The following is a 144,179-nucleotide window of genomic DNA, read 5'->3' as shown; positions in this document are numbered from 1 at the left end:
AAATACACAGTCGATCCACTTTACGATATGTTCTGTGAAGCGCTCTGAGGCAGCTCAACGACGTGATAAGGCGCCAAATCAAATGCAAGAATTATTTTTGTTGTTACATGTTGCGGGTAAGATGGGAGAGACCCCATAATACTGGGTGGAATTTGTGATCACGTAGAAAGGCAGGGATTGATCGAACAGAATCAGATGGCCTTTGAAAGGGGCAGGTCATGCTTGATTAATTCAATTGAATTTTTTTTGAGCATGTCCCAGGGTGATGCTGTGGATACGGATTTTCAAAAGATGCTTCATGAGGGTCCCGTAAAAGAGATTGGTGGAGAAAATGAAGGCGATTGGTATGAAAGATGGCACAGATAGAGGGGCAGCTGGAAGACAGATGGTGGTTATTACACCAACAACAACACCACCAACAACAGCAGCACCACCATCAACACCAATAACGCCAACAACAGCACCGTCAACAACAGCAACACACTTCAGGGTAACCGCTACCTCCGTGATCTCCTGTAACCCTACCAGCCCTACACATACACACAGTCACTACACTTGCAATCGGCTGCCGCGTTTCGCCCACAAAATACGCAATCAACTTTACAATATATTCTGTGAAGCGGTTTGAGGTGTCGCAATGACGTGATAAGGAGCTATATGAAATGCAAGGATTATTATTATTTAAAGTTAAGGTTTTATCACCATCCTGCTCTCTGTCTCCCCTCGCTCTTTTTCTCGTCAGCTTGCCTCCTGACCTCTGCCATGGAGGACTGTTCACTTAAAGCTAGATACAGTGTTGACTCTGTATTCCTCAGCCTGTCTCCATCGTTGTGTTGTGTTTCTCCCTCTCCCGCCCCCTCCCCTCATTCTGCCCGGGTCTCTGGAGAGGAAACTAAAGATTAATTTTGTCTGGCCTGGAAATTCAACACCAAACTTTCCTTCAGATTGATTTTTATTTACTGCTGGGGAATGTCTCGGTGCAGGAATGGTAAGCAGCAAAGAGAGAGAGAGAGAAATAAAGAGAGCAGCTCAAATCCATCCTTGTAGCTTCTTGCTAGTTCAGACCTGAACGCTATTAAATGATAGTTCCCCAGGCAAAAATATTGTTTGTCGTTGATAGCAGTCGAACCTTACTTTCACCCCGGCCCTGAGCATTGGTAGCAGAAAGCTGCAAAGCTTGTTATAAAAACAAGGTTAATTCGTTAACTCTAAATCCCTCCTCCAGCTATGTTTAGGTTTGAAAGAAGACATTACTTCCCTTTGGCACAATACACAATCCACAATTTGAGGCTTACTCCCTTTGCAGGCAGAAAATCTCTCCAATGATGTAACAACAAATTACTTGTATATGGCACCTTTCATGTTGGAAGGACGTCCCAAGGCGCTGGACAGTTAAGGGTTTGCATCCGAGCTGGGGGTTGGAATCAAGAGGGTTGAAGGGTAGGGGCAGCGTGGGTGGGACGGTGGCCAAAGGCACGGTCAAAAAGGAAGATCTTGAGATGGGCCTTGAAGGAGGTGAGCGAGCGGACCTGGAGCAGGGATACGGAGATGGAGTTCCAGAGGGTGGGGGCAGAAAGCCTAAAGGTCCCTCTGCTAATATTGGAACGGGCAAGGCGGGGGACGTGGAGCAGAGCAGTTTAATGAGGTTCATATACGCTTTCACACCCAGCACCTTCCTACCTCCCTGGCTTGCTCAGGCAATCCCACTCCTCTGCTTCCCCCTTTCGCCCCCCCGCGACTCTCCCCTCCACTCAACGCTGGCCATCACCCCCACTCCCCCCACCCCGCCACACCCTCCGACCCCCACTGTCAATGCCTGCGCTCCACTAATCTCTGAAACTCTCTGCCTCATCCCTCCACCTCGTCCCCTCGTTTTCCCTTTACATAACTAATAATAACTAATAATATTTATTCAGTTGGTTATTTATTTATTTGCATATTTATTTTTCATTAAACCAGCTTCAGGCATTCCCGAACCCAAACTGGTCATTTTTATTCCTTGTTTTCGTCGCCCGCAGTCAGGTACGTAGGGAGATTTGGAGGCATTCAGGTGAACAAATCCTGATTATTGAAGCGGTGCCTCTGGAACGAAGCTTTGATGCAGTGGCGAGTGAGTGGGAAATGTTTGGAATTCTGCACCTTAGCCAAAACCTCTCTGACACCAGTCAGGATCTGTTTGGCTTGACGCCGGTTTGTCTTTGAAGGTTGTCTGCTCAGACCCGGGCGAGACATGAGACACAGAGAAGAGTTTTCACTTCAAGCCAACAGAACCAGTCACGAGTCCGTCGTGTTTACCTCTCGCGTTGACCAAGAAGCTTTCACTCGTATAAATGTGCTGGGTACTGTTTAACATACATAACTGATCTGTGACACACGTTTAAATCATCCCTCCCTCGGTCCCTCCATCCCTCTCTCCCTGTATGCGTGTGTTTATGTGTATGTGTCAGTATATGTGTGTGTATTTATTTGATTGTGTGTGTATATGTATGTGTGTGTGTAAGAGTTTGCAGAGCTATGGGGAGAGAGCGGGGGAGTGGGATTGATTTGGATAGTTCTTTTCAAGAGCCAGCACAGACACGAAGGGCCGAATGGTCTCCTTCTGTGCTGTATAATTCTATGATTCTATAATTCTCTATGTTTGTATGTGTATAGCTGTATGTATCTAATGGTGTCCTGTAGTTCAGTGGTTAGAGTACTCGCTTCGCAAGTGAGAGACCTGGGTTCGATTCCCAAAACGATGGGCAAGTTTCCTTAATAATAATAATAATAATAATCCTTGCATTTGATATAGCGCTTTTCACGTCGGGAGGACGTCCCAAAGCGCTTCACAGAACACACTGTAAAGTGAATTGACTGTATATCTGTGGGCGAACGCGGCAGCCAATTACGCACAGCAATGTCCCACAAACAGTCGTAGATTGAAAATGACCAATTTATTATTGTTTTGGGTTTTGGAGGGATTATTATTAGGCTCTGTGTGGAGTAAGGAAACTTGCCCAAGGTTACTCCACACGCCTCTGTTTACCTAGCAGTAAGTAGGAACCCAGCTGTTAGTTGATTGTCGAATCGCTTTTCCGGGGATAATAATTCCTTAAAAAAAACAGTCACTCAATCCAAGACTGTTTGTAGGTCACTGCTGTGCGCAATTGGTTGCCGTGTTTCACCCACAAAATATATAGACAATTCACTTTTACAGTATATTCTGTGAAGCGCTTTGAGTCATCTTGAAGACGTGATAAGGCACTATATCAAATGCAAGGATTATTATTTGGTTATTATGTGTGTATGTATATGCATGTGTGCATGTTTATGTGTGTATGTGTGTGGGTATGTATATATGCATGTACGCTACCCTGCATGAAGGGTGCTGTATAAATTCAAGTCGTGTGTGTATGTATAAGCCTGTATTTGCGTGTTTCTGTGTGGTTCTGGGCTCATCAGGCTCCGGCCGGCTCCATGTCACCCGCCCTTCCATCGATGGCCGGGCTTTCAGCCTCTGTGCCCCCACACTCTGGAACTCCAGCCCACGGTCCCTTCGCCTCGCTTCCTCCTTTGCCTCCTTCAAGACCGGTCTCAAGACCTTTCTCTTCGACCGTGCCTTTGGTCTCCCTCCCACCTCTCTGCCTTCCCTCACCCCTACACCACCCTCCCCCATGCTCGGGCCCCGACACCTGACTGTTCAGCGCTTTGGGACGTCCTCCCGACGTGAAAGGCGCTCTATAAATGTAATTTTGGTGTTGTTGTATTTTCCTCTGTTAAATATTTTTCCACTGTGTTTTTTGTTGGGATTCAGTTGCTAAATCAGAGGTCAGGTGGGCTGAGCTGGAGAGAGATATCACAACTGTGTGTTTGTATCTGACTTCTCTGCAAAGCCCGGATCCAAGAAGGGAGCATTTACTTGACAAATGCTGCTTGCCCCTCTCTCCCAGCAACACAGGACTGAGAGCAAAGTCTCCCCAAAATTACACCGCACATTACAACAGATCATTTCCCACCCCCCCCCCCCCCCACACCCCGCCCACCCGAGTCCGGCGTCACCAAGGTCTTCTATCCAATTAAACCGAGGTCCCATCTGTGTCTGTTCAAGTGGACGTTAAAGATCCCAGAGCACTATTCAAATAGAGAAGGGAGTTTCTCTCTCCCTGTGTCCTGGCCAACAATCCCCCCAATAATAATAATAATCCTTGCATTTGATATGGCGCTTTTCACGTCTTCTCGACGTCTCAAAGCGCTTCACAGAATGTGTTGTAAAGTGAATTAACCGTATTTTTGTGGGCGAAATGCGGCAGCCAATTGCGCACAGCAGTGTCCCACAAACAGTCGTGGATTGAAAATGACCAATTATTATTTGTTTTGTTTTTTGGAGGGATTATTATTAGGCGTGTGGAGTAAGGAAACTTGCCCAAGGTTTCGCCCTGCCGGGAATTGAACCCAGGTCAAACAAAATCGGTCACTCACTCCGTGGCTGTTTGTGGGACATTGCTGTGTGCAAACTGGCTGCCTACAAATGCACAGTTACTCTATTTCACAGTAGATCCTGTGAAATGCTTTGAGATGTCCTTCTGTGATAAGGCGCTGTACCAAATGCAAGGATTATTATTATTATTTGCAATTAAATCGTTTAGAGACGTTTCAGCCTGATAAGGCACCATGTCCGATGCGAGGGTTTGATTTCCCCGTGGGGTAGGGTTGTATTCTTTTCCCTCCTGCTTCATCACTAAATTGGATTCCTGTAGCGTAGTGGTTAGCGAGCTATCCTCGCAAGCAAGAGTACCAGGGTTCGATTCCCGGGCAGGGCAAAACTTTAGGCAAGTTTCCTTATTCCATACACCTCTGTTAAGAGGAGGCAGTGAAGCTTTAGACTTTCTGCTCCCACCCTTTGGGACTCCATCCCACAGTCCCTTCACTTCGCCCCCTCCCTTGCCTCCTTCAAGGCCAGTCTCAAGGCCCTCCTCTTCAACAGTGCCTTCGGTCACCCTCCTAACCCTACCCTCCTAACCCTACCCAAAATCCTTGACTATCCAGCGCCTTGGGGCATCCTCCCGACATGAAAGGCGCAATACAAAATAATTTGTTGTTGTTTATTTAGCAGTAAGTAGGAACCCAGTTGTTAGGCGATTGGCGGATAGCTTTCTGAAGGTAATAATTCCTCCCCAACCAAATAAAATGGTCAGCGCGATGCACGACTGTTTGTGGGACACTGCTGTGCACAATTGACTGCCACATTTTCACCCAAAATACATAGTCAATCCACTTCACAATATATCCTGCGAAGCGCTTTGAGACGTTCAACGACGTGATAAGGCACCATATCAAATGCAAGGATTATTATTATTATAATTATAATTGTGTCCTTTCCTCTCTCGCTTCATAAGTAAAATCAACCTGAACTCAACACCGAGCTGGGTATAGAGTGACACAACTTAAGAAATGCACTCAAAACATTATGTTAACAGGAGTCTGGCTCTTGCTCAGTTAGTATAACCCCTGTCGGTTTTACAGACAACTGTAGCCCTGCAGTTAGGCTTTCACTACGCACACAATCAATACAATGTGACATCGGCCACTGATCTGCGCATACAGAACATGTGACCAAGATGTAATTCAATAAAGCGTTAAACAGATATTTTTTTTCAAATGTCAGAACCTGTCAAATAAATAATCCTTTGCATTTGATACTTCTAGCGAGAACATGTTATCGCGAAAGGCGCAGTATCGAATGCGAAAGATTATTTGTTTGACAGGACCCTTCCCGGGATGTTACTATGCAATGTAGTGACTGGGTGGGTGGTTTTGTGTGTTAACACAGCAGCCCGTTTGCGCACAACAGCTCCGTGAGCCGATTAGCCCCACGCTCGCCTGGCTTTACTGGCTTTCCATCCCCCAGAGGATCAAGTTCAAAATCTTTGTCCTCACCTTTAAAGCCCATCCACGGTCTTGCTCCACCCAATCTCCGTGACCTCTTAACACTATACTAACATGTCCGCTCCCTCCAGTAGGGTACTGGCCTGCTCCGTGTCCCCTGCCCTGCTTGCCCCACCTTTGGCAATCGGGTCTTTAGGTTTTCTGCTCCCGACCTCTGGAACTCCATTCCCGAATCCCTCCACCTCACCCCCTCCCTCGCTTTCTTCAAGGCCCGTCTCAAGACTTTCCTCTTTGACCGCGCCTTTGGACACCCTCCCACTCCACCTACCCTTCAACCCTCTTGATTCCAACCCCCAGCTCGGGTGCAAATCTTTAATTGTCCTTCCAATGTGAAGGGCGCTAAATAAATGTAATTTGCTTGTTGTTGTTGAATGAGTCAGTTTATCTGGGGATTTTTGGCCAAGACACCAAAAGGGAAAGATTCCTTCTCAACAACAGCAGGACGTCGCAAGGTGTTGGACAGCGAAAGATTTGTACCCAAACTGGGGGTTGGATTCAAAGAGGAGTCGTTGGAGGGCAGAAGGGTGGAGGAGGTAAGATGACCGAAGGTGCAGTCTTAGAGGAAGATCTTGAGACAGACCTTGAAGCAAGCGAGAGAGGGAAAGAGGTGAGACAGAGGGAGTCCGGGAAAGAGTTCCAGAGAGAAGGGGACAGAAAGGATGAATAGTGCAACAGGGCAGACACAAACAGGATGTGGGTTCAACATCTCATCTGAAGGATGGCACGTCCAACAGTGCACTCCGATCACTGCATTAGAGTGTCAACTTAGACTGTGAGAGGTTTGAACCCACAACCTTCTGACCCAGAGGTCAGAGCGCTACTGACTTGAGCCAGGCGGACAGACAAGTATAAATTCACAGAATTGCTCCCTGGACAGCAGAGGGTGTAATTTTTGCTCCTTCTTCTCTGCCGCACGGAATTCCAACCAACAGCACAGTTTAGTCGCTGACTTATCACACTAAGCGTTCCGTCCAACTGCCCAAACCCCCACACACACCCACAAACACACACACCCACACACCCACACACACACCCACACACACACCCCGCCACCCTCTCTGCTGATGCTCCGTTACTGTGCTGGGGGGAGCACTGCCATTGTCAGAGGTGCCATTTGACCTACAATACGTGTGCCTTGTTATCACTGGAGCTCTCCATCTAGTGGACTGATTGAGAAACAGACACTAACTGACCCAAATATAGCAATGGGGCCCTGAAGAGTAACAAATCCCGAGACCTGAAACAGGCACAAGCCTTTCGATTCAGCATCAGGTGCTTGTACTCGTGCTTACTTCCCTCTCTGCTTCTCAATCATCAACGTCTCGACACCGTGCTTCAGCTCCCGGGCTGTCGTGCTTGAAATGAAAAAGCCCTTGTTTGTTGTGAAACTGACCGAGGTAGAACGTGGCAAAGTAACTCAGCTACAGCCACCAAATCACATTATCTGTGTGCTAGGCCTGACTCAGTGATAGCGCTCTCGCCTCTGAGTCAGAGGTTGGGGGTTCATGCCCCACGTTGGGACTTGGAATCAAATAGCCTAAGATGACACTCCAGTGCAGTGCAGTGCCGTGGGGGGCTGTTGCTTTGTCGGAGGTGCCGTCCTTCAGATAGGACGTTCCATCTGCCTGTTCAGGTGGACATTAAAGATCCCATGGCACTATTTGAAAAGAGAAGGGAGTTTCGCTCTCCCGGTGTCCTGGCCAACGAGCCCCCCCCCCCCCCCCCCCCCAGATAAAACTGGTCACTCACTCCATGGGACACCGCTGTGCGCAAGTGGCTGCCGCATTTCACCCACAAAAGGCACAGTCACCACACATTGCGGTGTATCCTGTGAAGAGCTTTGAGACGAAGCGGGGGGTTTTGGAGTCAAAAGGGGTGGAGGGGTTTGTGGGGCGAGGGTGGCCGAGAGCACGGACAAAGAAGTCTTGAGATGGATCTTGAAGGAGGGAAGGTTTTTCCTGGCTTCCTTCAAGATCCATGCGGATAGATGGAGATAGAGTTCCAGAGGGTGGGGGCCCGACCACCGATGATGGTGTGGTCAGGGCGGGGGACACAAAGCAGGACAGTGCCTGCCTAGCGGAGAGGGCAGGTGAGTTTGTTTGATGCTAATAGGCTTAGAAAGGAAGGGATACGTCGCTCCTAAATCTTTGGCAAAGAATTCCCTATAAATCCTCCAACATGAAGCCTAACTGTAAGTGTTGCTGTACTACAGCAATTACCTGTAATTAATTTGCGAGCAAAGTGTAGGAAGCTCACATCCGTGCGTTGATGAGCAAGTCCTGACACACACTTTAACACCAGGCATATTTCTCTCCCCGATTCCCCTTAAGCCAAATTAACTCTGAGGACATGGTTTTTTTTTCTCTCTCTCTCTCCCTCTCTCTGTGTGTGTTTAGTTCGGAAAATCGTTTTCAAGTATCTCGCTCTCAAGTCCATCACTCTGACCTTCTTAAATCCATCTCTCCAAACTACCAATCCACTGGAACTCCCTCCTTCTCCCCATTCCGTCTTGCGGAGTGGGGAATTTTTATCTGGGGGTTTGATGGCCAGGACACCCGTACAGAGAAACTCCCTTCTCTCTTTGAATACTGCCACGGGATCTTTAACGTCCACCGGAACAGACAGACAGTTAACATCTGATCCATAGGATGGCACCTCCCACAAAGCAACACCCCCCCAGCACTGCATTGAAGTGTCAGCTTAGTCTACGTGATTCCGAGTCCTGACGTGGGGCTCTAACCCACAACTTTCTGACTCAGGCGAGAGTGCTATCGACTGAGCCAGGCTGACACATTTTTTTCCTCCAGCACGGTTCAGTTCTTGTAAAAAAGGTCTTGCCCAAACTTGCTATTCACAATAACTTTTGCATTTGACGCAGCGCCTTATTATCATGTCATCGAGGCGTCTCAAAGAGCTTCGCAGGATATACTGTACAATGTAGCGACTGTCTGCTTATAAGCAAACGTGGGGCTTGAACCTGCAACCTTCTAGCTCAGAGGCAGGAGCGCTATCCATTGAGGCAGTGTCCCCTTGACGTCTCTTGACCTCACATGTCTGCATTTTCTGTTTTTGTTTTCACAACGCGGAGATATGTGAGATGCGAGAAAAAAATAACCGCACATCTAAACAACAGGAAATGTAATGTGGAGAATACCAGATGTTTGGGAGGAGTGTGTTGCAGCCTTGCGCACATTCCCAGACATTTCTTATGCGTTCTGTTATAAATACTCTGCTGTTTGTTTAACGTTGCGGCCTTTTTGTGTGTGTGTGTCTGTGTGAGTGTGTAATGGCGGTGGGGGTGGGTGGTGTTTCTGTCGAGAGTTTGTGCTGCCGTTTCCCTTTTGTTATTCTCCACCGTTGTCAATCCATCACCACACACCCCACCCCACCCTCCCCCACCATCAGCGTTCGAGCTTCCAGCTATTTCTTCTCCCAATCTCTGGAACTCCATCCCTGAGTCACGCTGCCTCTCCCGCTCCTTGCATTTGATACAGCGCCTTATCATGGCGTTGAGATGTCTCAAAGCGCTTCACATGATATACTGTAAAGTGAAGTGACTGTATACTGTGGGGGCAAAACACGGCAGCCAATTGCGCACAGCCGTGCCCCATAAACAGCCATGGAGCGAGTGACCAATTTTATTTGGGGGACTGATGGCCAGGACACTGGGAGAAACTCCCTACTCTTTTCCAATAGCGTCACGGGATCTTTAACATCCACCTGAACAGGCAGACGGGACCTCAGTTTAACGTTTCATCCAAAGGACGGCACCTCTGACAATGCAACACCCCCACCCCCAGCACTGCACTGAAGAGTCAGCTTAGGCTATGTGATGCCATGTCCCGACTTGGGGCTTGAACTCACAACCTTCTGACTCCCAGAAGGTTTCTCCCCCCTTTTGGGCTCCAGTGACACTCAGCAGTGGCCAACACAGGGCCGGTTGTGTTTTTTTTTGGCAGAACTCTGGCTCCCTCTGCTGGCCTGTCAGAGATCCGCACCATGAGGGCACCTTGTTCTGTCGCCAATAATAATAATAATAATAATCCTTGCGTTGACGTAGCACCTCATCACGTCTTCGAGACGTCTCGAAGCGCTTCAAAGAATACACCGTAAAATGTAGTGACTGTGTGGTTTGGGGACCAAGCGCAGCAGACAACTGCGCACAGCAGTGCCCCACGCACTGCTGTGCGCACCGTGGCTTGAGAGGCCAAATTATTATTATTTTGAAGGGATTATTAGCCCCTGGAAAGCGATCCACCAATCGACTAACAACCGGGCTCCTACTTGCTGCTTGGTAAACAGTGGTGTGTCTGTGCGTGGAGTAAGGAAATTTGCCTAAGGTTTCACCCTGACCTGCCCGGAAATCAAATCAGGGTCCTCTCGCTTGTGAGGGGAGCGCTCTAACCACTACACTGCAGCACTCCACGATGCAGGAATCCTGATCGTCTGATAGAGTGATCTCCCTCCACCTGGCTCACTCCCCTCCCACCTCACTGTTTTTTACAATACCAATGTATAGGATGTCCACAAAGTCCCGTTACTCCCCCCATTACAAAACAGTGATATGAGACTACAGAAGAGCTGAAACAAGCTGTTAGAGATGCACTTCTACTCATCACTCCATCCATTTTACAGAAGATATTGGGCTGAACATGGCAATGGATCATTATGCGCCATGACATGATGGCGCTCACACACAGACACCGATCCTCTGGACTTCTGAATACGGTTAAACACTTGTACTGTATACAATTAAACACATAAATATAATTGTCGTCAATCTTCCATGTGCTTTAGGTGTTGGTCAGTGCACTCACTGTAGGGAAAAAGAAACATGGGATTAACAGGACTTTGTGGACACACACATTGTACAGCAACGATAGTAATGCTCGTCTTCGACACAGCCAGGGCTCGATCACGCCACCGAGACATCTCAGGGTCTCAGGGTGACTTCCGGTGTTTTTACTGGAAAGTGCTTCACAGAATATATTGTAAAGTGAATTGACTATTATCTTGTGGGAGTAACGCGGCAGTCAATTGCGCACAGCAGTGTCCCGCAAACAGTCGTGGTTTGAGTGACCGCATTATTATAGTTATTATTATTACCTCTGGAAAAGCGTGTGGAGTAAGGAAATTTGTCTAAGGATTCGCTCCGCCCGGGAATTGAACCCGGGTCCTCTCCAAGTGAAGTGAGTGGGCTAACCACCACACTACAGGACTCCGACATGAATATTTTCATGAATTGACACATTACCATCCACCCCTGCCCCCCCAGCACATAACAACAGAGCTCTGTGTGTTATTTCACACAGGAGCCAAGCTTGTTGCTCGCTCACCCTCAGTTTCTGGCCTCAGCTGAACCCTTTGATTAGATTACTACCTTGTAATCGTTCCCAGCTTTGCAACATTATTCCCTGAAATTCCTGGTCCTTATATTTCGGATCCTCTGCTCTCTGTTATGCCTCTCTCTTCACACATCTCTGTAGTAAGTAGGAACCCATTTGTTAGCCAATTGGTGGGTTGCTTTCTGGGGGTAATAATCCCTTAAAAAAACAATCGCAACAATAATTTGGTCACTCAATCCATAACTGTTTGTGGGATACTGCTTTGAGCAATTGGCTGCTGTATTTCGCCAATCTTTAGCGTCCATGTGAACAGGCAGATGGCACCTTGGTTTAATGTATTATTGGAAGGATGGCACCTCTGACAATGCAGCGAGGTGTACCCCAGCACTGCACTGAAATGTCAGTTCAGATTATAAGGGCTCCAAGTCCCAATGTGGATCTTGAACACACAACCTTCTGACTCAAAGATGAGAGTGCTACCGACTGAGCCAGGCTGACACACTTGAAAGGACTCGAGTTTGATTTCTGGGCGAAACCTTAGGTAAGTTTCCTTACTCCACATGCGCTCAGGGATACTACCCCAAGTGAACGGCACTATATAAATGCAAGTTGTTGTTGTTGTTGTATCTAGCAGTAAGTAGGAAACCCAATTGTTAGTCGATTGGTGCATTGCTTTCCAGAGATCGTAATCCCTCAAAAAAAGTGGTCACTCAATCCACAATTGTTTGGGGGATGCCTGCTGCGCGCAATTGCTTGCCACGTTTCACCCACAAAGTATGCAGTCAATCCACTTTAAAGTATATTCCGTGAATCGCTTTGAGATGTCTCAATGACGTGATAAGGTGTCAAACAAATGCAAGGATTATTATGATCATTAATAAAATAAGCTGAGCGCCGGCAACAAGCTAATCCACTGAATATCAAACAAGCCTGAGCCTGAAAAGCGAGGCTCAGAGTGTGGAGACTCAGTATGTGTTATCTGATACAATGGTCGCCATTCGGTCAGGGTAAAATATGACTTGTATTGTTGTGTCAGTGGCTTGAGTTATGACATTGACATAGGAATGTTCAACACTGCAGCCAGGAGGACAATTACAGTATTTAGTGCTGCACCCCCACATCCTCTGAGGATCATAAATAATTAACTAAATAAATAAATATATCACCACAATTGGAGCCTTATCTCGACGCAGTGACCCAGCAACTTCTGTCACTTGGTGCTTATCAGGTCAATGCGGGGAGGTGGGTTCAGCATCTCTCCAGCGCTGCTCTGTGTGTGTGTGAGGGTGTGTGTGTGTGTATGAGGGTGTGTGTGTGTGTGAGGGTGTGTGTGTGTGAGGGTGTGTGTGTGTGAGGGTGTGTGTGTGTGTACTGTATCTATGTATGTGTTTGTGAGGAAGTATCTATTAGTGTGTGTGTGTGTGTGTGAGAGAGACGATGTACCTGTGAGTGTGTATGTCTCTGTGTATGGTGTAGGGCATGTCTGCATGTGGTGTGTGGAGGGGGTCATATCTGTGTGTGGTGTGGGGGGGGTGGTGTTGGTGTGCGTGTATGTGGGGAGGAGTATGCCTGTGTGTGGTGTGCGGGTGCGTGTCTGTGTATGGTGCGCGCGTGGTGGGTGGGGGGGCACGTCTGCATGCATGCACGTTGGGAGGGGACATGTCTGCATGTGTGGGGGGGGGGCACGTCTGCCTGTGTGTGGGGGGGGGGGCACGTCCGAGTGTGTGTGGGGTGGGAGGGTGTGTGTGTGTGTGTGAGGGGGCAGATCTGCCTGTGTGTGTGGGTGGGGGGGGACACGTCCAAGTGTGTGTGTGGGGGGGGGGGGGGGCACGGCTGCGCGTGTGTGGGTTCTATGTCTGTGTGGGGGTGGGTAGTGGATTGGGTGTATGTCTGCATGTGTGTAAGATTGTAATTTACTTTATCTGTTGCCACTCCTTACCCCTTTCCACTGGGCAGGGCAGTGAGGTAACCCTCTACACTGCCTGGGAATTTTTTGGTCAGCCTCCTGTCTGACACATGAGGAAACCCATCACCATACTTAGTGGTATCCAAACCAAACTGAGAATTCCATACATCCCACCTACACATGGAAATCCCAGAGAGAGAGTGTTGGAATGGAACGTGCACTCTCTCCTTGGAGGGACGCCTCCCGCTTACCTAATTCCAGAAAGTATTAGGCACAGGTTTGCAAGAGCTAAGGGTTGGGGACCCCAGAGTGTGTGTTGGGGTAACTGCTGGAGTCTGACCAGCTAACACAGCACACTCACTGCCTGGGTAAGTGTGGGGAGTGGGGAGGGATGTTGGGGCGGTAAGGAATCATCTAGTTTGGGGCAGTTTAGAACCAACTTGGCTTACGATCTCACCTCCGAGTCAGAAGGCAGTGGGTTCAAGCCCCATGCAGGTCTCCCAACTCATACTCCAGTCCACCGTTGTATTATTAGAGATTTCTCCCAATCACACACGTCACGGTTGTTTGCTGGGTACTAATTTGGCTGCCCCGTTCGCCTATAAAACACACGGTCGCTACATTTTAGGCTTCACGGTAAATCCTGCTAAGCTATTTGGAGACGTCCTCCCGATGTGAAAGGCGCTACGTCAAATTATTAGAATAATAAATGTGTAATATTGTACATTTATTATTTTAATTGCTCGTGAAGCACTTGGAAATTTTCTCTCTACAAAATGCAAGAATAATTATTGTTAAGTGCCTGATTTTCCCTTCATTTAGGACAGGTAAGATGGGGATTCTGGAAGTATGGAACCTCTCTTGTGCTCTTGTGTTTAAGAGAGCCCAATGTTGGCAATCCCGGGAGGGATTTTCATATTATAACCTCTCCAGTGGTTACCCAGTGTGGACCTCACTAGGTCACTGTTGCCTATAATCCAGTGCGCTGGAACATCAGCCTAGACATCGAGCTCAAAGTCCCACCGTGGGGCTCAAACCCGCAACCTTCTGAGCCACGTTGACACTATGTAGGTCACATCGTTTATAGAGTCTGTAGTGTTTGAAATGGTCAAAGTGTATCATTTGCACTTTAACATAAACAGAGGCCTAACTGAGACCTATAACAATAATATTATTGTCAGAGGTGACATCCTTCATTTGTGACATTAAACCGAGGTCCCGCCTTTGCCTGTTCAGGTGGACGTTAAAGATCCCGTGGTGCTAGTCGAAAAAAGAAGAGAGTTTCTCTCTCCCCTGTCCTGGCCAGCAATCCTCCAAATAAAATAAAACGGGTCATTCACTTCATGTCTGTTTGTAAGACTTTGCTGTGCGCAAATTGAGCTGCCACATTCACCCACAAAATGTACAGTCACTTCACTTTAGGCTAAAAATCCTGTCAAGCCCCTTGATTAGTTTCGACGATGTGATGAGGCGTGATATCAAATGCAACGATTTGGTAGCTAGATTTTTGGAATAAGAAGAACACTCGTTGCATTTGATACAATGCCTTTCACGTCGGGAGGACGTCTCAAAGTGCACCCCACGGGATTTACCGTAAAGCGGAATGCCTCCAATAATTCACCGTCTGGCGGCTCAGCGAAAGTGTTAAAGTTGCCTAACCTTTCCATCAGCTTGGAAGAAATCCTCGTGCCACAACTGAAAGCCCCATTTACGTGAGCCGCACCCTGTATTGTTGTTTTGTCCCCCCCCACACCCACCCATCCATCATCCCTTGTCAAATTAAATCATTTTAATCCAAAATGTCAAGCGGTGCTGCGCTGAGATTGACGTGTGAACAGGGGCCCCTGCGGTTTTATAGGCCTCTCTCTCTCTCTGAGCAAAATGCTTCAAGCAATGAATCACAATTGGGTGAAGTGCAAATCCACATGGCCCCCTTTTTTTAATCAGTCTCTTCCCTGCCTCCCCCCTCCCCCACACCTCCCCCCCCACCCCCACCACTTGTCAAATAGTTTGAAACCAATTTTCTCTGTGAGGTCAACCGAACGTGACTTTGTGTTCCAATTATTTTCAGGGCTCGGTTAAATAGTTAGCGCATTGTTTCAGTCGCTGCTTGCCCAATACTTTGTTGTGAAAGAGCTCTCCTGGTGACCCGAGCTGCCAAAAGACTGCTGTACTTTGCGCTGAGCCACTCACATCTCACAGCTTTCCATTTACGGGATAGCTGAAGGGAAGGTTCAGTTGACCTCAGGGACCCTGAGCTGGGGTGCAACAACAACTTGCATTCATATAGCATCCCTCACACAAAGTAGCATCCCAGAGCGCTTGATAATAATAATAATAATCCTTGCATTTGATGTCGCACCTTATCACGTCTTTGAGAGTTTTTTTTAAGGAATTATTACCCTTGAAAAAGTGATTCACCGATCAACTAATAGCTGGGTTCGAAGTGCTCTAACCGTTGAGCTTGATGGTGGCGGGACATGTCACAGAGCCGGGGGGGGAAAGAGGGAGGTGACCATAGCCACGGTTGAAGACAAAGATCTTCAGGCACGAATTGAAGATGGGGAAGGATGGGGTGAGGTGGAGGGATAGAGGAAGAGTGTTACAGAATTTCAGGGCGATGGTGGAACAGAGGGCACGAGGGACATGCAAGAGGCCAGAGCCAGTCGAGCGGAGGCAGCGGGTAGTAGGTTGGGTAAGTAGGGGCAAGGGAGGGAGCAAGCCAAAGGGACTGTGGGATGGAGTTCCAAGGGGTGGAGACAGAGAGGTTAAAGGCCCAACCGCCAATCGTGGGAAGGGCCAGGCTGTCAAACCCATTCACCCAAAAATGCACGGTTGCTACATCTTACAGCAAATCCCACCAAGCATTTTTAGATGTTTTTGACAATGTGATAAGGTCAAATGTAAAGATTATCATTGTTATTATAGTAAACCTCACATATGTCATATTAGTCGGGACCATACATTTAATATGAGTTATTCAAAATCTGAGTTATATCAAACTTAATAATAAGAAATTCAATGGGACTTGAGCAGATGTACATAGGCGATTATACAATTTATACAGACTTATGTGAGTTTTATAATAATAATAATCCTCGCATTTGATATAGCGCCTTATCACATCTTCTAAATGTCTCAAAGCGCTTCACAGAATAGACTGTAAAGTGAATTGACTGTATATTTGTGGGCGAAACGTGGCAGCCAATTGCACACAGCAGTGTCCCACAAACAGTCGTGGATTGAAAATGACCAATTAATTATTGTTTTGTTTTGGAGGGATCATTATTATAAAGAATGCAAATAAGAGTCCTTGGTTTTATGTCCAGAGTACAAAAGCAGAGAGATAATGTTCAAATTAGTGTGCGTAAAACCTTGGATAGACCACATTTGGGGTAGCCTGTTCAGTCCTGATTTCTGCATTGCAGGAAGGGCAACGCAGCAGTGCAGAGAGAGCAAGGTATGGGTTCACTAGGATGTTACCAGGGATGAGTGGCTACAGCTAGCAAGAAATAGGTTGGTTCTTTCCTCTCTGGAGGTGAGATGGTTGAGTGGGAACCTGATAAAGGGGTTTAAGACTGTGAAAGGATTCAATAAGGTGAATGTTAACAGGTTGTTTCCATATGTTGGTGAGTCCAAATCTAAAAGAACAACCAGATTGTAACTTACTGCTGGGTATACAGAGGTGTGTGGAGTAAGGAAACTTGCCCAAGGTTTCGCCCTACCTGGGAATCAAACCCGGGTCCTCTCGCTTGCGAGGCGAGCAATCTAACCACGACACTGTGGGACTCCACGAACAAATTTTTAGCAACATTATCAATGTAACCAACAAATCAGTAGCAATTTGCTCCTGTCCTGAGCTCGTAGTTTGCATCAGAATCGGCCTCGTGCAGAGGTCACAGTGGACACTTCAGGCACGAAAAAATAGCATAAAAAAGAATCTCGACCCGTTTAACCAGCACCACACAAAAAGCTTATTGTAGCTGCATTATTCGGCAGTCACAGTGGATACTGTTTCAAATAAGGAAACGGCTTGTAGTAGCTGACATTGATTTTTTTTTGAAAAAGCGATTAGCGTTCAGAAATGTACATTTAAACCTCAGGGACCGCGGATATTTTTTTACTCCCTCGCCCACTTTTAACCGTGTCTTTCTGCTCCCGCTTGCACGAGCTGCGATTCCAGCGTTGTAGCCGTCTTTATCTTGAGCAAACGTTGCTAGTTTCACACGTGGTAATTGTCAGAACAGGAAGCCGGAGTCACAGGCGGTAAACCGACTGACTTGCCTCTTCGTGTGGCACCGTATCAGGTTTCCTTGTGGAGTCCCAGAGATCGGCTCAGAATGAATATCTTAAGTCATGGCTGCTTTGATCTCGTGCATGTTGCAAAACAAGCTTTATTCACAGCCATCGAGGGACCACCTAATAATTTATGCCGCAAGTATCCAGCGGAGGAGTGAACTTGAGATATGTTCCGACCTCCTAGAAATTCCTTCTGGTTGTCATGTTATACACCACAATCCCCCGTTTCGGACTGGATTTCGCTTGATGCGTGTTTGTTCACGTTGCACTGCTGCTTCAATAATAATAATAATAATAATCCTTGCATTAGATATGGTGCCTTATGACGTAATTGAGGCATCTCAAAGTACCTCACAAGATATATTGTAAAGTGAATTGACTGTATTTTGTCGGTGAAACGCAGCAGCCAATTGCGCACAGAGGTGTTCCGCAAACCGTCGTCGATTGAGTTACTTTTTTTTTAAGAGATTATTACCCCTCGAAAGCAATCCATCAATCGACGAACAACAGGTTCCTACTTCCTGCTAGGTAAACAGAGGTGTGTGGAGTAAGGAAACTTGTCTAAGGTTTCACCCTGCCCGGGAATCGAATCCAAGTCATCTTGCTTGCGAGGCAAGTGCTCTAACCACTAGGCTAGAGGACTCCACAATACAAAGCCAACGGCATAGCAATTCGCGCTGATAGACAGCCCAGAGAGCTGCCCGGTAATGGGTTTGACGCTGGGCGAGGGAGAAGGCTGGCCATGGGCACGGTAGAAGAGGTAGTGTGTATTTTGTGGGCAAAACGTGGCAGCACAATTGTGCACAACAAATAGCCACGGAGCGAATGACCAATTTTAAAGACGGGTAAAGAGGGGGGCGAGGCAGAGGGAATTAGGCAGGGATTATCTGAGGGCTGTTATCTTTTTTGTTATTAACTCCACTCCTCAAGCTGTTGCGTTGGTTGGGGTGAGGTGCAGTAAAGTGGATCATCTCACACACACAGTCATGACGTAATAATTATCTTTACATTTGACACAGCGCCTTTCACATCGGAAGGACGACTTGTTTTGTTGTGTGTCCTCTGCCCACACTTTTTTTTACACAGACTATGCTGCTGTTATCAGCTGTGTACCCTGACTCATTGAGTTGTTCAATAATTTAACACTGTATACACTGTATCTATTTTTATACATTCGTGCCTTTCTTTGCAAAAAAAATTTCTGGATGGTTCAATCTCCACACACGAACGGAAAGAAATGGCTCTATAAGAATATTTCTTGTATTTGATATAGCACCTTATCACATTTTTGAAACGTCTCAAAGAACTTCACAGAATATATTGTAAAGTGAACTGACTGTGCATTTTGTGGGTGAAACACAGCAGCCAATTACACGCAGCAATGTCCCACAAACAGTCGTGGATTGAGTGACCAAATCATTATTTTTTTTATCATCAGGTCTATCATAAGCCTCTCACTAAAAATAGCCATCATTTAGTTAGGACTTCATAATGGGATTTTCCATATGACTGACCATGCAGTAAATGACCGGGGTTGCATATGAAGTAGATTGAATCCACCCCAAGTAATACATTTCATTGACTGATTTTATGACTGTAGAAAATTCCCCTGCCTAGTTTCACAAGCAGTTGATTGTATTAATCAAAAGAAAATTCAACTAAACCCTGAAAAAAAAACATGGATTCTCCTTCTGTTTTGAAAGCAGGCATAGGATCAATTTCCATAGAGGAAATTGAATTAAATCTCATTCCTTAGGAACAGAAAAATAAATAAAATAGTAATAAAAAATCCTTGCATTTATACAGTGCCTTTCACACTGAGGTGTCACCTCAGTGCACTTCATTTACAGTGAAGTGCAGTGACTGTGTGTTTTGCAGGTGAATACCTCAATCAGTTTGCGCACAGCAATAAATAGTAATAATCCTTGTATTTGACTGAGTACCAAATCACGTCGTGGAGACATCGCAAAGTGCTTCACAAAAGATATTGTAATGTGGATTGACTGTGTATTTTGTCGGTAAAATGCTGCAACCATTTGTGCACAGCAATGTCCCACAAACAGCCATGAAGTGAGTGACCAATTTTATTTGGGGGATTGTTGGCCCTACTCTTTTCCAATAATGTCATGGGATCTTTTACGTCCACCTGAACAGGAACAGATGGGACCTCGGTTTAACGTCTCATCTGAAGGATGGAACCTCTGACAATGCATTGTCTCAGCACTGGAGCATTCTGTGTTATTCTATGTGCCCAATTTCCTGGGCTCAGCCACCCTTAATAATAATAATAATAATAGTAATAATCCTTCCATTTGATATAGCTCCTTATCACGGCATTGAGACGTCTCAAAGTGCTTCATAGAATATACTGTAAAGTGAGTTGACTGTATATTTTGTGGGTGAAATGCTGCAGCCAATTGTGCACAACAGTGTCCCACAAACAGCAGTGGATTGAGTGATCACATTTTTTTTTAGAAGGGATTATTACCCCTGGAAAGTGATCTGCCAATCGACTAACAACCGGGTCCCTACTTACTGCTAAGTAAACAGATAAGGAAACTTGCCTAAGGTATTGCCCCGGGCTGGAAATCAAACCCGGGTCCTCACACTTGTGAGGCAATCGCTCTAACCAATATGCTACAGGACTCCCTTCCTGGTAAGAGACAGCTAAAATCACAGGCAGATTTCTTTCACAGAAAATAACATTACAAGTGTGGAAAAACATAGGGAGAAACAAATACCGCAGAGATGTACTGTGGAAACAATAGCCCAGAAATAGCCTTGAGTAGAATCAACAGAGTGTGCACTGTGCTTATCAAAGAGCATGTCGGCAACGCAAAGCACTATTCATAAGACTCACGGATGGGTGAAATTAAAATCTTTATTCAAAATGGGGAGCTGGAGCTGGGAGGAAGGAAAAGAGGGTTTTCATCCCGAACCGAACCTGCTTCTGACATTAGAGAGCAGGTGGAGGAAGCATCAGGCTGCTTGTTGTGTGTTGACCTCCTCAGGGACGGGTCAGGTGGTTGGTTGACAGGAGGGGAAATGCAAAGGCAAAAAGAGGAATTTGCGTCATGGGATGGTGGAAGAGCAGCTCAGTGATCTTGAATCAGGTTTTTGTGGTTTTCTGAAGGTTCATTTTACATCACACTGAGCACCAAGTACAACATAAATATCACAACCTACTGAGACATAGAGCCACAGAACCATCATCATAATAATAATCCTTACATTTGGTGCAGTGCCTTTCACGCCAGGAGGATGTGCTAAAGAGCTTCACGGAATATGCTGTAAAGTGCAATGATTTTTGTGGGTGAACGTGGCAGCCAATTTGAACAAAACCATGACTGTTTGTGGGACACTGCTGTGTGCAAATTGGCTGCTGTGTTTTACCCACAAAATACACAGCCAATCCATTTCACAGTATATTCTGTGAAGCACTTTGAGACGTCTCGATGATGTGATAATTATTGGGTGAAATGGATGGACCTTGGTCTTTTTTAGTCTAGTATTTCTTATGTTTTTATGTAAACTTTAGAGCAGAGATTCCTCAGATCCACACTAATGCAGATTGATCCCCTTCATAGTTCTGCAAACAATGCATTTAATAAATAAAAGCAATGATTCATACATTCGATATAGTGCCTTATCACGGTGTTGAGACGTGTCAAATTAATTTACTGTCATGTGTAGTGACTGCAAAAGCAGTAGCCAATTTGTTCACAACAATGTCCCACAAACAGCCATGATGTGAAAAGATCAATTTTAACTGAGAGATTGTTAGCCAGGAGATTGGAAGAAACTCCCTTCTCTTTTCAAATAGTGCTATGGAATCTTTAACGTCCATCTGAACAGGCAGACGGGACCTCAGTTTCACATCTCATCCAAAGAATGGTACTTCCGAAAATGTAGTGCTCCCCCCAGCACCGCACTGGCGTGTCAGCCTAGACTGTGAGCAATAAGTCCCGGTGTGGGGCTTGAACCCACAAATATGTGACTCGGAGGGGAGAGAGCCAAAGACTGAGCCAGACCGACATATTTAACGCAGACCTGAATGCTTTCTGAACAGACTTATATGTTCTCAATTGGTTTTAATTATAAAGAGCTGGATCACATCCCTGCCAAAGGTTTCCTTTTTTTTTGTTCCGTTGGGAAGTTGTTAAACACAAAATTCCCAAATTGGGAGCCAGCGCAATAGTCAATGCAGTGAAGAGCAGCTGTGTTCTTTATCCACACTCTTCTTGGCTTCGGATAACAGTGTGTTAGTGGAGTGGGGCTGGAAGGAGAGAAGTGGCCTCATCGGCTATTGTCCATATCGGCAGTTTGCAATTTCACTTGGGATGTCTGAGCAAAAGGACAGGTTATAATAATTAGAAGAAGAATAAAAAGAATAATAAGAATATTGCATTTGATACAGCGCCTTATCACATCGTTGAGATGTCTCAAAGCGCTTCACAGAATATACTGCAAAGTGGATTGACTATAATTTTGTGGGCGAAACGCAGCAAACAATTGTGCACAGCAGCGTCCCGCAAACAGTCGTGGATTGAATTACCAAATTAGTGCCCCTGGAAAGCGATCCACAAATTGATTAACAACCGTTTTCCTACTTGCTGCTAGATAAACAGAGGTGTGTGGAGTAAGAAAACTTGCCTAAGGTTTCACCCCACCCAGGAGTCCAGCCAGAGTCCTCTTGCTTGTGAGACGAGCGTGCGAACCAATATGCTACAGGTTGCCAGGAAGGGTGTTTAAGGACACTGGGACACATTTGAAAAGCAGCTTGATGCTGCGATGGAAAGACAAGAGGGTAAAGGTGAGTGTTCTGGAGAGATGAGATGGGTTGAAGGGCCTTCTTCATTCAAACCAATCTTGTGATTTGGAGAGAAGCAGCCAACCTTGCCATTGGAAGAGAGCTCTATACATTTGGTGACGAATGATTATATGAGCCTAGGTTACGGGGCATCGAGGGAATGAGAACACAATAAGTTTTGTAACAGAGGAAAGGGCGAGCAATTTCCAAGTGGTTGGTTTCATTGCTTTGATTAAGGAAACGTCTAATCTTGTTAGCTTGCATTGTTTGGCATGAAGTTTACACCTACATAATTCACCGTGAATTAAGAGTCAAATTATTCAGCAAGAGATTGCTTGCGATGGCAGTTGAGTACTGTATAAATATTTATTGGCGCTGCGATAGATTCAACTAAAACCAACTACATCTGACACGGCTGAACCGTTTGACCTGTTTTGATATAATTCTCCCATTTAACATCAGTTGATCAGTAACCAGCAACAGAATCCTCAACCTAATTTATAGCCGGCAGGCATTTTCATTACTTAACGCAGTGGAGATCGCATAAGATCATCTCTGGTTGAAAGTGTATGACGTTAAACCCAGATAGGCGTGTCGCGAGGGTCGTGGTGACATCCTGGTCGACTGTACGAGTCAAGCATGTCAGGTACACAATGTCCGAGCCAAAGTGACAGCAGATTGAAGAGCTCTTAGTGGTGAGGGATGCCAATGAATCTACTACTCTCTGCGCTTTCTCCTACCCTCGATGGACGGGCGAGCCTTTAGCCCTTCTGTGGAACTGCATCCCAGAGTCCATCCACTTCTTCCCCCTTTCTCTCTCTCTCCTTCCCTCCGTCCCACTTTCAAAACCCACCTTAAGACTTAGTCGTTGAGTCAGTGACCAGAGGGCATTGATTTAAGATAATTCATTTAAATAATCCTTGTATTTGATAGAGCACCTTATCTCATCATTGAGTTGTCTCAAAGCGCTTCACAGAATATACTACGTAAAGGGGATTGACTGCGTGTTTTGTGGGTGAAACGCGGCAACCAATTGCACACAGCAGTGTCCCACAAACAGTCGTGGATTTATTGACCACGTTTTTTTAAGGAATTATTATGTAAAGCGATCTGCCAATCGACTAACAACCAGGTTCCTGCTGGGTAAACAGAAGCATGTGGAGTAGGGAAACTTGTTTAAGGTTTTGCCCAGCCTGGGAATTGAACCTGGATCTTCCTGCTTGCGAGGCGTGTGTGCTAAACACTACGCTATGGGACTCCACTTTACAGTAAATCCCGTGAAGTGCTTTGAGATGGCCTCCTGTGAAGTACTCCCATCTTATTTGGGGGATTGTTTACCAGGACACCAGGAGAGAGAAACTCTCTTCTCTTTCCAAAAGTGCCATAGAATCTTTAACATCCACCTGAACAAACAGATAGGACCCAGGTTTAACATCTCATCCGAAGGACAGAAATTGAACTCACCACAACGCTGGCAGTTTTACTGGAGAAGCGTGTTGTTCTGGGGGTAATAATCTCTTTAAAAAATGGCTGTATTTCTCTGATGAGCGTATCTATTTGAGTTAGAATGTTATTGTTCTTGCTCAGTTTGTCACTGAACTCAAGCTGGGGCAAACAGAGGGACTGAGCTGAGAATTATAGAGCGGAGTATGGGATGTCCTGGCTTACGATCCACCACAGATAAACTTGGTCATTCACCTCATGGCACATGTTTACGGGACATTGCTGTGCACAACCTGGCTGCGGAGTTCACCCACAAATACATTGAGATGCCCTCTCTGACATGAAAGATACTATATATATATATATATGTATATACACACATATGTAAGTCAGGGCGAAACCTTAGGCAAGCTTCCTTACTCTGTTTACTTAACAGTAAGTAGCAACCCAGTTGTTAGTCAAGGGTTACAATCCCTTCAAAAAGAAATTGGTCACTCAATCCCCGACTGTTTGTGGGACACTGCTCTGCGCAATTGGCTGCCGCATTTCACCCACAAAATGCACAGTCAATCCACTTTACAGTATATGCTGTGAAGCGCTTTGAGATATCTCAACAAGGTGATAAGGCGCTACATCAAATGCAAGGATTATTAATATTATTATACCCCCTCTCCATCTCTCCTTTCCGACTCATACATTCAGTGATAAATATGCAAAATAATGCAAATAAAGATCATCAATCTATTTCTAAGCGACTTATTTACGTGCAGGTCATTTGAGATGGTTCAATGACATCACCATCGAGCAGGTTATAAAAAACAAACCCTCAGTGCGTCAAGTGAAAACAATATTCATAAAGAGAGATGAAGAGGACAGATTTCTGGTATCAAAGCTGTGCTCGAGGTTTAACTCCCGATCTGGATGCATAATATTTGAAATAATTTTAACGTTAAGAGAGAGAAAGAAAGGAGCATGCCAGCATTGATGTCTTTGATAATTTTCTCATACTGCCTTGATATGCTCCATTTCCCCTTTGTCAGACAATGACTTTAGTGCCCATTTGACACATACATTGAATCTTGGCAAAAAAAGGTCGCCTCGGTCTAATATACTACTAACATGTTCCCTTGATGCGGTGAGAGGGGGCGCGGGGGGAGATGGTAGGTCGGGTGTTCTGGTGGAAAGAAGTCAGATGCAGGGCCGAAGGGCCTTCTTCATCCAGACCGACCTTGTGATCTTCCCCCTTTCGATTCCGCGTGGCCCAAGTTTCGTCAACGCTCTTCGTGATTATCCGTAATTAAATCTGGTGATTTTGGCAAAGCAGCCACATGCCTTTCACAAACTCTTGGGCAGGAAGATGGTGGCAATGCTGTCCTCTCAAGCATTTCATGGCAGGATCTGAAAGGGCAGACGGGTCACACTGGGGACAAGGACTCTTCTCATTCAGCTCCTATTAACTCTGCAAACCAAAGCCCTAGCAGATAGGATGATCCTCGCTGGACAAGTAGCGGGAAAGTTGCCATGTAGTGATATCAATGGTAAGATTTGCAGTTTTAGCTGGTTAGGCTCCAGCATTAACCCAATACACTCTGCGGTCTCCAAGCCTTGGCTCCTGGCAACCTCCGCCTAATACTTTCTGGAATTAGTAAGACGGATTCATCCCTCCAGGAAGAGAGCGCACATTCCATTCCAGTAAACACCTCTGGAATTTCCATATATAGGTGGGATACAATCTCTGTTTGGTTTGGATACTGCATAAGAATGGTAATGGGTTTCCGCATGTATCAGACACCCGTCTGACCGAAACAAGAATTCCCAATTGGGATTTACCATTAAAACTACATGAAGGAAAATTACCAGTGTTAGCGGTCAACGTATCAGTACCGCAAATTCCTGACATGGAGGGAACACGCTGGGAGAAGCTTTTCTTCTTTCCTAACATTCCAGCTTGGTACACGGGTGTCTGCTGTTTCTGAGGGAATATAGCCAGTGAAGGCTTTCCTCTTAACCGCAGCAGTAATAATAATAATAATCCTTGCATATAATATAGAGCCTTATCATGTCAGTGAGATGTCTCAAAGAGCTTCACAGAATATACTGTGATGTATAATATCAAATGCAAGGATTATTATTATTACTATAAAGTGATTTGACTATTTTATGGGTGAAACGCAGCAGCCGATTGCACACAGCAGGGTTCCATAAAACTGAGTGACCAAATGACCAAATAATTATTTTTTTTTGAAAAAGGGATTATAAACCCAGAAAGTGATTCACTAATGGACTAATAACCGGGTTTCTACGTACTGCTAGGTAAACAGAGGCGTGTGGAGTAAGGGAACGTGCCTAAGGTTTCGCCCGCCCGGGAATCGAACCCGAGTCCTCTCGCTTGCGAGGCGAGCGCGCTAACCACTACGCTTTAGGATTCCAGTATTGACAGAAGAGAGTGGAAAAGAACAAGTCTCTCGAATTTCTTTCCATTGTTCTCACCAGAGCAAAATTGAAGAGCTGAGCCTCTTTTATGCAGCATTGATATGCTTCACTGGCTACAGTATTTGCAATGTTTATTGCTCATTAGTTCATGTTTATTCCCATCATGTAAAAGACCCCTGCTGAATTTAGAGGGCAATAATTCACACTCACCCTCGGCGCACACCCAGGCTCTGGCAGCTACTCTCGCAAGATCAGTCAGCAGATATCACAGTCATGCCTCATAGTTCTGGAATAAATAATAAATAACAATAATAATAAATAATATTTAACCCATAAAATACACAGTCACTCCACTTTACAGTAAATTTTGTGAAGCGCTTTGAAACGTCTCAACGATGTGATAAGGTGCTATCACAAATGCAAGGATTATTTTATAAATAATAACATTAATAACCTTTGCATTCGAGACAGTGATTTGTCACGTCGTCGAGATATCCCAAAGAGCTTCAAAAGATTTACTGTGATGTGTGGTGACTGTCTGGCAGCCAATTTGCACACAGAAATGTCCCACAAACAGGCATGATATGAATGACCCATTTTCATTAGGCCAGGATACTGGGAGATAGAAACTCCTTTCTCTTTTCGAAGAGTACCACAGGATCTTTGACATTCACCTGAACAGGCAGACACGACCTCGGTTTAACATCTCATCCGAAGGACAACAATGCAACACCCCCTCATCACAGCATTGGAGCATCAGCTTAGATTATGTGATTCCAAGTCCTGACATTCAGCTTGATCATATATCCTGTGGTACTATCGGAAAAGAGAAGGGAGTTTCTCCCAATATTCTGACCCAACAATCTCCCAAATAAAATTGGTCACTCACTTTATGGCTGTTTGCGGAACATTGCTGTGTGCAAAATTGACTGCCGCATTTGCTCACGAAATACACAGTCACTACACTTCACTGAAAAATGAAATGGAGCGCTTTGAGACATCTTGACGACGCGATAAGGTTCTAGCTCAAACGGAACGATTATTATTGTTGTTATCATCCGGAGTAGGGTTGGAAATAGCAAGTACAATTTAACTTTAAAAAGCCTTTTTTTTTCCCCTTTACTACTTCGTAACGCAATCCATCTGAAGTAACTTGAGCCTTGGAACTAAAGGCCTTTCTTCACCTCAGGGAAGCTAGGCTGGGTCGCTGTAGTTGAGGAAACAATAGCATTTAAATCCAAGTGGAGTCCTGCAGCTTAGTTGTTAGAGCACTCACCTTGCAAACGAGAGGGCCCGGGTTTGATGTGAGAGTTCACTGTGATAGATAGCCAGGCTGTGCCCCAAGGGAGGGGGCAGGTTAATGGTAATCCCTTGCAGTTACAGACCTGTATCTACGGTGTCATCTCAAGATAAACCATTTATCCTCCTTCACATGTAACAGTAACCTCCTGAGGAGCTCTGATCATCTCTGTTTGGTAGGTAATGGGCTCCCGTCACTGCAGAGAGATCTACTTAGATGTGACCGTCAGATTTACGCAGTTAACATTCTCTAAAGAGCAAGCTTTATCATATAAAATAAGTCCTCACAGTGCCTTTCTACAGATAACACACCCAACATGTTAATCTGTTCTTAATAATAATAATCCTTGCATTTGATATAGCACCTTATCATGTCGTTCGGAAATTACTTCACAGAATATACTGTTAAGTGGAATGACTCCAGTAAGATCCAGTGGCGGGGAGAGAGTATAATACTGTAAATACTGTGCATTACATAATACTGTGAATACTCTGTATAATATACTGTGTATTTTGTGGGCGAAATGCAGCAGCCAATTGTGCACAGCAGTGTCCCACAAACAGCCATGAAGTATCTTCTCCCTGCCATTAAGCAGTTGTCTGGATTCAGCTTTTCAAAGACCAAGAGCTATCTTTTGCGAATGTCGTGAATTTTTAAAAATCTTATTACGATTTTGCTCATACAGATTTGAAAGGTAACGTGACTGACTTGTAGCTTTGGAACCTTGTTATTACATTCATTCGCAATCTTATTCCTGAATCCTTCAACCATTGACTGGAGTTTAATGGGCATTTGCCAGCTAAAGTATTGTTTGTGAGCGAAAATTCAGCTGAACTTAAATTAGTTATCAAAGTAGCCAATTTACTTCCCAGTGTAGTGCTTCTGTGAATTAAGTGCCCAGAAAATGCTAAATGATATGAAAATATTTTTGGATTATGTACCCTGACTGAATGATGGGTTGCATCAGTGAGCAACATGATGGACACTGGGTTAACTCTGAGGGCTTAATTGTATTGCTTTTATACTCGAGGTTTACCTCCAGAAGCTTTACCAGAATTGAATTGACTGTGTGTTTTGTGGGTAAAACACAGCAAACAATTGCGCACAGCAGCGTCCCACAAACATCCATGGATTGAATGACCAAATTTATTTATTTATTATTTATTTATTTTGAAGGGATTATTCCCTCCAGAAAATGATCCTCCAATCGACTAACAACTGGGTTCCTATTTACTGCAAGGTAAACAGAGGCATGTGAAGTGAGGAAACTCTCCTAAAGTTTCGCTCTGCCCGGAAATCAAACCCAGAACCCCTCGCTTCCGATACTCTACGGGCCACAAGTACATACAGGTAGAACTGTAATCTGTATCAAACCAGAAATTATCATAAAGAACCAAATAGATTGTACATGTAGTATTATTGATTTGGCTATCCCAAGTGATTAGGGCATAAGAAATAAAGACCTAGAAATATATCAAGCTACAATTTATATGAGGATGTATGTGGCAATTGTATAACAAACAATTTTTATTATCATTGGTGCAACTGGGACTGTTAATAAAACTATTCTGAAATGGCTTGACAACACATCTGGTGAACAAAATCTCAACCTCTTGCAAAAAGTGGCTATTTTAGGAAGTTCAAAAATGCTAAAAAAAAGTAACAAACGGCCATGAAGTGAATGACAAATTTTATCTGGGGGATTGTCGGCCAGGACGCCGGGAAAGAGAATCTCCCTTCTCTTTTCGAGTGGTACAATGGGAGTGGTGAACGGCTACAGACTGGTTTAAGGTCTCATCCAAAGGACAGCACCTCGGTCAAATAGTAATTTGAGTCGTGACATACAGTAATTGTAGTGTGCTTGGATGAACCAGGCAACTGTCTATCTAAGGTTCCCAAAGCTTTCCACTCTTCTGTAGACTAATCCATAGAGAATTAATTGCTGTCAACATCTCCATTACTGTAGCATGAGACTACCAGGATGGTAGAAGGCAAACTTGATGGACCTTGGTCTTTTTTCGTCCAGCAATTCCTATGTTCCTATGTTCCTAAATGCAGTTCTGTATTGGAGCTTCAACCTGGACTGTGTGAGTTGATAGCCCCGATGTGGGGCTTGAACCCACAACTTTCTACCTCCGAGGTAAGAGCACAACCAACTGAGCCAGGCTGACACCTATGACTGTATTGGCCAGGGTCAGAAAGGGCAGATGTGCCAAAAGCGGGGGAGGAAAAAAAACCTCTGTTGCTTTCTCATTGCTCGTGATGAAAACATATAGTTGCGACCTTCAAAGCGTTAATAAACACCACTGTTTTACAAGGAAAATGAAGTTCCTGCGGTGTGCTTAATGTACTCTCATTAACTGCTCTGTGTGATGCATTGCTAATACATATATAAAATTGCTACTTTGGCGGCAAAAACTGTAATTAGATAAAGTAAATTGATGGTGTTTTTTAGTTTTGCAAAAAGAACATTAAAAAGTAATGAACTTTTGTGAGGAGGGTCAGGCAGTTAAAGTGCTTTGTTTCACGGGCTGCTGTTCACCCCGCAATGTGCTCTATGCTTCCCTCTGCTGCTCAATTCTCCACACACCAAGCGCTAGCTAGGCCAGCTGTTCTGTCTATAATATTATTGTTATTATTATAGACATAATAATAATAATAATATTCTTGGATTTGATGCAACGCCTTATCACGTTGTTGAGATGTCTCACACCATTTCAGGATACATCGTAAAGTGTGGTGACTGTGTATTTTGTGGACGAAACGCAGCAGCCAGTTGCGTACAGCAGTGTCCCACAAACAGCCATGGAGTAAATGACCAATTTTATTTCGGAGGATTGTTGGCATAGGACTCCGGGAGAGAGAAACTCTGTTCTCTTTTTGAACAGCTTTAATGCCACCTGAACAGGCAGACGGGACCTCGGTTTAACGTCTCGTCTGGAGGACGGCTCCTCTGACAATGCAGCCCCACCCCCACAGCACCCCATCAGAGGGTCAGCTTAGACAAAGTAATTCCAAGTCCTGATGTGGGACTTGAACCCACAACCTTCTGACTCACAACCTTCTGACAAATGCACATTTGCCCACAAACAGAACACACAGTCACTGCACTGTGAAGCTCTTCGAGATGTCTCGATTATGTGTTGATGCATTGCATCAAAATGCAAGGTTTATTATTATTTTAAAAATTCCATTCTGTAGCTCAGTGGTCCTGTAGCTCAGTGGTTAGAGCACTCGCCTTGCAAGCGAGACACCTGGGTTCAATTCCAGGCCTAGCGAAACCTTGGGCAAGTTTCCTTACTCCACACGCCTAATAATAATCCCTCCAACACAGAACAATAATAAATTGGTCATTTTCAATCCACGACTGTTTGTGGGACATTGCTGTGCGCAATTGGCTGCCGGGTTTCGCCCACAAATATACAGTCAATTCACCTTACAGCATATTCTGCGCAGCTCTTTGAGACGTGAGATGTCTAGAAGACATGAAAAGAGCTAAATCAAATGCAAGGATTATTATCATTATTTACGCACAATTGCTGATTTGTAATTTGTGTCACGTAGCGTTGTGGTTAGCACGCTCACCTCGCAAGTGAGAGGACCCAAGTTTGATTCCAGGGTGAAGCGAAACCTTAGGCAAATTTCCTTGATCCACACGCCTCTGTTTACCTAACATAAAGTAGGAACCCAGTTGCTAGTCGATTGGTGGATCACTTTCCGGGGGTAATAATCCCTCCAAAAAAATATTTGGTGATTCAATCTACAACTGTTTGTGGGACACTTCGGTGTGCAATTGGCTGCCGCATTTCACCCACAAAATACACAGTCAATCCACTTTACAAAATGTTCTGTGAAGCGATTTGAAATGTTTCAATAACATAATAAGGCGCTATATCAAATGCAAGGATTATTAGTATTCACTTGTTTGTGCTCTGAACGAGCATCAAAGGCAGACAGAGTTCGTCTCAAGAATTCTCTTGAAAGTCAACAGTTAAAAGATGTTGCCCTTGACCTCGAAGGGTTCTCGATCACTCAATGTTTCAGTCTATTCATTCCGCTCCAGCTGCATTTAGGGGAGGTTGGATTAGTTCAGACTTTGGACGCCACTATCTGGCCAGTTCAGTTTAGTGCAGCTTCAGGGAGTAAATTGGTTAAGATTACAGTGTCGAGAAGTTATAATAAATATAATAATCCTTGCATTTTGATATAGTGCCTTATCTCATCAAGACTTCTCAAAGCACTTCACAGGATATACTGTAAAGTGGATTGACTGTGTTTTATGGGTGGAATGTGGCAGCCGGTTGACACATTAGCTGGAGTGAGATTAGAAGATCAGCCATGATTGAATGGCGGGGCAGGCTCGAAGGGCCGAATAGCCGACTCCTACATGTTATGTTATGACACAGCAATGTCCCACAAATAGCCTTGAATTGAGTGACCAATTTTATTTGGGTGATTGTTGGCCAGGACTTTGAGAGAGAAACTCCCTTCTCTTTTCGAATAGTGTCTCATGGGATCTTTAACATCCACCTGAACAGGCACAGATGGGACCTCAATTTAACGACTCATCTGAAGGATGGGTAGTAAACCTTTTATTAAACAATAATAATCCCTCCAAAACCCAAAACAATAATAAATTGGTCATTTTCAATCTACGACTGTTTGTGGGACATTGCTGTGCACAATTGGCTGCCGCGTTCGCCCACAAATACACAGTCAATTCACTTTACAGTGAAGTGCTTTGGGACGTCCTCCCAATGTGAAAAGCGCTATATCAAATGCAAGGATTATTATTATTATAAAGATATTCAACTGCAAGTGTTTCAAATCAGATTTGCCCAATACTCAAAATATACACTTTACAGTGTATCCAGTGAAGCACTTTGAGACATCTCAACAACGTGATAAGGTGCTATATCAAATGCAACTATACTATGCCTAATGCTAATAATCCCCTCACACACAAGCAGCTCCTTCACACACCAACACGCGCATACCACAAGTCCCTCAAGCACTCTCCCATTGGACATATGACTAGTCTTCATCAAAATGTTTTGTGTGCTAGGCAGACCACTACTGGAGGCTTAGATACTTGCAAGGATAATATTAAGCAGATGGTGGACATTATTTTATAGAACACTTCTCACACATGAACTTTTTTGATCCAAGTAGATGAATTTAGTAATGAGGGCTCCTGGTCTCCCAGTGCTGGGTGCCTGCAGGCTCGGGTGCTACTTGGGTAGCATACGTTATCAGGTTGGATTGCACGGATTACAAGTGTGCTGAAATTAGTTAGTTTTATACCATTAGTTCCATTAGTTAGTTCCGTACCGACCTGTGCACTCCCTACCCTCAGTGGACCTGCTCCATGTCCCCCGCCTTGCCCGCCTCACCATCAGCGGTCAGGCCCTCTGCCCCCAGCTTTTGGAACTCTATCCCACAGTCCCTCCACCTCGCCCCCTCCCTTGCCTTCTTCAAAACCCATCTCAAGACTCTCCTCTTCGACCACACCTTCAGTCATCCTCCTACCTCCAACCTCCCTGCCCGCCACCCCTCCTGATTCCCAACCCTCAGCTCGAGTGCAAACCCTTGACTGTCCAGCGCCTTGGGACGTCCTCCTAACGTGAAAGGCGCTATATAAATGCGATTTGTTGTGGTGGTTGTTGTTTTAACTGAAGCAGACAGAGAACATTTATTCCAATCAGTTACCAGATGAAGCAGCAGTCTCTAACGCTGGCCTTGGACCTGATAACACAATAAAGATTTCACCCTTCCCGGGAATCAAACCCCGATCCTCTCGCTTGCGAGGCGAGTGCTCTAATCACTATGCTGTGGGATTCCAGAGTATAGGCTGGGGCCTGAGGATTGGGAGCTACAGGCTGGGGGCTGAGGGATGGGGGCTGAGGTGGGAGGGGGTTGCGGTGGGGGCTACACTTTACAGCAAATCCTGTGAAGCATTTTGAGACATTGCAACAATATTACCAGACGCTGTATCAATGGTATGTTTTATCATGGTCCTCGCTCAGCTCGAGGAGAGGGTCGTTGGGAGAGAGTCTTTCACACGACCCAAACCACAGTGAACCAAGACAGGAATAACATGGTAACGGACTCACTCATATCCGGTTGAGTATAAGTAGAACCTCTAAAAACGGAGCATCGTGTCTTGCTCTGGGCTATTTTTAAACAATCTCCCAAAATACTCAAAGCGATCTATTTTTACAGAGGCTGCTACATTCTCCACCCGCAGGGACTGGCTAACACCACGGCAGCTGCCAATGAGTTTATGGCCCAAGTGATGGACTGTGCCCATGGTATATTGTAGATTCCCATAGTGTAGTGGTTAGAGCGCTCGACTCACAAGGGAAAGAACTCGGGTTCGATTCCGGGCCAGGCGAAACCTTAGGCAAGCTTCCTTACTCCGCATGTCTCTGTTTACGGAGTGGTAAGTAGGAACCCGGTTGCTAGTCGATTGGTTGATCACTTTCTAAGGCTAATAATCCCTCAAAAAAAATGTTGTCACTCAATCCGTGATCACAAATGGCTACCGTGTTTCGCCCACAAAATACAGTCAATTCACTTTACAATATATTCTGTGAAGTGCTTTGAGACTCAATGATGTGATAAGGCACTATATCAAATGCAGGGATTATTATTGTTATTATTATTAGCCAGTAGTTTAGATTTTTTCACTGTGAGCTGAGCACCGGTAACGCCAGCCATTGATCTAATTGAGAGGCACTTAAGACTGTAATGAGGAGCCATCAACGATAAGTACAAGATTCCTGCTATTTATGCAGCTAATTGATTGTTAATTCCTTGTGTTTTTTTTATCAAGATTGAGCAATGCCGACAGAACTGCTGCAGAACTGCTCTGATATCAGATCAACTATGAAACAGAGAGAAATGGTGATAATAATAAATAATAATAATAAATCTCACATTTGATACAACCCCTTTCACATCAGGGGAAGTCTCAAAGTGTTTCACAGGATACACTGTAAATTGTAGTTACTGTGTATTTTGTAGATGAACACGGCAGCCAATTTGTGCACAGCAACGTCCACAGACAGCCATAAAATGAATAACTAGTTTTATTTGTGGGATTGTTGGCCAGGACATTGGGAGAGAAACTCTTTCTCTTTTCAAGAGGTGAGTGGGGATCTTTAAAAGTCCACTTAAATAGGCACAGACGGGACCTCGGTTTAACATCTCATTCGAAAGATGGCGCCTCCAACACCACAGCACACCACTTTAGACGGCGTGAGCTCAAAGTGTTGAAGTGTGGATAAGTAATTCCAAACTTACTGTGACCTATCCATTTCTGCCTGATTGATTCCACTTTCTTTCCTGCTGTTTTACCACTCTGACAGATTCCTCCACTATAGACCTTGGTGATTAATGTAAACGTAGTCATATTGAAAAGAAGTGGAGCAATGGAGGATTGTTGGCCGGGAAGTAGAGAAATTCTCTTCTCCTTTCACAAATTGTCATGGGATCTTTAATGTCCACCAGCAGACAGGACCTCAGATTAATCTTCATTTGAGCCAAATACCTCCAGCAATGCGACAATTCATGTGTTATCTTGGCTCAGTTGGTGGTACTCTTCCCTCTAGATCAGAAGGTTGTGGGTTTGAGGCAGGCGTCGAGATTATGAGCTGACAGTCTAGACTTATTTTGGACAGATACCAGGAAGATTTTCTTTACCCAGAAGGTAATTACAACAACAACAACAAAATTATATTTGTATAGCGCCTTTCACGTCAGGAGGGTGTCCCAAGGAGCTGGACAATCAATGTTTCCCGGGATGGTGAAGGGCAGGGGAGGAAGCAGGGTGATCAAAAGCACAGTTAAAAAGGAGGGTCTTGAGATGGGTCTTGAAGGTGGCGAAGGAGGGGGCGATCCGGAGGGACTGCGGGATGGAGTTCCAGAGGATGAGGGCAGAGTGGCAGAATGCCCACCCGGGCGAGGCGGGATTCATGAAGCAGGCTAGAGCCCACTGAGCGGAGGGAGAAGGCAAGATGGTAGAGTTAGGAGGTCGCAGAGGTAGGGGGGAGCAAGGCCATGGAGGGCTTTGAAGGTGAGGACCAGGATCTTGAACTGTATCCTCTGTGTGATGGGAAGCCAGTGGAGTGGGGATGGTAATGATAGGGTCACGGAGCCTGTGTGGGAGAGGACACAGGCTGCAGAGTTCTGGATGATCTGCAGCCTGTAGAGGGAGGAGTTGGGGAGGCCGAGAAGCAAGGAGTTTGCATAGTCAAGCCTCAATGTAATGAATGCGTGTATGAGAGTTTCGGTAGCCTGTGGTGTGAGGCAGTGGTGGAGCCGGGCGAAGTTGCGGAGGTGGGGGAACGCAGAGCGGGTCATGGCACAGATGTGGGGTAGAAAGAATAGTTGAGAGTCAAACAAGTTGCCAAGGTTCCAGACTGCTTAGTAAGGTGGAGTGTGCATCCTTGGATGGTGATGCTGTCAGCACTTGAGGTGTGGAGGCGCTGATGGGAGCCAACCAGGAGGGTCTTGGTCTTATTGACGGTCAACTGAATAAAGTTAGTTCTCATCCAGGACTTGATGTCTGACAGACATTCTGTCAGGACAGCAGTGGTCCTGGAGTCAAGGGTGGAGTCAGAGAGGTAGAGTTGGGTGTCATCCGAATACATGTGGAAGTTGACCCCATGTCTGCGGATGATGTCACGCAAGAGGAAGCATATAGATGTTGAAGAGGAGGGGACCAAGGACAGAGCCCTGAGGAACGCCACACGAGAAGCCATTTGTGGAGATGAAGTGGAGGCTGTGTGAGAGATAGGATCTGAAGCATTCAAGGACAGAACCATGATGGTTGACACGAGAGGAGAGGTGGTGGATGAGGATAGAGTGGTCAACGGTGTCGAGGGCAGCAGAGAAGTCATGGAGGATGAGGAGGCAGAGAGAGCCCTGGTCGCAGATGGACAGGATGTAATTTGTCACTTTGACCAGGGCTGTTTCTCTGCTGTGGGCGGCACAGAAACCCGATTGAAGTGGTTCATGAAAGGAGTGGTGGGAGGAGGAAGGAGCGTGGCTTGGAAGCAACGACTTATTCCAGGACCTGGAGAGGAAAGGGAGATTGAAGATGGAGTGGTACTTTAAGAGCAGAAATGGATAGGAGTGATGGCGGCCGTGGGAATGGTATGAGTGGGCAGGGAGAGGTTTATGATGTCTGTGAGTAGAGGGGCGAGGAGGTGGAGCTGGGAGGTAAGAAGAGGGGTAGGGATGGGGTCAAGGGAGCAGGCAGTCGATCTCATATGGATTACAGTAGTGGTGAGAGAGGAGTGGGAGACAGGTTCGAAGGTATGGAGGGAGGGATGTGTAGGAGCCGGGGTATGAGGGGCAGATGGGGAGGGGGTAGTAGAAGGAAGGGCAGAGGCAGATGAGCAATCCCCTCGACTTTGGATTCGAGGAAGTCCAGCATCGCCTCATAGTGGCAGTGGAGGAAAGGATGGGCGAGGCATGAGAGGGTGGATGGAGGAGCCGGTTGGTGATGGAGAAGAGGAGCCTGGAATTGTCCTTGGCCTCCAAGATTGCCTTGAAGTAGAAAGATGATTTAGCAGAGGTGAGGGTGGAGCAGTAAGATTTGATAAGGTCCGGCCAGATCTGCCGATGGACTGTTAAGTTGGATTTGAGCCAAGTGCATTCAGCGGTAGACTTTGAGTGATCACCAAGTCGAGGCGGTGATTGCGGATGTGGGTGGTGGGGTGGATGTGGAGGGAGAGGTTGAAGGAGGAGATGCGGGAGTAGTGAGCAGAGGTAGAGCAAGAGGGGGGTGAAGTGAAGGTTGAAGTCACCTAAGATAAGGAGGCGTTCAGAGCAGAGGGAGGGAGAAGATAGGAGGGTGGAGATGTCAGGGGGAAAGGTGGGAGAGGGCTTGGGGGATAGGCCGAGCGGGGACCAGGAGATGAGAGCCACACCACCACCATGGCGGTTAGGTCGTGGGATATGACGGAAGGTTTAGGCAGATAGTGTGGCCTCTGTCAGGAGAGAAGGTGTCGCCTGCAGTAACCCAGGTTTCCGTGAGGGCGAGAATGTCGATGTTTTCGTCGACAATGAGGTCAGTCTTGGATGGTGAGCGTTTTATTGGAGAGGGAGCGGACATTTTGTAGGCCGATGTGGAGGGGACAGTTGATGGCGGAATGTGGGGGATGAGGGGGAGAGTGGGGGGGAAGGAGAGAGGAGAGGTTCTTATCAATTAACGATAAGAAGGGAGGTTGATTTCGTCCTCACTTTTAAAGCCCTCCACGGTCCTACCCTCTGCGACTTACTAAAACTTTACCAACCTGTCCGCTCCCTCCGCTCAGTGGGCATTGGCCTGCTCCCTGTCCCCCGCCAAATGGTCTGCCAAAAACAAAAGGCCAAATGTTAGCAACCAAAGTGTTTTGTTAACAAGAAGTATTATTTTCAACTGCTTACAAATAGCTGCACTTGTAACTTATATTTAGATCATGACTTAAAGGTTGTAGTGGTCCATTCATAATAATAATAATAATAATAATAACAATAATAATAATTTTTAGATTTAATACTGGCCCTTTCAAGTTGAGAGGACATCACTGTAAAGTGCAGTGGCTTGCGTTCTCTAGGCAAATGCGGCAGCCAGTTTGCACACAGTCATTTTGTTAAAAGCAAGAACATAATCAATGTTTAAAATACACTGTGTGAATCAGCACATTGAGGATGTTTTATGCTTCCACTGAGTTAATCTGAAAAAAATGTGCCTTATAATTGCAATGCTCCCCTCCCCCTGTTGTGACCAGGCAGAACCTTTGCCATTAAAGAAAATGCCTTCAAGGCTGCTTTAGAAAGCGTTGATTCAGTCAAGGAAAAATCTGTAATTACTGTTTAAAGTGGGCAGATAATAATGGGTCCCAGTGTCAGAGGCTGTTTCAGCATGTCTCTTCTGTTAAGTGAAGTAATACCACCCAAGTAGGTAAATTCCACTCTTGTCTAGAGTCAGCCAAATGTAAACTTAACCCCGTGGAGTTCCGCAGTGTAGTGGTTAGCGTGCTCGCCTCGCAAGCGAGAGAACCAGGGTTCGATCCCCAGGCGGGACGAGACCTTAGGCAAGTCTCCTTACTCCACACAGCTCTGTTTACCTGGTAGTGAGTAGGAACCCAGTTGTTTGGCGATTGGCAGATCGCTTTCCGGGGGTAATAATCTCTTCAAAAGCAAAAATTTATAATTTGGTCAGTCAGTCCATGGCTGTTTGTGGGACACTGCTTTGCGCAATTGGCTGTCGCATTTCGTCCACAAAATACACTTGCAATTCAATTTACAATATATGCTGTGAATCGCTTTGAGGCGTCTCAATGGTGTGATAAGATGCTATATCAAATGCAAGTATTATTATTGTTTACACTCCTAATTTACCTGAGGAGAAATGTACAACCAAAATAGTAACAATAATCCTTGCCTTTGATTCAGAGCCTTTAGCTTCGGGAGAACATCTCAAAGCGCCTCGCGGTATTCAATGCAAAGCTTAGGACTGTTTATTTGGTGTCAACCCAATACACTTGCACATGCCCAACCAGCCATGCACAACCAGCCATGAAGTGAACAGCTAGCTTTATCTGGGGGGAATGTTGGCCAGGACTCTGGGAGAGAGAAACTCCCTTTTTTCCCTGAGGTTGATTATACATTCCTCTAACCAGGAAGACAAGTTACTGCATCTCATAATAATAACAATAATAATCCTTGCATTTGATATAGCGCCTCATCACGTCATTGAGACGTCGCAAAGCTCTTCACAGAATATATTGTAAACAACAACAACAACAAGATTGCACTTATAGAGCGCCTTTCATGTCGGGAGGACATCCCAAGGCGCTGGACAGTTGGGTCGAGACCCGAGCAGGGGGGAAATGGTCAGGGTGAGGGGAGGGAAGGGAGGGAGCGAGGAGAAGGTAGAGAGTCGAGAGGGGAGCTGAAGGCACGGTTGAAGAGAAAGGTCTTGAGACCGGCCTTGAAGGAGGAAAGGGAGGAGGCGGCGAAGGCACTGGGGGATAGAGTTCCAGAGCCTGGGGGCTGAGAGGCTGAAAGCCCGGCCACTGATGGTAGGGCGGGTGGGGCGGGGGATGTGGAGCAGACCAGAGGCAGAGGAACGGAGGGTACAGGCAGGTAGGTGGGGGGATAGTAGGTCGGAGAGGTAGGAGGGAGCGAGGCCGTGAATGTAGGTGAGGATGAGGATCTTGAATTCGATCCTCTGGGGGATGGGGAGCCAGTGGAGGCGAGCGAGGGTGGGAGTGATGTGATCCCGAAGCCTGGTGCGGGACAGTACACGAGCTGCAGAGTTCTGAATGACCTGCAGCTTGTGGAGGGAGGTGCCGGGAAGGCCGACGAGGAGAGAGTTCCCGTAGTCCAGCCTTGAGGTAATAAAGGCATGGACCAGTGTTTCAGCAGCGTGAGGGGTGAGGTAGTACCATAGTCTGGCGATATTCCGGAAGTGGTGGAAGACAGTGCCAGCTGTGGCGCGGATGTGGGGAAGAAAGGACAGCTCAGGGTCAAACAGAACACCGAGGTTCCTGATTGGCTTTGAGAGGTGGAGAGTGCAGCCTTGGTAAAGTGACTCCATGTTAAATTAACTGCATATTTTGTGGGTGAAATATATATAATATATAAATACATATGTGTGTATATAGATCTATATATTACTAGCTGTACCCATTGCAGCTACATTTGCAACCAAAGGATCCAATATGAAATGTAGATTGACAACCACAGGCACACAGACAGATATTTCATCTTTATCTACACTCATCTGGGAGGATTCCTGCGGGTGGACTCATTTTGGGAGGACTCAGTGGGAGGACTCAAAGCTTAAAAAATTTAATTTTGTTGTTGTTGCCATGGCTTAGCTTTGTCTGTTCTTTAGTTTCTTCCCTCCACTTGGCTATGTGCGTGTTCTATGACGCAAGATGCCACAGTGCCAAGGTCAGCTGGCACAGCCACCAGGTGTAACTGCAGTACATGCGTACATACGTAGGTGCTCTGTGACGCATGATGCCTCAGCACTCCTTTGGCCGGCAGCCACCAGGTTTAACTGCAGTGAAAAACACAAAACTAAAAATAACTCATACGATAGTAGAAACCTGAAAATAAATATGCCCATGTCACTCCCAGTGAGAACCTTCCGATGAGGTATAATCATGTCCCTAGGTCAATCAGTTATGGAGATCGTAACTAACTGGATAGTATTTGTTGTTCAATGTCCTGTGAGTTCTTGCTCAAGGGCATATTACAATGCACTGTACAGTGTAAGTGCCCTCTGCAATTACTGAAACCACCCGGATTTAGAAAAGGTTTCCAGAAATCTAGCACTAAATTGCAAAGTGGTTCCAGGTTACATTTATCCATACTTTCTACCTCTATCACCTCCCTCCTCACTTCCAAAATAGATGATCTCAACACTGTGCTTTTAACTCAATGATTCTCCAACCTCTTCGGCAGTTACAGTCATCCTCCTCGACTTTCACATACTTCATTGACGAGAAGTCCAAAACATTCAAACCTCTACAGGTTCGGCCAGCAAAGCCATCATCATCAAATAATAATAATCCTTGCATTTAAAATAGCACTTTATGACGTCCCTGAGACATCTCAAACTGCTACACAGAATATACTGTAAAGTGGAGTGACTGTATCTTGTGGGCAAGTGTAGCAGCCAGTTGCACACAGCAGTGTCCCACAAACAGCCATGGGGTGAGTGATTCATTTTATTGGGGGGATTGTTGGCCAGGATACCGAGAGAGAGAAACTTCCTCCCTATCTTTAATGTCTCAGCTGAAAGACGGCATCTCCGACAATGCAATACACCCTCAGCACTGCATTGGAGTGTTAACCAAAAAACATATCCTTTACGGGGAAAAATCTAATAAAAATAGTGCCACTATAGCTGGGGAAAATAAGAAATGAGTTCACTCATGATTATTCAGTGAATTACATCCAGTGTAGTTTTAATTCAGCAATGTTAGGTTCACACTAAAGGCAAAATAATATTATTTATAATAATCCTTGCATTTGACATAGCGCTTTATCACATCGGAAGAACGTCTCAAATAAGATTTACTGTTTGAGAATTCAAACAGGATGAACAGTCCTTTACAGGATACACTGTAAAGTGGTGTGACTATTTGTAGGCAGTTGTGCACAGCAGTGTCCCACAAACAACCATGGAGTGAGTGATCAATTTTATTTGGGGATTGTTGGCCAGGACACTGGTAGAGAGAAACTCCCTTCTCTTTTCAAATAGCGTCATGGGATCTTTGACGTCCACCTGAGCAGGCAGACAGGACCTCGGTTTAATATCTCATCTGAAGGACGGCACCTCCGTCAATGCAACACACCCCTCAGCACTGCATTGGAGTGTCAGCTTGGACTACAACATTGATCATGACATTGATTCAGGTGAAGAAGCTCCTTTGGCCCATCTGTTCTCGTCCCTTCCACAACACCCACACAATCATATTGCTCCTCCTGACATGAAACATATCACATCAGATGCAAGGATTATTATTATATGTTTCTATTTATCTTTTTTTATATTTTTATAGTATATTCTGTGAAGCACTTTGAGATGTCTCATTGACGTGATAAGGCGCTATATCAAATGCAAGGATTATTATTATTTCTATTTCTCTGGAGCAAAATTTGCGGTATTCCTTAATTAGCCCCTGCATTAAATTAACACTACCATTTTGTTGGTCTTCCTAGTGTTTAGAGGAATGAACTGTGAGCAATGAGTAAACATTGTTTGGGGTGAAGTGGGTGTTCTGGAGGGATGAAATCGGATGGCCAAAGGGTCTTTTCTGACTAGACCAATTTTGTGATCTTGTGAATATATGCTGAAATGCACAAAAGTGGGGCCAGACAGGTGGACGGGAGGAGAAACGTTGGCCAAGAGTATAGTCAAAGCGATAATAATAATAATAATAATCCTTCCATTTGATATAGCGCCTTATCACTTCATTGAAAGCGCTTCACAGAATATACTCTAAAGTAATTCAAGGGTGGGAGTAAACAGTGCTACAGGAGTGAAGAGCTTTTGCAGTTCCAACCCTTTCTTGTGATCTTGCAAATGATGCATCAGTGCTATTCCTGGTAATCGGTAGGGGAGTGTGAAGGTAGCCTTCAGAGAAATTAAAACATCTCACCATTATATCGCATGCGTGCCATGAGTAATTGTATCTGCTTGAGTCACCTAATTGGCCATCTGGAGTAACAGAGCTCAGGGCTATAATTAACCAGGACAATCTGTAACTAAAGCAAATAAGAAACCAGCTTTTACCAGAGCCACTATTAATAGTGCTCGACAACTACAAACATCCATTTGTATCACAATTTTTCCATTTGATACAGTGCCTCAGCGGACTGTTTAGCCATTTCAAATCGCTACCCAGGATTTGCCGTACAAAATTCACAGTCAATCCCTTTTTACAGTCTATTATTAATATTATTATATTATAGGTGAACATGACAACCAATTTTCATGGGGGGAGGGGGGTGCTGTATTACCTACCATGTCTACTTTCTATACGGCCCAATATCAGTGGGACGACTTTCAGCCACCCTGCTCTCTGGAACTCCATTCCCAGATCCCTCCGACTTGCTCCCTCCCTTCAAAACATACCTTTTTGACCTCACTTTCAGGGATATTTCCCCTCCTCGTCTAAACCCCCCTCGGTTCTCATCCACAGCTCCAGAGCCCAGGCGGAATTGTCAAGCACTTTGGGATGTCCTCCCGACGTGAAAGACACTGTCTAAATGTAAATTCTATTGTACTGTTGACCAGGACACCGGGAGAAACTCACTTCCTTTCAAATGAGACATTACACCGAGGTCCCATCTGCCTGTTTAGGTGTACGTTAAAGATTCTATGATGCTATTCAAAAAGAGAAGGGAGTTTCTCCCGGTGTCCTGGCCAACAAGCTCTCAAAAAATAAAATCGGTCATTTGTTTCATGGCTGTTTGTGGGACACTGATGCGCACAATTGTGCTGCCACATTTGCCTAAAATTACACAGTTACTCCATTTCACAGCAATTCCTGTAAAGTGCTTTGAGACATTCTTCCGACGTGAAAGGCGTTATATCGAATGCAAGGATTATTTTATCACATAGTCTTTCACATCGGGATGATGCCTCGAAGCACTTTATTGTGCAAAGGAGTGACTGTGGGGTGGGGTGAGGAGGGGTTTCAAAGCACATGAGACAAGATCATTTTGATTTGGAAGTCAGGGAGGGAAGTGGCAGGAACGAGACAGAACACAATCAACACAGTTCAAGAATACAAATGAATGCAATCTCTTGCAAGCGAAAACAAGTGATATGGGAACCCAGCTTAAGAGTATCCAAACCACACTGAGAATTCCATGTATCCCACCTACATATAGAAATCCCAGAGATAGGTTGTTGAACGGAATGCGCCTTCTCTCCCTGGAGGGACGTAGCCGGCTTACCTAAAACCAGAAAATATTAGGCACAGGTTAGCAAGAGCCAAAGCTTGGGGACTCCAGGATGTGCCTTGGGAGTAACCAGCTAAAAACGCATAGTTTCCCGACAAAGTGAAATCCTGTGACACGCTTTGGAATAACCTGTTGGGTTGGTCTGCAGAAGGAGCAGCTTCCAGATTCAACAATCACATCTTTGTGCAGTTACAGGTGCGTTCCAACGGAGGGCAGCACATTTTCACTTTGTGGTCGGACAAAACAATTTCCTTTACCAGTTGGAGAGCACGTTCCCAAAGCACATTCACTGTGTGAATGAACACCCGAGCTGGGGGTGGGAGGGCAAAGGTGACTGAAAGCGTAGTCTAAGATGTACATTTTGAGACATGGCTTGAAAGACTCTGGGATGAAACTCCATAGATAGTGGGGTGGTGGGGGGGGGGTCGAAAGGCTGAAAGCCCAACCGCTGACGGAGGGAATGATAGGATGTGACTGGTGGGGGAGGTACATGAAGCAGGCCGGTGCTCCCTGAACAGTTTTCCATAACATTTCAAACCCCGATGAGATGCTTAGATACACCAACAAGTCTTCCATTTGATGGGAGCTCACCTTGTCTAAGGTAACACTCCAATGCAGTGCTGGGGGTGTTGCATTGTCGGAGGATGAGACGTTAAACCGAGATCCCGTCTGTCTGTTCAGGTGGATGTTAAAGTTCCCATTGCAATATTTGAAAAGAGAAGGGAGTTTCTCCTGACCAACAAAACCCCAAGTAAAATTGGTCACTCACTCCATGCCTGTTTGGGGGAACATTGTTGTGTGTAAATTTATGCGGCCGCATTTGCCTACAAAGCACAGTCACTTCATTTCACACCAAACCCTGTGAAGTGCTTTGAAACGTTCTGACATAAGACACTGTACCAAATGCAAGGACTAATATATCATACCTCATCACGTGGTCAAAAAATCAAAAGCATTTAATAGGGTTTCACTGCAAAGTGCAGTGACTGTATTTTGTAGCCGAATGCCGCAGCCAGTTTGAGCACAGCAACATCCCATAAACGGCCATGAAATGAGTAACGAATTTTGTCTAGAGGATTGTTGCCAAAGCAAACAGGAGAGAGAACCTCCCTTCTCTTTTCGAATCATCCCATAGGATCTTTCACATCCACCTGAACACCTAATCCACGACTGTTTGTGGGACACTGCTGTGCGCAATTGGCTCGCCCCCCACACACAATCCACTTTACAGTGTGTTCTGTGAAGCGCTTTGAGACATCTCAATGATGTGATAGGGCATTGGTTTGCATCTTATCTGTAGGACAGCACTCTGATAATGCAGTGAACTCTGGACAATATGAGTCCTCGTGTGGGGCTCATACCCACATCCTTCTGACTCAGAGGTGAGAGTGCAACCAACTGTGCCAGATTGACAATAGTGGGTTGAGAGGGAAGTGAAAAATGAATGCAAATGAGCGAGTAAGAGAATCTGGTTTCCATTTGTTCTTTTCAACTGAGTCCTTGTAGGGTAGCGGTTGGAGCGTTCGCCTCTCAAGCGAGAGGAATGAACCACTTTACTGGTGAAAATTGACAGGCTTCAATTGGCAAAGTGATATCTTGAACACAAGGCTTGGTCAATGTGGGCTCAAATATTGCAGACAGTCACAATGCTGGCATTTCAGGCCTTATCGATCAGTCTCAAAACGCTTCACAGGATGCAAGAACCCGTGAATCCGAATAATATCTGGACCGTGCTCTTTGCGTCCCTTCAGGCCTGACACCTCCCTAATCTCTCTGACCTGCTTTCTCCCCACTCCCACCGCTGCACCCTCTCCCTTCCCGTCCCCGCCCCGGCGTGGGCCGCGCGTCGCGATAAGGCGCCACATGAAATACCGAAGGTGATCCAGCGCCTCGGGACGTCTCCGACGACCTGCGTGCCGAGGCGCCGCATCAAATGCAAGGCTTATTATTTCGGTGTGCAATCTGCGCCCCTCTTGAGCATCGAAAGCCCCTTTGACACCCCTCCACCCCCCCCCCACCCCCATGCAAAACCCTGAGCCATCTGCACCCTCCAAAAAGGTCCACGGCCCTGCGGAGCAGCCACAGGGCTGTGGGAGTCTGTCAGACAGACAGACAGACACAGACAGACAGACAGTCTGTGACTGTCTCTCCACTAACCCCAACTCTGGAGATTTCCTCTTCACCTGATAACAATCACATCCGATTTGGTGGAGTCGGTATCATTGCGCTATAGCCTTCCTCCAAAAAAAAACCTCTTTATTTTGTTTTGCAAAACCTTTTAGACACACACACACACACACAGAGAGAAAGAGAGAGAGAGAGCAACCGAACACGAACAAAACACACTGCAAATGCTGCCTTTCCTGGCAAAGACATTGCATGTGTTTCCCCTGGAAAAAAAGAAAGAGAGAGAAACACACACTCGGTTTGAAATGCACACACACATACACACACACACACACACACATGCGTGTGGCTGCAATGGGGAGAAACCAGTTGCATTTTTGTGAATGGAAGAGGGAGGGAGAGGGAAGGAGAGAGAGAGAGAGAGAAGGAAGGAAGGGAGGGAGGGAGGGAGAGAGAGAGAAAGAAGGGAGGGAGAGAGAGAAAGAAGGGAGGGAGAGAGGTTGGGAAGAGAAAAGAACAGCTCACACAGATTGCAAAAGCAAACGATTGCAACTAAAATGCAGCAGTGCGTTGTGTGGAGGATCTCTTGTGTTGCATTTTTTTTGAATGGAGGAGTGGGGGAGAGAGAGAGAGAGGGAGTGTGTGTGTGGGGGGGTGAGTGTGTAATTGTGTGGGGGGGTGAGTAATTGTGTGGGGGGTGAGTGTGCAATTGTGTGGGGGGGGTGAGTGTTTGTGTGGGGGGGGGGGAGGGAGTGAGGTGGGTGTGGAGGGAGGGGGTGAAGGTGCAATTGTGTGTCAGGGTGTGTGTGTGTGTGTGTGATTTTGAGTGTGTGAAGGGGGTGAAAGTGAAATGCTGAGTGTGACTGATTGTGTGGGGGGGAGTGTGTAATTGTGTGGGGGGGTGAGTGTGCAATTGTGTGGGGGGTGAGTGTGTAATTGTGTGGGGGGTGAGTGTGTAATTGTGTGGGGGGGTGAGTGTGTAATTGTGTGGGGGGGTGAGTGTGTAATGGTGTGGGGGGGGTGAGTGTGTAATAGTGTGGGGGGGTGAGTGTGTAATAGTGTGGGGGGGTGAGTGTGTAATAGTGTGGGGGGGTGAGTGTGTAATAGTGTGGGGGGGGTGAGTGTGTAATTGGTGGGGGGAGTGTGTAATGTGTGTGAGTGTAATTGTGTGGGGGGGTGAGTGTGTAATAGTGTGGGGTGTGAGTGTGTAAGTGGAGGTGTGAGTGTGTAAATGGGGGTGTGAGTGTGTAAGTGGGGGTGTGTGAGTGTGTAAGTGGGGGTGTGAGTGTGTAAGTGGGGGTGTGAGTGTGTAAGTGGGGGTGTGAGTGTATGTGTGGGTGTGAGTGAGAGTGCACTCTTTGCTGTGGCGCAGGGATGTGAGCTGCCGCTGCCGGAGCGCCGCCAGTGACGTCATCGCTTCCGCCCGTTCCCCTTTGCGGTGAATCCAAAATGGAGTAAAGATGGGGCTGGAGACCAGGGGCTGAGAGCAGCGGCCCCACACACAGGGGACTCACACACACACACACAGAGAGAGGGGGGGAGAGGGGCTGTGAGGGGGAGAGGAGAGAGGGGCTGTGAGGGGGAGAGGAGAGAGGGGCTGTGAGGGGAGAGGGGGTGTGAGGGGAGAGGGGCTGTGAGGGGAGAGGGGCTGTGAGGAGAGGGAGAGAGGAGAGGGGCTGTGAGGAGGAGGGAGAGAGGCGAGGGGGTGTGAGGAGGGGGGAGGCTGTGGGGGAGAGGAGGGGGGAGGCTGTGAGGAGAGGAGTGGGGGAGGCTGTGGGGGAGAGGAGGGGGAGGCTGTGAGGAGAGGAGGGGGGGAGGCTGTGAGGAGGGGGGAGGCTGTGAGGAGGGGGGGAGGCTGTGAGGAGGGGGGAGGCTGTGAGGAGGGGGGGAGGCTGTGTGAGGAGAGGGGGAGGCTGTGTGAGGAGGGGGGAGGCTGTGAGAGGAGGGGGGAGGCTGTGAGGAGGCGGGAGGCTGTGAGAGGAGAGGAGGCGGGAGGCTGTGAGAGGAGAGGAGGGGGAGGCTGTGTGAGGAGAGGAGGGGGGAGGCTGTGAGGAGAGGAGGGGGAGGCTGTGTGAGGAGAGGAGGGGGGGAGGCTGTGAGGAGGGGGGGAGGCTGTGAGGTGAGGAGGGGGGAGGCTGTGAGGAGGGGGGAGGCTGTGAGAGGAGGGGGGAGGCTGTGAGGAGGGGGGAGGCTGTGTGAGGAGAGGAGGGGGGAGGCTGTGAGGAGGGGGGAGGCTGTGAGGAGGAGGAGAGGCTGTGAGAGGAGAGAGAGGGGGAGAGGCTGTAGGAGGAGAGAGGAGTGGGTGGGGGTGGGGGGGGGGGGTGAGGAGAGGAAGGCGCTGAGGACAGACACACACACACACACACACAGAGCGACACTGCCCGCCTGTCGGGGGGCCCCGCCGCCCCCGCCGCTTGCCCAGGGCTCAGTGTGAGGGCGGCGAGGAGAGATGTAACGTTGGTATATATAACACAGAGAGACAGAGACAGAGAGAGAAAGAGGAGTTATCGCCGCCACCATGAAGTTAGCTGAGATGTCCGCCGTGGGATGTCGGTGAACACAACATGACAGAGGAAAGCCACCCAGACGAGTAAGTTGTGAGAGCGGCGCCGGGAGAGGGGAGGGGAGGGGGTGGGGGTTGGGGGGGTGACGGGAGGGTGAGAGGGGGAAAGAGAGAAGGAGAGTAGGTGAGGGATGTGGGGTAAGAGGGGTGTCTCTCCCTTTTCTCTGCCCCCCCCCTCTCCTGTTTTACGCCCCTCTCCTCCTTCCTCTTCCCCACATTCCTTTCATTTGATAACACACACACACAGACACACACACACACACGTTTCCATCGCGCACATCTCCAGCCAATGCTCTCGGGACCTGGAGAGTGTTTTGCGTGTGTGTGTGTGTGTGTGTTTTTTATTCTGTGGATCTCGACTGTTATTTTTTTTGCAAAAAAAATCATTCCCGCCAGAGTCGACCTCAGTTGTGTTTCTACTGTTAACGTTAATTATGTGTGTGGGGGGGGGGGGGGGAGCTTTGATTTTCTCCCCCCCCCCTCACCCTCCCCCCCTCATCAACCCAATGCAATGCAACCCCCCCCCACCCAAACATGGGAGAGATTGTGGCTTGGGGTGGGGGGGTGGGGGATGGGGGGGTTAATCCAGAGCCGGGAAGCAGGACTGTAGTAGCTGAAGCCTCAGCAGCATTCCCACTGCCGGATAAACACCCCGTTACTGTCACATGATCGGCCATTCATAAAAACGCAGTAACCTTCAGGCCCATTCATGGCGACAGGACTTTACTACCTGACCCGCCAGTAACCAAACCCTCGGCACTGCAGTCTTCCAATTAGAAAACACACACACACACACACACGAGTTACCCAATAACACGGCCCTCCCTTCCCGTCCTCCCTCTCTCCTCTCTGCTCGTCTTCTCACAGTAGCTACTTGAGCTTGAAATTAGGATTATGGGTTATTATATATACACACACACACACACACACACACTATGAATTTAAAAACGCGCATTGTATTTTTTTTCGGGGGGGGGGTTTAAAAATTGTTCCTGCGTTTCGTGTGGGTCAGATGTTCTGTCACTTGCATGTGTGTGTGTGTGTGTGTGTGTTTTTTTTTGAAAAGTGTGCTGAATGTTCAGTCTTGTTCGCGGGCAAGTTCTAATTTTAAGAGGACGTCTTGCGGTAAAGAAAAGAAATGAAGGCGAACCTATTCGAAACAACAACAGAAAAAATCAACTGTCCATTCAATTCAGTCACATTATTAATAAATGTGGAACTGATGTGGAGGCGATTTGTTTTATATAGAAAGCTAGAGACCCTTTCAACAGCATCTCTACGTTCCTGCTTTTTAAATTAATTAATCTCACTTATTATTATTATTATTTCTAGTTCTCGCCCCGTAACCCGTAATTTTTTTTAAACTGCTGAGGTACTTTCAGCGCCTTGGGACGTCCATCCGGTATAAATGCAAAGTTATTGTTGTTGTTCTCTACTTCCCTTTTGAATGTTTCTATTGATCCCACCTCCAAAGCCGCTTTGTGGTGCTGAATTCCAAACCCCAACAGCCCTGTCAATGAAGAAAATTTCTCCTAACCATCCCTGCTAGTATTTTCTGCTTTTTATATTAAAAAAAAGCTACAAATCCTGGAGAAAAGCCAGCACATGTTTGAGGAATGTATTCGATCAGTGCTTTGAGACTTCTTGCTGCTGTGTGTTGAGAGGTTCATGTTGTATTGAAGGTAAAATGTTGAATGTGCAGATTGTGATCATCACCTCTGTGATATCCTGAGTTCCTGCAAATCAGAGCCTGCTGTTTGCACACGTAATAATGCATAAGTTTGTATGTTCCTGAAATTGTTCAGTCATTTTTTTTGAAAAAAATAAATATAAGAAGTGCTGATCGAAAGGAAGGTTTGAAAAGTTAGGTGCCCTTACTTGTTACCTCTACCTGTTTTATTTTGTTAAATAAATCCTACCCCATCTTTTTTGCTGCTTTATCAGAATGACATTTTCTTCTAAAGTTTAGGGGGAAAATATTTATTTCTCCAATTTACTAACTGATGGCATGCGTGTGGCATGTTCGCAAACTTCCCTTTAAGAGAGTTAGAAAATAACCTGAATGAGGCTGTATGGTCTTCCTATTACACCAGGTATAATAATATAATCAATAATTATTATTTATTATTATTTACACCATATATAAATGCAAGTTTGTTGTTGGAAAAGTTTCTTATTGACGGTGTCATAGCTGATTGTTATGTTGCATTTGCCCTGATAACGACTGAAGCGTTACTGTTCTATAATTGTGTGACAGAGGTGAGAAGCTAGAAGCTGAGGTATTTGGTTTATTTAAATACAATGAATGGTTAGTCATGCAACGAAACGTACGCTGAGGTTTTGTTACAGGTTAATCATCCTCCATGAAGTGCTGCATAGGTGAACTGAGTTGTTTTTTATATAGACTTTAGTGCCAGGCTACTAATAACACATAGGGAGAGAGGAATGTAAATTCTCTTTAAACCTTAAAATCAAAATGACGCCTAATAGAGGAGACCAGACCAAAAAGATTTACAAAGATCGTACAGCATAGACACCAGTTATTCAGCCCAACCAGTCTCTGCTGGTGTTTATACTCCACATGAGTCTCCATTTACTCCTTACTCCCTCCCATACTCTTCTGTTCCCTTCCCCCTCATGTGAAGGTCTAGCTTCCTCTTGAAGGCATCTACACTATCTGATTCAACCACCGCTTCAGGCAGCGAGTTCCACAATCTCAGTACCCTCTGTGTGAAGTAGTTCCTCCTAAATTCTCTTTTTGATCACCGAGTACCAATCTTATATTTGTGTCCTCTGGTTCTGAACTCCCCAGCCAACGAAAAAAAGCCCAGTCTATCCTGATACCAGTCACCAGGAGTAGAGACCCAATCGCCAGTGGCGAGAAAATTAGAAAATTGGACGGTAGATTTTTAAAAAAAGCTTTAGTATTTGGTTGTGTGCAAGGGAATGACGCTACGTAAGCACTCCAGGGATGCTACCCAGCGTGAAGGGCGCTATATAAATGTAAGTTATTATTGTTGAAAATATCCTTTTGATTTTAAATATGACCATCCAGACTTACTTACTGTAAAATGAATTGCTTGCTAAACCAAATGTTGGATCCAGAGATATGCTATGCTTTGAATGGCTCCATTCCTGCAACTTGATTGCATTTTATTTCTCTTGTTGCAAAATTGTCAAGCTGTTGTGTCATTAAAATGAGGTAGTGTGTGGGTAGACAGGCAAACAAGCGCAAATTCATCAGCCTCTCCTCATCCACCGCCTCTACTCTCACCTCAACCTTCATGGTTTTTTCCTTGACTGGTTCAGATCGTACCTCTCACACCGCCTCCACTTCAGCTCCACAAACAGTTTTTCCTCTAGCCCCCACACCATCTCATACGGGTTCCTCGGGGCTCTGCCCTTGGTCCCCTCCTCTTCAATATCTATATGCTTCCTCTTGGTGACATTATCCACAGTCAGTGTTGAACGTCAACAAGACCGAGGCTCTTCTGATTGGCTCTGTGCGCCTCCAGACCTCAGGGGCTGACAGTATCACCATCCATGGTTGCACACTCCACCGCACTAAGCCAGTCCCGAACCTTGGGATCTTGTTTGACCCTCAACTATCCTTTCTCCCCCACATCTGCGCCATGACCCGCTCTGCCTTCTCCCACCTCCGCAACATCGCCCGGCTCCGCCACTGTCTCACCGTAGGCCACCAAAACCCTCATACACGCTTTCATTACATCAAGGCTTGACTATACAAACTCCCTACTTGTCGGCCTCCCCAACTCCTCCCTCCGTAGCCTGCAGATCATCCAGAAATCTGCAGCCCGTGTCCTGTCCCGCATGAGGCTCCGTGACCCTATCACCCCCATTCTCGCCTAACTCCACTGGCTTCCTATCACACAGGATACAGTTCAAGATCCTGGTCCTCACCTTCAAAGTCATCCATGGCCTCGGCTCCCCCCTACCTCTGTGACTTCCTAACCCCCTACCAACCTGCCCTCTCACTCCGCTCAGCAAACTCAGGCCTGCTTCATGTACCCCGCATTGCTCACCTCACCACAGGTGGGTGGTCCTTCAGATGCTCTGTCCCCATCCTCTGGAAGTCCATCCCACAATCCTTTAGCCTTGCCCCTCCCTTGTCTCCTTCAAGACCTGTCTCAAGACCCTCCTCTTTGACTGTGCCTTCAGTCACCCTCTTTCCCTGCCCCTGCCCTCCCCAATCCCAACCCCCAGCTCGGGTCCGAAACACTTGACTGCCCAGCGCCTTAGGACGTCCTCCCACATGAAAGGCGCTATACAAATGTGTTGTTGTTGGAAAGGCTTGAATGGCATGATACAGGAAAATACATAATGTGTAAACCAGTCATAGTGCAACTACAGTATTGATAAATGACAGTTTGGATAAATGATTACGCAAGCTGCAAACTATCCAGAACTGCAGCTCCTGTCTTTGCTCAGCTCCACTGGCTCACCATCCCCCAGGGAATCAAATTCGAGACCCGTCTCCTGGATTTGAATCTCTATCTCAAGCTCGGGCGCCCAGTCAACTCTGAAGCACTTTGAGACATCCTCCTGAGCTGAAGGGTTCTGTACAAATGTTGGATTTGTTGGATTGGGAATGGTGGAAATGCTTGGTATTGCCAGGGAATTCTTTGCTCTCGGCTCGCACACTGCGAGGCTGAGTACTTGCCAAATGTTGCAGCAATAATATTTCCTGAGATCATGAGAGCCATTTGTTACGAATCAAACAGGATTTTGGTTGAAAAAGAAACGATCCAATTTAAAATGGTTGTTTCTTTTCCTCTCTTCTGGTGAAATCCATGTCCATTCAAAAATAAGTTTATGGTTGAAAATGGGTTTTACTGGCCCAGTTTGTACCCCAGTCATATCGGGACCCAAAGCTTTTCAGTCTTCATCATTTTTAGCTGACAACCCGAAAGCAACTGGGCTCGAAAAGAGAGCTTTTCTGTCCTTGGTCAAAGCCAAAATGAGTTATCTGATCAGTTGTGCTCAACAGGGGTTAAGTTAACTGTTCTGCAAATGCGTATCTTATTGCAGCTTATCTTCTTGCATCTATAGATCACCACAATCTATTCTTGCCTAAGGAACAGGGTGGCCTGATTGCAATCGGTGTAAAAGTTCTGTTAGTAACTGCTAGGACAGGCTGGGTCATGGGCTCTCTCGTGTTTGGTTCTCTGTGGGGAAAGTGCTTGCCTTCAATGCCGTTTTATTCCCCATGGCATGATTGAGCCCACTTACATCCTGCTAACTCTGCAAGCCAAAGCCCTAAAGGGTAAGGTGCTCCTCGATGAACAAGCAGCAGGAAAGCTTGCCAGACGGTGATATAATAATAATAATCCTTGCATTTGATATCGCGCTTTTCATGTCTTCTAGACGTCCCAAAGCGCTTCACAGAATATACTGTAAAGTGAATTGACTGTATATTTGTGGGCGAACGCGGCAGCCAATTGCGCACAGCAATGTCCCACAAACAGACGTGGATTTAAAATGACCAATTTATTATTGTTTTGTTTCAATATCAATGGCAAGCTATGCAGTTTTTAGCTGGTTAGACTCCAGCAGTTACCCCAACGCACACTCTGGGATCCCCAGCTTTGGCTCTTCCGAATTAATACTTTCCAGAATTGGGTAAGCAGGAGAGAGTGCGCGTTCCATTCCAACAACCTGGTATTTTCAATGTGTAGGTGGGATGCATGGAATTCTCAGTTTGGGTTGGATACTTTTAAGCACGGTGATGGGGTATGTGTCGGACACCCGACTGACAAAAAAAAGTTCAGGAGCATGCCCACATGAGTAATCGGGCTGAGCAAGCTGACCTAACGCTCCGTGACGCAGGGCTCCCATTTCAACAACACCACCAACTTGCACTTATATAGTGCCCTCCACGCAGGGTAGCGTCCCAGAGCGCTTTCAACACATTCTTCACATTCATTTCCAAATGCACTAAACTTCACAATCACAGATCCTTTGGCACTATTCAAAAAGATAAGGGAGTTTCTCTCTCCCGGTGCCTTGGCCAACTTTCACCCAAATAAAATTGGTCGTTCACTTCATGACAATTTGTGGGACACTGCTGTGCAAATTAACTGCTATGTTACACCTACAAATAATCAAATAGTCAGTACACTCTATGGTGAATATTATGAACTGCCTTGCGAAGTTTCAATGATGTGCTAAGGTGCTTAAAATGATACCTGGCTGTAAATGTTTATTTCTTGCTTATTGTAGGGCATTTGAGTTTTCTTCTCTTGCTGTGTGAAAAGAGAATGTGCACACCTTTGTAAACTGTAAATGTTAGGAAAGACATTATAGCAATTTTAGGCTATGTCCCAGCTGCAGAACTAGCAATTATTAAATTGAGATGCTTGTTGCTCCTTCATCTCTCATCAAACTGACCTTGCTGTAAGGATTGGTGGCAAAGGCAGAGTGTCATAGAAACTGGTTTATCTGTCAGTGCCTTGAATTGTTGATTGTTGTCTTACATTTATGCTGAGCCATTGTTAATAGGTTGAATATAAACCTGTTGCTTTTGCACAGTGCTATGAGGAGCAGCAGTTTGTACCTGGCAAATTAGAGAGTTAAATTTAAGCCCAGTTTAATGTTACACGGTGGAAATAAAGGAAGGCCTCTATTTTCAGAGCCAGAGAAGGAATGTCTGAGAATAGATTGTAATTATGGGTTCTGCAGAGTTTAATGTGGTTTCTAAGTGTGAAATCTTGGCATTTGTAGCTAGCATCTGATTCTGCTCCTGACCTATTTGTATCTCCAATGACCATTGGACTTGAAACCAATTGTAGTGCAATGTTTTTTGGCATCAGTTAATGTCCTGGATTTTTGCTTGTATGCCCATGACAAATTAAGTCAGTTGTGTAAATGAGAATGATTTTTATGCGACCTTGTAACAACTGTTTGATGTAGGAGTTAAGGTCATCATCAGTTTGTGTGTGTTTGGAGTCTTTTTTCCCTTGGAGTAATAGTGCTGGTATGTAATTGAAGTATCACCACTTGTGTATCCAAGCTCAGGCTCGATGGGCCAAATCCTATGGTGCAATTTAGGTGCCAGCCTGGCTCAGAAATGTTGGTCACTCTCTCTCCTCTTGAGTCAGAATTTGTGGGTTTAGGCTAACAAGAACAACAATTTGCATTGATGTAGCGCCTTTCATGTTGGGAGGACATCCCACGGTGCTGGACGGTTGAGGATTGGCTTGGAGTTGAAGTCCAGAGTGGTGCAGAGCAAGGGGACTGGGGGTGGAAGGATAACAACAGCAAAATGACATTTGTATAGCACCTTTCACTTTGGGAGGACGACCCAAGATGCTGGACAATCAGTATTTCGGACCCAAGCTGAGGGTTGGGATCGAGGAGGGTGGAGGGCAGGGGGGGAAGGCGGGTGACTGAAGACTGAAGAGGAGGGTTTAGAGACCTGTGTTAGAGGCAAGGGAGGGGACGAGGCGGGGGGACTGCGGGATGGAATTCCAGAGGGTGGGGGCAGAGTGGCTGAAGGATAGTTAGGGGCTTAGGAGGTCGCAGAAGTAGGGGGAGTGAGGCCATGGAGGCCTTTGAAAGTAAGGACCAGGATCTTGAACTGTATCAGCTGTGTGATGGAAAGCCAGTGGAGTTGGGCGATGATAAGCGAAGGCTATCAAATATGAAGATCTTATAAGGCTAATTTTCCAACAGAGTGTTGGGGTAGCACTGAGTTGTTGGAGGTGAGACATTCAATCAAGCTCCTATCTATGCCTGTTCAGATGGATGTTGAAGAACCCACGGCACAATTTCTCTCTCTCGTTGCCCCGGCCAACAATCCCCAAATAAAATTGGTCGTTCCCCAGGTGACTGTTTGTGGGACGTTGCTGTGCACAAATTGGCTGTTGAGTTCGCCTACAAAAATACATTGTATAAAATGTTTTGGAGTTTATTGTTAGTGTACTGCGGCCCTTTTAACTGGCGATTGGATGACTGCAATTAAAGAGCAAAATGCTCAGCTTGTCCACACACTTCCTTGTGCGGTTGATTGTCATGTGTAATACTATAGTAGTTGCATTAAAATATAATGAGCATCAACACCTCTGCAACTGCATTGTATTTATGTGGGGCAAAATATAATTTATAAGATATTGCACAAGTAAATCGTGTGAAGTGCCTTGAGATAGTTCAATAACATAAGGTGCTTGTACCAAGTGCTGTTATATATACAGTAGTTTTGCTTCTCTAACATAAGTAGAAGAAATGCCTATAAATCGAGGGATGCTGGCAATATATAATAATCCCTGCATTTGATATGGAGCCTTATCACATCGTGGAGATGTCCCAAATTGCTTCACCGAATATATTGTAAAGTGGATTGATATTGTGGTTGAAACTCGGCAGCCAATTGCGCACAGCAGTGTTCCATAAACAGTCGTGGATTGAGTGACCACATTTTTTTAATATAATATTCATATTGGGTGACGTATCGGGTAGAAACAAATCAGGCTGTCCAATGCTGCTGCTGCATTGTACTTTTTTTTAATTTGCTTTGCAAATAAATTCTACTGGGAATATAATTACAATATGACTGAGATAAATGTTACTACTGTCTCAATATTGCAGACTTCTACTAATACAGTAAACTCTAGATAATTCGACCCAGGCTTAACTTGTTGCTGTCACTTAAGTCGTTGTGCCATCTTCTCAAGGAAAATTCCCATGGACTTTGCTTCACTTGTCACTCCGCTTAATGAGCAGCTTGCCGTATTGTAGAACTTCTTGTAGATATTTACAATGTAATATTGATCGGATAACTCATTCTATAAGACGGGGTTTTGCCTTGCAGAGGCCTCCCTCCCTATCCTATGACTAGTTTGGTTGTTCGGCGGAGGTTTCGGTGCTCATGCTGAGATGCATCACAGAGGCTTCTGGTCTATTAGAGGCTTCCTGGAGGATAGGGTGGGAGGTCACGGCACAGCCCCCCAATAGACAAGAGACCTCTGCGACAGAATAGGGTGGGAAGCCTCAGCAAGACCATGCAACAGACCAAAAGTTTCTGCAGAGCATCTGAGCATGCACGTCTCACCTCATCACAGGATTCTGCCACCCTATTCTATCGCAGAGGTCTCTGGTCTTTTGGGGAGCCTGCCCGTACTGGTGCTGGGCAAAGGTTGGGCGAGATTGGTGCTTGGAAGCGGTGTCCGCAACAAGCGAGCGAGAGAAATCGATGCCACGTAGCATAAGATGAGAACCTGTGGCTAACTTATCACATTCGGATAATTCGTAACTCGGTTCTTCTCCTTTGGAGTGAAGGGTTATCTGGAATTTAAGAGCTTTTGTCTCGACTGCAACAGTTTTCAGCGAGCTGTGAAATTGTGCTTTATCAAGGAGGGAGAAGGAATCATTTCAAACTCTTTTGACACCCCTTCGTTCTATCACTTACCCACCTCCACCCTGAAGCAAACATGCATGTGGATGAGTCACACTGCCCTTTCACACTAAGGATTTTGAACCAGTTCAAATGAATCTGGAGTCTTTTAGCAGAACTTGGCTTGGATTCAATATGTTGAAGCTACTCTGATGACAGACTCGCTGGCATAAGGCCAATTTCTGCCACGCTTGAATAAAACCAGTTGGTTCTTCATTCTAGACCACCTTGGGTGTCTGCGAGATTTTAAGTCCTTTCTAATCGTATCCGTTTTTTAAATTATGCAAGAAATCCTCATTGGGAGTGAGTGTCCGCGTTTCAATGGATCCATAAAATGGCACTGCTGCAGTGTAATTGAAAGGCTAATCCTTTGTTACACACACAAGAGTTGTAAAAGAATTAAATGATACCAGGTTAAAGTTTACACTATGCTCCTCCTGAGGGTGAGAACTAAGGTGGCTGGTGGTGGCTTATTCTTACAATTAACTTTACTCTGCAGTAAATATGACTACAGCCTTCAGAGAACTAAATCCCCAGGAAATTCCTGCAATTATACTCTGGAACTGTATGAAGTTCAGGTTAGGAGACAAAATTGGAGAAGTTGACTTAACCAAAAGAAGTCCACACTAAACATTTAAAATATTTGAATTTTTCAAGAGGTGAGTAAATGTATCAATCACGTTTATAGTGCAGATTTTAATTCCCGTTCTATTTAAAGAGATTTGGGTAATGGTACATAAATACTTGCATTGTAACAGTACTACTTCCAGGATGTTCAAATGCATGATTGATGATTTACTGTTATTGTCGTCGCCACATCCAATCTTGTGCTTCATTTCCGCAGCGGCTGTCTGTTTATTTAATGGCCATGAGAACTTGCAGCAGTGCTGATTCATTGCGAGTTTTCCATTGGGGAGGATGAACGTTGTGCATTTCCTATCAATGCATAGAGACAGAGAGAGATAGAGAGAGAGACCGACCAACAGTCCTGGGTCAGCACGTGTCTGACAAGTGCAGAAACCCATCACCGTGCTTAAGAGTATCCAAAGCAAACTGAGAGTTCCATGCGTCCGACCTACACATGGAAATTCCAGAGAGAGATTATTGGAATGCAATGCGCACTCTCTCCATGGAGGGATGCTTCCTGCTTACCTAATTCTGGAGAATATTAGGTGTAAGTTGGCAAAAGCCAAGGCTTGGGGATCCCAGAGTGTGGGTTGGGGTAACTGCTGAGGTCTAACCAGCTAAGACCGCATGGCTAGCCATTGATATTGCTGTCTGGTAAGCTTTCCCATTGCTTGTTCAACTAGGACCGTCCAACCTGTTAGGGTTTTGACTTGTGGGGTTAACGGGAGCTGAGTGGGATGTTTCCCTGCTCCCTGTGTGTGGGGGAGAGGAGAAGAGAAGAGAAATCACCATCCCAGTTTAACTCATAATTCTAAAAATGCGCAGATAGTGCTGAAGGAACGGGAAGCCGAACCTCTAATTTTACAATGGAAACTGCAGCTGCTGCTGTCCACTACCTAGAATAATAGTTTGGAAACAAGCTATTCGGTCCAACTAGTCTGTGTCGGGTCTTCACACTCCACACACCTATTTTCCTTCATGTATACATCATGTTTCCCCTCAAAATAGATTGATGCTTTTTGCTTCAACCCCAAGTTCCAGCATTTAATTCCACATTCTCACCACCCTCTGCGTGCGTAAAGATGTTCCTCCTAAACTCCCTTGTAGATCTGCTAGTGAATATCATATTTATCCCCCTCCCCCCCACTCTCCCTTCATTTTTGACTTGCCAACAAACAGAATAGTATTCTCAGCAGAATCCAAATGGACTTTTAATGGGGCGCAAGTCGCTTCTGTATGAAGATATTCTGTTGAAAGATATTGGAGGAATTTAGTGATAAAATAAATGTTAGTGAAATACTGAAATCCCCCCCCCCCGCATTATTAAAATGTAAGTGGATTAGCTTCTGATCTGAATAGTGTTGAAGGAACAATGCTCCTTTTCTTGCCCACCTTCCGGTTGATCCTGTTCATCAGGCACTGCATTGTAGAGAGATGGGTTCAATGGGCTCACTGTCTCGGTAGGTTGGGTCTATGCTAATTAATTGCAGAATCTGTCAAATGCTATTGCGAGGGAGAAGTGAAACTCTTTATATAAATGATACGGTCAGGCCAGACGGATGTGCTGTGTACGGCTCCGGCTGACATGGGGGAGCTGTCCAGGCCCTAAAGCGGTGTAGAAGTAATAATAATAATCCTTGCATTTGATATAGCACCTTGTCAGGTCGTTGAGATGTCTCAAAGCTCTTCAGATAATAATAATAATCCTTGCATTTGATATAGCGCTTTTCATGTCTTGGCGACGTCTCAAAGCTCCTCACAGAATATACTGTGAAGTGATTTTGTATTTTGTGGGCGAAACGCGGCAGTCAATTGCGTAAAGTAGTGTCCCACAAACAGTCATGGATTGAGTGACCAATTTATTATTTCTTTTAAAGGAATTTTTACCCCCAGTAAATTGATCCGACAATCGACTAACGACCGGGTTCCTACTTACTACTAGGTAAACAGAGGTGTGTGGAGTAAGGACATTTTCCCAACATTTCACCCTTCCAGGAATCAAACCCTGGTCTCTCGCTTGCGAGGCGAATGCTCTAACCGATGAGCTACAGAATATTTCTTTGGCATGCCCGATTGCAAAATAAAATCAGTGCAAAATACAGGGACCGGCCTGAACATTCAATGCAAACAAAACTTTGCCACACTTATCTCTCGGCACAGAACATTTTGAACATCAAAGCATCGCTGTAACAAACCCACCAACTTTGCCAGCTCCCTCACCTTACCAGCTCCATCATCACATTCTCACCCAATTCACAACTCGCTTTCTGATTTTCTCCAATCTTCTATTGTATCTGCAGCAAATTCTGAAACCTTGACTACTCTGTGGTACTTCCCATCCGTTCGTATGATTCAAGGGTTTATCACCCCCGGAAAACGATCCGAAAACTAACAACCGGGTTCTTGCTGACCAGTAGGTAAACAGAGGAATTTGGAGCAAGGAAATTTACTTAAGGTTTCTCCCCTCCCCCCTTGAAGACCGAGTGCTGTTATCAAATACTCAGTGCTCAAATCCATGTGGGCGGATTGAACGCATCACAGCCTGACTGTTTCTCAGCAGATCGTGACTGTAATTTTGTTTCTTGTCGGGCCAGAAAACATTTCATAATGTGCAGAATTTGCCAAATTCTGGATGCTCTGAAATGCTACATAGCGTGAATCTAGACCCAGGTGGAATTTCTGTGCCACATTGGGAAGGGTGCAGGGACCTTCAGGCACATACTGAATATGATGAATTTGAAGACTGCATTTCCTCTAAATGTCTGAACCTTAAACCCACAATAGATTTATTTCAAAGCCAGCACTTTACCATGGTGTTTTGAGTGGTCACTTTCAGATTACAGTATTTTGCTTCAGTTTGACATCTTAAACTTGACAGTGTAAACACTGGTGTGATTATTTTAAGATGTTGCTTACATGAAAGTCACTATATAAATCCTAGTTGTTTGTTCTAATCCTTGCTTTTCATATAGCACCTTTTCATGTCAGGAAGCCATTCAATACAAACACATCATAGGATTTACTGTAATGTGTAGTGGCTGTGTATTTTGTATACAAACATGGAGCCAATTTGGGTACGGCAGTATCCTGCAAACAGCTGTGAAGAGAATAACCAAATTTTTCTGAGGCGATTGTTGGCTAGGGCTTATTGCCAAAAGGATCTTTAGTGACCACCTGAATTGGCAGTTGGGACCTTGGTTTAGCATCTCATCCAAAGGATGGCGCCTGCTCTCTTTTGTAATGGAAAGTCATCCTGGAATGTGAGCTCAAGTCCCCAATATGTAGTTTAAACCCACAACCTTCTGACAGGTGAGAGTGTTAGCCAACTGAACCAGGCTGTCACTAAAATTATATTCGGACTATTAAAAGCATTGCATTAGAAAGCCTATACTTGTACGTTCTGTCAGATTTGTGGCATGTTGGAGCATATTCCAGGGAAGATGCTGGTGTTTACTAAGCACGGAGATGAGAGAGCAGATGCAGCACTTAAAACTGTGCCAAAGATAAGAGCGAGGATCTGGGAGCAAGTGCCAAGCAGCTCATCCTTTCAAAACTGCGGGAAACTCCTCTTATCCAGGAAGCAAGGTGCGGAACAAAGATTAAAAACTGCTGGGGGACTTCAAAAGGAAGGTCACCGAATGCTGCGTTTGTGCTTTACCCTACAGTGTTTGTGTTCAGTTCAGAAGCAAACGATGCAAGCTGAAGTCTCGGGAAGCCTTGTGGAGGTTGTTCATGTACTGAGTACAATTTTCCCCCTTCGCATGGTTTATACAAGGAGCTGCCTTGCCCTGGTTAATGTACGCATAAAGCTGATAAATTATCTGACTTTTGATGAATGAATGGTCAACATGGAAATCTATTGCATTGTAACACTACACTACACAGAATTGAATTGGCAGTACAGTACATTGGAGTCCTGCAGCTCAGTGGTTAGAGCGCTCGCCTTGCAAGAGAGAGACCTGGGTTCAATTCCCGGCAGGGTGAAACCTGGCCATGTTTCCTTACTCCACACGCCTAATAATAATCACTGAAGGAAAAAAAACCTCAATAATAAATTGGTCACTTCAATCTATGATTGTTTGTGGGGCACTGCTGTGTGCAATTGGGTGCCACGTTTCACCCACAAATAAATAGTCAATTCACTTTACAGTATATTATGTAAACTTCTAGACTTCTAGAAGACGTGAAAAGCACTATATGAAATCCAAGGATTATTATTATTATTATTGGGCACGTTGCGCAACTTTGCCAGACTCCGCCACTGCCTCACCCCTCAGACAGCCGAAACCCTCACCCACGCATTTGTCACATCAAGGCTCGATTACGGGAACTCCCTCCTCATCGGCCTTCCCAACTCTTCCCTTCACAAGTTGCAGATCATCCAAAACTCTGCAGCTCGTGTACTCTCACGCACCAGACTCCGTGACCCCATCACTCCCACCCTCGCCCAACTCCACTGGCTCCCCATCCCCCAGAGGATCGAATTAAGATCCTCGTCCTCACTTTTGAGGCCATCCATGGCTTTGCCCTCTCTGACCTGCTGACTCCCTACCAACCTGCCCGCTCCCTTCATTCAGCGGGCTCCGCCCTGCTCCATGTCTCCCGCCCGACCTGCCCTACCATCAGTGGCCGGGCTTTCAGCCTCTCTGCTCCCACATTCTGGAACTCCATCCCACGGTCCCTTCGCCTTGTTTCCTCCCTTGCCTCCTTCAAGACCGATCTCAAGAGCCTTCTCTTCGATCCTGTCTTTGCTCACCCTCCCACCTCTCTGCCTTCTCTCACCCCTACACCACCCCTTCCCCATGCTTGGGCCCCGACACCTGACTGTTCAGCGCTTTGGGACGTCCTCCCAACGTGAAAGGCGCTCTATAAATGTAATTTTGTTTTTCTTGTTGTTGCGCTTCCTTCTCTTTTCGGACTGTTTTCCAAAGGAAAAGCATTGTGCAGTCTTAATTCACAAGGTTGCAAAAGCACTCTTTCTTGTGCAAAACTATCCAGCTACAGTTTAAACCATGGCCTTCCCAGGGTTCGTATTCGTGGGCTCCTTTCATAGAATATTATAGCACAGAAGGAGGCCATTCGGTCCACTGTGCCTTTCTCCATTTTTGTTTTGTGCAATCACAAGTTTGGCTTGTTCAGGGATGATACCGTCCCCACAGATGATGGTAGGATAACGCGTTTAAGACCTTCATTCTGCCTCGGTAGAAATCTGCTGCAGCTTGCCCAGACTGACTTAGAGGCTTAAGAGGTGGGACATAGAGTTCCAGCTACACAATCCTAATGAATAACGTCTGTCCACCCAACAGAAAAGTGCCTGAGGTATTTCCTTCAAATCAGTTGCAAATTTGCATCTCCGGTACAAATTGAGGCTCCAATTAAAGGCAAAGCTAAATTGACTGATATCAAGCATTCTGAAATCCAGACCAGCTTGTGTGCTGGACCAGAATGGTAATATTTAAAGTTCGGTGGCCAAAAGTTTTCTTGTTGCCTAACTCTTTCCCCCCGCCCCACTACCACGCGCACACGCGTTTTATCTCACATTTAAAACACTCCTTGCTTCTGATTCGGTGAAGTGCTTCGCTGAGGTAGGGAGAGCAGCAATAAAATATTGCTGGGATAGGGGTGCACATTTAATAATAATGATAATCCTTGCATTTGATATAGCATCGATGAGATGTCTCAAAGCGCTTCACAAGATCTATTGTAAAGTGGATTGACTGTATTTTCATGGGCAGGTGGAGGAGGTTAATCAGGTTTCCTCGGGGCTCTGTGGTAGCAGAATGTTGGAATCAAGTCAACCCTCTGTGGTGGTCTTGGTAGTCTGGTTCCTGAGCCAGGCGTGTCTGCAGTACTCCAGGGTACTATTGATAACAGCCTGGCTAGTCAGCAGGACTTGGAGGGGCAGACTTCGAGCAGAAGTTCAGCTCCTGTTTTCCCTGGCAAGACTATGGACAAGCAGAGGGAAGCTTGGCAGACAGTGCTCTGAATGGCAAGTTATGTTAGACTCCCAACAGTCCCCCAACCCGCACTCTGGAATCCCCAAAACTTGCCTCTCGCCAACCTGCACCTAATACTCTCTGGAATTAGGCAAGCAGGGTGTGTCCCTCCAGAGAAGAAGTGTGCAAATTCCATTCCAGGCACATGGAAATTTGTCTAGATGAGATACATATCTGGAACTTGATGTCTGCTTTGGATACACTTTAGCAAGATGTTGCGGGTGTGTCATTTTTGGGTGTCAAACAGGTGTCCCATCATCATGCTTAGGAGTATCCAAACCAAGCTGAGAATTCTACGCTTCCCACTTACGCGTGAAAATCCTAGAGATGGATTGTTGGAATGGAACGCTCACTCTTTCCCTGGAGGGATGCATCCTGTTTACCCAATTCCAGAAAGTATTAGTTGCAGGTTGGCAAGAGCCAAGACTTGGGGACCCCAAAGTCGCGTTAGGTACTGCTGAAATCTAACCAGCTAAAACCACATAGCTGCCCATTGATATTGCCATCCAGCAAATTTACCTCCTCTTGTCCAGGTTGGACCACCCTAGTTGGTATAATATACGTATTTCCCACAAAATACGCAGTCAATTTACTTTACAGTCTATTCTGTGAAGCGCTTTGTTTTGCTCACTGAAGCACCTTGAATTTGATGAATGAAGATAATTGAATGACTCGATTGACTTTCCTCATTGGACGCTGAAGTCTGCCAAGCCAGTTCTTCCACATGCTTTCATGGAAAATGCTGTGTATTCTCTTTCTTAAAAGGGTTAGCAGTTGTTCCTCTGCCACACAAGTATTTGCTAATGAAGCATACTGTAAGTTATAAAGTAAAGACAGTAATTACGTAACGTGGCTTTCTCCAGTAAGCACAGTTTGCCCTGCTGTTTCTTATCTTGAAGGAAATAGAAGCTTATCAGACCATAAAGGAACCTCCCAACCTACGTGTCCTGAGGTCGTGTCCTGAGGTCGGAAACCAAGCTTGCTGATTTGCTTCTTGTTGCTGTGGTTTAGTCTCTTTAATGTGTGTGTTTTGGGGTTTCTCAATACGCCAGAAAAGTGTCATCGCTCAACTGGTTTTCAGTTAAAGTTCACTTTGTTTTATTGCGTCCAGTTTTGAGCATGACACAAACAGTCGTGCAGTGAATGGCCAATTTATTTGGGGGGGGTGTTGGCTAGGACGCTGGGAGAAACTCCCTTCTCTTTTCGAATAGCACCATGGTATCTTTAGCATCCAGCTGAACAGACACGTAGGACCTAGGTTTAACGATTCATCCGGAGGCCGTCAATGAGATGATTTTAGAAGCTTTTAACTCTGCGTGTGTGCACAAAACTCTTGTGTACCTACGCCCTTTTTAAGGCGTAGTTATGCACGTGTGTTTTACACGCACACCTCTAATTGTACAGACAGTAAAAGAATCTACAGTATGTTATGCCTGCCCTCATTAACTCTTTAGCCACCATCTCACATACTTGGTAGTTGAAATGAAAATTTACATTTGAGACGCCCTCCACCTAGAATGCATTAATGTCGTGAGTTGTGCAAAGTTCCCGAGTTTTAATGTATATTTTCGGTGGGGGGGGTTGGTAATGGTGAGGGATCTATTCTGGCCTAATCAGCAGTATTAGCTCCTCTTCGACCATGCTTTCGATTTCCCTGCTTCCCCCCGCCACCCCGCCCTCCTCGACGTGAAAGGCACTATACAAATGTAATTTTGTTGTTGTTGTATCATGGAGTATTCTTGACCAAACATTGATTCACTGAGTCCACCACAGAGATTGGACTCTGTGTTTTCTTCACTGGACATAGGCCCATGAAACCAGCTTGATGTCCTCCTCTCTCCTTCCCCAACCCCCCACTTTCCTGCCCCACAGCTGGAGGACAGTCGGCAGGTGTCTGACTAGTGTGTGTTTGAGTTCTCACTGGATGTATGGCTGTTGACCAGGAACTTGCCCAACACAGCTGTACATAGCGTGTAAGTGCATTCCCACCAGGACATGATCTTTGTCATCACACAGGAACTCCACTGGTTGGATGTGCAAATAATAATAATGTTTGCGCTTGATACAATGCCTTACCACATTGTCAAAAGTACTCCACAGAATTTATTGTACGGGTTGTGACTGTACATGCATAGGAGTGTCGCATGAACAGCTATGAAGTGATTGGGCAATCTTATCTGAGGGTTTGTTGGTCAGGACACCAGGAGAAACATTTTTCGAAAAGCAGACCAGACCTGAAGGACATCGCCTCCGATAACGCATGATCTCCCAGTACTATACTGCAGTGTCAGCCTAGATCCCTGGTGGCAAACCTGTGGCCCTAAGATAGATGACTCCCACCCCCTTTATGCCATAAATCAAGAAATATCTCGTTAAGAAAATTTATTTTATTAGCCGACCGTAAAGGTTGGCCAACACTGGCCAAGCTCAAAATCCTGATGTGAAGCTTGAAGCCACATCCTTCCAGTTTAGAGGCGGGAGTGCTACCAACTGAGCCAAGTTGACACGAGCAGCAATTGAGTAGCACTCTGTATACCAACAAGGGTAGCAACTGAATCTAGGATATGAATGTGTCCTCGCAGACCTTCCAATCCTCATGGTCTCCTTTAACCAGGACAGAAAAGTACGGACACCATTTAGTGCTGATAACTATTGAAGTCATCAAGCAATGGATCTTACTGTTACAGTATTCCTGTGACATTTACATGTCTGAAATGTGCACAGTGTCATTTTAGGATAATACGATTGTCGTAACAATTTTAGTTGCTAGATTTTGTTTTGCAGAATGTTCTATGGTTAATTCATGTCTGTTTAGGTTGAATCAGAATTACATAGAATCTACAGCACTGAAACAGGCTATTCAGCTCCACTTGTCAATGTTGGGATTTGTACTCCACATAGGACCCCACCCCTCCTAATCTCTCCCTCCCTAGTCTCCTCTTCCCACCCACCCTGTCTTTGTTGTCTCTCCCACTTAGGCAGCATTTTGCTGTACACGAAAGAGACTGTTCCACTGTAATAAAAGTCACTGGATAGTGCATGTCGTCCATTTCCTGGCAGAGGAGCTTAATAAAGCAGTAACGTGTCTTGTAAACCTTTTTCCGAGGCAGGTTTGCTCTCGTCTGAATCGTCTAAAGTGGGAAAGCGTTCAATCTCGAGCACTGTAAATACTAGCACGAGGGCTATCAACATTGAGCGTTGTTCACATGGCTAGTCCACACAGGCTTCCCCCAGACTGCGGAAGCCAACAACTCCTCGCTGGTTGCAGCACGCACAGCTTGTTGCCACCAATGCTGCAGAGGTAGGGCTAGAGTGTAAACAGGACACATTCCACAGCCTCGGAGACTGCAGCATTAAAGAGCTGCTTGCTCTCAGTGAAGCAGATGTGTACCATAAAGGGGTTATTTGGGGTCATTTTAGATCAGTTATTCCCTCTTTTTGAAAGCTTTATTGGCTTTTGTCTTGTCCCGACGTGCATGTGAGGTACCAACAACAACAACAACAAATTATTACATTTGTACAGCATATTTCACGTCAGGCGCTGGAAGGTCAGGGATTTGGACCCGAGCAGGGGGTTGGGCTCAGGAGGAGTGGAGGGCTGGAAGGGTGGGGGTAGGAGGGTGCCCAAAGGCGCGGTCGAAGAGGAGGATCTTGAGACTGGCCTTGAAGAAGGGGAGGGAGCGAGGCAAAGGCAGTGTGGGATGGAGTTGCAAAGGGTGGGGCAGAGTGGCCCCAAACCGTGTGTTAGCACAAATCAATGCCTTCAGACGAAGGTTTGAACAAAAATTGACCAAAAGAAATCCATGGAATAGTATCATTGGCGTCAGGATTAAGATGAGCTTCGAGAACAAAAAGTTGATGATTTAAATTCTTGCCTTTGCTCTCCCTCATTCCATTTGATACCTGTGGTGATTCTGTGTGCTTGTTCCCTGGTACCAATTTGATTTAATTTGTGGGCACTACGGGAGACCTTTGACCCAGTAATCCCAACTACAGTGGTTGTGCAGTGAATTCCTAGTGATCTTACTGACGTGTCTTGTTACCAATAGACACCAGGAGATCAAAGGGTGCTTCTGACTCCATGACGGTTTGCTAATATCATGGTGTTATGGATCTGTGTTAGAAAAGCATTCTTGTTGTCTGCTGGTATGTGAGAGAAATAATACTTGCATTTGATATCACATTGTCAAAATGTCTCAAACTCTTCACAGTATTTATTGTACAGTGTACTTATTGACTGTGCATCGATAGGTGAACTAAACACCTGAAAAGATCTATATATATATTTTGGAGGATTTGTTTGTTGTGGTCTAAAGTTTGGGATCTGCACTCTTGTTGTTAATACAATATGCCTCAGTTAAGCGCTCCGAGACCCTGCCCCGTGCTTTTAAATGCAAGTTGTTATTGTTCTTACATACTTTAACACATTTAGCCAAAAAGAATGTGTGCAAGTTTAGTTCTAACCACATCCTTAAGCTCAAGTACTGTATTGACCAATTTCCAGTTGCCATGCCTATGCCATCACAATGTCTGGAATAAATATTCAAGGAGGTGTATTTTCCTTTCAGATGTCAAATGAACTTACCTGCATTCTTCAAGGATGGAACATTTTTATGTGATTGCTAGTTGAAGCCCTCGGGCAAACGCAGCGGTGAGCCACCACACGCTAGTTCGGAATCCCAGTCCAAAGCAGCCAGAGACTGCAGGTTGTTCAGATACGCCCACAAGCAAACGGGTGGGTTTGTGTGATTTTCAAGGAACTATTTTTGAACAGAGGGTTGACTCGTCAGACTGTCTGCGTCGTAGTCAGTCCACAACCTCCAGGTGGTCTCGGTAGATGGGCTGTAGTTCTAATACCCCATGTGTTTACCCTGTACATTTTGTGTTGATTCTGCGAGTGTATAAACTAAGCTTGATTTACACCCATTTGGCACCGTCATATTCCCGCAGGTATACATGGAGTTATAACCCATCCCATGTATCACAAATTACAGTGTCAGCCAAGCTCAGTTTGGTAGCACTCTCCTCTGAACCAGAAGGTTGTGGGTTTAAGCCCCATGTCCTGATCTTGAAGTTGTATATTCTAGGCTCATACTGTAATGCAGTGCTGCATCGTTGGAGTTGCCGTCCTTCAGATGATTAAACGGTCTACCTGTTCAGGTGGACGTTGAAGACCCTGAGGCTCTATTCAGAAAGAGAGTGGAGTTTCTCCCTGTTTCCTAGCCAACAAGCCCTCAAGTAAAATTAGTCATTCACTTCATGGCTGTTTGTGGGATATTGCTTTGCACAAATTGACTGGTGCATTTGTCCACATAACACGCAGTCAGTGCACTTTACAGTATGTCTTGTGTAGAACTTTGGGATGCCTCCCTGATGTGAAAGGCGCTATCCCAAATGTAACTTATTATTGTTCTGTCATTCATGATCTGGTTGAGATTTGATAGCAATGGGTGGGGGGAGAGGAGAGAATTTGCTGTGATTGCTCTGGAAGACCAAATCAGTTTGTATAAAGAGGTCATCTCTCACTTTCCTGCTCCCCTGTTGGGTATCGTCCGTGTCACTTATAGCACTCGTTATTCTATACGAAGGGCACTATATAAATACAAGTTGTTAATACTGTAGTTGGAACATTGACAGCACTATACTATTTTAGCAAGCACTGGAAACTTGTAATTTTACTAGCCCATAATTTGTGCTATTTTTGTACCGGCAATTTTTAAAGTAAACTCTCCAGGAAGTGCAAGTTGTCTCCTAATGTAACCCTCCCAGAGCAAAATGAAATGGTTGCAAATTACTGGTCTGCTGGCTGTGTTTAGATATGAAATTGAAGTGGAACCATCGTGCCAAGTCTCTGTATTGTAACACAGATGGGGAGCTATAGTATTCTGGTTTGCCCTCTGCTGTCCCCCACCCCATCAGGACTGGCTGTAGCTCTTAACGTTTGGCGATGCTTTTATTTTTGTTATATAAAGAAGCATTACAATTGTGCTTTCTCCCTCCAGAAACGGATAGATTATTTTCTGTTAACCAATCATTAAGTTAACTCTTGGAGAGCACTGCCTTATTTAGCTCTATTATTCAATATATTATTGGGCCGTGCATTCTTTAATGTATATTTAGATATGACATTTTTTGTGTATGAGTAATGCTAAATAAAGTGGTGCCCTGGTATGTTTTTTTGTTGCCATTAATAGTAATGTTGCATATCTCTAGCAGTGGGATATGGTTTAATGGTTGACTTTTTCAAATATTACTAAAGATCTTATTGAAGTTGTATGTTACAGCAGTGTGGATATCATCAGGGAGGAAGTTGAGAGGCTGAGCTACTGCTCCATATTTCACAGGAACCAGCCCATAGGAAGGTTTCTCTGGATTTCTCATATACTCTCTCGACTGGGCCTATAGAACCTTGGAGGACTTGTGGAAGCATCACTAGGTGTACGGCAGAGCAGTGATTCATCCTCTAGAATGGTGGAGGTGCCTTCACTGGGCTGCCCCACAATGTGCTTGCATATTGTTGGACTTCTCCTACATTTTTCTTTTTGGTCAGCCAGCTGTCTGACACAAGAATAATAATAATAATCCTTGCATTTCATATAACACCTTATCACGTCTTCAAGAAGTCTCAAAGCGCTTCACCGACTAGACTGTAACATGAATTGATTGTATATTTTGTGGGCAAAACAGGGCAGCCGATTGCACACAGCAGTGTCCCACAAACAGTCGTGGATTGAGTGACCAAATTATTATTTTTTAAAAAAATGTATTTTGAAGGAATTATTACTCCCGGAAAAGCGATCCGTCAATTGACTAACAACCGGGTTCCTACATACTGCTAGGTAAACAGAGGTGTGTTTTGAGTACAAAACCTTGTTCTTACCTTCAAGGCCGTTCACGGTCTTGCTCCCCCCTACATCTGCAAGGATTATCTCTCCCTGGAGGGATGCATCCTGCTTACCTAATCCTGGAAAGTATTAGGCACAGGTTGGCAAGAGCCAAAGTCTAACCAATTAAAACTGCATAGCTTACCATTGATATCACTATCTGGCAAGCCTTCCCACTGCTTGTCCAGCTAGGACTACCCTTAGGGCTTTGGTTTGCAGGGTTAACAGGAGCTGAGTGGGATGACTTCTCGTACACATAATGCTCAACTCCATTATTTCTGCTCATGGTCTGACTGTAAGGCTGCTTGGCACCTGCACAGCTTACGTTTTGGCGAGCTTTTCTGCTGATTCACAGGATGTTAGAGAATCAACAAGCAGATCGTTGAAAGATGATGTGTGCAACTCCTTACCAGCCTCACCGGTTTTCTCACCACCTGCCAACTAATTTAGAACCAGGAGCATCATCACTACCCCTGTATTTGAATCAGTGCCTATAACAACGAGTTTTTGCCAAGTGCTTTTATAGGCTAAGCTAAGCTAGCTAAGCGTCATGACTATGTATTCATAGTCAAATGCAGCAATCAATTTGCAAATAGCAAGGTTCCCCCAATCAGCCATAAAGTATATGACCAATTTATCTTAAGGAATGTTGGCCAGAACGCTGGGAGAAACTTTCTTTATGAATGGTGCCTGCCTTCCCGCCATTGGTGGCCACACTTTTAGTCACTACGCCCTGAAATTCTGGAACACTCTTCCCCCGATCACTCCGCCTTGCCCAGTTCTTTCCCATTTTCAGCTATGACCGTGCCTACAGTCACCTCCCCCCCCAGCATCGCATTGTGCTCCGCCACTGTCGAGCGCTCTGGGACTTGACTCTGTGTGAGTGAGGGACTCTATATAAATGCAAGTTGCTTTGGTAGTGGTGCAGTAGGATCTTTAACATCTATCTGAGGAAAGCATCTGCCTATGCAGCGGAGGCTCCCCCAGGATTGCATTGGATTGTGGGCTTCGATTACAAGCTCGGGTGATGGACGTGGGGGCGCGAACCCACAACCTTCTGACTCAGAAGCCAGAGTGCTACTATCTGTGCCAGGCTATGTCCATTGAGCCAGGAATATTCATAGTGAGCAACTTCCTGAGTGAAAAATATCCAAACAATGTTCAAAAGAAACATGAATTTGTGATGGGGAGTGTCTGTGGAATGTATTTGAAAAGAAATTTGTACCTCAAGATTCTCGTAGCTTCCTCGAGCCTTAGTCAGTCTCTACAGTTTCTTAGAAATAACAATCCTCTGAGAGTAGTGGTATGAATTGACTCAGTTGAACAGACCTAAGCTCTAAATCACTTCCTCTTTCATCCCACTGCCAGCAACCGAGGCTGAAGTGGCGTCACAAACAGTGATTCCAGCCTGCTGCTTGCCACTTGACCATGATCAAAGTTTATCACGTATCAATAAATAGCCGGGATTCTAGGTAGGTGGCCCTACCAATGAATGCAGCAGGTTCTGCATTTATAGTATCAAACAAAGCTTTTGGATCTTTGTTTTCAATAAAAAATTGGCTCATATTTTGTTGAAAACACACACGACTTGACGTCTGAGACTGATGAAGGTGTTTTGGTTTGATCTGTGTGTTTAGAATGAACTGAAGGGTGAATTTGAAGAGAACTGGAGGCGCCAGCAGACTTGTGGGCTATGAATAGTGGGCTTGAATCCTGAGAGCATCAAACTGGAGCATGAGCTGGGTACAGGAAGGAAGCCTATGAAGAGAGTTGCAGGCAAAGCTGGGATAATTCAATCCATGTGGCGCGAGGAAATGTCTAGTGAATTGTCCAATGATGCTAGAGTGTACAACCGGAGAGGAATGACCTCAAAAAGGGGATGGGTGGATGAAAGCTTAAGGTGACTATAAACAATAGGCTCACAACAGTAGCATAGAAGAACCACTAAATTTGTTTTTTATTAAGAATAATAATAATCCTTGCATTTGATATAGGGCCTTATCTGAGATGTCTCAAAGAGCTTCACATGATGTATCGTAAAATTATACAATTTTTATTTGAGGGATACCTAGAAAGCAATCCGCAAATCGAGTAACAACCAGTTCCTACTTACTGCTATGTAAACAGGTAAGTAAACGGAGGCATGTGGAGTAAGGAACCTTGCCCGGGAGGGAACCTTGCTCCCGCCCAGGACTCGAGCCCGGGTCCTCTCTCTTGAGAAACAAGCATGCTAACCACCACGTTCCTGTGCACCATGGAAGGGCTGGCAATTGGCTCTAGACTATTGTCAGTCAGACTGGTTGTGGGACATTGCTGCATTCAAATTGATTGCCATGTTCGCTTAAAACAAGCACTATACCTTTCAGTAAAAATCCCCTGAAGCGCTTTGTGACATCCTCCCGACACAAAAGGCGCTACGTCAGAATGCAAGGATTATTATTAATATTAGTGATGCATACAAAGTGCAGTTGACTCCACACTGATGCATACCCTATTTTGGGAGGAAATGGTTTAACACAGTGATTCAGTAATTGAGCAAAAACGTACAGAGCTGGTTGAGTAATCAGTTTGTTCTCAGTTTGTCTGCAAATTTACCTGAAATCGTAGAATTTCCTCGCAACCCCCCCTCCCCCGGGATATTTACTGAAAATAATGATTTGATTCTTCCTTGCCTTCTGGTTCAACCTTGGTTTTCTTCAGCTGAACACAGCTGTCATCACAGCGCCTTTCCTTTCCGAGGCACAAGCAGATTGCTCTGGGATTCTCTCCTCTCTGCCTACAGGGAGCAACCTGTTTCCGTTCCCGTTGGTGATGCTTGTGATTAGAATTTCAGACCCACACGTCTGGGAAGGTGCGCGTTCAGAGAAAGTTACCTCAAATTTGGAGGGGGAGGAGGGCACGAGGGGGAAGAGAGTCACTGCCACGTGGTCTGATCTGGGGCTTGACAGAGGGTGACAGTCTACAGGGTGTTCACAAAGTCCTGTTACCCCCCTCCCCCCCATAGACATTTAGACATCCAGATGATGGGTGTGAGCGCCATCATTTTCACGGCAGATAATGATCCATCACCATGTTCGGTGCGACATCTTCCATAACATGAACAGAATGACAAGAAAGTTACTGGTGTCAGACATTCATTTGATATAGCTCCTTGATAAAACACTATATCAAATGCAAGGATTATTATCGCTCGACTCATCTGCAACAGAAAATAAAAATTCATTGTAAGAAAAAAAATGGGGGGGGGGGGTGGGGTGATAACTGGACTTTGTGAACACCCTGCACTTATAGACTGTAGAATGGGACTTTTGACAGAGAGAAAGACCTGTCACTGGAGGGGTGGGGGAGATTGCGCACGTGGAAATTTCCCTATGTCTGGAATGGAATGCACACTCTCTCTCCCTGGAGGGAAGCACTCTTCTTACCTAATCCTGGGGAGTATTATTACTTTTATTGTAGTGTATTGATTAGAGTAACCGGGTTCAGTTCTCATGCAGGGTGAAACCTTAGGCAAGTTTCCTTACTGCACACACGTCTGTTTACCTAACAGTAACTAGGAACCCAGTTGTTAGTCAATTGGCTGATCATTTTTCAGGAGTAATAATCCCTTCAAAAAAAATGGTCACTCAAACCACAACTGTTTATGAGACACTGCTGTGCGCAACTGGCTGCTGCGTGTTGCCCACAAAATATACAATCAATTCACTTCACAATAATTTCTATGAAGTGCTTTAAGATGTCTCAGTGATGTGATAAGGCGCTATATCAAATGCAAAGATTATTATTGTTGTTAGGCGCAAATTGGAGAGACAATTTTGGTAAATTTGGCAATGTTGGTGCATTGCATGTGCTGTTTCTGGCATGTATTTAGCACAAATTGGAAATATAACAGCGCAAGGTAAATTTCTTCATGCTCCTTATGAGTTAAGTGATATCTTGCTGAATCGTATGCCGTGTCATGCACCTTCTGCAGTTTTAATGATCAGAGCTTTTCTGAATACGTAATGCACTCCTTGTCAGCACTGTTTGCCTTTATGAGTCAGCAGATGGTAGAATTATTGGGTCACACTTTTAAGATAATGAAAGTTGTGTTATGTCGCTCTCTCTTAATTAATGCATGCTTTTTGCCAGAGACGGCAAATTGACTCTTATCCTGAATTTCGATTCATGCAGCATTGCTCCAGCCCCCACATTTATTTAGCTTGAGGCAGGAAGTGAATATGACACAAAAGGGGTGGGAGGGGGGAAAGGGGGAAATATGCGTCTGTAAATGCAGACTGACCCTTAGATGATTCATCTGCTGCAATTTAATAAATTTGTGAAGGAGACTGAATCATAGGAATGGACGGGAAGTACCACAGAGTAGTCAAGGGTTCAGAATTTGGTGCAGATACAATAGAAGGTTGTAGAAAATCGGAAAGCAAGTTGTGAATTGGGTGAGAATGTGATGCTGGAGCTGGTAAGGTGAGGGAGCTGATAAAGTTGTTGGGTTTGTTACAGCGATGCTTTGAAGTTCAAAATGTTCTGTGCCGAGAGGTAAGTGTGACAAAGTTTTGTTCGTATTGAATGTTCACGCCAGTCCCTGTGTTTTGCATTGATTTTATTCTGCAATCGGGTATGCCAAAGAAATATTCGTCAGACTACGCAAGGAGCCACAGTTCAAGCAAGAACCCAACCATTTGGTACAACAGGCTTATTGATAGCTGTAAAATAGATACGAACTGAGTGTATGCCACTGAGCGCTGAGGTTGAGGTTCATGTGGAGTCCTGTAGCTCAGTAGTTAGAGCACTTGCCCCACAAGCGAGAGAACCGGGTTCGATTCCCGGCAGGGCGAAATGTTGGGCAAGTTTCCTTACTCCACATGCCTGTTTACCTAGTAGTAGGTAGGAACCCTGTTATTTGCCAATTGGCGGATCGCTTTTCTGGGGGTAAAAATTTCTTTTTTTAAAAAAATTGGTCACTCAATCCACAACTGTTTGTGGGACAATGCTGTGCGCAATTGGCTGCTGCGTTTCGCCCACAAAATATACAGTCAATTCACTTTACAGTATATTCTTTGAAGCTCTTTGAGACGTCTCAAAGACGTGATAAGGCGTAAGAATTATGTGGGATGTAGATCATTATGGAGAAAATAGATTTGGAAGGGGGAAGATATGGGGGAGAACGGAGAGTGACATAGACTCCAGTTGTCTCTGTCTTTTACTGTAGAGTAGTTCGAGTTATAGCGAACTTGGCTGCACAAATTGGTTGTCAGCCTGGCTCAGTTAGCATTCTCACATCCGAGTCAGAATGTTGTGGCTTCAGGTTTCATGGTGGTTCCATTGCAGCCCTGGGGGTGATTGCATGCTGCATTGGCGGAAGCGCCGTCCTTCAGATGTGGCATTAAAGATCCTATGGCACCATTCAAAAAGAGAATGCCACAATGCCACAGCACCACTTTGACTTGGCGGCCACCAGGTGTAACTGCAGCAAAACGCACAAAACTGAAAATAACTCATGAACAATAGGAAATACCCGAAAACAAATATGCCCATGTCACTCCTAGGTGCAAGACCTTTCCAATGAGCTATAAATCATGTCTCTACATCAATCAGTTATTGAGATCCTTCTTGAAACACAGACAGACATTGTCTTTTTGTTAGTATATATATAAATAATATATATTATATATATAAAGAAGATAGCTGTCTCAAGCAGCTTCACGTAGCTGGCTGGGAGCCTAAGCTTTGGGGTGAGGTAGAGAGCAAGCTGAGGAAGGGTAGTGTGGCTAAAAGAGCAATTGAAAAGATCGATCTTAACCTACAACATTTCCAGCATTTGATTCTATTTTGTTTTAAGATATTACTTTTCCCACCCAAAGCATTTATTTAAAGTGCATGTAGATTGACTGTGTTAGTGAGTTTCCTCTGTGAACACTGGTAAACGGAGAGGATGTTAGCAGACCCTGCAACATAATAATAATCCTTGCATTTGACATAGCACCTTATCACGTCTTTGAGACGTCTCAAAGCGCTTCACAAAAGATAGTATTTACAACAACAACAAAATTACATTTGTGTAGTGCCTTTCACGTCGGGAGGACGTCCCAAGGCGCTGGACAGACAGTTACAGTGCTCGAGATTCAACGCTTTGCCACTTCATACGATTCAGATGAGAGCAACCCTACTGCGGCAAAAGGTTTATTAGATACATTACATTTACACGGCAGCCAGTTGTGCACAGCAGTGTCCCACAAACCGTTGTGGATTGAAGTGACCAATTTATTATTATTATTTTGTTTTGAAGGAAATATTACCCCCGGAAAAGTGATCCACCAATCGACCAACAATCGGGTTCCTACTAACTGCTAGGTAAACAGAGATGTGCGGGGTAAGAAAACTTGCCCAACATTTCGCCCTGCTGGGAACTGAACCCAGGTTTCTCGCTTGCAAAGCGAGTTCTCTAACCACTGAGCTACGGGACTCCACACATGAGGCACACTTGGTCCCGATTTAATGGGAGTGTTTGTCTTTGTGCCTCTAATAAGTGCGCCTTTTGATATCTGTTTAGACAAAACGGGTGCATTGCCTCGTTACACGCCAGATACTCTGCTTGTGAACTGTGCTCCCCCCATCTTACTCTGCATTTGTGAACTGTCTTATTTCCTCTCCCGGTGAAAACATCAAAATGTACATTTTAGACCTTGGGTAAACGGTTTTGAAAAAGTGTTGCAATCTTTGGCAATCATTATAATCCATCTAGAGTTTTCAATTTACACTTTATCCTTCACCTCCTGAAAAATCACTTTTAACCTTCCCCAAAGTAGTCCAAGTGCAAATATTTTTGTGATGTATGGGTGACTCAGTGAATGACTTCCATTCAGGCCTAAATTATTGGCCTCTTCCTTCCAGTTCTCTCCAGTCTTGTCCTCATACCTCGTTCTGAAATTGGCAGATTTCTGTGACGCTTGTACATTAGCCTAGACCCGTGCTTGCATTTGAAGCATTTGTTTTGATGGATGGGTTTGCTTTTATAGGTTTCCCAAGAACCTTCAGTCCTCAGACCTCTCTTTGGGAAGTCGTATTGAATGGGTTTATTAACTCTCAATTAATCATAATAATAATAATAATCCTTGCATTTGATACGGCACCTTATCACATTATTGACACATCTCAAAGTGCTTCACTGAATGTATTGTAAAGTGGATCAGACTGATCAAAAAAAAGCTGACATTCCAGTGCTGGGGATGTGCTGAATTTTCAGAGGTGTCGTCGTTTTGGATGAGATGTTAAATCAAGATCAATCTGTGTCTGTTCTAGCGAAGCACTCAGATAATATTGGATATTCACTTCATGGCTGTTTGTGGGACAATATCATGCATAAATTGGCTGTTGCTTTCGCCTACAAAATACACAGTATTTGCACTTTGCAATATATCCTATGGAGCGCTTTGAGGCATCCTCCTGACATGGAAGGTGCTATAACAAATGCAAAGGACTGTTATTATAAGGACTCTAAAGAAATATCATCTGGTTCTCCCGTTAGTAACTGCCTCACTGTTAAGAATGACTTCAGATATGTACCATAGATTGAACTACTTGTATTTGTCTCAGTATAATTCCCGGCAGGGTGAAACCTTGGGCAAGTTTCCATACTCCACATGCTTGATGATAATCCCTCAAGAAAAAAAACAATAATAAATTGGTCACTTCAATCCACGACTGTTTGTAGGACACTGCTGTGCGCAATTGGCTGCCGTGTTTCGCCGAGAAATATACAGTCAATTCACTTCACAGTCTATTCTGTGAAGGGCTTTGAGATGTCTAGAAGACGTACAAAGCGCTATATCAAACGCAAGTATTATTATTATAAATTTGAAGTCTGGGAGGAACAATGTGAATGAACCGGCTGCTACTTTTCTTTAGTTAAGATCTGGTCCCGGGCCAGTTCAAGGCGGAAATCAATGAGATTTCCTCCTACCCATCTACAGTTCCTTCGCTGACCATCTGCTGTTTTGTACAATTTGCTTATAAGATACTTTTGTTCTCTGTGGTTGCCCAAGGGGGGGGGGGGTGTGGGGGCTGGGTGTGTTTGCACAAGTACGGCCGCTGATACTACCAAAGAACTCGGATATACAACAGAAATGTAGATGCGTGCATCTAGCATCTTTGTACAATAAAATGGTAAATACTGTATGAATAATTATTAGAATACATTTTATGTTGTGCTTGGTATCAGGGGGACTTCTCAAAGCGCTGCATGGGATTTACTGTAAAGTATAACAACCATGTATTTTGTAAGCAAACACTTCAAACAATCCTCCCATGATTTCATATTCATATCTAAATTCTCCCCCCTGCCACCCCCCTTCTCCAGTGCATATGCCACATTCCCAGGTTTGTTTGTTTCCCAGGTTTGTTTGCCCTGGATTATAGTGCAATTTGTACCCTGCATTCTACGGTAGCAAAACGGTGTAAAGAAAACCTGAACTTGCATTGTACCCTTGCATTCTATCCCTAACTGGAAGTTCAGAAATTGGATCCATTTGCAAATTCATTCGGGTGTCAAAATATTACTGTGACAGATGTATCATTTAGAATGCTAATTAATTGATGAATCAGTATTGAATTACAGTACTTCAGAATTCAGAATATTTTATTTAAAAATGTTCCATTTAAAACTTTTTTAAAATGTTTGTGCTAAATTTATAACTTGCATTTATAGAGTGTCTTTCGCATAGAATGACGTCTCAGACCGCTTCACAGGGACACGGTTGGATACCAATCAAAGGAGCGGGAGATATTTTCAAATATAGGATGTTTTTGCATAACATTCCCGGGTGGGGTGAAACCTTAGGCAAGTTTCCTTACTCCACACGCCTCTGTTTACTTAGCGGTAAATCGGAACCTTGTTGGTATAAAGAAAAATGTAAATGCACGGATTATTATTGTTCTCAAATCTTGAAGCGCTTGTCTACCCTCCAGTGTGTTTAATGAAGCTGGTATTGGACTTAACGCAGATTTCTCAGCACAAACTTCTGCAGTTTTTTTCGTTATTGCAGTACTGTACTTGCCTTGAACACATGCAGTAAATAGCAGAATGCTTTGTGCTGAGTAGGAGCTTCTAGCCTTGCCCTTGAAATGGATCCCAAATATGCACATGAAGCCATTATACTAATGCTGTCCTTTGTAATTGGTTCAGACGTTTGTGCATTACTGCGATGTGCACATTTAACCATCCATCAGAGTGACCCTGCTGCACTGTGAGGCTGTCACTATACAAAACAACTTATGTCTGAAGCAACAGCAACAGTGGGCTTCTTCCCTCTTTACATTGATTTTTGGATTTCAATCGTTTAACTGACTATCCTCTGGTGGGGAGGGGTGGTGTCCTTTTAGCTGAGTTGGTGCCAAGGTAACGCAGCAAGAATCTAGTCAAAGCTCTGATCGCTTGTGGCGGTCTCGGTAGTCCAGTTCCTGAGTCAGGTGGGTCCACAGTACTCCACGGCACTGCTCAGCTCAGGCGTGGCTCATTGGCAGAACTTGAAGAGGCAGTCCAGTCACTGGGCACAGGGATTCATCCCACTCAGCTCCTCTTAAACCTGCAAGCCAAAGTCCTAACGGGTAGAGTGACCCGAGCTAGACAAGCAGTGGGAAAGTTTGCCAGACGGTGCTCTCAATGACAAGCTATGCGGTACTAGCTGGTTAAACTCCAGCAGTTGCCCCAGTGCATGCTCTGGGATCTCCCAAGCCTTGAGTGTTACCAACCTACACCTAATACTCTCTGGAATTAGGCAAGCATGGTGCATCTCTCCAGGGAGAGTGTCTGCATTGCATTCCAGACAGAAAACGTTCATGTGTAGCTAGCATGCGATATGTGGAACTCTTTCTGTGGTGGGTTTATATATAAAACAAAGAAAGTTAAGGGGTGACCTGATAGAGGTCTTTAAAATTGAGGGGATTTGATAGTCAATTGGGAGAAATTATTTTCACTGGTCGGTGAGTTGGTGACAAGAAGGCATCAATTTAAGATAGTTAGTAAACGAGCAAATATTAGAATTGTTTTTCACAAACAGAGTAGCTCCAGGGATATGGGGAAAGGGCCAGCACATACATGATGAGCCAAATGACCATTTTGTGTGCCTTGTTTTAAAAAAAAGCGCTGCTTTGTAGTGTCAGCTTGGGCTATGAGCTCAAAGTCCCATTCCTGTGCTTTTGCCTGTAAGCTCTTGGTGTTCTGAAAATTATTTTTAACTCCCATTGTATTGACACAGATCGAAGGGTTGCTTTTATTGTCTTGAAATGTTGATACAGTCATAAAGATTCAGTTACTCTGTTTGCCCTGTGTGTTTGACTGGAAAACCGTACCTTACAATAAGCATTACTACTTCAAGAAAATCAAACATGCAATAAAGTTCCCAAACAAAGTAGCATTTAAACTTTAAATTTTAAACTTTAGTATAAGACCTCGCTAAGTTATTCGTACTCGGCCCAAAGCTTCCTTTTTCATGGGAATTCACCTTAATCAAAATCTATGGATTAAAATCTACCTGGGTCTAAATTTCAAACAATATTAATAATAATTGTGTTTGATTAGAGGCTTTCATAGCAGGGCATCTCAATGCGTTTCACAGGATTGACTGTCGAGCATATTTTGCGAGTGAAAGCAACAGCCAATTTGTGCACAGCAACATCCCTCATACAACAGCAAAATTACATTTGTATAGCGCCTTTCACGTCGGGAGGACATCCATGAAGTGAGTGACCAATTTTATTTGGGGAATTGATGGCCAGGCTATTCAACCAGTCTTTACTTTTTGAGCCAGTTTTTATGAATCCTTTTAATGACTGCAACAAATGGGTTTCAGCTTTTGACAAATTCCTGAAATTCTACCTTAATTGGTGGTATTTAATATTCCTTGCGATTGGCACCTTATGTTGTCAACGTTCATAGGATTTACTGTATTGATCGTATTTGGAGGCAGACTTGAGCCAAAGTTCAAACCAGTGTGCTTATTGACACCTGTAATTTGCGTCTTCCAATAATGGTGGTGAGTTTTTACCCAAGTAATAATAATCCTTGTATTTCATATAACTACAACAACAACAAATTACATTTGTATGGCGCCCTTCACGTCAGGAGGTGCTGGACAGCCAGGGATCTGTACCCGAGCTGGTGGTTGGGATCAGGAGGTATGGAGGGAGGGTAGAGGTAGGAGGGTAACCGAATAAATAGAATATAGCGTCTTATCACGTCGTTGAGACATCTGAAATCGCTTCAAAGAATATATTGTAAAGTGGAGTGACTGTATTTTGTGAGCAAAACGTACTGAAAAGTACTGCCTGTGATTTGGTGTGGACAGAAGAGAGGAACCCATCAGCTCCGTAACTCCGAAGTTTTATGAATGGGTAAGAAAGATCAAGAGCCTAAGAGACCAGCTTTTCTTTAAGGTTAACCAGGGAACCTAATGAAGTTAATTATTTACATTGCAAGCCAAGCGGAAAAATACTGTAGTACAAGAAGTCTTATCACATAATCATAAAGCAGAAGGAGGCCATTCGGCCAATCATGCCTGTGCTGGCTCTTTGAAAGAGCTATCAAATTAGTCCCACTCCCCCTCTCTTTCCCCAGAGCAATTTTTTTCTTTTCATGTATATATCCAATTCCCTTTTGAAAGTTATTATTGATTCTGCTTTCACCACCCTTTCAGGCAGTGCATTCCAGATCATAGCAACTCGGTGCGTAAAATAATTTATCTTCTTCTGCCCTCTGGTTCTTATACCAAATATCTTAAATCTGTGTCGTTGTGTTACTGACCCACCCGCCAGTGGAAACAGTTTCTCTTTATATACCCTTATCAAAACTCCACATAATTTTGAACATCTCTATTAAATCTGCTCCTCAACATTCTCTGCTCTAAGGAGAACAGCCTCTCTCGTCTCTCCACATAACTGAAGTCCCTCATTCTTGGTATCATTTTGGTGAATCTCCTTTGCACCCTCTCCAAGGCCTTGGCATCCTTCCTAAGGCTTGGTGGAAAAGATTGAGGAATAATCCCGAGAGTTACCTTCCCTTTGTTTTAAGTTACTATCATAGGATCTTCACCTCTATCAGGAAGGGTATACAAAACAATGGCTTAGAAGTTCAATCTTCCCACGCCCCAGGCCAGTGTTGTCAGTTGTGTTTGGAATAAACAGTACTTGATTCAGCGATAGTGGAGTAAAGATAGCCAGCAGCATGGAAGACATTTATTTGGGGAAGCAAAATACAAAAAAAGCAAAAATGTGGGGATATGTTTTTTTAAAAAAGCAAAAAGATACCACACACTGTTATCTTCCTTTTCTACTCTGATATCTGTTTTGAATGTCAGCCTGGCTCAGTTGGTAACTGCTCTCGCCTCTGAGTCAGAAGGTTGTGAGTTCAAATCCCACATTGGGACTTCAACTCTTTTTAGCTTTGGCTAAATTGGAAGTCGTGCTTTCAGCCATTGCACCCCAAAACTCCTGTGGAGTCCTTGGGGTGTGGGGTGGGTGGGGAGTGGAGACCGCTGCATCGACTTCAAGATCCTCAGTCTTGTGTTCAAATCCATTCACTCACCGGCACCTCTCTACCTCTCCGACCTTCTCACTTCCTAATCCACCACTCGGCGCCTCCGCTCGACTTGCACCAGCCTCCTGCTCGTCCCTCACACGGAGCCTTCGCCCCACCATCGGAAGTCGTGCTTTCAGCCACTCTCTCCCCTCTTTCAGGTCCCACCTGAAAACTTTCCTCTTCGACACTGCCCTGGCCCTGGCTCGGAGTCAGGCTCCCGACACTTAACTGCTCTGAGACGCTACCCTGCATGGAGGGCGCTATATAAGTACAAGTTGTTGTTCTCAGAGGCGCTATCCTTCGGATGGGATGTTAACCCAAGGTCCTGTGGCAGATTTCAAAAGGAGAAGGGAGTTTCTCCCGTTGTGCCAGCCCCACACACAACTGATCAGGGAAGGGAGTTTCTTCCCTCTCCACATTACCTGAACATGTTCGGCTCAATTAATGCCAATATGTGTTCAGTTTATTACATATGAAAAGATGACCCTTTTTGTCCTTGCCACCTTCGAGGCCAGTCTCAAGACCTTCCCCTTTGAGTGTGCCTTTGGTCACCCTCCTATCCTTGCCCTCCACCCCTCCTGATCCCAACCTCCAGCTTGGGTCCAAATCCTTGACTGCCCAGTACCTTGGGACATCCTCCCAATGTGAAAGGTTCTATACAAATGTAAATTGTTGTTTTTGTTCTGACTTGCTGTTGGGATTAAATTTTGATGGTGATCTTTAGCCTTTCATTTGCTTCAGCAGCTCTGCATAATCCCTCTTCTATACTGTGAGTCTCATACTCCTACCCATGTACTGATGTACATTCAAATTTATTTGAGGTGTTACTGTTTGCGCCAGTATGAGAATCGGACGCTGTATTTTCCGAGAGTTTATGGAAATTTCTTATTGCAATTCTCGCTGATGATTAAATGAAAAAGATTTGCATAACTTCTATGCCACTCCAAATTCAGGTGTTGTCGGAGTTTGAATTTCCATAAATTCCAAAATGGGCAAACGAGCTTCGAGGGAGGGGGAAGTAGGCGACATCTTGAAATGGAAATTTCATTTCCTAGTAAAAGGATTCACACCCAATGTAAAAATGGCCTTCAAACCTAAGCAGCTGGAAGCTGAGGAATGCAACTACGGTCCTGCAGCTGCCGGGAAACTCCCATTAAGGTAGACCCATTTGGTAGACTCGTCTGCGTTCAACCCAGCCGTAGAATGTGCTTCCGAATTTTGGTGGAAGTGAGTTGTTGCCCAGTTTTATGCTCTCTCTTTCTCTTGCTCACTCTCTTGCTTTCGCTCTCGCCCTTGTTCTCACTGTAGCTCGCTTGCTCTCGCACTTGCTCACTCTCTCTCTCACACACACATACTCTGAACACTGATGCACTAACCATGACAATTGGCGATTCAAATGTAATCTTACACGTTTCCCCAGTCCTACCTCGATTATCATTCATCTTTGAAACTTGTGGTAAACTCAGCTTCATTTACAAAGGGAATGCATATGTCCCAAAAGTCGAATGGGCCCCAATAAGCTAAATGTTCCAAGGGACCAGTTTGGGTTCTCCATTAAACTGCACATTTGGTATTGGTGTAGCTGAACATTGTAATGTAATGCTGCCAATTTCACAGCATTGTTAGCAAGGCCATCTGCAAAAGGTGACTTTTACATTCCAGCTGTGCACTGGCTGTGTTATGACTCAGGCTGGTGCATAGATGACTTCAGTTTGCGAATTCTGGAGGCCCTTTGTAGCAGCATCAAATTTCTAATGTTTGGAAAGAGAGGACTGTCTCTTTAGCTCTTCCCTTAGCGTTAGAAATTTTCAAAGGTTGCTGAACACGACTGAAAAGGAGTCCTGTAGCATATTACTTAGAGCAAGCAAGAGGAGTTGAGTTCAATTCCCGGGCAGGGTAAAACCATGAGTAAGTTTTCTTACTCCACACGCCTCTGTTTACCTGGGTCCTCTCGCTTGCAAGGCGATTGCTCTAACCAATACGCTACAGAATTTCACATGTACTCCCTCTGCCTGTTTAATAGTACCAGCATATTACAAGCATCTTTATTTGAATTGGGACCAAACCATTTAATTCTTTTGAAAGTGAGACCATGATGCGACTGTGAAGTAACACTAAAGGAGCCTGAATCATGACAGATGTTTAGTTAAACTTGGCCAGCAGCATGGTTGAACATTATATGGGCTGACAACCAAACAATGTACAGTGTACAGTAGCCCATCCCTGCTCTCTTTATGTGGCTCTTCATTAATAGATAACCCACATAAAACTCTACCGTGCCTCCAACGCTATTTATAACCATAATTGGCAATATTGAGAAAGCTTGTGTTCTGTAAATGGCGTCTATTTGAAGTTTACACATTGCACTTGTGCGTTACGTCTGCTGAGCATTATATCGACTGTAAAATAATAAATCACACAATCCCAGTGCATTTAAGAAACATCAGGAAAAAAATGTCAGTGAAATCCCATTCTTTCGCCCCCATGCACACCACCACCTATCCCTTTTATGGAAGTCTCTTTTGCCCACAAAATATCGTCAATCCACTCCACAATATATTCTGTGAAGCACATTGAGACGTCTCAACCACATAATAAGGCACTATATCAAATGCAAGGATTATTATTTATTATTATAACTGAAATTGTCCTTATTGGATTCAGTATGATGTCTTGTTAGAGCTGGGATAATTCACTCGGGTGCCGTGAATGGACTAACGTGCTTTTTTTTGCGAACAGCTGCATTCTTTATCACAATATCCTATGCCATCTCCGCACTCCATCTTTCTCGTGCAAACCTAGTTAGCGCTGCAAGAAATACATTTAAGAGCTAATGTATTTGTCCTATTTTGACGAAACAAATATTGGAAATGTGTTGTAGGCATCTGTGGCTTGATTTAGCGATTGGTATTACTGTGGCTGGAGTGACGTAGAGTGAAACAAAATAGCAATGGTAAACATGCAAGTTCAACTTGTTAAATTTTCCTGGTCTTGACATTTGTTATTCATGTTTGATGGTCTAATAATTAGACTCTAATTGTATCGTAGTCATCTGACTCCGGCCTCCTGCTTGCCGTTCATCACCTCCGATCCCACCATCAGCAGCTGTGCTTTCAGCCACTATGCCCCAAAACTTCGGAACACTCCCATCAATCTTGTCCCCTCCTTCCCCTTTTTCAGTTCATGCCTGAAATTCTTCCTCTTTGACCATGCTTCTGGTCACCTTCCCCCAGCTCGGTGTAAGGCTCTGCCACTGTTAAGCTCTCCGAGATGCTACCCTGTGTGAAGAGAGGTATTACAAATGCAATTTGTTGTCGTTATTCTGGGGAAAATTTAAAGTGAAAATAGTGTCATGAAGTGTAATATAAGGCGCTATATCAAATACTTTTACTAAATATTTTTATAGTAAACAAGGAAAGCGTCCTCTATACCGGGCTATATTTTATATATTAAGGCTAGTGTGCAATTTGTCAACTTGGAAAGCAGAATGTAAAGTGTTTTTTTATATTTTAAAAAATCAGTTTACTGAGTAAATCTGAAACATGTCTGGAATATCTATTAATAAATGGGACCTTTTGAGTTTGTGAACCTATAGTTGTTTGTGTGTGTGTGTGGGTTGGACGGGGGGGGGGCCAAGGATTCAATATGTCAAACACTTTTCAAAGTGTTCATAGACTTCAACGTTTGCATATTGAGCTGTCGTGATGATTACCTATGTTTGATCATTCGTTACATTTATACCAAAAAAAGTTTTACTCTGTGTCTCCCTAAGCTCTTGAGAATTCCCTCCTTCTACTCCTCTGTGTGCCCACCCACAGCCAACTCCCCCCCCCCCCCCCCCCCCCCCCCCCCCACACACATCTGTCTTTAAATTTTCCCTAAAAACCTACCTCTTTAACCAAGCCTATGGTCATTTTCCTCCACACCCCCTCCCCCTTCTCCCTTGCTTGGCAGTCAAACCAGTCTTTGTTGAAGTGCTCGGAAGTTATCCTTCATGACGGGAACTATATGAATGTGAGTTGTTATACTAGTAATTTGTTAGTAGCAGTATTTGATCTTGTGTGGTGTTCTGGCCAAATGATTCTTGCATTTGATACTGTGCCTTTCCCGTCGGGATGGTGTCTCAAAGCACTTCATCAGATTTACTGTAAAGTGTAGTGACTGCATTTTGTGGCCGGCACCCAGCAACATACCACAAACAACCATCAAGTGAATGACCAATTTTATCTGGGTGATTGTTGGCCAGGCCATTCACATAGCATATTAACGCAAATAACCAAAGAAACTTCGGTAGTTTGGACTAGTTTCCACCATAACGTAGGCCAGGATTGCAATTGACACACAGTATGTTAACTCCAGCCATTGTGTGATTGCCCTTTGTGCAAAGTATCTTTGAATGTCATTTTTTTTCATTGTATTTATAGAGCGCCTTTCACGTCAGGAGGACGTCCCAAAGCGCTGAACAGTCAGGAGTCGGGGCCTGAGCGTGGGGGAGGGGTGGTGTAGGGGTGAGGGAAGGCAGAGAGGTGGGAGGGAGGCCAAAGCCCCGGTCGAAGAGAAGAGTCTTGAGACCGGCCTTGAAGGAGGCAAAGGAGGAAGCGAAGGGACCATGGGATGGAGTTCCAGAATGTGGGGGCAGAAAGGCTGAAAGCCCGGCCAGCGATGGTAGGGCGGGTCGGGTGGGAGACATGGGGCAGGCCGGAGCCTGATGAATGTTAGACCTCGTCTGTAGGTTTTGTGCATTGCAACATCTCAAGCGCTGAATAAGTTAGTTACTTAATTCAGCTAGAAGTTGACAGTCTTACAATGCCCAGATTTTCAAGATTTCAATATATAGAAATCGATGCCAATGCCCTCTGGTGGCGTGTTGAATCACTCCCTGTAGATTATACCAAGGATAAAATACCATCAACAAGTTTAATGTTGCATTCAACTTTGAAATTTTGATGAATAAAATTATTAAATTCTTTTTCGAACATACTAATCCTTAATAATCCTTGCGTTTGATATGGCGTCTTATCACATCGTTGTGACGTCTCAAATTACTTCACAGAATATATTAAGTGGAGTGACTCCCGTAAGATCCAGTGGCGGGGAGAGAGCACAACATTGTAAAGATTGTGTATTATATAATACTGTGATTACAGTGAATACTGTGTGTAATATACTGTGTATTTTGTGGGCGAAATGCAGCAGCCAATTGCGCACAGCAGTGTCCCACAAACAGCCATGAAGTATCTTCTCCCTGCCATTAAGCAGTTGTCTGGATTCAGCCTTTCAAAGACCAAGAGCTATCTTTTGTGAACGTTGTGAATTTTTAAAAAATCTTATTACGATTTTGCTCATACAGATTTGAAAGATAACGTGACTGACTTGTAGCTTTGGAACCCTGTTATTACATTCATTCGCAATCTTATTCCTGAATCCTTCAACCATTGACTGGAGTTTAATGGGCATTTGCCAGCTAAAGTATTGTTTGTGAGCGAAAATTCAGCTGAACTTAAATTAGTTGTCAAAGTAGCCAATTTACTTCCCAGTGTAGTGCTTCTGTGAATTAAGTGCCCAGAAAATGCTAAATGATATGAAAATATTTTTGGATTATGTACCCTGACTGAATGATGGGTTGCATCAGTGAGCAACATGATGGACACTGGGTTAACTCTGATGAGATTGCTAGTGGCATTGTACTGTTGAGGGCTTAATCGTGTTGCTTTTATACTTGAGGTTTGCCTCCACCAGAAGCTTTCCTGCCTGACGAGAAACCACTTGTTTTCTGGTGCTGCATGTGGGGGAACCCATTTCAGGGTCTGATCTCCCGTTGCCCTGGCACAAGGGGAGATGGTCACACCACAAAGCAGCATCACGAGAGTTGTTTAAGACACATGTCCGTATTTTATAGACCAGGGCATCAAGAATGCCTGATTTTGCAGCTCAAAGTTCTTTATCAAATAGCAGCAGCTTGGCTGTGTTCTTTGAGCTCTATTATTGTTATATTATTATTTAATTTTAAATTACTTTGTGCATTATTTGAGTGGAGTAAAACTGGTTTGGTTGAACATGGTTTGGGTCAACAACAACAACAAAATTACATTTGTATAGCGCCTTTCACGTCGGGAGGAAGTCCCAAGGCACTGGCAACTAAGCCAATTGTATCATACTGTAACCCCCAGACTCTAGGCTGGGGGGAGCGATGCAGTGTTGGACATGCCAAATGGAGAGTCTCATCCTTCAGATGAAATATTAAGCCAATGTTCCATCTGCCTTCTTAAGTGGATGTTAAAGATCCTAAGGCACAATTCTAAAAGGGAGTTTCTCCCAGTGTCTTTGCCAACAACCTCCCCCCCAACACACAGACACACACAAGATTAGACATTCACTTCAAGGGTGTTTGTTGGACATTGCTGTCCCCAAATTAGTTGCCACGCTCTCTTACTGCACTTTATAGGAAGTTCCTGCAACACTTTGAGATATGTCTGAAGTGAAAAGGAGCTATATCAATTGCTAGGATAATTATTGTTGATGTAGCTGCTTTGTTTGATAGATACTTGCACAAACCGCCAACTACAATTGGTGACATTCACGAGAAAGCAGGTTGTTGCATCAATCAGATTATAAATGAAGTTTAAATGCTGGGTTTTGATATATAATTGCTGATTCTGTTTTCAAGGTTCCCAGTGACTCAAATAGCAAGCATTCTATCCGTGAAATCAAATCATTCCTTTCTTCCGATTTGCCTGTGCAGTATTTTGGAAAATATCAAATTGTTTTCAGATTTTTTAAAAACATATCCCAGCAAACATGTGCTTAATGGGAGAAAGAGGTACAGTATGTATTATCCTGTCAATTGAATTGAAGCTTTCAGGGAACTCGTATAGTCTGAATGTGTTCTCATCCAGTGCAGTGCTGGGAGTATGTGCCGTCCTTCTGATGAGACGTTAAACTGAGGTTCCATCTGCCTGTCCAGGTTGTCGTTAAAGATCCCATGTGCTATTCAAAAAGAAAAGGGAGTTTTTCTCTCCTGGTGTCCTGTCCAACAATTGCCCAAATAAAAATCCTCTAAAGTATGCTTTAGTCTTGGAACGAGGCCGTCAGGAAAAGATACCCCTTGGAAGGGAGTACTAACAACTAAAGCTGTAAGGATTTAATGATGTGATGTTTTAGTTGCCCTTAATAACAAACAACAGGGGTAAGTCACCATCCTCACGGTTGTGAGTCTGCACTTGATCATTCATACTCTGCATTGTTTTACTGATTCTGCTTCCTCTTCCCCCAACTCTCTTCCCCCCCCCCCCTCTCTCTCTCTCTCCCCTTTCTTAACATATCAGATGGTTCGTCTCCAGGTCACACTTTATAACTCTTCCTATGTCCAGCTCTTCCAGTCCAGTTCCCAAGCAACTGTATCTCTCTCTCTCTCTCTCTCTCTCTCTGGACTGCTCAAAGTTTTTTCAGTTCCACCAATTGATGAGTCTCAGGCATTAACAGTCAATTTTTAATAAGTTGACTGTAAAGTATCTGTATATTTTGTGGGCAATTCTCCACTTTACAGTATATTCTGTGAAGCTCTTTGAGATGTCTCCAAAGTGAAAAGGCGCTCTATCAAATGCAAAGTTATTATTAATAAATAATGGCCAAGGGGGGGTGTAGAAAGGATGGTTAGCTGAAAAGCTTGGTTTATAAACATCCCTTTTCCACATCACGTGCGTGGATTATTAATGATATCAGAGTATTAGCTGGCCTTCTCCTGGCCAAGAAAGTAGCTTCACAGAATTGAAATGGTCACAAAATTCCAGGCACGAAAGTATGCTTTAGTCTTGGAATGAGACCCTCTGCAAAACGATACCCCTTGGAAGGGAGAACTAAAACCAAGTGCTTTTGAAGAATGTAATTTAAATGAGCACAACTGTGGTTTTCACGTGTTGTGCACAGAGGTTTGTATTGGGTGGTGGGAGGGGGCGGAGAATAATAATCCTTACATTTGATATAAAGTCTTATCAGGTCTTTGAGACATCTCAAAGCGATTCGCAGAATATATTGTAAAGTGTATTGACTGTGTAATTTGTGGATGAAATGCCATGCACTATTCAAAAAGAAAAAGGAGTTTCTCTGTCCTGGTGTCCTCGTCAACAAACTCCCAGATAAAGTTGAACACTCACTTCATGGCTGTTTGGGGCATGTTGCTATGCTTTACGGTTAGTATTTTGTGGGCGAAACGCAGCAGCCAATTGCGCACACAGTGTCTCACAAACAGTCGTGGATTGAGGACCGAATTATTTCTTGAGGGAAAGACAACAACTTGCATTTATATCTTGCCCTTCACGCAGTGTAGCGACTCAGAGCACTTAAGATGAGACCTGATCACGTCATTGAGACGTCTCAAACAACAACAACAAGATTCCACTTATAAAGCGCCTTTCACGTCAGGAGGACGTCCCAAGGCGCTGAAAGCATTTCACAGCATTTCACAGAATAAAAATTGTATTGACTGTGTATTTTGTGGGCGAAAAGCAGCAGCCAATTGCGCACAGCAGTGTCCCCCAAACAGTAGACCCACACTTCAACCATGGCATTTTCTAATGGGGCTGCCCTGTATTATTTTTTTGGATGCGAGGAAGTTTCATGTTTTAAACTTGAAGTCGATTGTACAGGATGTAAGATAAGTGTAGCTGTTCTTATTTTGTCTGACTCCGATAAGGTTGAACCTTCATTTGTATTTGTTTATGAAATTCTTGGAAACCACGCTCCTTCCTCTTTCCAATCGTTGCCACACGGTTCCTGTTTTTTTTATGAATGAGTAGATCTCATTCAAACAACTGTACTTTAATAACGGCAAAATATTAACCCAAAGCACGCTTGTTTTCTTTTAAAAAATGGAAGCGATTGTTGAAAGACAGCAATTTTTCACTTGTAAAAGCGAATTTCACGTAGGGTGAGAGTGTCTGAGAACGCAAGTGGGGAACTTGAACTGGGAGGAAGGCAAGGGGAAGGAAGGAAGGAAGGAAGGTGGCTGAAAGGACAGAGCTTTTTCAAGCATATCCCTAGAGAGTTGTCCCCAGTCTAAGTGCTGCCTCTCTTTTTATATAATAATCACAATAACCGTTGCATTTTATATAGCACCTTATCATGTCGTTGAGACATCTCAAAGCACTTCACAGAATATACTGTAAAGTGGATTGACTGTGGATCTTGTGGCAAAACTCAGCAGCCAATTGAGCACAGCAGTGTCCCACAAACACTCAAGGACTGCCCAAATTATTATTTTTTAAGGGATTTTTTTTAAACAACACAGCAGTCACAGCATTGTGTGTATTCTACCAGATTTGGTCTTTGCCGTTAATCGTTCTAGTAATTATCAGAATGTGTTGGATGCAGGCTGGCAAATCAGTGATATTTGTACACACGCCTCAAAATATTCAGGACTCTGAAGGCCTTTTTCTGTATTGTATTTTAAACATTCAATAATGTCCACAGCAGTCACTGAATTACAGGCAGTAATCCGAACTCGGGCTCCAACTAACCTGTGCTCTTATCTGAACCTCAGCAGTTTCAACCCTCTCGTTTGCTGTATCTTTCGAGAAATCAGTGCGTTTTATGGATTTACAGCACTTGAGTTCAATTATTCACTTTGGCAACAAATTCATTTCTTGCAATGCAGGCATTCTTAGTCTCACTGTCCATTCTTGTCTCGCTAGCACTCACCCATTCTTAGTTTACTGTAGTAATGTACAATTCTTCTGTCTCTGCTTGTCCTAAGCCACTCTGAGCTTACTGCTGTATAATGCAATCCTTGTCTCTGCTCGCACGAAGCCATATAACTAACCTCCATAACATTGCCACCACCTCTCCCCTCGGGCCGCTGAGACCCTAATCCACGTGTTTATCAAATCCAGGTGAGATTGTGCCAACTCTCTGCTCGCCGGACTACCAGCATCCTCTTTATAAACTGTAGACTCTCAAGAACTCTGCAGTTTGTGCCCTTTCGCGCACGAGGCTCCGCGAGCCTATGGCCCCAACCTCGCCTGGCTCCACGGCTCTCCATCCCCGCAGCAATCAAGCTCAACATCCTCATCCTAACCTTTAAATCCCTCCGTGGTCTCCATCTTCATAAACTCTACCAGCCCTGCCGCTTCCTTCGCTTGGCACCAGCCTGCTTCACGACCCCCTCCCACCCTCCCCACTATCGAAGATCAGGCTTTCATCGCTTCCACTCTCTGAAACTCTACCCTTTGACTCGTCCCTTCCCTCACCTCTTTCAAGTTCTGCCTCAAGACTTACCTCTTTCAACGTGCTTTGGCTATCTTTTCCCCCCCTCAGCCATCACCCTCCGCCTATCAATAAAACAAACTACATTGTAAATTTGAATTTGTGTTTCTCGGTAAAGAATGTTCTAAAAACCCTTTTTTTAAAAGAGGCTTAACAACAACAACAAAATTACATTTATAGAGCGCCTTTAACGTCGGGAGGACGTCCCAAAGCGCTGGACAGTCGGGTCAGGACCCGAGCATGGGGGAGGGGTGGGGTAGGGGTGAAGGAAGGCCGAGCGGTGGGAGGGCGATTAACAGTCTTGAGACCGGCCTTGAAGGAGGCAAGGGAGGAAGCGAGGTGAAGCGACTGTGGAATGGAGATCCAGAGTAATTAATTAGTAGATTCAGGGGAGGGGGTCGTGAAGAAAAAAAAATCTTCAGACTATTCACCTGCCCCTTTAGACTTAATACTGCGCCTTTACACTTGGTGATATGTTTGGGTCTATTCTCTATTTGTTAAAATTATAAAAAATTGCAAATGCGTTCAATTCAATTTGGTGATCTAATCTATGAAATAATAAAATGTGATGACATTAAAATTAAGAATCAAAACTGACCAAATGACATAAATAAATAGCACAGTTGTAAGGGTTTGCATTGATAGATAAGCCTTAGACATTTTGCTTAACCAACTATAATCACGTAATCAGTTAATTCACAGCATTTGCAAACAAGTACTAAGGCACAGTAAAATCTGTGAATCGCTTTGAGATGTTTTATTATTGTCTAAGTATTATTACTTGGATGATAATTATTATTATTATCCAAGTAATATATTTAAAAATATACAGTGGAAGTTTACCAATAAGGAAATGGACTGGGGAATTTTGTTCACATTAGCAAGTTGGCCAGACCAGCGGTCTTGTATTACTGTACTATGTAATGTTGAAATAACAAGGAAAAGAAAAGAAAATCTGAGCAATGCTGGGGGAGGGGGAGTTGCATTATCAGAGGTGCTGTTCTTTGGATAAGACGTTATATAATAATAATCCTTGCATGTGATATAACGCCTCATCACAGAATATACTGTAAAGTGAATTGACTGTCTATTTTGTGGACAAAATGAGGCAGCCAATTGCGCACAGCAGTGTCCCACGAACAGTCGTGGATTGAGCGACCCAATTTTTTTAAAGTAATTATTACCCCCGGAAAGTGATCCGCCAATCGATTAACAACCGGGTTCCTATTTACTGCTCGGTAAACAGAGGCGTGTGGAGTAAGGAAACTTGCTCAACTTTTCACCCAATATCGAACTTGGATATCGAACCAAGGTCTCTCACTTGCGAGGCGAGTGTTCTAACCATTGAGCTACAGGACTCTGTTAAACCGAAGTCCCACCGCTTATTCAGGTGGACGTTAAAGTTCCCATTGACATTGTTTATAAAGAGAAGAGTTTCTTGACTTATCTGTAGCAAATTGACTGCTGTGGTCGCCTACAGTCACATAGTTGCTACACTTTACAGTAAAGTAAGGCTAATTGCTTTGGGAAGTTTTGACACAGTGATAAAGTATCAAATGCAAGGATTACATTATTTCCCAAAGCTAGTGAATACATACTGGAGGGGAAGTGGGGAGCGAGTTAGCAGAGGGGAGTTTTTTATTTCTATTTTACCAATCCAATGTATCATGTGATAGTTCCCTCCATTGATCTTTATATAATAATGATAAATAATAATCCTTCCATTTGATAGAGCGCCTTATCACGTCATTGAGACATCTCAAAGTGTTTCACAGAATATACTGTAAAGTGAATTGACTGTATTTTGTGGGCGAAACGCGGCAGCCATATAACTCCATTTAGTCTCTCACACCCCGGTTGTTCCCCCACCCCTTCCCAAATAGGTAGACTTTGCACAATACAACCTTTTATGGAGTCCTATAGCTCAGTGGTTAGAGCGCTCGCTTTGCAAGCAAGAGACCTGAGTTCGATTCCCGGTGGAACTTTGGTCAAGTTTCCTTACTTCATACGCCTGATATTAATCCCTCCAAAAAATAATAAATTGGTCATTTCAATCCACGACTGTTTGTGGGACACTGCTGTGCGTAATTGGCTGCCGCATTTCGCCCACAAATATACGGTCAATTCACTTTACAATCTATTCTTTAAGCGCTTCGAGACATCTAGAAGACGTGAAAAGCCTATATCAAGTGCAAGGATTATTATTATTTTACACAGCATAATTCACATTGAACAAAATTTACAATGAATATTTTTTTTCTTTTTGGTCAACCTGATGCAATGCGGAAATCCATCAGCATGCTTAAGAGTATTCAAACCAAACAGATTTCCACACATCCCACCTACACATGGAAATTCAGAGATGGATTGTTAATGGAATGCGCACTCTCTCCCTGGAGGACGCCTCTTGCTTCCTAATTGCAGAAAATATTAGGCGCAGGATGACCAGAGCCAAGGCTTGGGGACCCCAGAGTGTGCGTTGGGGTAATTGCTGGAGTCTTAACCAGCTAAAAACGCATATCTTTCCATTGGTATTGCTCTCCGGCAAGCTTTCCCACTGCTTGTCCAACTAGGATCATTCTACCTGCTAAGACATTGGCCTGCAGAGTTTAGCAGTAGCTGAGTGAGATGACTTCCTGTCCCCAGTCACTGGTCTGCCCTTCCAGGTCCTGCCTATGAGCCAGCCTGGCTGTGCTGTCATCAGCAATCTATCGGTAATTCTGTAGGCCAGACTGCTTGTTGCCCGAGGCCCATCTCTGGTTTTAAAACTTGTGTGTGCTGTAGAAAGGGCTCCCAATCACCGTCCGCTATGACCAATGTCTGTTGACAGAACACCACTTTGCCTGCGGTTAGATAATGTGTGAACTCTCAGGTCCTAAATAGTTGCATTATACTGGCAGAAATAATCCAGACACCAGGCCAAGCGGCGGGCTTGCAAGTAGCCTATCTGCTGAATGCTCTAGCATCCCTTTCATCCTGTTATTTACATCATGGTAATCTCGAAAGCATTCCAAATGACCTGTCATCTGAACCAACACTGTGGCGTTCGTCTCCCAGGTCTGGACAGAGTAAACAAAAGATCAAGCCTGCCGAATTCCTTTGTAGATCTGACTTTCCTTGTAAAGCAGATCTTGGTACTGGGGTCAGCAGCCAGCTAATTACTCGTATTGCTTCCAGCTCGTGCACTGGAGACTGACTCTTTTAACGTCCAAACCTCCCTATGTGTCTCAGCATCGTTGCTGCTTGTGGGTGCCGACAAACTCGGGGAGTTCTCAGCATGGACCTCTTCGTGTCCTCGTTTGGACATGATTGTGAAATCCCTTGGCTATTGCTCCAGCTCATAACTTTGGTGCTGGCTTTAAAATGAGACTTTCCGTCGTTCTAGTAAGGCACGTTTCCTTACTCCACACACGTCTGTTTACCTAACCTAAGTAGGAACCTGGTTGTCAGTCGATTGTTGGATCACTTTCCGGGGGTAATAATCCCTCCCCCAAAGAACACAAAAGATTTGCTCCCGCATTTCGCTCACAAAATGCACAGTCGCTACATTTTATAATATATATTCTGTGAAGTGCTTTGAGACATCTCAATGATGTGATAAGCTGCTCTATCAAATGCAAGGATGATTATTATTATTCAGACAAAACTCTGAAGGCACCACATTAGACTGCCTTTTCAGCCCGTGATAAGCTTGGTGGCTGGTATGCGCTTCAGACGAGGCTGGTTTCCTGCGCTGGATGCTTGCAGCTACTCATTACCGGACAGGAAAAGCAACATTCCCCACGTGGCCCGGGCCCTGGATAAGACGCTGCTGTTCAAGTCGTTTTTAAGTGCTGTGATTACCGTCATGTTAAGTAGCTGTAAGTGTGAGCTGGTTGGACCTTTAGTTGGGGCCTGGAGGGAGGGGAAGTTCGAGCTACATTGCTAGTAGGCCAAATGTCGCCAGCAACTCAGCTTGAAATGTTACAGCCTTTTTATGGCCCCTAATTTCTTCCCTGCAATTCAGCCAACCTGCCCAGTGTGTACACACACTGCACGGCTACCGAAATTGCTGACTGCTTCCCATAGTTTTAATTGCATCACACAATAGTGATGTTCCCTTCCCTGTCTTCTCTCAAACACCCTGGGTTTTCTCTCTCTTGCTCTCTCTCTCTCGTTTCCAGTTAAAAGTTTCAAAAGAATTACAGAAGGAATAATAGTAGAAGAAAAAAAATCGTGGTGAGCAGATGATGCAAAAGAAAGATTCAAACCAATTGAAAGGGCAGAAGAAATAATGGCATTATAAAGTGAGATGTATTTATTCACCCTACAAATAGTCACTACAGGATAAGGCACTATATCAAATGCAAGTATTATTATTTAGCAACTCAAACTAACTTCCATTTTATTGTTCAGAGGATTTGTCTTGTACCTTGCAATATTTAAGTTGTTTTTAAACTGAGAGAGTGTGTTTTTATAGCCACTTTCTCTGTTTGTGGGAATGGGAGGCTTCACTGCCCTGTTTGGTCTGGTCTCGTTGCCCTCCTCCACCTTCCAAAGATACAAAGTGACTTTGCCCCCAGGGGGGATTGTATCAGATAATGTTTATTTCCCTTCCGTCCCTCTGGACCATGCCTGGTCTCCACTCACTGTGGATTATACAGCTGAGAGCAGGAAGCGCACCGTGAGGCCCATTATGTGGGAATTGCGGTGAGATCTATTTCCAGAGCTGCTTTCCTGCAGCACTTCCCACAACTTCCCAGAAGTTGCTGTTTGCGTCTTCAGTTCTGAACCCTCTTGCTGGACACCCACATTTAAGGAATTTTCTGTGGCACAGTGTATCGTGGAGTCCCATAGCATGGTGCTTAGCGTGCTCGCCTTGGAAGCAAGAGGACCTGGGTTCAATCCCGGGCGGGGTGAAACCTTAGGGAAGTTTCCTTACTCTGCATGCCTATGTTACCTAGCAGTAAGTAGGGGCGCGGTTGTTAGTTGATTGGCGGATCACTTTTCGGGTGTAATAATCCATCCAAAAAAATCCACGGCTGTTTGTGGGACACTGCTGTGCGCAATTGGCCGCTGCGATTCGCCCACAGAATACACAGTCAATCAATCTACTTAATAATATATTCTGTGAAGCCCTTTGAGATGTCTCAACGACGTGTTAATGCACTATATCAAATGCAAGGATTATTATTATCAAGAATTTTCTGTAGCACGGTGTATGAACACTTTGATGTTTATTCTATTTAATATTTAATTTAATGTTGTGAGTTTTTTTAAAAACTCTGTGGTGAACAGTAGCGAGTCTCCTACTGAGTAAGCTTAAAACTCGTTTCTTCCGTGAACTTCAAACTCCTCTTCTAAAGATGCTGGATTACTGACTATAGGAGGTGGGCAATTTCCAGCACCATGTGTGTACAGCCCCTTGGAAGCACTCTTACCTCTAAAAGTCAGAAAGCTTTGGGTTCCAGACCACATCAGGACTTTGAGATGTCCTCCTGACATGAAGGGTGCTGTATAATAATAATAATAATCCTTGCATTTGATACAACACCTTTTTACATCGTTGAGACGTCTCTATGGTTGATTAACTATATTGTGTAGGTGAAACAAATATAAGAATTATTAATATATATGACAGGGGTGGTGGGGGGAAGGAATCACTCCCAAACTCTACAGTAAGTACTCTCACACTCACGCTCTGCCACAGAAGCTCCCGCTCACTTTGCAGCAAAGGTCTTCCGATAATTATCATGAGTGAAACCATGGCTGATCGTTCTCTGCCTTCCCCAGGAATATTGAGGCCAATATACTGAGGCTTCACGTTTTGCATTATTTAGGGTGGTAAGTAAAGGGAGCTTAGGTTTGAGGTTGTTGTTATCTGGGCCTGGTGGGTGCCATTATTTCAGAGAATCATATTAATAACAATGATGTAATTAATTAATAATAGGGATGATATTAATAATAATGTATTTTATAAGGAGTGGTTATTTTTAAGCATTCCCAGAGTTACCAGTGTATTACTCTCCACTGACTATATATCAAGCTGGAATGTATGAAGTTGTAGAAAATCTGTACATTTTCAGTAAGTGGATTAGTGGCTTGGGGTGCCTTTATTTTGATCGTTCGCTGTGTCAATTTTCCTGAGAGAATTGTGCAACAGGAGACTGGTTACGTCTTCAATAGAAGTACATTATTTTTAATTATTTATCACTTTAAAACGTCCATGGTAGGAATATGGCCTGAGCATAGGTTTTTACTTCACATATTCCTGTCCAAATCCACTCCCCTTCTTGTCCAGTCATTCTAATCTCCTAGGGTGGGGACTTCAGACTTTACACCTTCTTGCAAAGATTGTTCAACCTTTGGGATTTATAGTTGAAATCTATTTGAGGTGTTGCAGTGGCAGTAAATATTGCAAATAATGTTATCTAGGAGTCTTTGGGTGGTGCAGATTGCTCACTTTCTGGCTTTTATTTAAACTATTCGGTCATCCTATCTATTCCTATGGATGGACTTTCAGCCTTAGTGGCATCATTTAGAGAAGTTTGTGTACCTGTGTGTGTGTGTGTGTGTGTGTGCGTGCGCGCGCATGTTCATGTGTGTTGGTGAGAAAGCACTGTATGAGAGAGCGAGAAAGCCCACAAATTATACAGTCAATTCACTTTACAATATATTCTGTGAATCACTTTGAGACATCTCAATATTTGATAAGGCTCTATATCAAATACAAGGATTATTATTATCATTGTAAAAAAAACACTGTGTTGTGCTTTCGAAATTCTGTGACACATTAAACAATGTTTCACTCTGCACTGATCTGACCTGTTGTATGAATAAAAACATTTTAAGTCAATTTATTTAATTTCAGGGTAAACCACAAGATTCCCAAAATTGGTTTTTAAAAGCTCTTCAGAAACTTAATTTCTCTCTTGATTTAATAAACTTACATTTCAAACACTGTACAAATGCAGTTTTGTAACTTTTTTGTGCATCTGTGATAAATGGATTTTACTTTAATGTTCTTTGATTTTGCTATTGTGAAGGTTCTGCTAAGACTGTAAGAATAATATTATTCCTTACATTTGATACAGCGCTTTTTACAATGGGAGGCCACCACAGGATATCACAAGATTTACTTCAAAAGTGTAGTGACTTGTGATTTGTTTGAGAGCCACTGGTTTAACGTGTATCCAAAGGACGTCAACTCTGACGATTCAGCATTCCCCACAGCACTGCACTGGTACGTCATCCTGAACTGTGAGCTTAAAGTCCCAATACATTGCAGTTGCAAAAGCTTAAAACTGCTGCATGCGCCCATACCATTCTTCGTTTCAAAGCCCAGAAGTGATACACTTCCCATAGGATTTACAAAGTTATTGGTCCATTCATTGGTTGTGTCTTTAGTCTGTTGTTTCTACTTAAACTGGGGGGGGAAAGTGCCTCCTTCCACAGCGGCTTAGATACTAAAAGCCACCGCCTGGGGCATAGCTGATCCGACCAGATCAGAAAGTTGCACGTTTGATCTGCAGTCCATGCTGAGTTAGTTGAACTCAGTGGGGAGCTCAACAATTGAAAATTGGGCCCAGAATGTCCCCTGGTTAAAGGGGGGGGGAATTAAAGAAAAATAAATAAATGTTCTGATTGCTATCCAGGGCCCCCCACCCCACGTGATGTGTGCGGATGTTGGGCATGTAACCAGGCGCCCGAATCCTGTTTAGCCAACTCCTGTCAAACAGTCTGCCGGCACGGAGTCGCTAGGCTTGTGTATAAATAAATGGCCACTTAGCTGAGGTTCTGGAAGCTGGCTCATGCCTGTGGAAATACGAGGGTCAGTGTCTTCAGGAGAAGGGGGCACAGGGTTGGAGGTGTGGAAAATGTATTTACGAAAACCTATTTGCGTGACTAGAGTGCTCTCATGCAGCCTATTCTGCCAAGATATTCTCCTTTCCACTGCTGTAATAACTTGTCGTCTCAAGACCTTCCTCTTTGACCCCACCTTCGTCCACACTCCTACCTCCCACTACCCTCCACCCCTCTTGATTCCAATCCCTAGCTTGGGTACAAACCCTTAATTGTCCAGCGCCTTGCGACTGAAAAGCGCAATACAAATGTAATTTAGATAAAATAATAATATGTTGTAATCCAAGTCCAAGGTGCCTTTAAATTTTGTATTTGTTTTCAGCACTCTTCCGAACATCCAAGAGCATTTTGATAAAGTTTTTACTACATTTGTGACTCAGAGAGACTTATGGAGTATTAATAATAATCCTTGTATTTGACATAGCGTCTTTCACCCATGAGAACGTCTCAAAGTGCTTCACAGGATTTTACAATAAAGTGTAGTGACTGTGTATTTTGTTGCTTATGTTGCATAGGGCTCAGTGCTGTGCCTCTGTTTGTTTCAGTCTGAGTGGAATCCAGTGCGTTAATGTGTGGCTATTCTGAGCTTTTAAGAGTTGTGGGTAGAATTTTCACATGAAGCTTGATGGTAAAAGTTTCTTCACCCCAAATCCTTATTCACAGTGTGTTATGGAAGGGTTCAGGTTGCATCAATCGGGTGTGTGAAGTAAATCTAACTTGCCCTCAACGTTGACATCAATTTCACCTCTGCGAACCCCATTTTTCTTCCCTCTCTCTCTCTCTCTGCAGTGACAGCTACATTGTACGTGTTAAAGCTGTGGTTATGACCCGAGATGACTCGGGATGGTTACCACAAGAAGGGGGCGGTCTCAGTCGAGTTGGCGTCTGCAAGGTCGTTCAGCCAGAGGGCAACGGCAGAAGTGATTTTCTGATCCACGGTGAACGGCTTAGAGACAAGCTGGTAGGTGAAGCAGTTTGCAGAGTAAAAGCTTTGATGACTTCATGTCATTTAGCACCACTCCATCCGAGGCTCAGAAGGAAAGCATTTATTCTTTTGAAACCCGTGCAACTGCAATGACTTGACCTACTGAACAAAAGATAAATTTCCCCCTTTTTTTATAGCAGTTATAAACTTAAACCAGTCAAATAGTTGTGCAGCAATTGCTGTAATAAATATACCGGGCTCTTGGCTTGGCATGCCCCCTCATGCATCGTTTCATCAGTAGTTTAAAACGGCCACCCCCAGTTTTCACACATTCATTGCTTTTTACCTGCAGCATGGTATGTTTACAAACATGTTATAAAGTAAGACACAGGTTTTAAGTCTTCTCTCGATTGCTATCTTGGCGAGGGGAAAGCAGCCGTGTTGGCCAGTAAATTGGGAGAAGCTCCCTTCTCTTTTCAAACAGGGGCATGAAATCTTTTAACGTCCACCTAAACAGCTTTCACATTGTGAGACCTATACCACGACTATTGGGTCCATTACAGTGCGATTTGCTAAAGGCATCCTGGGGTTTAGCTCTTTATTCTGTTGAGATTCCGGACAACTCACTTATTTTACCATTACTATTATTTCTTACTCAGCCCTGAGCAATCACTATTTGTTTTTTTTAATTCCTAAGCTGCATTTGTATCTTACTACATGCAAAAGTGATTGATAAATCACACGTATAACGAATTGTTCAGAGAAAAAGCCTTCATGTAATAAGAAAATGATAATATGATAATAACTCTTGCATTTGATATAGCGCCTTATATCATTGAGACGTCTCAAAGCTCTTCACAGAATATACAGTAAAGTGAAGTGACCAACTCCCTAATGTGGTCAGTTTCTTTTTTGTAGACTGTTTTAGTTCAATATTGTACTGTAGAGTGATACAAACTCACAGGTGAGGTTAAATCTGCTAATTCCTCAGTCCGTTTGCTGACCTTCATAGGGGACTTATTTTGCCCTTTGTTATAGTGGATTATAACCTAATCAAAACTAATCTTACACAATATTGTAACTGCGATGCAAACAGGCGTTTTCACATGATTTCCAAAGTAAATATCAGCAACAGTGTTAATGGAGGCGACTCTGTTGGAGAGAGATCTCATTAATACAAGCAGCATCTGTATTCCTCACTTGAAATGCTGTGCTGGGGAATATTTTATGCTCCCTTAAGGAAAGACATGAAAGACAAGATATTGAAAACTGCTTAAGGTAGATTTGCACTGCTGCCCTGTTTCAGTATAATTCTATTCCTTTGGGTTTCCGCCTGGCTCAGTTGGTAGCACTGATGGAGTCAGAAAGTTGTGGTTTCAAGCCCACTTTGGGACTTTAAACTGGCATAGACAATGCTGAAGTTCCAGGACGTTGCTGTTGGAGGTTACATCCTTCAGGTGTCAAACTCAGGACACATCTGCCTGTTCAGGTGGATATTTAAGATCCGGCAAAGCTATTTGAAAAGAGAAGGGAGTTTCTCCTGGTATCCTGGCCAATAACCCCCACATAAATTTGGCTCTGTGTGGGACAATGTGGGACATTTATATTTTTTTTAAAAAGACTAATATTGATGCAGTTTAATCGGAAATAATAATAATCCTTGCATTTGATATCACAATTATAAGAGCAGAAATACAGTGAGTTGTAAATTTAGAACCATGCAAAATGCTGAATAAATGAAATTAAGCCACATAGAATTATCACCGGTGCTGGGCTCAAAAGCAGGAAGAATGCCAGTCCACACTTAATGTGTAGCGTATTTCTAGTATCTCCAGGGCGCAGGTTTATAAACAGACTAGCGCTCTAGTGAGGCGAGTTATAACTGTCATGTGCAAAGCTGCTAACAGGAGAGCTGATGTATATGTCGTCATTGAAAGGCAAGCTATCACATTTTTGGGGGGTCAGCCAGGTGTCTGACATCACCGTGCTTAAGAATATTCAAACCAAACTTGAGAATTCCATAATCCCACCTACACATGGAAATTCCTGAGATAGATTGTGGGAATGGAAGGGATGCATCCCGTTTACCCAATCCGGAAAACGTATTATGAAATCTTATTTTACATAATGCCTCAACCAGCTTGTTTTATTATTAATTATAAAAATCCTTGCATTTGATATAGCGCCTTGTCACGTCGTCAAGACGCCTGAACACTTTACAGGATTCACTGTAAAGTGATGTGACTGTATGTATTTGGTGGGGTTTTCAAAACTTTGTGGCTTGAATTGTAGAGAGTAGCAACAGAAGATTGCTGGAGGTTCTGATAATCCAGTTTTTAAGAGGATTACTTTAAGGCATTATTCATCATGCACCTCATTCAGGATATCGTGGGTGAATGATAAATTCAAGCTGATTATTTGTTTTTTACAGAGCATCGCAGTGCGCAATTTGGCTGCCGGTTCGCCTACGGAATACAGTCACCAAACTTTACAGTAAATCCTGTGTAAATCTTTGAAACGTCCTCTTGATGTGAAAGGTGCTGCATCAAATGCAAGGATTATCATTATTATTAACGCGGCAGCCAATTTGCACACAGCAACATCTCCCAAACAGCCATAATAATAATAATAAGCCTTGCATAATCCATGAAGCGAATGGCCAATTTTATTGTTATTATGGACAATTATTATTTAAAATTGCTCTGTCAAAATTGAAATTGAAATTGATGCTGTGAACATTATTTAAAGAAAACCTGATCTATATTTTTATTTTGAAACTACACTCTAGGTGGTATTGGAATGCTTCTTGAAGAAAGACTTGGTCTATACTAAAGCAACACCTACATTTCATCATTGGATGGTTGACAGCAGGAAGTTTGGACTGACATTTCAGAGCCCTGCCGATGCTCGAGCCTTTGACCGAGGAGTGAGGAAAGCAATTGAGGATCTTACAGAAGGTATCGTTCGTCTTTAAATCATGCGTTTGGGTTTTTGAGCTTCTCTTACTCTCCTGCAAAGCAAACTTTGCTTGTGTTTGATATGTTCGTAATGTAGCTAGTAATTACAGAGCCAGTGTATTACAGTCAGTATAAAACCTGGTTCATGAAAAAAACGCACAAAAGCTGATTTTCTGCAGAATGACACAGACTATATACAACATCAAACCAGCTCATTCGGCCCATCTGGTCTGTGACTGTGTTAATACTTCCATGAGCCTCCTCCACACATTCTCAATCCCTGTAAACTACAGGGTGTTCACAAAGTCCTGTTACTCCCATGTTTTTTTCTACAGTGCACTGACCAACATCTGAAACGTGTGGAAGAATGATAATAACTGTATTTAAAACTACTTCATTGTATTCAGTACAAATTTTTATTTTCTGTTGCTGTGGAGTTGAGTGTGACAATGTCTGACACCGGTAATTGTATTCAGGCGATCAGAGGATCGGTGAGTGTGTGTGTGTGAGAGCACCATCATTTTCATGACAGATAATGATCCGTCGCCATGTTCGTGCCACATCTTGCGTAACATGGATGGAGTGATGAGGAAGTTACCGGTGTCAGACATTGTCACACTCAACTCCACAGCAACAGAAAATAAAAATTAATTGTAAGATTTAAAAATACACACAGGGAGTAACTGGACTTTGTGAACACCCCTGTACGGGGGTATGGGGTAAAGGGTAGGTAAATGGGACTGAAAGGATTGCCCTTAAAAGAGTCAGCGCAGACACAATGGGCCGAATAGCCACCTTCTGTGCTTCTTGATTTCAGTCTTAAATGGCCTGGTTCTAATTTTAAGACGATGCCCCCTTGTTTTTGATTCCCCCTCTAGAGGAAATAGCTTCTCTGTATCTACCCTATCAATTTCCTTTGTCATCTTAAACACCTCATTCAAATCACCCCTCAACCTTCTAAACTCAAGGGAATACAATGTAAATTTTTGCAGCCTTTCCTCGTAACTTAATTCTTTAAGGCCTGGTAACATTCTAGTGAACCTGCTCTGCACCCCCTCCAGGGCCACTGTAAAGTGGATTGACTGTGTATTTTGTGGATGAAACACGGCACCCGGTCTCACATAGCAGTGTCCCACAAACAGCCATTGAATGAGCAACAAATTTTATTCTGGGGGATTATTGGCCCGGACACCGGACTATTTAATGTGGCACTTGCCTTTCCATTGTGATCTAAAGTTGCTAAGTTATACTGAACCCATCTGTCTTAGCTTTGTAACATCTATTTGGAATCCTGTAATTTTAAGTACCAACACAGTAGCCAGTCCTGGCTAACATCTGCCTTGCAAGAGACTTTTTTTTTGAATAGTTTTTCATTGATCCTGGAGGATAAAGCCTGGAGAAACCCCCTTTTCATTTTGAATTGCACCTTGGGGTCTTTAACGTCCACCTGAACAGGCAGATGGGACCTCATTTAACGTCATCCGAAGGACAGCACCTCTGACAATGCAATACACCCCTAACACTGTATTCGAGCGTCAGCTTAGACAATGTGATTCCAAGTTCCAACCATTTTTATTCAATTGCGGTCACTACCCATCCTGCAGTCCTGTTAATAATCATCCAGCTCATTTTTAAAGGACTTGGTTGACATTGCCGTCCTTCGGATGAGATGTTAAATGTTCGGGTGGTTAAAGATTCCATGGTGCTACTCAATAAGAGAAGGGAGCTTCTCCAGTTGTCCGAGCCAACAATCCCCAAGATAAAATTTGTTCGTTCATTTTGTGGCTGTTTGTGAGACATTGCTGTGCGCAAGTTAATTGTCGGATCACAGGATCCCTATGTTACAAGTGAACTTGAGCTTTAGTGAGGCTCCTTATAAAAAGGTCACTCTATATTGCACCAGGTTTGGTGGGACGTTGCTGAGTGTAACTGCCTGCTGCGTTTTGTCCACAAAATACACTGTCACTCCACTTTACAGAATATTCTGTGAAGAGCTTTGAGACGTCTCAATGACATGATAAGGCACTATTTTCAAATACAAAGATTATTATTTATAGTACGAAGGGAAAGGTATCTATAATTTTGTTTGTACAGCCTTTTAAGATTTATTTGGTAGATGTTGTCATTTTGGGCATGATTACATTTTCAGGAAATATTTTTTTCACTCTTTTCCCCCCCCCCCACCCAGGGTCAACCACATCATCTTCAACAATTCAGAATGAAGCTGAGGTCGGTGATGATGACGTGTTTATAGTAAGTACAGACCAGCACTGACGCTGTCCAGTCTCTCCTAGCCCCTGAACAACCTTCTTTGCAGTGGTATTACAGTCTTATTATTCACCAGCGATTCAGGTGTTGAGACTTGGAATGACAAACCCCTACGTGTAGGCCAGAAATCAAACGCAAGCTGTCTCTGTGGCACCAGATCTGGAGATAAAAAACTAAACTTGCATGCAGAGAGATGGTATTGCCCTAACGTCAAATGCTTTCAGTCCAGAAATCTGGTGATTGTACAAGGTGTCCACAAAATCGTGTTACCCCCGTGTTTTTTTCTCTACCGTGCAGTAAGTAACAACTGAAACATGTGGCAGAATGATAATGTATTTCGAAGTACTTAATTGTATTCATTAAAAATGTGTAATTGTATTTAGATGTCTAGAGGATCTGTGGCGTGAGCGGCATCATTCTCATGGCAGGTAATGATCCATCGTCATGTTCGGTGTGACATCTTCCGTAACATGATGGAGTGACAAGGCGAAATGCATCTCCAACAACTTGTTTCAATTACTTAGTAGTCTCACATTGCTGTTTTGTATCCAGGGGTAATAGGACTTTATGGACATCTTTTAGGTGCACACATTCGGTCTGTTTTTTGTATGGTCATAAACCTTTTTCTCCGTTTACAAATGAACATCTTTGAACAAAGACGTTGTGCCTGTTCGCAAGTAATTCAAGTGAGAAGAGGCTGCTTATTTTAATGAAGAATCTCATTCTATTAGATGTAGAAAGTTGCACAAGCTGAATCGCTTTTCCACAGTTTCCATCCATATTTATCTTGGTTCAAGAGTACAGCTATTCTAGCTCTGGTGGTCAAGTTATTTTGCTGGTGACATAAATTACTATTTGTAATTGATTTGTCCATATTTGTTGTGATGCAGATTACATTCACCAACCATACCTCGGGCAGAAGAGATTTCTTTCAGAATTCACACTGTGCAGTAATTGAGATGATCAGCTGATGTTAGTTTTGTTCTTTAAAAGTGATCTTTTAGTGTTGCAGTAATATTAACCCTTGTATTTGATATAGCGCCTTATCACGCCTTCAAGATGTCTCAAAGTGCTTCAAAGAATATACTGTAAAGTGGATTGACAGTGTATTTTGTGGGTGAAATACAGCAGCCAATTGCGCATAGCTGATTCCCACGTGGATTGAGTGACCAAATTATTATTTTTTTCCATTGTGAAAATGGAAGCTACCCTTTACATTGTGACCTAAAGTAGCTAAGTTACATTGAACCCATCTGCCTTAGCTTTATAACATCTATGTGGAATCCTGTCATTGTAAGCACCAACCACCACAGTAGCCAGTCCTGGCTAAGGTCTGCCTTGCACAGTTTTTCATTGATCCTGGAGGATAAAGCCAGATTTGCAATGTCCTGTTGCACTTCGACCAGACTGCTCTGACACTTGGCAATTCGTTTGCTTTCATTCCTTTGTCACTAACCTTAGAGACGAGCAACAGGAGGTTGGGTTAAAAGGTGACTTCCTGTGCTCTTCAGTCAAACTATCATTAGCAGCTGCTTCCCAACTACCTGCCAAAGTGATTTATTAGGGCGCCCTGGCAAGAGGAGACTTGCTCAGTGTGGAATCTCGCTCTGGTTTTAATGTAGCTGTCGTACAGCGCTTTGGAATGTTTGATTTTATGTTAAGTTTTTTTTAGGCCCCCACTTATCTCTTTCAAACTTATTTATGAGCTGGTAGGTAACCAGATAATACTAGCTGGATAACCTGGTTTATTGTTCTATTTCCTGTTTCTGTCACAGGTCCCTAAGCCAATGATGAATTACAGGCCGACAGGTCAGAGATGCGGTTGCTTTTTTGCTCTGTCAGGGCTGACCTGATGTGTGGTAGCAGGAATAAAGGAAGTGACCCTTCTCTGAAAATTGTCTGTATGAAGCCGAATAATTGTAGACAGCAGTGATACTGATGTGGATTTACAGCTTAGGGCCAGAAGGGTATGTAGCTCGTGAATTTTGGTGGCTAAGCAGAACTATGTCGCTGTGTGCTAATTGGCTGCCACATTCGCCCACATTACACAGCCACTACACTTTATCCATTGTAAACCTCGGGGCCGCTGTCTTGTAATCTAGTGGTTAGCACGCTCACCTTGCAAGTAAGTGAGAGGATCCAGGTTTGATTCCCAAGTGGCCAGAAACGTTAGGCAAATTTCCTTACTCCACACAACTCTGTTTACCAGCAGTAAGGAACCCGGTCGTAATCCAGGGTTAATAATCCCTTCAAATTAATTCACGACTGTTTGTGGGACGCTGCTGAGCACAATTGGCTACCGCATTTCACCCACAAAATACACAGTCAATCTACTTTACAACATATTCTGTGAAGAGCTTTGAGATGTCTCAGTGGCATGATAAGGCGCTATATCGAATGCAAGGATTATTGTTATTATGGTACACCCACAGTCATTAAAATCTTGGAATCTGGTGCCCAAGAGGGGAGGCATCCAGCCCTCGTTCTGTCCATCCCAGAATGAAGCTGCTTAAATCAGGATCTGAGTGTGTTATTCCATGGCAATGATCCCAAATCCCATCACTGTGGCAGTGTGCATTGAAGCTCGCAACAGACTCAAGTAAATTACTATGCAGCTCTGTAGATGTTTACTTTGTAACTTTCTCTATCTTATTCTCTTGCTTTTTCCCTCAATCTCCTTTTGCTCCCACCTGACATTGGATTCCATTTCATAGAAGAGCTGCATTATCGGAGTTGCCGTCCTTCAGATAAGAGTTTAAACCGAGATCCTGTCTGTGTCTTTTCAGGTAGATGTTAACTAACCCACTAACCGAAAAGAGAAGGGAGTGTCCTGTTCAGTACTCTTTACAGCAAAATTTCTGTGAAGTGTTTTGAGTCATTTCAATGAGGTGAAAAGGCACGACAGTGTATCAATAGTTTGCATGTTTTATCCGATTGTAAGTTCTCCCATTCAGAAGAAGGTTCTGATGTATTTAAAACAGTCATGGAAACAGAACTAAAAATGAGCAAGCTTAATATACAGGCTTGTTTCCTCTGATTTCCTGCGGTGTTAGTTTTACTCTGTTGAAAATGACTCAAAGTTGTAATCTGTCAGACAGCATTTGGTTTTGTTTAGGTCATACCGTCTCCATAATTCTCCACTACTGCACACGGTCTAGCGTTCAGAACTTTGTTTCAGTGTTATGGAGGTATTGTTCTTCGTGCCACAACTATGCAAAATGCTTTGTCTGAGTACTTTTGTGTTTATAAAGCATTATTTTTTACGGAAGCTTTGATTGGACCAAGCTGGAGCTGTGTAGGAGGTAAGCAAAGGTGTTTGTGGTCATTTGCAGATGGTGCTGCTGGTACGTACAGTGGTTGATTGCTGGATTTCTGTCCAGGCTGTTGTAGATACCAGCGTTTTGCATATTAACCATTTAATATTTAACCTCTTTTAGTTTAGTCTCAGCATGCACGCATTTCAAGACATTGGTACAAGATGAATATAAGGCAAATTTCTTTTTTCCGCAAGCCGCTGTTTACCAAGCCCAGTTGTTAGTCAATTGGTGGATTGTATTCCGGGGATAATAATCCCTCCACTCCCCCATCCCCACCAAAATTGATCACTCAATCCACGATTGTTTGTGGGACACTGCTGTGCACAATTGGCTGCCGCGTTTTCGCCCACAAAATACACAGTCAATCTGCTTTACAATGTAGTCTGTGGAGTGCTGTGAAATGTATCAATGTCGTGATAAGGCACTATATCAAATGCAAGGATCATTATTATTCTAAGATTATATAAAATAGAATGTAAGAAATTATATAATGATAATCCTTACATCGATATACCACCTTTCACATTAGGAGTCCCATGTCTCGAAGTGCCTCACAGGTTCACCCACTGCTCAAAACTGAGTAGTCCAAGCGGTGCCTGGTGTGGAGTGGAGGTGCGCAATATCTTTTCAGTTAAGAAAACTGTTCAAGCGGGAATCCTTCACTGCACGTGAAATTTTAAGTGAATAATAATAATAAGCCTTGCATTTCATATAGCGCCTTATCACATTTGTGACACGTCACAAAGAGCTCCACAGAATATACGATGAAGTGAATTGACTGTGTATTTTGTGGGTGAAACACGGCAGCCAATTGCACACAGCAGTGTCCCTCAAACAGTCGTGGATTTTTTGGGGAAAGCGAACAGCCAGTCGACTAACAACCAGGTTCCTACTTACTCCTAGGTAAACAGAGGCCTGTGGAATTAGGGAACTTCGCCTAAGGTTTTGCGCCGGGAATCAAACCCGGGTCCTCTCGCAAGGCTAGCACCCGAACCACTACTCTACGGGACTCCACAAGAATAATGTAGCTCAAGTGGCTCAAAGGTTCCAGGCCAGTTTTCCCGTCCCTCCCCCTTCGCGAGGTGGTGGAGAGGATACACAAATCGACTTTGTCCTCTTCTTTTGGCAGTGGCGTGCAGAACAGGCCAGCACAGCTTGTAAACATTATTTTGTTTGAGAAAGAGGTAGAATTTGGCAAGCGGACAACAAGATGATTGACAACTTCCTGTTAGGCCAGCGAGGATTAGGGAATCGCCTCAGTGTGCATAACTGCACTTTGAGCAAAGCCTGGGAACACGCTGAAAGGAAGTGGGATGTGAAATGAGTGCAGAGCTAAGCCTGGCCCAGAGCATCCGAGAGCTTTAAAAACAGCTCCATGCTTTCACTCTTCGTTGTGACCATCTGTCACGATGGTGACAGGAAGAGCGTTGGCACAGAATTGGTGAAGGGCAAACGTTTTTTAAGTTATATAAAAAAAAGTGCTTGTAATTGTATTATTCTGCTGCAAAAGTTTATTTTCATCGAGACTGAAACTTTGTGTGTGTGTGTGTGTATGTGTTTCTTATTCTGTTTACTGTTCTATGCTACAGTAATTCTGTCCTTCCTGTAAGGCGAAGGGCTTGCCAAAATCTGTTTTACATTCACAGTGCCACCGGTTTGACATAACTGTTGGTTGACTTAAAAAAATGCAGAGCGTCACAGATATTGCCCTACTAATAGAAACCAATCTGTTTACAGCTCTGGTACTCCACGTCACTGCAGTGGTTAGGAACTTGGTTGACATTCCAGTGAATTATACGGGACTGGATATTTTAGGCTTTAAAACCCCCGTGATTTCCTCATGTCCCTGGAAGGCACCTCGATGGCAAGGACAACACCCAGCGAGATTGGATTCCTCATGCTAACAGAGTGTAGGTGTGCGTCATTTGAGTCTGCATAGTGTCGCAGAGTAATTTAATTGGAGTGACTTCCCTGTTCACTGTATTTTCTTGAAATTTCGAGTGGAACGAATATGCATTTGCATTCAATTTTTTGCAATTCACATAGAATTTTTGAGTACAGTCAGATTCCGTGATAACATAACGTGGGCCCATTTTTAGCTTAGTTGGACCATGGTGAGGTAAGCCTCTGCGTTAACTGTCAGCTTCCTGCTTATTACTATTCCTGAATAGTGGATAGGAAGCAATGTCAGGGTGATCTGATGACATGGAAGTGCTGCCTGATGGCCATTTTTAACGTGCGCTGTTATAGTTCAGGGTCTGATTCCTCCCCTTCCCCCCACCCATGAACCCAACAAGGTCCAACTATAATGGGACTGGAGATTTGATTGTTTAGGAACTGTTTAACTATATAATTACCCTACCTGCAAGCAAGTTGCATTTTATATGTTTAAAGCTGAATGGCCTGTTCAGTTGAACTCTTATGTCCGTGAGTGATGTGTAATAAAAATTCCAGGGACGATCAGATGCCTACTGTGCAGCTGCTTCTGTTGACTTGGTAGATAAAAGAACTGTCTGGTGTATGTAACCATACAGATCAGGTCATGGGTTTCAATCCAAGTCCCGTTGGAGTCCCGGAGCGAAGCGGTTAGCACGCTTGTCTTGCAAGCGAGAGGATCCGGGTTCGATTCCCGGGCGGGGCAAAACCTTAGGCAAGTTTTTTTTTTACACCACACGCCTCGGTTAACCTAGCCGTAAGTAAAAACCTAGTTGTTAGTCGATTGGCAGATTGCTTTTAGGGGCCAAGTTCCTCAAAAAAATGTGGTCCCTCAATCCAGTGTTTTATGGGACACTGCTGTGTGCAATCGGCTGCCATGTTTCACCCACAAAATGCACCGTCAATCCAATTTACAATATATTCTGTGAAACACCTTGAGACGTCTCAACAGCACTATATTAAAGGCAAGGATAATTATTATATAAATCTGTGCTGTGTGGTTGATCTCTGCTCAGGCTGTTGGGGTCCTACAGTTAATTCTTGCATTTTGATATAGTGCTTTTCAAGGCAGGAGGATGTCCCAAAGCGCTTCACAAGGTATGCTTTACAATGTAGTGACTGTACTTGAGGGCAAGCATGGCAGCCAAATTGGCACAGTGGCATCACACAAACAGCCATGAAGTGAACAACCAATTTTAACTAAGGGGGATTGTTGGCCATGATACCAGGGCAAATTGCCTTGTTTTTTGAACAGTGCCAAGAGATCTTTCACGTCCATCTAAACAAGCAGGTTAACATCTCAATTGAAGGCTAGCATCTCCAACAACGCAGGATTGCATTGCAGTGTCAGTCGAGACTACTATATACAAGTTCACAATTAAACACAGAGCTTGAACTCACAACCTTCTGCCTCAGGGATGGGAGTGCTTCCAACGAGAAGGATAATCGGTCTCTGAGTTGATGCTCTTGGTTGCTATCCACTGCTCCTCCTATGTATGTTGGTAAAGACGAGACCTGCACCAGCTGGCGGGTCCCCATGGTAGAATAGCCTGCTGTCACTCATCATTGGGATTTCAGTATGATTCACCAGCACTGTGTGATGCTGTTCCTTTAAACTCGCTCATGAAGGAGAATTGTAAATGGAACTGTGTTGCTCAGTGCCATCTTGTTTTCCTGTGGAATAATAATCCTTGCATTTGAAAAAGCGCCTTATCACGCCATTGAGACGTCTCAAAGCGCTTCACAGAATATATTGCAAAGTGGATTTACCGTATATTTGTGGGCAAAACGCGGAAGCCAAGCATTGTCCTACAAACAGTCGTGGTGATCTCATTTAAATATTTATTTATTTATTGGAGGGATTATTATCCCCGGAAATCGATCAACTAATAACTGGGTTCCTACCAACTGCTAGGTAAACAGAGGCGTCTGGAGTAAGGAAACTTGACCAAGGTTTCGTCCTGCCCGGGAATCAAACCCAGGTTTGCTTGCAAGGCGAGCATGCTAACCATTGTACTACGGGACTCCACGCAATAATACTCGTCATAAGCGGGATTACCTATATATGGAAACTGTATTAAATATGGGAATGGAGACGGCTTAAAATTTGGGATGGGCAAGTCACTTGATGAATTTCCAATTGGCGATGCAGATCATTTTTTACACACATACACTGAGCGATGCCACACATTACTAGTGTCTGGAATTGACATCTGGTGCAGCTGTTAGCCTCATTGATCAGTCTCCGTGTGAACTGTGACATCTTCATCTGGACGGAAAACCTTTGTTGCTACGTTTCCTTTTGGAAAAAAAATGAAAATTTTATTTTAATGAGGATAATCTTTGGGGTTTTGATTTAGCTTGTTTTTCCCCGTCAGCCTGGTGTGAGAAACGTGCAGAATCCCATCAAGGTGTTCAAGAGCATCCAAACCAGACTGAGGGTTCCACGTGTGCACTCCAATTATGCAAGGAAATTCCCGTATCTGGAGCGGAGTGCATGCTCTTTCCCGAGAGGGACGCACCCTCCTTACCTAATTTTGGAGATTACGCACAGGTTGACAAGAGTCGAGGTTTAAGGTTCAGAGTGTTCAGCTAAAAGTTTCACCAGCTAAAACCGCATAGCTTGCCATTGAGAGGACTGTCTGGCAAGCTTCCCCGCTGCTTGCCCAGCTAGGATTTTGCTCGACTATTGACAAGCAAGCCTGCTTTAGGCTGGTCTTTACAGAAAGCTGTTAGAAATGCTCCCTTCGCCTGTGCTCATTTGTGAGCTTAACTCATATATCTATATATATATTTATTTTACACACACACACTATATATATAATATTTATATTATATTACACAACTTGTGTATAATATATAAAAAAGGTCATTTCCTTCACGGCTGTTTGTGAAACATTGCTGTGCACAAGTGGACTGCTGTTAGTACATTCACTGCACCTTTCCAGAAATGTGAAGTTACAGACGCAATATCAAATGTAACGATTATTATCACATACCAGTTTTCTTGTTTAAAATTGCACAGGTTTAGAATTCTGTGCCTTGTTTTGAGACCGACACAATCTTGCAGATTGGATTCATTATTGACTTAATGCTCTTTCTTCTCTTTCCCCCACCACCACATCTCTTTTTTTAAAAAAAAACTTGCATTTTTGCTCAGGAATGTTTAAGTGCAGTCTTAATTGGTGAGTGAGGAAGTACTTAACCGTTGGATCAGTTTGCTTGCTGTTATAGGTAACTCATTTTGTTGGCCGTGTTGAAGTGTAATTTGATAACATTGCGACTGGGAACATTGGACCTTGTACCGAAATATCCTACCTCAGCCTTTGCTGAATCCAATAATTAATTAAACTGAAATGCCACTTGGATATAGGGTCTGGTTTGCGAGGGGGTAGTGCAGCTTGGGGACAAAGGTGGGTACCATTTGGGGAGGTGGGCCAGGTGCAGTTTGCTGTAACGACACTGTAAAGTGTAGTGACTGTATTTTGTAGGCAAACGTGGCAGCTAATTTGCACACAGCAAATGAATGACCAATTTTACAGGAGTCCTGTAGGGTATTGCACTCAACTCCAGAGGACCCGGGTTTGATTCCCGGATGGGGTGAAATCTTAAGCAAGTTTCCTTACTCCACACGCCTCTTGTTTACCTGGCAGTTTACCTAACCCGTTTGTTAGTCGATTGGCGGATCTCGTTCCAGGGAAAATAATCCCTCCAAAAAAACACTAACGAATTTGGTCACTCAATCCACGCCTGTTTGTGGGACACTGCTGTGCGCAATTGGCTGCCATGTTTCGCCCACAAAGATACAATCAATTCACTTCAGAGTGTATTCTGTGAAGTGCTTTGAGATTTTCTCAACTGAGTGATAAAGCGCTATAAGCAAATACAAGGATTATTATTATTATCTGGGGGATTGTTGGCCAGGAAATTGGGAAATTCCCTTCTGCTTTCGAACAGTGTTGTGGGATTTTTTAACATCCACCTGAACAGGCAGACAATATCCTCGGTTCAACGGCTCATTCAAAGCACGGCATCTCCGACGATGCAACGCTCCCGCAGCATTGCACTGGACTGTCAGCCTAGTTCAAAGCCCCAACATGGGGGCTGGAACCCACAACCTTCTGACTCCAAGGGAAGAGTGTTACCAGCTGAGCACCAATTCTTGCTCTCTTTCTCAGCTGTTTCAGCTACTTCATGAGTGAAAACTGCCTCTCGCGTTATTGTTGGTGTGTGTCTGCTTGTGTTGATGGAGGTGGGGTTGGGTAACACTCTCCCCACTCTGGATCTAAGGATCAAGTACCTCATAACAAAAAGTGGAAACTTTCGCAATGTTAATGCTGCCCCAGCTCTTATCTGTCCACAAGACTGAAGATCCCAGTGCTTGTCATGTCATGGCACAGTCACAGAGCTTCAACTTCCATACAGGTGGGGCAAAACAAGGTGCTGCCCTGTCTTCACAAAGCCCGCCCGCACCCCCGCCCCTGATATGTCCACAAAATGCCCTCCCTTCAAAAACGGTGGATCCACAAAATACCTGTCTGTTGTAATTCTTGCACGTGTATCCTCACTCTTGACTGCTTGTTTTCCTGATAGCAGTTTGTACAGCAGTTCAGCAGGTCCTCCCTGCATTCCAGGGGCTCGGATTTCTTGTACAAGAAGTCTCAGGTAGAGACTCTGCAGGAAATGTTTGTACATGCTGTGTTCCAGGCAACCCTGGGGCAAAGGCATCTTGGCCCCAGACTGGTTTGAAATTCTGCACAGACTTGGTATCCCTTTCTCTGCAGGGAGGGGAAAGGAATGTGGCAGATCGCTATCTTTGTGGTTTCGCTCCAACGAAGTCGTTCTTGTGTGCAGCTGAACCAGTTATATCAATGGGATCACGACATGTTGTGGTTCCTCTGACTCGGAGGAGAGAATGCAGAGCCACAATTCTTGCTCTCTTTCTCTGCTGAGTTACATTGAGTGAAAACTGCGCCTCACTCTTTTGTGTTTAAACTCTTCAAAGTGTTTCACATGCACACACACACTCTGCAGATGTGTCATTGAGGAAGTTCACAATATATCCTGTAAAGTACTTTGAGACATTTCTACGACGTGATAAAGTGCTATATCAAATGCAAGGATTAATATTATTAGGAACCTGGTGTCCACCTGACTCAGCTCATCGGGATATTGAGCACATTGTCTAGGCCGAAGAAGCTCCAATACATTGCTGCCGGGAGGGGGGTGGCATTGTTGGAGGTGCCTTTCTTCAGATAAGATGTCAAACTTGGGTCTTGTCTGCCTTTTCAGGTGGATATTAAAGATCCCATGACACTACCTGAAGAGAAGAGGTATTCTGGCCAACAACCCCCTAGATTAAATTGATCATTCAATTCCTGGCTGTTTGTGAAACATTCCTATGCATGAATTGGCTGCCGCGTTTACCCCCAAAATGCAGATTCCTTGAAAACTGAAGCATTTTGAGATGTTTAGACCTAATGTATCTAATGCGAGGATTAATACTAAAAGGCAAATGTGATTCTGGGTTTTAGGTGTACGGGAGATTGAATATAAAAGCATGGTAGTGATGGACTTTCAGCTCCCACTCTGGAATTCCATCCCAGAGTCCCTCCCTCCCTCCCTCTACTCTTTTAAGGCACAGTACAAAACGTACCTCTTTGACTGCACTTTCTGCTATCTTTCCCCTCCCTCAGCTCCCACCCCACGCTCAAATGCCCACCCAACACTGAAGCTCTTTGAGACATCTCACAAAATGAAAAGAACCATTTGAATGTAAATACAGATCATTGGCTAAGTTTATACAGATCATTGGTTAAGTCGCTGTTGAAGGTTGGCATGCAGTGCTTTGCACTCCAGTACTGATGGGACAGGAAGAGTTCAGAAGTGACTTTCCATGCAGACTGTAAACCGAATATGGAAGATAAAAATTGGCCATTCACTCAGTGGCTGTTTATGGGACATTGTTGTGCCCGAGTTAGCTGCCGCATTTGCCTATAAAATACTTTAACCCTACACTTCACAATAATTTGTGTGAAACATCCTCCTTTTCGTGAAATGCCAGGATTATTCATTAGAGGCAGAGACCATACATTTAAGAGGGAATTGGGTAAACATTTGAAAAGGAAGAATGAAAAAGTCTGAGGATTTGAAGTTAGTTTGATATTTAATAAAACAGTTAATCTACAACTGTTTGTGGAACACTGCTTTGTGCAATTGGCTGCTGCATTTCACCTACAAAATACAGACTCCATTCACTTTACAATATATTCTGTGAAGCGCTTTGAAACATCTCAGCAATATGATAAGGCGCTATATCAAATGCAAAGATTATTATTGTTTGAAGTTGCAGTGGTGGTCGGACCAGGATAAGACACAATCAGCTGATGGCTTCCTCCTGTGCTGTGATTTCCATGATGGGTCAACAGGAGCTGCAACTCAGAGCTTCAAAGGCCCTCCAATTTTGGAGTCCCTCCAACTCTTTGTATTCTGACGCTTGAAGTCGATCATAATTTTCCATGAACTTGGTTCCTCCATGTCTCTATAGGCAACCCCCCCACCACACACACACACCACCACCACCACTGCTCGCTTTGGGAAGGCAGTGCCAAGGCTAAATTCCTCTTCACCCTTCAGCTCTTCCTGAGGACCTTGGTTTATTTATCCACAAGCAGATGTAGCTTCCTTTTCAATCCTCTCAAGCTTAATTTCATATTGTGCAATATCAATTAGCTGTTAGTACTAGTCTCAGATCACAGGGTGGGCAAGTTTGAGACATTGACTGTCATTCTGATATAGTGATTTTTACAGTCTTTGGTCTGTCTCCTTTTCCATCTCCAAGAAGAGATATTTAGCTGTAGAGTATTGTTTAGAGCACTCGCCTCGCAAGCGAGATGACACAGGTTCGATTCCTGGGTGGGGCGAAACCTTAGGCAGGTTTCCTTACTCTACACGCTTCTGTTTACCAAGCAGTAAGTAGGAACCCGGTTGATCGTCGATTGTCGGATCACTTTCCAGGATAATAATCTCTTAGAGGAATTATAATTTGATCACTCAATCCACGACAGTTTGTGGGACACTGCTGTGTGCAATTGGCAGTGCCTTTCGCCCACAAAACAGTCAATTCACTTTATGGTATATTCTATGAAGCGCGTAGATGCATCTCAATACCGTGATAAGGCCTGATATCAAATGCAAGATTCTTATTACACCATCCTTTTATCCTCTCTGAAATCCGAGCTGCAGCATAGCCTCGACGACGTAGCGTACCTATCTAAGTTATTCTGCAAGCCCCAGCAGCTGTTTGTATCCTGTGGAATGAACATTATTCACAAAGCCACCTCAAAGTGAATTAGCAAAAATGCACGGTGGCGTGGGCTCTCCCATTGTTTCTAACTCAACGGCTTGAAATCTTCAGACTGGGCTAAAGGGTGTTCCTCTGCTTCAAGGTTACCTTGTGGGCTTGGCAAAGAAAAAAACACTGCAAAGCCCTAACTTTAAGTAATCGGCATGCTATTATGACTTGGATCCAGTGGGTGGGGACATTCAATCCTGATGCCACAGTTCCCAAAGCACAGTGATCACGAGAGGGTTGGATGAAGAAGGCCCTTTGGCCCGTTTAACCTCTCCCTTCCAGAATACAAAAAAACAACAGCAACAACAACAAATTACCTTTCACTTTGGGAGGACGTCCCAATTGCTACTGTCTTCCCATTTCAGAATTGAGCATTTTTTTCTTCTACGTGGCCTAGGCTCAATCACCCTTCTGTTACTCTTATTCCAGCTATTTACCCACTAGGGCACAGTATTGTGCTTTTGCTTTGTGTCCATAGATCCTAGAATAATACTGTAACCATTCCTTGCATTTGATATAGGGCCTTATCACGTCGTCAAAACCGCTTCACAGGACTTTACTGTAAAGTGGACTGACTGTAGCCGCAGATCAACATAACAGCCAATTTTATGCACAGCGATATCCCACAAACAGCCATAAATTTGGGGGATTATTGACTAAAACACTTCTCTTTTCGAAAAGTCCCACGGGATCATTAATATCCACCTGAACAGGCAGACGGCACCTCGGTTCAACCGCTCTGTCAACAATGCAGCCCAACCTCAGCACCACATTGGAGTAGCAGCCTATACTATGACCTGAAAGTGCCAATGTGGAACTTGAACCTACAACCGTCTGACCCAGAGGTGAGAAGCACTTTGAGACTTCTCAGCTGTGTGATAAGGTACCATATCCAATAAATTTGGCCATTCACTTCATGGCTCATTGTGGCACCTTGCTATTTACAAATTGGCTGCCCCTTTCATCCACAATCATGGCACTTTACAGTATATCCTGTGGGATGTTTTGGGACATCCTCCCCACGTGAAAGGCGCTATACCAAATTTAACAATTATTATCTAGTACAAGGCTTATTATTATTCCTACAGTCATTAGATGAACTTAAAGATGCCTTTATGTTGTGTTTTACTTTCTCTCCATTAATTCATTATTTAATGACTGGGGTCCTAAATAAACTCCAGGCCTGTTTTGCTAAGATACAATTCTAAATTGAAGATTTTTAGGATATATTCATCTGTTTAAGGATTCTGAAATACAAAGAGGGAAGGAAGGTGCTTGCCATGTGATTTAAGCTGCAAAGGCTCTTCGCCAGGCTCCACTTGCTCCCTGTCATCGAACGGATCGATTTCTCGATCCTCTCACTTGTTTACAAATCCCTTCATACCTTGGCAACTCCCTATCTCTCTGACCTGCTTTCTACCCCCTCCACTACACGTTTCCTCCACTCAGCTGGCTCTGACCTCCACTTGTCCCTCGTCCCCTCTGTTCCACCATCGGCAGCCGCACTTTCAGTCACTGCACCCCAAAACTTTGAAACTCTCTCCCCCAATCGTTCTGCCTTGCACCCTCCTTTCCCTCTTTTAGATCAGGACTGAAGACCATCCTCTTCGACCGTGCTTACGGTCACCTTCTCCCACCCACCCCCAGCTCGGCATCAGGCTCCGCCATCAGAGACCTGGATTAAATTCCCAGCAGGTCGAAGTGTTGAGCAAGTTTCCTTACTCCACACATCTCTGTTTACCTAGCAATATGTGGGAACCCAGTTGTTAGTCGCTTTTCTGGCTATAATAATTCCTTCAAAAAATAACAATAATTTGGTCACTTCAATCCACGGCTGTTTGTGGGACACTGGAGTCATGTATCGTAGTGGTTAGCACTCTCTCCTCACAAAAAAAAAAGGATTCAGGTTCGATTCCAGGGCAGGGCCGAAACCTTGGGCAAGTTTCATTAGTCCACATGCCTCTGTATAGCTAGCAGTAAGTTGGTACCACGGTTGTTAGCCGATTGGTATATCACCTTCCGGGTAATAATTCCTCTAAAACAAATTGGTCACTCAATCCGCGACTGTTTCTGGGACACTGCTTTGTGCAATTAGCTGCCACAATTCGCCCGCAAAATACACAGTCAACACTTTACAATATATTCTGTGTAGCGTTTTGAGACGTCTCAACGAGTGATAAGGCACCATAATCAAATGCAAGAATGATTATTATTATAAGCTTGTGTAAGTTAACTATTCTATCTATATTTAAGGCACAAAAGTTTCAGCCTGATGATTTAACACAGATTTCAACCCACATTTTGTTTTCTCTAAAGGAAGTAACTGGGTTATTCATTTGAGAGGGGAGAGAATGAACAGTTTTAATTAAATCCGTGTTGACAGCTACAGTATTAACAGAAATCTGATGTGGATTTTGATCGACAGTTTAATTATAGAGAGCTGGAGGCATTTCTTTATGTATGGCAGAACTGTTGATGTATGATCCAGATTCTAATTATTTTCATAACCTTTTAAAAACAGTGACAAATAATGGTTAAAAGAAAGCTGTACACAACTTCTATTCGAGCTTAATCTCTGGGATAGAATAGTTTTAATTCTACCTGAAAAAAGTTACTGCTTCCATCAATTTTTAGAGCACTGCCATTAATCCTTGCGTTTGATACGGCGCCTTATCAAGTTGTCAAAACGGCTCAAAGCGCTTCACAGGATTTTTCTGTAAAATGTAGTGATATTGGTTTTGTAGCGAATATTGGCGCTGGATCTTGAATGTCCATCTGAACGGGCAGAAGAGGCCACGTTTTAACATCTCAACCAAAGTACAGCACCTCCCAACAATTCCCCAGCACTGCATTGGAGAGTCAGACTAGACTGAGATCAAAGTCCCAATGTGGGACTTGAACCCACAACCTTCTGACTCTGAGTTGAGAGAGCTATTGACTAAGCGAGACGCGGTATAGGGTACAGTGTTGTGTGCGTGAGATGCTATGTAAGGTACAGCGCCGAGTGAGATCCATGACAGTTCATGGGACACTGCTGGGTGCAATTGGCTGCCCCGTTTCGCCCACAAATCCACTTTACAATATATTCTATATAGCGCTTTCAGACATCTCAATGGCGCAATAAGGTGCTGTATCAAATGCAAGAATCGCTTGCTGGGGGTAATGATTTCTGTCAGTGCGGTTAGCAAGTAGTCTGGTCTTCTCGGATATTCCTTGACACCAGGTTAGGCTGCTTGGTATCTAAGAGTGTGGATGCTGTGCTAGCAGTAGCTTCTACACCATCAACAAATTCACGTACCCATCAGCCATCTTTGGATATGAAAGGCAACCGTTACATCAGTGTAAATTGATGTTGCTGCTGCTGTTATTATTACCAGACACGACATATTGTACATGGAAGGAAAACTTTGACTTCACCCAGATCACTCCACAACTTGTACATTGTTCCCGCAACATTACAATTAAGACTGTAAGAAAATCACAAGTTTTTATAGCTTGCGCAACTTTTAATGACCGAAGTGAGTAAGTGCTCCCATTGGACCATCCACCTGTCCATTAACCCAACACCGGTCTGTGCTTTCCCCCAGCTTTTTAATTTGTAAGTAGCCAGCAGCACGTCACAGTGAACTTATTTATTTTGGGGGTGGGGTGGGGGTGCAGCTGAGTGTCTGACGCCTGCAGAAACCCCATCACCGTGCTTAAAGAGCATCCAAACCAAACTGAGAATTTCAGTCATTCCACCTACACATGGAAATCCCAGAGATAAATTGTTGGAATGGAATGTGCACTCTCTCCCTGGAGGGACGCCTCCTGCTTACCTAATTCCGGAAACTATTTGGCGAAGATTTGCAAGAGCCTGGAGTCTAACCAGCTAAAACCACATAGCTTGCCATTGATATCGCTGTTTGGCAAGCTTTCTCGCTGCTTGTCCAGCTAGGACCACCCTATCCGTTAAACTCACTGCACAAAAGAGAGAATGGTTATATTGCACCACAAGTACAAGAGAACAGTTAGCTTTGGGAAATGAATGGGAAAACATTGTTAATAACAACAATAACAAGATTCCATTTATAGAGCGTCTTTCACGTCGGGAGGACGTCCCAAGGCGCTGGACAGTTGGGTTAGGACCCGAGCAGGGGGGAAATGGTCAGGGTGAGGGGGGGGAAGGGAGGGAGCGAGGAGGGGGTAGAGAGTCGAGAGGGGAGCTGAAGGCACGGTCAAAGAGAAAGGTCTTGAGACCGGCCTTGAAGGAGGAAAGGGAGGAGGCGGCGAAGGCACTGGGGGATGGAGTTCCAGAGCCTCGGGGCTGAGAGGCTGAAGGCCCGACCACCGATGGTAGGGCGGTTGTGGCGGGGGATGTGGAGCAGACGTTAAACAAAATTCTTGTGCCTTGTAGTTTGACCAGNTTTTTTTTGACACAGTAACAGGGCAAAACATCTTATATTACTAACTGTTGTTTCTTATAAAGAGTCCAAGCTCTGGTTTGCTTTCCGTTCCAAATCTCTAGAGTTGTTTGAATAAAAGCTCCATCAATTGTTTTCTGTGAGGTGTGTATTGTGTGTGAAGTCAAACTCTATCTTGCCTTCGCAGGGCAATCAATGCTGGTCACTCCGGGCATCTCCTATCATCTCACGTTTGCCTACAATACTAAAAATACAGTCACTACACTTTATACTAAATCCTGTGAAGTTGTTTGAGATGTTGGTGAGGCACTATATCAAATGCAAGGATTATTATTATCAACCCTAAAATAATTCTCAAAAGAGCAAATTGTCTTTACTCGTGATATGGCTACGCAGCAGGGACTTGGAGTGAGTTTAGTTGATCCTGGAAGGAGTATTGTGAAACTGGAGTTAATGTGTTTCCAAGTTGCTTTCTAAAGGAGAAGGGAAAAACGTGTTCAAGCTTCAAGTTCTACACAATCTTATGTAAGCTTATAAAAATTCTGGGCACACAGACATCTCTGACCGTACTGCGCGACCCTTTTTTTTTACACAGGAAATCTTGGCATCTATGAGACCACAGTAATTCAGCTACCACAGATTTGTTTTTATCCTGAACCATACGGTGAGAGGATTTAACAGCTCAGGGTGGTTTTAACCAGCCACGCATTAGCTTGAACAGTCTCCCGAGGGTTGCAGGCAGAGCTCAGACCTGGGTGTGTAGTGGAGGTTTCTCTCACGCCAACATAATAATAATATATAAATATATCTATAAATAAATACAATAATAATCCTTAAATTTGATATAACACTTTTCACAGTGAGAGACTGTCTTAAAGCGCAATGACTGAGTGTCTTGTGGGTGATTATGGCAGCAGGTTTGTACACAGCAACAACAACAAACAACAAAATTACATTTGTATGGCGTCTTTCACATCGGGAGGACGTCCATAGCAATGTCCTTCAAACAAGGACATTGTTTTTATCGGGGGCGGGGGGATTGTCGGTCTGGACACCGGGAGAAACTCCCTTCTCTTTTCTAATAGCACTACGGGATCTTTAACATCCATCTGGACAGGCAGACGGGGCCTCAGTTTACCATCTCATCCGTAAGGCGTCACCTCTGACAACACTGACAAAGGAAAGTGTCAGGCTGGGTTGGGGCGGGGGGGGCGGACATTATCTGAGTGCGCTATTCACTCCATTTTTTTAAATGCAATTTCAGTCGGCCTTGGTCAATTGGAGTTATTTGATCCATTGAAATAATACCCAGGTGCCCGCTCATAATATCCAGCGCAGTTCCTCAGGTCTGCAATTGACATCCCACATGGCCCCTGCAGAACTCCAATGATCCACGTAACTTTCGTCGCCTACACTTTCTCATATCCCAGGGTGTGAGAAGCTCAGTGCAAATTATGTCAACTTCCTGGTTAAAACGGGGCTTCTACCTCCACCAGAGTGTAACTGAAGAATGAGCTCAAGCCCATTCACATTACTTATTGCCATTATCCGTTCAATGGGTGATTTGAAGACATGCAGCTGATTTTATAATCCATCAGTCCTGACCTCAGGATATCTTATAGCAAAAAAGGATGCATTAGTATGGGCTGCAGTTGCACGTTCCGGCTTCCTTGCAAAACTGGTGTTGCGAAGGTGAAAAGCGTAAATTTTTACGCCAGTAAAGCAGAAACGTATGTCCCGGAATCTAGTGGGAGTAAATGAATACATCCTGTATGGGGACCACAACATTTTCTTTCTTGTGGGGAGACTTTATGATTGTGTACAATGTGTATGGTAGTATTTGTTGCAAAAAAAAGCTATGTTTCATTGGAAAAAACTAAGCAGAGAGTTGTTAAATATTTTTGGCCTGAATCATGTGCTTGCATTGTAGATCCTGGATATGGTTTACAATAGGTTTAATGTTTCACCCACAAAATATACAGTCAATTCACTTTACAGTATATTCTGTGAAGCGCTTTGAGACATCTCGAAGACATGATAAGGCGTTATATCAAATGCAAGGATTATTATTATTAATGTGTGGAAAAACAACCACTTAATTACCAATTTCTGTTAAGAAAAAGGCTCTGGTTCCTCAATGAGACAGGGAAAGCTGTTTGTGTTAGTCTCCTTAAAGATCTAATTAAGAAAAACTCTGTGATTGTAATGTTCATTCCTAACCTTGGATGCTTACAACTGCATTAGCAATACATTTTATAATGATGATATTCCTTGCATTTGTCTTTCACATTGGGAATACGTCGCAAAACGTTTCACAGGATTTACTGTACACAGTGTCCACAAAGTCCTGTTACCCTCTGATACAAAACAGCGATGTCAGACTTTGGAGGAGCTGAAACAAGCCGTCAGATATCGCCTCGTCACTCCATCATCTTACGGAAGATGTCGCACCAAACATGGTGACGGATCATTATCTGCCATGAAAATGATGGCGCTCACACATACTAATCCTCTGGAAGTCTATTTGCAGTTAAACACTTGTACTGAATACAATTAAGACTTCTAAATACAATTATCATCATTCTTCCACATGTTCCAGTTCTTGATCAGTGCACCGTGTAAAAACAAATAGGATAACGTGTGTTTGTGGACCTTGTATAATAATCCTTGCATTCTTAATGATTTAAAATGTACTTCATAGGTGACGAAGCAGCCAACGCTCATCTGCGATGCACAGTATAGTTCAGCCCTCTGTGTATCGGTGTACAATGCGGTTCAATCAGGGCGGGTCCACTGGAGTTCAATATATTTGATTTTTGTGTTACTTTCCTCGTGTCCTTGTTGGTCTTCCCAACTCTTCCCTCCACAAGCTGCAGATCATTCAGAACTCTGCAGCTCAAGTCCTCTCCCGCACCATCCTCATCCGTCTCCACTGGCTCCCCATCCCCAGAGGATAGAGTTTAAAATCCTCGTCCTCGCTTTCAAAGCCCTCCAGGACCTTGCTCCTCCTTACCTCTGTGACACTGCTAACTCCATACCGACCTGTCTGCTCCCTCTGCTCAGCGGGTTCCGACCTGCTTCATGTGTTCCGCCTGGCCCGCCTCAACCATCAGCTGTCGGGCCTTCAGCTTGTCTTCCCCCACCCTTTCCATCCACAGTTCCTTCGCCTTGTCCCCTCCCTTGCCTCCTGCAAAGCCTGTCTCAAGGCTTTTCTATTTGATCGCGCCTTCGGTCACCCTCCTACCCAAACCCTCCCTGCCCTCCACTGCTCGGGTGCAAATCCTTGACTGTCCAAAGCTCGGGTGCAAATCCTTGACTGTTCAAAGCCTTGGGACATTCTCCCGACAGGAAAGCCACTATATAAATGTCAGTTGTTGTTGTTCTCATTCTGTCTCTTCACTTTCCTTAGCCTGCAACAGACAGTTCTTCCAACTCATCAAGCAAGAAAGAGCAGCCAGTCAGGGTACTGACTCCTACCATCAGCGAGCCACTCCGGCCTCCGTGTGCTCTGGGGCACACACACGATCATTACAGCCCAGACCACTACCTTCTGGAGCAGGTGAGTGGCTCCAGCCTTCTCTCTGTATTTGGTAAAGTGCGCACCAAAACATAGAATTATTCCAATTTGTTTCTCTCTATCATTTTGTTTTTAACTCGTAGCTTTTTGTTAATCTTGGATAAAGCTGGAGAGTTTTCCCCCATCCCCCCCTTTATAACACCCTCAATCCACAACTGCTTGTGGGACACTGCTGTGCGCAATTGGCTGCCGCGTTTTGCTCACAAAATACACAGTCAATTCACTTTACAGTATATTCTGTGAAGCGCTTTGAGACATCTTGATGAAGCCAAGTGTTTTGAGATTCCTCGAAGACGTGATAAGGCCCTATATCAAATCCAAGGATTATTATTATTAGTGCAACATTAAATAGACCACTTTTAAAGAACAAAACTAACATCAGCTGACCATCTCGCTTACTGCAAATTATTAAATAAATCTCTTCTGCCCACGTTACTTGCAGCAAATTTATCATGAAGGAACTTGCTTTCGGAAAAAGACCTTGGTGGACTGAAAATTTGACTCACGGGTGGCTTTTAAAAAGGAATATAGGCTGTGCCACTAGATTTGAGGTTTCAATAACAACTTGCATATATATAGTGCTCTTCACACAGGGCATGTACCAAATGTAAGGATTGTTATTGTTATCCTTCCAGAATAACCCCTACCATCTGAGACGTTTATTCTCAAAACTGAAGAGCCCCAGCTTGTCTTAATCATTGCTCAAAGATTCTGTTTTTCCACCTCCAGAAAAGAAATATAGTATAGATAGTGCATCTTTTTAACAGCATTAGAGCAACGTGTGGCTAGGGAGAACATGTCTGGGTCTCACACAACCTCCTAAACCATGTATGAGAAGCCATTACGCCTAATAATAATCCCTCAAAGAAAAAAAAACAATAATAAAATTGGTTGCTTCAATCCACGACTGTTTGTGGGACACTGCTGCGCGCAATTGGCTGCCGCATTTCGCCCACAAATATACAGTCAATTCACTTCACAGTCTATTCTGTGAAGCGCTTTGAGACGTCGAGAAGACGTGAAAAGCACTGTATCAAATGCAAGGATTATTATTATTATTTGACACCAGAACCAGCCAAGTGACCAACTTCTATCTGATCATTTCAAGTTTCCTTGTCAACCTTCAAACCACACATGGAGCTACCTATCCCGAGGGCTGTCAAGGAATATTTATTTGTTTAACTAAGTTATTTATTCTGTTACCAATTAACGAGTGTCTTCCTGTTTGTATAGTCGTCTGTGAACCCGTTTGTGACACAAGTTAAATGTAAGGTCACCGTTTTCAAAAATCGCATAATGCCCTTTTACCCTGTCAACACAAGGGAGACTTTTGGTTAATTAGCAATGGAATGAGTAACTTTTATTTCAACTTGTGAATGAATCCCTAACTGTTTGCAGGAAGAAACTAACAAAGTGAGGCAAAAAAATTCAGGTTGTTCCCGTTCTCTTGCATTGGCAATACCTTAATCTGCTACAAGTTACAATTCCTTTTGACTACTTGAAGCTTCTGAAGTTTTAAACGTTTAAATATTTAGATTAACTTCTTGAACTTTTTTTTCCCTCAACGCTGAGATTATTTGCTTCCAGTTTATGTTCCCAGTTTTCAGTTATCCATCTATGTGCTTTGGTTGTAAGCATCCCCGTCCTTTGGATGAGATGTAAACCCATCTGCCTGATCAGGTGGATGTTAAAGATCCCCTGGGACTATTCAACTATCTCCCAATGTCCTGGCCATCAATCCCCCAAATAAAATTGGTCCCTCACTTCATGTTTGTGGGATGTTGTTGTGTGCGAATTAGCTGCCACATTCGCTTACAAACACACAGTCAGTACAGTTCACAGTTCCTTAAATGTTGCACTGAAGTTCAGCTAACTTTAATTTCCTTCATTTGTTGGAGTCCTGCAGCTCAGTGGTTAGAGCACTCGCTTTGCAAGTGAGAAACCTGAGTTCAATTCCAGGCAGAGAGCGAAACCTTGGGCAAGTTTCCTTACTCCACACAGAGCCTAATAATAATCCCTCCAAAACCAAAAACAACAATCATTTTCAATCTACGACTGTTTGTGGGACATTGCTGTGCGCAATTGGCTGCCGCGTTCGCCCACAAATATACAGTCAATTCACTTTACAGTATATTCTGTGAAGCGCTTTGGGACGTCTAGAAGACGTGAAAAGCGCTATATCAAATGCAAGGATTATTATTATTATTATTACATTGCAGGGCACAAATGGGCTCCTGCATTCACCGGTACCTAGGTATAATTTGGATCGCTTTCCAGGAGTAATAATCCCTCAAGTGATTGTGGGCTACTGTGATATTGGCTGCGTTGTTTTGCCCACAAAATACACAGTCAGTGCACTTTACAATATATTCTGTGAAGCGCTTTGAGATGCCTCAATGACGTGATGAGGCTCTATATCAAATGCAAGGATTATTATTATACTGCACTTTACAGTAAATCCTGTGAAGATCTCTGAGACATCCACCTGATGTTGGGATCAGCGCTGTACCAAATGGCAGGATTAGGGTTAGTTTCTTGCACTACATACTGGCGTTTACTTCTGCTGTGCTCTATTCCACGTAAGGCTGAGTGAGGACGAGGTGAGGCCCTGTTTGCTGCACTGTAAAAGCTCAGATGTAATAGTCTTTATACATTGAGGACTTGGCTCCCTCTCTGGTGACTTGACCTGCCAATTACATTAGGTTATGCCATATTGAATGGTCCCCTTCCCACAGTGGCAGTAAAAATCCAGTAAAAATGCACTGATCACCTGCCACTCACACTTCAGAAATTCATTTCCAATCATCTGTCCCTTGTCTAAGGACAGAAACAGCTGTTGGAAACAAAACATAATTAAACAGAACAAAATTAAAGGTAATATATTAGCATGGATTGGAGAGTGGCTAACAGGAAGAAAATAGAGAGTAGGGATAAACGGGTCCTTCTCAGATTGGCAGGATGTGACTACTGTAGTGCCACTAGGATCAGTCTATATCAATGATTTAGATGAGGAAATAGAACTTAACATATCTAAATTCGCGGACGATACGAAGATAGATGGGAGAGTAAGCTGTGAGGATGACACACGAAGAATGCAATGGGAAATAGGCAAGCTAGGTAAGTGGGCAAGAAGGTGGCAGATGGAGTATAACTTGGGGAAGTGGGCGTTCGTTGCAAAAGGGTTAGAGTACAAGAGTAGAGAAGTCTTGCTGCAGTTGTATAAGGCCTTGATGAGACCGCACCTAGAATATTGTGTGCAGTTTTGGTTTCCTTATTTAAGAAAGGACATACCCGCCTTAGAGGGGGTGCAGCGTAGATTCACTAGGTTAGTTCCTGGGATGAGGGGGTTGACCTATGAGGATAGGCTGAGTAAACTAGGCCTATATTCTCTAGATTATAGAAGAAACCTATAAGATTCTTGAGGGTCTTGACAGAGTAGATGCCGTGAGACTGTTTCCCTGATTGGAGAATCTTTAACACGGGGTCATAATAATAATAATAATAATAATAATCCTTGCATTTGATATAGCGCTTTTCACGTCGGGAGGACGTCCCAAAGCGCTTCACAGAACACACTGTAAAGTGAATTGACTGTAAATTTGTGGGCGAACGCGGCAGCCAATTGCGCACAGCAATGTCCCACAAACAGTCGTAGATTGTCTCATAGTCTCAAGATTAAGGGTCTACCTTTTCGAACTGAGTTGAGGATACACGTTTTCACTCAGAGGGTAGTGAATTTGTGTAATTCTCTACCCCAGAAGGCTGTGGATGCTCAGTCCTTGAACATATTCAAGACTGAGGTTGATAGATTTCTAAAGGATAGAGGGATTAAGGGATATGGGGATAGGGCGGGTAAATGGAATTAGGTTAGAAGGTCAGCCGTGATCTTATTAAATGGCGGGGCAGGCTCGAGGGGCCGAACGGCCTACACCTGCTCCTACGTCTTATGGTCTTATAAGTGTGTGGGGGGGGGAGGAATTTAAATTCACCACAGCTATTGAATAATGCTAATCCTGGTGGAGTGCTGAGGGCAGTAGTTTGCGCGGTCACCTCGCAAGCAAGAGGACCCGAGTTCGATTCCCGGGCGGGTGAGCACTTAGGCAAGTTTCCTTACCGAGCAGTAAGTAGGAACCCGGTTGTTAGTCGATTGGTGGATCGCTTTCCTGGAGTAATTATCCCTCCAAAAAATAAATAAATAATTTGTATTTGTATAGCATATTTGTATAGCATACAAAGGTGCATTTGTATAGCGCCTTTCACGTCGGGAGGGCGTCCCAAGGCTCTTGCAAACGCAGGATTATTATTTTAATCTATTAATACAATTGAAACACTGAAAACTTAATCACTGGTATTCCTTCCCAGGATCGACTTCCAGAACAGCCTGTTTTTAGGGGCAAAAAAAAATAATTGTCTCGGTTTTAACTTTGCAACATTTTTGTGGCTTGTGTTTCAGTCTGTTCCGAAACAGCGTCACGTCAGTTTCCGAGACGATGACGAAGAGATCGTCCGCATCAATCCCCGGGAGAAGGCGTGGTTACGGGAGAGATACGAGGACTATCGGTACGCGGCGGTGCGTCCCAAATACAACGAGCGCGGCGACCTGGACTCCTACGTGCATTTCAACAAGAGCGATGCCACCAAACATGATTACAATTACCCCTACGCGGAGAACTCGAACTTCGGACTGGGCAAAGACGCCAAGAGCGGCGTGGTGAGGACTCAGCCCGTCACCTCGCGAGCGAGGCGGCGGAAGGATGACGGAGAGCGATCGCGGTGCGTGTACTGCAGGGACATGTTCAACCACGAGGAAAACGGACGGGGCCAGTGCCAGGATGCCCCAGACCCCATCCGGAGCTGCATCCGACGAGTCAGCTGCATGTGGTGCGCGGACAGCATGCTGTACCACTGCATGTCTGACCCTGAAGGGGAATACTCGGACCCTTGTTCCTGTGACACCAGCGACGAGAAGTTCTGTCTTCGGTGGCTGGCATTGATTGCCTTATCGACCATCGCTCCTTGTATGTGTTGTTATCTGCCCCTTCGGGCGTGCTACAAGTGCGGGGTAATGTGCAAGTGTTGCGGTGGCAAACACAAAGCAGTGGGTTGATCTTTTCTTTTTTATTTGTTTCAAAGCATCAGTTATTGAAGCACATTTAAGTCTGGAGTCTTTTTGACACACAGTTAATCATCGCCAACCTCGATCTTTGGGGAAAAATTACTCATTTATGGAAACTTGGAGCCCAAAAGGCCGGCCAAGAGGCGTCAAGACAGACCACGTCGTTTTCTTCAAACATTAAACACGGAACTAACATTCAGTAACAAGTAGTGACTTTTCTACGAATATGTAACGAAACGGAGAATGTCTGACACGTTTTATAATTTTTATTTTTTAAAAAGGAAACAAAAAGATTTAAGAGAGGTTGAGAACTGTTTTGTGTTGCGTGCAGTAAGTTTTGGGAGTTGCACGTTACGGGGTTGGGCGAGGGGAACTCTGGCTGAGGTATACCGTGTGCATCAGGGAACTGTGCCGTTCTTGCCGACAGGATGTTGTGCTAATTAGTGGAGGGCGCTGGCGTGATTGACTCCTGCCTGATCAACTGAGACACTTGACCTGTAGTCAGATATCATTCAAATACAGTAAACCCCCAGTTTCCCGGACTCTGGGTGTCTAGATTTCACCCCATGGGCTCGAAACCTAAACATTTTTTTTTAATTCCGTGGGCTTAAAAAAAAATTGCACCGTCCCTCGCGCCTGTCGACTCTCGCCGACTCTCGTAGCGTGCATCAGCTCCGCGCTGAACAGCCTCACTAATCTCGCTGGCTTTCACAGTGGCCAGGGATATCAGAATGTTTAAATCTCGCGAGCAGAAGATAGCTTATTTACTATATTTTGCTTGCGGGGTTCAGCCAGTTAGAATGCAAGTACTTAGCTGTAAGTTTCAGCTCTGTCACCCAGGCCACATCCCCCTATTAGTCCGGCTAGCTGGGGTTTTACCTTTTAAAAAGTTGGTAAACGTGCACCACACCACAGTATTGTCACTACTGTATGAAGCCAAAAGAATTTGCTGTTTGTTTAGCTGCAGTTCCTTTCCTTTCAACAAACGCACACCTTGATGTATTTTTTAAAACTTTAATTTCTAACCTTGGGTGTTGTCAGCCCCGACGTTTGGGTACAAAGCGATGAACATTATCATTAATGTTTGGCCTCTAAACCAAGTACCGAGTCTTAAGTTTAAAATATAACACTTTGCCCCACTTTTTTTTAAAAAAGTGAAAATTTAAAAAATTTAATGTAAAACATTAATTGCGTTTTTTTGTTGTTAGTCGTTTTGGATTCCTCGAATAGCGTTCTCATATCAAATCATCAAGACACTAAGAGTTTGTTTTCCAGTGACACTATATAACCAAGCTCCCCTAGGCACCAGGGCTCAAAACCTTCACACACTGCATATAACATCATAGCCAGCGCGACCGCAGATGTACATGTGTGGATTATCTCATTCGCATTAATTAATAATTATTAATAATAATTAATAATCACAACCTTAGGGAAGTTTCCTTACTCCACACGCCTCTGTTTACCTAGCAGCAAGTAGGAACCCGGTGGTTAGTCGATTGGTGGATCACTTTCCAGGGGTAATATTACCTTCAGTATATAAATAATAATAATAATTTGGTGCACGACTGTTTGTGGGACACTGCTGTGCGCAATTAGCTGCCACGTTTCGCCTACAAAATATACAGTCAATTCACTTTACAGTATATTCTGTGAAGCGCTTTGACATGTGAGAAGGCACTATATCAAATGCAGGGATTATTATTATTGCGGAATATCTAAGGTGAAGTTTAATAAAAAGCACAAAAGTGTCCTAGATAATGAGGATTAACTGAGGCCTTATCAATTCTGTAGCTTACAACAACTGTTGTTGTTCTGTAGCTATGGTCGCACTGGCTATAAACTTCAAGGAAGCACGGCGGGATGGGAGGGGGGCTTTTCCTTCGAGAAAATCTTAATAGCTCAGGTCAATAAGGGGAGTCGATAACCCTAAAGTAGAAAAAGCTTGCGATATGCTTTAAAAGAATATTTTTGTAACACAGCACAGGAAATAGCCATTTTGTTTTGTTTTATTTATTGGAAGAAACGCAGCAGTTCTAACCCAGAGGCACAGTACAATCTGATTGGTTTGGTTTTGTTGCAGGCAGCTAGAGAACTGGTCTCTTAAAGCTGGCGATAACCCCCACCCCCCCCCCCCCCCTCACCGCATTGATAGCCAGTGGTCAACACACACATGCTCTTTACCCCTCCTCTGTTACACATAAAACATCAGTCTTAAAGGAAAAGAGAACTTCCTGTCTCACCAGTAAACTAGGAAAACTTCTCATCAGTCTGTTTTGGTCTGATTGTTATTGTTTATGTGTTATTTCCTCTCTCTCCCCCCCCACCCCCCCTTCGTTTTTTGGTGCGGGGCGGTGTGGGGAGTGATGGAGGGCGAGGTTGAGGGTGTTTGTCATTTCGTTCACTACATCCGCATTTTTAATAACTAAAGACTTTCAACCGTGTATGCAATACTGATTTTTTTTACAAAAAAAACTAAAGTTTATCTTATGGTTTCTTCCTTTGATATTTTTTTTGCTGCGATTTTTTTGGCAGAACTGATGTTTGATTATCAGCATGTGATGCACGTTATATTAAAAAAAAAGGACGCAAAGTGCTGTAGTTAGGAACTGGACGTAGTTCAGCTCGACTGCAGTATTGGAGTGTGACGATCGTGGAGTCTAATCACAGACGGACACCTCTCTTCACGTGGATGGACAAATACTCGACACGTAAGGGGGAGAAATTCCCCGTCTGTTTAGCGTAGCATCTTCAGAGCATCCAGAATTTTGACAAATCCTCAAGTATGGCCTGAAAGACGTTTTTCTTTTTAAACCGGCTTCAAAACGACAGACAAAATTCACCAGCTTATCACCGATGGCAGCCAAGCTTTCAGCCAGAGTCCCTCTGTCTCGCCCCCTTCCCCCCCTAACCCCCTCCCCACTTTCATAGCCTTCCGTGAGGAGATTGCCCCCCAAACCCCAACCAACCAGCTCAGATGTTCAGCCAGCTGTGCAAAGCGCTTTGAGACGTCCTCCCAACATGAAATGCACTACATAATTCCACGTCGAATTGTATATATTCTGGATGCTTAAGGAAGGCTACAGAAGCAAAACATAAGGGTTTTAATCGTCAATCAATAGAGCGAATGTAGACCCCGGGTGGAATTTCCTCTCCGTACGCGTATGTATGTAGATATATATAAAAATATACTGTATATGCACACTTAAAAGATTTTTTTCAAATATTGATTTCAATTTGCATTAAAGACTGCTGTAGGGTCCTCGACTATATTGGAATTCAAAACGCCAATAAGGCGCTCAACTCAACACTAATCTCTGAAACCATTGCTGCAGCTTTTACTGGTATAACCTGAGTAGCATTGCCTCCAAACTCTGTTTCAAGGAAGGCACGTGACAAGACAGACAGACTTCTAGGCAGAAGAAGGCTGCCTGGTTTAACATTTTTTGGGGGGAATTTTTTTTTCGGAAAAAGTTCGGAAACCAATTTTTTAAAAAAAATGTTAAACCACAAAAAAAAGTAAAAGACGTTTTGACATCAGTGGTTCTTGCCGCACATACACAGATTGTAAATTTGTAAAATTGAGGCGGGCAGTGTACGTTAAGCAGGGAATCTTACAGCTCTTGTGTTTTTTTCCTCTCTTTGTACATAGTTTTTTCCACGGTGACGTTATCTAGCGGCGGCGATTCATCTTTTTCCCCCTCGTTCCCCCCTCCCGCCCCCCCCCCCCCCCCATCACTGCAATCACTCCCTTCCTTTTCCCTCTCCCCCAACCCACCCACCCTGTCAGCTTTGCAATACAAACAGCAATTGCCTGGTGAAAAAAAACATTTATTTTTGTATCTGTGGTAAGAAAAGTGAATCCAGAAGCTGCCCCTTAGTGCAGTCTTTAGCTAATGCACATCTTAAAACAATTAAAAAAAAGAAAGTGCCTGAAACACACATCCACTATCTTCTTGTATACTAAAAAAAAACCTGTTGTATTGATTATTAGTTTTTTTTACAATAAGCATTTTTACCTCTGTGTAAAAAGATATATCAAGTGTATGATGTACATTTTAGTTCTTAACTTCTATTTTTTTTATTGTTTCTAATATGTATGATCACGATGATGACAAGGCCCCTTGCTCTTCAAATGTACTTTGTAAATACAGTACGAATAAGTCATATCAAACTACGACAAAAAAATAATGGCCTGACCAGTACATCAATTGTTCTTACATGTATGTCATATCTTCAACATGTACCTTGGCAGATCAGATGACAATAAAATGAAAGGAACATTGACACGCAGAGAGTTTGTGAGTGGTGTGCTGGGACGCTTCAAGAAGAGAAGATAATTTTTTTTCCCTCCACGACCTCACCTCCACCCTACGTCCTATCAACCCGGTCACTCCTTTTTACGAGTCCCATAGTGTTGTGGTTAGAGCACTCGCCTCACAAGTGACAGGACCCAGGTTCGATTCCAGGGTGGGGTGAAACCTTAGGCAAATTTCCTTACTCAACACGCCTCGTTTTGCTAGCAGTGAGTAGGAACCCGGTTTTAGTCGATCGGTAGATCGCTTTCCAGGGGTAATAATCTTATTACATCGTTGAGGAGTCTGAAAACGCTTCACAGAATATACAGTAAAGTGAATTAACTACAATTTGTGGGCGAAACAGCAGCCAATTGCGCACAGCGGTGTCCCACATAACACTGACAACAGCCATGGATTGAATGAGAAAATTAATTATTTATTTGGAGGGATTATTACCCCCGGAAAGCGATCCGCCATTCGACTAACCACGAGGTTCCAATTTACGTAAACAAAAGCATGTGGGGTAAGAAAACTGGCCTAAGGTTTCTCCCCACCCGGGAATTAAACATGGATCCTCTCGCTTGCGAAGCGAGTGCACTAACCACTACACTACAGGACTATCGAAAGTAATGATTCCAGTTTAGCCCCCATGCAGTATGTATCTGTGTGTGGTGTTGGAGACGGTGCGACAGATGCACTTTTGTATGGTATGTATAAGCAACACGGGATCTGTCTCCATTCCTTTTCCTATTATTGTTGGCAACGGTTACGTTCAGGCTGTTCAAGAGAGCAAACAAAATCCTCTCCAGAGACTCAGAGAGAGCGAGAGAGAGAGTCACTCGTCTTGTTTTTAACCTTCAGTGTTTAAGATTCTTTTCAGCGAAATAAGTTATATTTAACTGTTTTATCAATGTTCTTGTATGAACCAAAGTGTCGATGTTAATGTTTGTAGCCTGCAGAAACCCTCATTTGTTTAGGTCAGTGTTAAAATTCTTTGTGGTCCCTGCAAGGAAGAGCACATGCGGGATTCCTCCCTGAAAATCCGCTGCATATGGATTAATGCTTTAGTCTGTGCATCAGTCTGGCTTAGCTCGGAGCACACTAACAACTGAGCCAGAAGGTTGTGTAGTTTCAAGCCGTGCTTTGGGAATTGGGGCTCACAGCTCAGACCAACGCTCCAGTGCAGTGCGCATCTACAAATTCCTTCACGCCTCGGCCCCTCCCTACCTTTCTGATGTCTGTCCGCACTCCACTACCTGCTGCCTCCGCTCGACTGGCTCTGGCCTTCTGCTTGTCTCTCGTCCTCTCTGTTCCACCGACAGCAGCTGCGCTTTCAGCCACTACACCCCAAAGCTTTGGATTTCTCTTCCTCAGTCCCTCCACCTTGCCCCCTCCTCTTTTTTAGATCACGACTCAAGACCTTCCTCTTCGACCATGCTTACGGTCACCTCCCCCGGCTCGGCGCGAGGCCCCACCATTCTTAGCGCTCCGAGACACTGCCCCACTCGAGCCAATACAATACAATACAATTTGTTGGGGAGGAGCTCAGCACTGTTGGAGGCGTCGTCCATCAGATAGAAGTTAAGCTGAGGACCCACCATGGTGGGCATTAAAGATCCCATGATGTTATTAGAAAAAAGAAGGGAGCTTCTCCTGGTATGTTCACCGACAATTCTCTAGATTAAAAATAATAATCATCTTGAATCTGACCTAGCCTAGGGTGACCATATTTTGTAAACCATATCTGGGGTCACGTGTAAAAAGTGAACTCGCCACAATTGCTGACCCTGGCAGTTACTGGGGAAGCGTGTTGGAGAGGCTGTGTTTCTCCGATGAGCGTATCTGTTATATTTAGAATTTTATTGTGTTTGCTCAGGTTGTTGCTGAACTCAAGACAGGGCAAATTTGGCGAAACAGGAACACAATACCTCATCCGAGGACTGTCGCTGGAAATCACGGATTTCCACTGAGGCAGAAGTCTCAAAGCACTTCACGTGATATACTGTAAAGTGTATTGAAGCGCTTTGGGACGTCCTCCCGACGTGAAAAGCGCTATATCAAATGCAAGGATTATTATTATTATTATTATTATTGACTGTATTTTATAGGAGTTTGCCGCAACCTATTTGCACCTAACAAACCAAACCATGAAGTGAATGACCATATATGTGTATTAGAATCATGGAGCCGTAGAAATTTATAGAACACAAGAAGGCCATTTGGCCCATAGTGTTTGTGCCAGCTCTTTAAAAAGGCCAGTCCTTTCAGTCTCATTTACCTGCCCTTTCTCTCCCCCCACTCCACCCATACACACAAGCACCTTGGTAGTTACGAATTTTTAAGGTGTTTATCCAGCTCACTTTTGAAAGTCAATCTGAATTCTGCCTCAACCACCGCTCCAGGCATTCTGCATCCTAAGCGTACTGTGTGTGAAAAAGTTTCTGCTTACCTCCCCATTTGCTAACCAAATTGGCACCCTCTAATCACTGAATGTTGTAAATTAAATTAATAAATCACCCCGAACTCAGTGAAGGATAGAATCACGTTGCTTTGCAGTGAAGGCCTGTAGCTCAGTGATTAGGGCACTTGCCTCACATGCGAGAGGACCCGGGTTCGATTCCCAGACGGGGCAAAACCTGAGGCAGGTTTCCTTACTCCACACGCCTCGGTTTACTTAGCAGTAAATAGAAACCTGGTTGTTAGTCGATTGGCGGATTGCTTTTCGTGGGTAATAATCCCTCCAAAAAAAAGTAAACCTTTTTTTTAATTTGGTCACTCAACCTACGACTGTTTTGCTGCCACTTTTTGCCCACACAGTCAATTCACTTTACAGTATATTCTGTGAAGCGCTTTGAGACGTCTCAACTACATGAAATATATATCAAATGCAAAATAAATATTAAATATTAATGAGTTAAATATTATTAATAATCTTTAGGTGAGCTTATTAATTGTAAAACTTATAACAGTCTTTTATCTGCCACTTTCATAAGTGTAGGCAAAATGAAATATGTATTTATAGTTCTAGAATTTTACTTTTTGGAACACACAACGTCACCTGGAGCCTAAAACAACAGTTTCAGGAAGTTGTGGTTTGCAGCTGGTTCCCTAACATCCTGGATCCTGGACAAAATCCATCTGTGATTTCATGATAAATCTGGACGAAAAGCGAGGAAATGACAAGAAGACTTTAGTTCTTTTACGCAGATTGCTTCCTCGGGCTTTTTCCATTGAGGCTCAGCTGGAGTATTGTGTCCAATTCTGGGCACCACACTTAGGAAGGATGTCAGGGCCTTGGAGAGGGTGCAAAAGAGATTTACCAGAATGATAAAAGGGATGAGGGACTACAGTTATGGGGAGAGACTAGAGAAGCTGGGATTGTTTTCCTTAGAGCAGAGAAGGTTAAGGGGAGATTTAATAGAGGTGTTTAAAATTATGAGAGATGTTGATAGCGTAGATAAGGAGAAACTGTTTCCACTGGCTTGGTAACCAGAGAACACAGATTTAAAATAATTGGCTAAAAACCCAGAGGGAAGATCAGGAGGCATTTTCTTTACTCAACGAGTTGTTATGATCTGGAATGCACTGCCTGAAACGGTGGTCGGAGCAGATTCAGTCATAACTTTCAAAAGGGAATTGGATATGTACTCGAAAAGGTAAAAGCAGAGGAGTGGGGCTAGTTGGATGGCTCTTTCAAAAAGCCGGCACAGGAACGATGGGCTGGATGGCTTCTCTCTGTGCTGTAGGATTCTATGAGGCATTCGTGTTTACTTACAATGATAACTTGCACTTGTGCGTGTGTGTGTGTATAATGAAACTAATATGATTGCGGTCTAATGGGAAAATGCTACTGGCATGGCTTCACATATTTAAGGTAGAGTTAATAATAATAATAATAATCCTTGCATTTGATATAGCGCTTTTCACGTCGGGAGGACGTCCCAAAGCGCTTCACAGAACACACTGTAAAGTGAATTGACTGTATATGTATATGTCTCTCATATTTAAGATTAAGCGCTGCATTGTCAGAGGTGCCGTCCTCTAGATGAGACATTAAACTGAGGTCTGTGCCTTTTCAGCAGGACATTAAAGATCCCACTGTCCTACTCAAAAAGAAATGGAAGTTTTTCCCTGGCTGACAAACCTCCAAATAAAATTGGTCACTCATTCTATGGCTGTTTGTGGGACACTGCGCGTAAATTGTCTGGGGCATTTACTTCGAAACACACAGTCACTTTACAGTAAAATGCTGTGAAGAGCTTTGAGACGTCCTTCTGACGTGAAAAGCGCTGTATCAAATGCAAGGATTATCATCTTTATTATCTGGTGGTTGCGACTTTGTCAATATATAAAGTATTTGAAAATTATTTGTCATCGGAAATTGGATTCTCAGTGAGCCTGAGGATTGAGACATAGTTGGAGAAAGTAATAACAATGACTGTAAACCTCGCTTTTGATATAGCGCTTCATCACGTTGTTGAGACGTCTCAAAGCGCTCCATATGATTTTACTGGAAATAGTGACTATATATTGCACACAGCAATGTCCCACAAACAGCCATGAAGCGAATAACCACAGAATACACACACGGTCACGTCACTTTATAGTATATCCTGAGAAGGACTTTGAGATGTTTTGACAAAGTTTTTTTCTGAGGGGATTTGGGCCCAGGACAAGTCCTTTAGTTTGCCTTTATAAAGACAGATTCCAAAGGTTGAACGGAATCGGTTTTCTTTAATATACTGTAGATAAAAAGAAGTAAATTAAAAATGGATGTGACGTCCATTACCAATGTCTTGTATGGTAATTAAATAATGGGTCATTTTCTTACGAATCTTTATTGAGTTTTCATGTGTACGCAGAGAAAGGCCAAGAATACAAAGAGATCCTTCAGCGAGAAGAGCAGCGCAGTGTGGTGTTCAATTTCAAACTGGCATTTTGCCGAACGTCTAAAATGCAGGTCTTATTACATCAAAACGTACGGGGTTTATAAGGGAGCACTGCATCAAAAGGAATATTCAACACGCAGTATTGCTCACAGGATGGTTACTACAAACAGTTCAAAGTCAGACTGATGTCAGTAGGGCAGAATAAATGAAATTGTGTTGATTCCAATGTTTGTGTTGGGTGCCAGTGTCTGATATTAAAGACCTATCTCTTCCGCCACGCTTTTGGTTGATCACCGTTCCCCTCCCTTGGTGCCCCACCCCCACCCCTCTCACCCTGTCTCGTCCCCATCCTCCGTCCCCAGCTCTGTGAAGCACGTTGAGACACTTTGAAGGATGTAAAGAGAAACTTTGACACCAGAAATCAGTTTAGAAATCTAGCGCCAAGAAGCTGGAGTTTGCACTCCACAGAAGGGCTAGTTATTTTGGACACCACGTGCACTTTTTGTGGCAAAAGCAACACTTTAGGATGCACTGCAAACAGTTGAAGAAGAGGACACGGGTTTAGAGTTATATAGGGCAATTTCAAGACAGACACCAGGAAGTATTTCTTTACCCAGGGAGTATTTAACAACTGGAACAGGGTTACCAGGAAAGGTGCTCGAGGTCGGGACACTGAGATTCATTAAAAAAAGCAGCTCGATGCAGTGATGGAGGGTGGAGGGATGTGTTCAGATGGGCCGAAGGGGCTTCTTAATCCAGACCGATCTTGTGTCCTTGTACTAAAATGTTTCCATTATTGGTTAACCCTTTCCCCACGCCCCACCCCCACACGCAAACGCACAAACAGATTCTCCATGACTCAACTGTTAAAGCCTCTGGTTATTGTGAGATTGAGCTGTTCACATCTGGAAGGCCCTA

General features: G+C 44.1%; 1 protein-coding gene across 1 annotated transcript; it reads left to right on the top strand.

The window, feature by feature from the left end:
- The first annotated feature begins 48,392 nt into the window (after positions 1-48,392).
- Positions 48,393-134,365, top strand: LOC103189150 (sprouty-related, EVH1 domain-containing protein 2). The gene is made up of 6 exons (XM_007909452.2): positions 48,393-48,660; positions 103,012-103,183; positions 105,936-106,104; positions 108,293-108,357; positions 128,791-128,940; positions 133,412-134,365. The coding sequence occupies exons 1-6, from the start codon at positions 48,635-48,637 to the stop codon at positions 134,063-134,065; spliced, it is 1,236 nt and encodes a 411-aa protein (XP_007907643.1). The 5' UTR covers positions 48,393-48,634; the 3' UTR covers positions 134,066-134,365.
- Positions 134,366-144,179: the final 9,814 nt, after the last annotated feature.

The sequence above is a fragment of the Callorhinchus milii genome, unplaced genomic scaffold (assembly GCF_018977255.1).
Source record: "Callorhinchus milii isolate IMCB2004 unplaced genomic scaffold, IMCB_Cmil_1.0 Scaffold3, whole genome shotgun sequence".
NCBI lineage: Eukaryota > Metazoa > Chordata > Chondrichthyes > Chimaeriformes > Callorhinchidae > Callorhinchus > Callorhinchus milii.
The sequence above is the reverse complement of the archived record's forward strand: the minus strand, read 5'-3'. Positions and strand labels throughout refer to the sequence as shown.

Coding starts and splice junctions, on each gene's coding strand:
- LOC103189150 (XM_007909452.2), top strand. CDS start 48,635: ATGACAGAGGAAAGCCACCCAGACGA. Junction 106,105..108,292: donor AATTGAGGATCTTACAGAAG/GTATCGTTCGTC, acceptor CCCCCCACCCAG/GGTCAACCACATCATCTTCA. Junction 108,358..128,790: donor GTGATGATGACGTGTTTATA/GTAAGTACAGAC, acceptor CACTTTCCTTAG/CCTGCAACAGACAGTTCTTC.